The sequence below is a fragment of the Nomascus leucogenys genome, chromosome 10 (genome assembly GCF_006542625.1).
Source record: "Nomascus leucogenys isolate Asia chromosome 10, Asia_NLE_v1, whole genome shotgun sequence".
In the NCBI taxonomy this organism is placed as follows: Eukaryota; Metazoa; Chordata; class Mammalia; order Primates; family Hylobatidae; genus Nomascus; species Nomascus leucogenys.
The window spans coordinates 92,030,494-92,171,876 of record NC_044390.1 but is presented as its reverse complement, the minus strand read 5'-3'; the positions used below and the strand labels follow the sequence as shown (position 1 = coordinate 92,171,876).

Here is a 141,383-nt window from a genome sequence, read left to right as displayed (position 1 = left end):
ATTCTGTGTTCCCTCACACAGTAAGGACCTCATTGATTATTTCACTTGACAAAGTCACTTTCCATGTGGAAAACACTTCTTGAAGCCCTTGGGATCTCAGCTGGGGATGTGGAGACTTTGCCCTCCAGGAGGGCATCTAATGTTTGTAATGATTGCCTCATCTGTCGTTTGCACTGAGCTTGTGTTGCTAATTATTAGCTATGGTGGATGCAGAGAGAAAGACGGAATGGGATATGGAATGGCAGAAGCTATGACAAACTGCAAGAGTGCCTGGCTGTCACTGTTTAAAAAATTATAATGTTTCTCAAAGGTAATTTTGTTATAAAGTAATTGTGCAGTTTGTTCATTTAACTGTGCAGTTTGTTTATTTGTTCATTTAACAAATAAGGGACTGTGGAGACGGGGTCTTGCTATGTTGCCTGGGCTGGTCTGGAACTCCTGGGCTCAAGTGATTCTGCTGCCTCGGCCTCCCAAAGTGCTAGGATTACAGGTGTGAGCTACTGCACCCGGCCAGCAAGTCTGTCCTTTTTCACTTGCCCCAACCTCAGTGGCTGATGTACTGATTTTCTCCTGGAATCTAAGATTCATGCAGCCACAGAGGGACAACCCTGGTGACTTAGCTGAAGCGTGTAACATTGAAAATAATTATAGCTGGGTGCGGTGGCTCACACCTGTAATCCCAGCACTTTGGGAGGCCGAGGTGGGTGGATCACGAGGTCAGGAGTTTGAGACCAGTCTGCCCAACGTGGTGAAACCCCGTCGCTACTAAAAATACAAAAATTAGCTGGGCATGGTGGCATGCATGGTGGTGGGCAGGAGAATCGCTTGAACCCGGGAGGCGGAGGTTGCAGTGAGCTGAGATCGCACCACTGCACTCCAGTCTGAGCGACAGAGCATGACTCTGTCACCAAAACAAAAAAAGAAAAAGAAGAAAAAAAAAAGAATTATGGTGTGCCCATGCTCACAGCCGAAATCAGAAAACAACCCTAAAAAACAACCCTAAAAGTCCACCAGTGTAGGCCAGGCACAGTGGCTCACGCCTATAATCCAGCTTTTTGCTCTGTCACCCAGGCTGGAGTTCAGTGGCATGATCTCGGCTCACTGCAACTTCCACCTCCCGATTCAAGCGATTCTCCTGCCTTAGCCTCCCGAGTAGCTGGGATTACAGGCACCTGCCACCACACCTGGCTAATTTTTGTATTTTTAGTAGAGACGGGGTTTCACCATGTTGGTCAGGCTGGTCTTGATCTCCTGACCTCAAGCAATCCACCAGCCTCAGGCTCCCAAAGTGCTGGGATTACAAGTATGAGCCACCACGCCCAGCCAAGAACAGTTTTTATATTTTATTTTCACATTGAAAATCAGTCACATTTGCTTCAGCCTCAAAGAGCGTGTTTATGTAAAATTAAATGAGTGCTGGCAGCAAACTGCACTTTTTTTTTTTCTAAACAGGAAATGGGTTAATGGGTATGGAGTTGTAGTTTTGCAGGATGAAAATGGGGACCGAGTTTCAGTGTGGGAAGATGAAATCGTTCTGAAAGATGAATGGTGGCAATGGCTGCACAGCAATGTGAATGCCCTTAGTGTCACACATACAAATGGATAAAATGGTTAAAAACTATGTGCATGGTGGTAAGACATGGAAAAATGTTTAGAAAGCAGTCAGAAACAGGAAACAATTGTTGAGTCTTCCATTTGGGGGGCTTCTAAAATGTTCCCAGAAGGTGGAGCAGTGCCCCCTCCCAGCGTGGGGAGGTTTCTGTGTGTGCTCACGGGCACCACACTGAGTTAGGGGCTGGCAAGGGCCCTGGTGAAATGTTACTGAACCTAAATTGAGAGTCCATGGCCCAAAAGCCAGAGCATCTCTCAAGCGTATGCAGGCTGTCTTGGCACCCCAGTTCTCTCTAAGGCCGCCACAAAAAACACAAGGCAGCCACAAGGGGGAGTGGGGAGGTGACTCGCTCCTAGCCGGGTGCTGGCGTCACCTAAGGGAAGTGGGCACGAAGCGTGGTACCCACAGGCGGCGCCACCGTTCTCCACTCCCTCCCTGCACCCCTCCATCTCCTCCGTCCTTTAAAAATTGTGGTAAAATACCCATAACATAGAACTCGCCATTAAAAAAAAATTCACCATTTTAACCATTTTGAAGTGTACACTTCAGTGACATTTAGGACATTCACAATGTTATGCAACCACCTCCTCCATCTAGTTCCAGAACATTCCTTCACCCCCAAAGGAAACCCCTGTACCCATTAGTAGTCACCTCCTATTTCTCCCTCTCCCCAGTCCCTGGTGAATACCAACCTCTTTTTCTTTTTTTTTCAGACAGGGTCTTGAGCTGCCATCTGGGCTGGAGTGTAGTGGTGCAATCATAGCTCACTGCAGCCTCAAATTCCTGGCCTCAAACGATCCTCCTGCGTCAGCCTCCCAAAGCGCTGAGATAACAGGTGTGAGCCCCTCTGTGTTCTGTCTATGGATGTGCTTACTCTGGAGATTTCCTATAAATGGAATCTTGCACTGTGTGGCCTTTTATATCTGGCTTCTCTCACTTTTTTTTTTTTTTTTTTGAGACAGAGTCTTGCTCTGTCGTCCAGGCTGGAGTGCAGTGGTGTGATCTCAGCTCACTGCAGCCTCCGCCTCCTGGGTTCAAGTGATTCTCCTGCCTCAGCCTCCCGGGTAGCTGGGACTACAGGCGCCTGCCACTATGCCCAGTTAATTTTTTTGTATTTTTAGTAGAGACGGGGTTTCACCATGTTGGCCAGGATGGTCTCAAACTCCTGACCCCAGGTGATCTGCCCACCTCAGCCTCCCAAAGTGCTGGGATTACAGGCGTGAGCCATTGTGCCTGGCCCTGACTTCTCTCACTTAGGATCATGTTTTCAAGGTTCATCCATGGTGTAGTATGCATCAGTGTTTAAAAAAATTTTTTTTTTGAGATGGGGGGGGTCTCTCTATGTTGGCCAGGCTGGTCTTGAACTCTTGACCTCAAGTGATCCTCCTGCCTCAGACTCCCAAAGTGCTGAGATTAGAGGTGTAAGCCACCATGGCCAGCCAATATTTCATTTCTTTTTATGGCTGAATCATATTCCATGGTATGGACAGGCCACATTTTGTCATCCATTGATGGGTATTTGAGTTGTCTCCCAAATAGTTTTTTAAATGGTTAAAAATGAATGAGTATTATGTGATGTGTATTTTTGCTTTTTGCTGTTATGAATACTGCTGCTTGAACATGCATAGACAGGTGTTTGTTTGAGGGCCTGTCTTCAGTTCTCTTGGATGTATGCCTAGGAGTGGAATTGCTGGGTCATATAGTGATGCTATGTATAACTTGATTCTTTTTCTTTTCATTTTTTTGTTTCAATCAAGCAGACCCTGAACCAGAATAGGTTCAGAGAGACTCCCTGTATGTTTAACTTGTTGATGAACTGTCAAACTGTTTTCTTCCCCTTCCTTTCTGATTATGATGAGCAAAACTTCTCAATATGAGACTTTCAGCTCATCCTTGAATCTCTCTGCAAAGCAGCCAGGGTTTCCCTTAAAACTTGCACACGACTCCTGCCCCATCCCTGCTTAAACCCCATCAACTGCTTCTTCCCAACGCACGCACGAAAAATGCAACTTCCTCTGCGAAGGCTACAAGGCCCTACAGGACCAGGGCCTCCCGATCCTTGCCCCCCTGACCACTCAGGTCTGAGGTCAAAGTCAGTTCCTTGGAGAGACTCCAAGATTGTCCTATCTGTTTTTCCTCCCACACCGTCTCTGTCTTCTACATGACCCTGGTTTTGTTTTTCATCACACTCATCACAGCCTGAGCAGAAGGAAGGATGATACCTCACTACAGACCACAAGGTCTAGCTGCCCTGGGCCCATCCCTGGTGCCACTCTCTGTCTCACGGTCTGTGCTCCAACTGCCAAACCAGCTCCTGCCACAGGCCCTTTGCACTTGCTGCCCACTCCTACCCAGAATGCTCTGCTCTCATGGGTGGTTTTTTCTCAATCATTTGGTTTTGATTCGGATTTTACCCATCAAAGAGGCCCTCTGTGGTAGGCTGAACAATGGCTCCTCCAAAGATGTCTGCACCCTAATTTTCTGGGACCTGTGACTGTGTTACTTTGGGATTAAATTAAAAGTGCCAAGATGGGGAGATGATCTGGGGCTTATCTGGTGGGTTGATGTAACCACAAGGGTCCTTATGAGAGGGACACAGGAGTCAGTCTTGGGGAGGAAGGTGACGTGGACACAGAGGCAGCGGCTGGAGTGATGCGCTTTGCGGGTGGAGGAGGGGCCATGAGCCAAGGAGTGCAGGCGACCTCTAGAAGCTGAAAAAGGTGAGGAAACGGATTGTCCCCTAGAGCTTCCAGAAGGGATGCAGCCCTGCAGACTCCTTGACTTTAGCCAGGTGAAACCGTTTTGGACTTCTGGCCTCCAGAAACGGAAGATAATGAGAAGATAATCAATTTGTGTTGTTTTAAGTCACTATGTTCATGATTTGTTACAGTGGCTAACAGAAAGCTCCTTGACCAACCCAGGCCCCACCCCAGGCAGAGTCTAAGCCACTCCTTTCTTTTTTTTTTTTTTTTTTTTTTGAGACGGAGTCTTGCTCTGGTGCCCAGGCTGCAGGGCAGTGGCGCCATCTCAGCTTACTACAAGCTCTGCCTCCTGGGTTCACGCCATTCTCCTGCCTCAGCCTCCCAAGTAGCTGGGACTACAGGCATCCGCCACCACGCCCGGCTAATTTTTTGTATTTTTAGTAGAGACGGGGTTTCACCGTGTTAGCCAGGATGGTCTTGATCTCCTGACCTTGTGATCCGCCCGCCTTGGCCTCCCAAAGTGCTGGGATTGCAGGCGTGAGCAACCGCGCCCGGCCCTTAAGCCGCTTCTTTCTAAGCCATTCCCTTATTGTCCTCATTTTATTGTTGCTTGAGTATCCTACAAATGGAAGCTCTAGTTCAGAGCATGTACATTTTTTTTTTTTTTTGAGATGGGGTCCCACTCTGTCACCCAGGCTGGAGTGCAGTGGTGCGATCACAGCTCACTGCAGCCTCGACCTCCCTGGGGTAAAGTGACTCTCCAGCCTCAGCCTCCCCAGTGGCTGGGACCACAAGCATGCACCATCACACCTGGCTAATTTTTAAATATTTTGTAGAAATGAGGGTCTCACCATGTTGCCCAGGCTGGTCTCAAACTCCTGGGCTCAAGCAATTCACCCACACATTAGCCTCCCAAAGTGTTGGGATTACAGGCGTGAGCCACCACACCCAGCAGTTTGCAAATTTTAAAGCTTTCTGACTCTGTTGCCAATCTGTTCTCCAGAAACATGTTGCCAATTCCCAGCCTTACCCACAGCAAGGGAGAGGTTGCTCCCCTCTGCTGTTGGCGTTGTGGCTACAGAAAACACTGCTGCCTTCCCTGAGGGCACCATTCCCTCCCTCCCCTTCCCTTGACCACCAGTTAAAGGATGTGCAGCCTCAGTCTCCTGGGGCTGTTGACTTTTTTTTTTTTTTTTTGAGACAGAGTCTTGCTCTGTCACCCCCAGGCTGGAGTGCTGGAGTGCAGTGGTGCGATCTCAGCTCACTGCAAGCTCCACCTCCCGGGTTCACGCCCATTCTCCTGCCTCAGCCTCTCCGAGTAGCTGGGATTACAGGCGCCCGCCACCATGCCTGGCTAATTTTTTATGTTTTTAGTAGAGATGGCGTTTCACCGTGGTCTCGATCTCCTGACCTCGTGATCCACCCGCCTCGGCCTCCCAAAGTGCTGGGATTACAAGCGTGAGCCACTGTGCCCAGCCAACGTTTTCACGTACCGTTCCCTCTGCCTGCAAATCTTTTCCCAGCTTTGAGTGGCAGGCTTATTTTGTCATTTCCAGGTTAGTTTAACTCAGAGAGGCCTTCCCTGACCTCCCAACCTAAGGTTGCCATGCCTGATCCCATCTGTTTTACTTCTTTACTTAGCACTTTTGGCTCCCTGGTATTTACTTAAGTCTCCAGCATTCTCCATGAGCAGGGGCCTCGTCTGTCTCACTGCTGTATCCCGGTGCCCAGAACAGGGCTTGACAATAGTAGATGCTCAATAAATACGTGTAGACTAAATAATGAATGGATAATAATTTTTTTCTATCTTGGTGAGCTGTTTCTGTTACAGTTTTGAGTCTTGTTATCTTCCCAAAGCATCCTTCCTAACTTCAAACAATTCTTAATTAGTTCTCAAGATGGAGTAATAGGAATGGTATTTGGGTAGGAACATAAACAAGTTTTCAAATGTTAACAATAGTTGATTTTTTAAATACAAGAAGAGACAAAAAGGCCACATATTGTATGACTCCTTTTATGGGAAATATCCAGAACAGGCGGATGCACAGAGACAGAAAGCAGATGAGTGGCTGCCAGAGGCTGGAGGAGGGGGAATGAGGAGGGAGTGTTTAATGGGTACAGGGTTTTATTTTGGGGTGATAAAAATGTCTGGAACTAGGTAGAGGTGGTGGTTATACAACACTGTGAATGTAGTAAATGCCACTTTTTAATTAATTTTTTTGTTTTTGAGATGGAGTCTTGCTCTGTTGCCCAGGCTGGAGTGCAGTGGCATGATCTGGGCTCACTGCAGCCTCTGCCTCCCAGGTGCAAGTGATTCTCCTGCCTCAGCCCTCCGAGTAGCTGGGACTACAGGCACCCGCCACCACGCCCAGCTAACTTTTGTATTTTTAGTACAGGTGGGTTTCACCATGTTGGCCAGGCTGGTGTCGAACTCCTGGGCTCAAGTGATCCTCCCACCTTGGCTTCCCAAAGTGCTAGGTGTGAGCCATTGTGCTCGGCTACTTTTTAATGTAATTTAATTTAATTTTTTTTTTTTTATTTTCTTGAGACAGGGTCTTGCTCTGTTGCACAGGCTGGAGTGCAGTGATGCCATCTCGGTTCACCGCAGTTTCAACCTGCTGGGCTCAAGTGAACCTCCTGCCTCAGCCTCACGAGTAGCTGGGACTACAGGTGCATATCACCATGCCTGGCTAATTTTTATATTTTTTTGGTACAGAGGGCATCTTGCTATGCTGCCCAGGCTGGTCTCAAACTCTTGGCCTCAAGTGATCCTCCCACCTTAGCCTCCCAAAGTGCTGGGATTACAGGCATGAACCACTGCACTCGGCCTACTTTTTTTTTTTTGGAAGCAGCCGTCTGGATGGGTGAGGTGATATCTCACTGTGGTTTCAATTTGCATTTTTCTGGTTATGAGTGATGTTCATCTTTTCATTCGCTTATTGGCCATTTGTATATCATCTTTGGAAAAACGACTGTTCAAGTCTTTTGCCCCCTCCTGCTTTTTCTTTTTCTTTTTTTTTTTTTTTTTTTTTTTTTTGTGAGTCAGGGTCTTGCTCTGTTGCCCAGGCTAGAGTGCAGTGGTGTGATCTTGGCTCACTGCAACTTCCATCTCAGCCTCCTGGGTAGCTGGGATCACAGGCACATGCCACCACACCCAGCTAATTTTCTTTGTATTTTTATAGCGATGGGGCTTTCACTATGTTGGCCAGGCTGGTCTCGAACTCCTGAGCTCAAGCGCTTCTCCCACCTCAGCCTCCCAAAGTGCTGGGATTAGAGGCGTGAGCCACCAACCTGCCCCCAACACTTTGCTTTTTTTTTTTTTTTTTTTGAGACAGGGCCTTGCTTTGTCATCTAGGCTGGGGTGCAGTGGTGTGATCACGGCTCATTGCAACTTCAGTCTCCCGGGCTCAAGCGATCCTCCTGCCTCAGCCTGTAGCTGGGACTATAGCACTCACCACCACATCTCGCTAATTTTTTCATTTTCTGGAAAGATGGATTCTTGCTATGATGCCCAGGCTGGTCTTGAACTCATATCAAGTGCTATGTCTACCTTGGCCTCCCAAAGTGCTGGGATTGTAGGCATGAACCATCACAATAAACTTTTTGCCCATTTTAAAAATTGGGTTATTTGTTGATGAGTTTTAGCATATTCATCCTTTGTTAGATACATGATTTGCAAATAATTTCTCCCATTGTGTGGAAGGAACTCTGTTGATTATGTTCTTTGATGCATAGTGGGGCTCTGCCTTTTTATGGAGAAATGTTAAAGAATTCACAACTTTTTTTTTTTTTTTTGAAACGGAGTCTTGCTGTGTTGCCCAGGCTGGAGGGCAGTGGTGTGATCTTGGCTCACTGCAGCCTCTGCCTCCCAGGTTCGAGCAATTCTCCTGCCTCAGCCTCCCAAGTAGCTGAGACTACAGGTGTGTGCCACCACCCCCGGCTGATTTTTTGTAGTTTTGGTAGAGACAGGGTTTCGCCACGTTGGCCAGGCTGGTCTAGAACTCCTGACCTCGGTGATCCACCCACCTCAGTTTCCCAAAGTGCTGGGATTACAGAATTCATAAATGCTTTAAAACCATCCCTGACCAGGCGCGGTGGCTAATGCCTGTAATCCCAATACTTTGGGAGGCTGAAGCAGGAGGATCACTTGAGTCCAGGAGTTTGAATCTAGCCTGGGCAACATGGCAAGACTCTGTCTCTATAAAAAATTAAAAAAAAATAAGCCGGGTGTGCTAGCAAACACCTGTGGTCCCAGCTACCTGGGAGGCTGAGGTGGGAGGATCTCTTGAACCCAGGAGGCAGAGGTTGCATTGACACCCAAGATCACCACTGCACTCCAGCCTGTGCAACAGAACCAGACCCTATCTCAAGAGAGGGAGAGAGGGCCAGGCACGGTGGCTCATGCCTGTAATCTCAGCATTTTGGGAGGCTGAGGCGGGTGGATCACGAGGTCAGGAGTTCGAGACCAGCCTCGCCAACATAGTGAAACCCCGTCTCTACTAAAAATACACAAAATTGGCCGGGAGTGGTGGCATATGCCTGTAGTCTCAGCTACTCAGGAGGCTGAGGCAGGAGAATTGCTTGAACCCGGGAGGTAGAGGTTGCAGTGAGCTGAGATCATGCCACTGTACTCCAGCCCAGGCGACAGAGCAAGACTCCACTTCAAAAAAATAAAAATAAAATAAAAATAAAAATAAAAAAAGAGGGAGAGAGTGGATCATGAGGTCAGGAGATTGAGACCATTCTGGCTAACACGGTGAAACTCTGTCTCTACTAAAAATACAAAAAATTAGCCAGGCGTGGTGGCAGGCGCTTGTAGTCCCAGCTACTTGGGAGGCTGAGGCAGGAGAATTGCTTGAACCCAGGAGGCGGAGCTTGCAGTGAGCCGAGATCGTGCCACTGCACTCCAGCCTGGGTGACAGAGCAAAACTCCTTCTCACAAAAAAAAAAAAAAAAAAAAAAAAAAAAAAAAAAAAAAAAAATTGGGAGAGAGAGAGAGAGAGACAGAGAGAGAAAAGAAAGCCATCACTGTATATAAAAGGGGTTTTGGCAAAAAGTAAGTCTTGCTCTGCCTTGACGGCCCTCCCCAGAGGCAACCTCTATTATCAGTTTCTTGTATAGCTTTCCGGAGATTTTCTTTGAGTTTTCTAATGTAACATTTCCATAGACAATTGTGCAGTTTGTTTTTATGCAAAATGAACCTTGGCTATGAGTGGTCTCTCGGAGCCTCAGTATCCCCATGGTTAGACAAGGAAGTTGGAGTGGATAATTCCTAAAGACTGCCGGGAGGAACACAGCCCACATGCCAGGAAGAGCCCAGCCACACTTCCTGGCCCTCCTTTCATGAAGGTTTATGAAAGCTCTGTCTTGAATTTTTTTTTTTTTTTGAGACGGAGTTTCGCTCTTTGTTGCCCAGGCTGGAGTGCGATGGCGTGATCTTGGCTCACCGCAACCTCTGCCTACCGGCTTCAAGTGATTCTCCTGCCTCAGCCTCCCAGGTAGCTGGGATTACAGGCATGCACCACCACGCCTGGCTAATTTTGTATTTTTAGTGGCGGTGCGGTTTCTCCATATTGGCCAGGCTGGTCTTGAACTCCTGACCTCAGGTGATCTGCCCACCTCGGCCTCCCAAAGTGCTGGGATTACAGGTGTGAGACACTGCGGCCAGCTCCATCTTGATTCGAGAGGTTATTTCTTTTTGTTGTTGTTATTCTTTTGATAGAGGGTCTTGCTCTGTTGCCCAGGCTGGATTGCAGTGATGTGATCATAGCTCACTGCAACCTCTACCTCCTGGGCTCAAGTGATCCTCCCACCTCAGCCTCCTGAGTAGCTGGGACTACAGGCATGCACCACCACACCCAGCTTATTTTTGTATTTTGTATTTTTTGTAGAGAAGGGGTCTCACTGTGTTGCTCAGGCTGGTCTCAAACTCCTGGGCTCAAGTGATCCTCCTGCCTCGACCTCCCAAAGTGCTGGGATTACAGGCATGCGCCACCATAACCTGGCCGCAAAGAGGTTATTTTTTAAAGGAGAAAGCCATTTTCTCTGAACAGCATCAACATCTGTTCTGTGGGAATACAAGAGTTCTTGTTTTGTTCCACTTAATAAGAACTCAGTTCCTCTTGTCAGCTCGATGCTGGGAAAAACTCTAATTTCAGTTCTTCATTTTTCAGACATTCCAAAGAACATGGAAATGAGACCACAGGAAGAATCCAGAACTGCTGCCCATCATAAAAATTTTCTTTCTGCAATTTGTATCTACAGTGTGCCAGTTATTGATGAGGGTGAGGCTGAAGGTGGGACAGTGTGGGGGAGATTTTTTAATTGCTCCCCAATTACCATATTCCTCTTTTCTTTTCTTTTTTCTTTTTGAGACAGAGTCTCACTCTGTCACCCAGGCTGGAGTGCAGTGGCGTGATCTCTGCTCACTGCAACCTCCACCTCCCGGGTTCAAGCAATTCTCTGCCTCAGCCCCCCGAGTAGCTGGGATTACAGGCACCCGCCACCACGCCCAGCTAATTTTTGTATTTTTTTTTTTTTTGAGACGGAGTCTCGCTCTGTTGCCCAGGCTGGAGTGCAGTGGCGCCATCTCCGCTCACTGCAAACTCTGCCTCCCGAGTTCACGCCATTCTCCTGCCTCAGCCTCCTGAGTAGCTGGGACTACAGGCACCCGCCACCTCACCTGGCTAATTTTTTTGTATTTTTAGTAGAGACAGGGTTTCACCGTGTTAGCCAGGATGGTCTCGATCTCCTGACCTCGTGATCCACCCACCTTGGCCTCCCAAAGTGCTGGGATTACAGGCGTGAGCCACCGCGCTCGGCTAATTTTTGTATTTTTAGTAGAGATGGGGTTTCACCATCTCGGCTAGGCTGGTCTCGAACTCCTGACCTTGTGATTCACCCGCCTTGGCCTCCCAAAGTGCTGGGATTACAGGAGTGATGCCCGGCCCACATTCCTCTTTTCTTTTTAGTTTTAGAGTCCCTAAAATTCCAGATGGGCATACGTCACCCAGCTAGAGGTGATGTTTTCCAGCTTCCACTGAAGCTAGGTGTGACCTCGAGATTATGTTCTGGCCTATAAGATACAGGTGGATGATGTGACGGGAACACTTCCAGGCCACATGGTTAGAAGGGAAGCTGGTTGTCCACCTCTATTTCCCACTCCCTTTGAGCTGGAACGTGGACAGGGTTCTAGAAGCCAGCTCTGTCCCTGGGGATGGTGGAAAAGCAGGAGGCTGGGTCCCTGGGTCCCTGGGTGACCACATGGAGCCGAATCTCCTGCCTTCTTGGACTAGCAGCTACTCTGCAATGTTAAGGGAGAGAGGAATACGTTTCTAATTTGTTAGAGCCACTGTATTTTGGGGTCTCTTAGCAGCTTAATGTATACCCTAACGCAGGTGGCTTTCACCTTTTTATACAACTTTGTTTTTTTTTTGAGACAGAGTCTTGCTCTGTCACCCAGGCTGGAATGTAGTAGTGTGATCTCGGCTTGCTGCAACCTCCACCTCCCAGGTTCAAGTGATTCTCCTGTCTCAGCCTCCCAAGTAGCTGGGACTACAGGTGCCCACCACCATGCCCAGCTAATTTTTGTATTTTTAGTAGAGACGGGGTTTCACCATGTTGGCCAGGCTGGTCTCGAACTCTTGACCTCAGGTGATTTGCCCGCCTTGGCCTCTTGAAGTGCTGGGATTACAGGTGTGAGCCACCATGCCTGGCCGATTTTTACTTTTTTAAACAGTGGTTTGCACTGAAATAGAAGTTCTTTGAGAATAGGAACTGTGCCTTTTTGTCTCCCATGATATTCCAGCCCCTGTCAGACAGTAGTAGGTAGTGAGAATGGTTCTTGGACATTAGTGTGCCTTAGGATTAGCTGGGGCATGGATTAGTTGAAAATGCAGCTTTCTCAGGGGCTCATCCCAAATCTGTGGAATCAATCTTTGGACCCGACTTTACAAATCTAACTTTATTATTTATTTGAGACGGAGTCTTGCTCTGTCGCCAGGCTGGAGTGCAGTGGTGCTTGGAGTGGAGTGCGACGTCGGCTCACTACAACCTTGATCTCTTGACCTCGTGATCCGCTTGCCTTTGCCTCCCAAAGTGCTGGGATTATAGGTGTGAGCCACCGCGCCTGGCCCTTTTTATACAACTTTGATTTTTACTTTTTTTTTTTTTTGAGACTGAGTCTTGTTCTGTTGCCCAGGCTGCAGGACAGAGGCACAATCTCGGCTCACCGCAACCTCTGCCTCCCGAGTTCAAGTGATTCTCCTGTCTCAGCCTCCAAGTAGCTGGGATAACAGGTGTGCACCACCGCACCCAGCTAATTTTTGTATTTTTAGTAGAGATGGGGTTTCGCCATGTTGGCCAGGATGGTCTCGATCTCTTGACCTCGTGATCTGCTCACCTTGGCCTCCCAAAGTGCTAGGATTACAGTCGTGAGCCAGCACACCCAGCCACTTTACTTCTAATGAAAGAAAAGGTCTCGTTTACAATTGCAACTGTAATGATGAAATATTTAACAGCAAACTTCCCAAGATATGTGGAGGATACAAACATAAAAAGCTTTAAAAAAATTCTACTATTGTTGTAATATAAAAAGAGACTTGCATTCATGGGAAGACAATCTTTGTTCTTTGAGAGGAAGAATCAGCTTTGGAAAGATGCCATGAGCTTGCTAAATTTAACTAGAAATCCATACAGTCCCAATTAAAATACTAACACAAAATTTTGGGAGATTTGAGAAAATGGTGCCAAAGTTCATCAAAGGATGTGAATGAAGGAAAATTGCCAGGAAAATTCTAGAAATAAAAAATAACGAGGGGGCCAGGCACTGTGGCTCACGCCAGTAATCCCAGCACTTTGGCAGGCTGAGGTGGGAGGATTGCTTGAGGCCAGGAATTCAAGAACAGCCTGGTAAACACAGCAAGATCCCATCTCAACAAAAATTTTTTAAAAATCAGAGCAGGCATGATAGCTCACACCTGTAATCTCAGCGCTTTGGGAGGCCAAGGTAGGTAGATCACTTGAGGCCAGGAGTTTGAGATCAGCCTGGCCAACATGGCGAAACCCTGTCTCTAAGAATACAAAGAAATATTAGCTGATGTGGTAGCAGGCACCTGTAATCCCAGCTATGTGGGAGATTGAGGCACGAGGATTGCTTGAACCCAGGAGGCAGAGGTTGCAGTGAACACAGATCGCTCCACTGCACTCCAGCCTGGGTGACAGAGCAAGACTCTGTCTTAAAAAAAAAAAAATTCAGTCAGGCATTTGGCATGCACCTGTAGTCCTGTTCTAGCTACTCTGAAGGCTGAGGTGAGAGGATCGCTTGAGTCCAGGATGTAGAGGCTGCAGTGAGCTATGATCGCACCATTGCACTCCAGCCTGGGTGGCAGAGCGAGGCCCCATCTCTAAAAAAAAATTATATATATATATACACACACACACACACATACTATATATATATATATATATTTCAATTTTTTACTTGGTTTTATTTATTTTGAGACAGAGTCTCACTCTGTTGCCCAGGCTGGAGTGCAGTGGCATGATCTCAGTTCACTGTAATTTCTGCCTCCTGGGTTCAAGCTATTCATGTGTCACTAAGCCCAGCTAATTTTTGTATTTTTAGTAGAGACAGAGTTTTGCTATGTTGGCCAGGCTGGTCTTGAACTCCTGGCCTCAAGTGATCCGCCTGCCTTGGCCTCCAAAAGTGTTGGGATTACAGGCGTGGAGGGGGAAGGGAAGAGGGGAGAGGGTTCCGGCCAATTAGGGGATTGGAGCTGTCATCCAGGCAGGAGATGGTGTGATCTGGATCAGCAGTTCTCAAAGTGTGGTCCCCAGACCAGCAGCACCAGTGTGTTCGGGAAACTTGCTGAAAATGCAGTTATCAGGCCCACCCAGACCTACTGAATCAGGCACTCCAGGGGCGGGGCCAGCCATCTGGGTTTCACTAAACCTCCTGGTGGTTCTGCTGTTTGCTCAAGCGCAAGAACGCTCGCTGGGCTAAAGGAAGAGGGTGGAGAGTCAGTACCTTGGCGCTGTGGGACAACGTGCCACCAACTGGGTGGCTTAGAACAACAGAAACGTATTTCTTACCTTTCTGGAGGGCAGAAATCAGAAATGAAGGCATCAGCAGAGCCCTCTGAAGCCTGGGGTGGGGAGGAGCCGTCTTTGCCTCCTTTGACCTCTGGTGGCTGCCAGCAGCCCTCGGCATTTCTTGGCTTGCAGATACAGCACTGCAATCTCTGCCTCGATGGCACATGACATTTTCTATGTGCCTCTGTGACAAGATTCTTCTTCTTCTTCCTTCTTCCTCCTCCTCCTCCTCCTCCTTCTTCTTCTTCTTTCTTCTTCTTCTTTCTTCTTCCTTCTTCTTTCTTCTTCTTCTTTTCTTCTTTCTTCTTCTTCTTTCTTTTCTTCTTCCTCTTCCTCTTCTTCTTCTTCTTCTTCTTCTTCTTCTTCTTCTTCTTCTTCTTCTTCTCCTTCTCCTTCTCCTTCTCCTTCTCCTCCTTCTCCTTCTCCTCCTTCTCCTTCTTTCTCCTTCCTTCTCCTTCTCCTTCTCCTTTTTTTTTTGAGATGCAGTTTCGCTCTTGTTGCCCAGGCTGGAGTGCAGTGGCACGATCTTGGCTCACTGCAACCTCCGCCTCCCAGGTTCTAATGATTCTCCTGCCTCAGCCTCCTGAGCAGCTGGGACTACAGGCGCCCGCCACCACGCCCAGCTAATTTGTTGTATTTTTAGTAGAGACGGGGTTTCACCACGTTGGGCAGGCTGGTCTCGAACTCCTGACCTCAGGTAATCCGCCCACCTCGGCCTCTCAAAGTGCTGGGATTATAGACATAAGCCACTGTGCCCGGCCCGATGTCCCTCTTCTTATAAGGACCCCTGTCCTATTGGATTAGGGCCCACCCGAATCCCGCAGGCCCTCCTCTTGATTTAATTGCATCTGCAAAGACCCTGTTTCCAAATAAGGCTGCAATCACAGGGACCAGAGGCCTAGGACTTGGACGTATCTTTTTTTGGAGGGACATAATTCTACCCACCTCAGATGGGGAGAATGAAAGGATGCAACAGACATCAAAACAAGAGAAATGTTAGTGATTAGATGTGGGGAGTGGAAGTAGGATGAAAAGAGAAAGAACTCAAATGCCCTGCTATTGTTACATAAATAACAAAGCTGGGGTAACTGCGGTGTCCTTTTTCCCTTTTTCTCGAAGAGGGACATCCTCAGGCTAGTATTTCAGAAACTGTATCCTAAGTTCTTGGGACTCATAAACACATTGCTGAAACAAACTCCGTCTCACCTGATGACCTCTCTCTGTTCCCCATGGGGCAGGGCTGGGGAAGAAGGAGCGAGCAAGGCCTCTGTCCACCCACTCATGGAGCCAGGGTCCAATTGTGCTGACTCTCACTGAGGGCGACACTTTAGAGCCAAGTTCAAGTTGAAGTTCAAGGTCCCAGGATCTGGAGGCATCTGAAGCTGTTCAAGGTCCCAGGATCTGGAGGCATCTGAAGCTGCTCCAGCTCTCAGCTGCCTCAAGGGAAAAGATAGTCTCAGAGATAGTCTAGCACCTGTCTTGGTGAGGAGCCAGGCAGCCCATAAGTGTGGGACCTCCTGCCTCTGACACCAGACATGGCTGAAAGCATTTGTCCTTCTGGAAGATTCTGCTCTGCCCATCACTCCAGAGTGAGTCAGAAGCCCCTGGAGGGTTTGTGAAAATGCAGATTCCTGGGCCTTACTCCCCAGTGTCTGAGTCACAGGTTTGGGGTGAGAACTCAGAATCTGCTTTCCTTCTTTCCTTCCTTCCTTCCTTCCTTCCTTCCTTCCTTCCTTCCTTCCTTCCTTTCTTTCTCTTTCTTTCTTTCTTTCTTTCTTTCTTTCTTTCTCTCTCTCTCTCTCTCTCTCTCTCTCTCTTCCTTTCCTTTCTTCCCTCCCTCCCTCCCTCCCTTTCACTCAGAATCAATCATTCTTTCTTTGACTCAGAATCTGCCTGTCTGTCTGTCTGTCTTTCTTTCTTTCTTTCTTTCTTTCTTTCTTTCTTTCTTTCTTTCCTTCTTTCTCTCTCTTTCTTTCCTTCCTTCCTTCTTTTCTTTTCTTTTCTTTTCTTTTCTTTTCTTTTCTTTTCTTTTCTTTTCTTTTCTTTTCTTTCTTTTCTTTTCTTCCTTCCTTCCTTCCTTCCTTCCTTCCTTCCTTCCTTCCTTCCTTCCTTCTTTCCTTCTTTTTTTGAGACAGGCTCTTGCTCTGTTGCTCAGGCTGGAGTGCAGTGGTGTGAACATGGCTCACTGCAGCCTTGACCTCCCAGGTTCAAGATATCCTCCCACCGGCCCGATGTCCCTCTTCTTATAAGGACCCCTGTCCTATTGGATTAGGGCCCGCCCGAATCCCGCAGGCCCTCCTCTTGATTTAGTTGCATCTTCTAAGACCCTATTTCCAAATAAGGCTGCAATCACAGGGACCAGGGGCCTAGGACGTGGACATACTTTTTTGGAAGGACGTAGTTCTACCCAGCTACCTGAGTAGCTGGGGCTAGAGGCACTTGCCGCCATGCCTGGCTAATTAAAAAAAATTTTTTTTGCAGAGATGGGATCTCACTATGTTGCCCAGGCTGGTCTCAAACTCCTGGGCTCAAGTTATCCTCCAGCTTTGGCCTCCCAAAGTGCTGGGATTACAGGCGTGAGCCACCACACCCGGCCTGAGAACCTGCATTTCTATCACATTTCCAGGTGGCCTGGTGCTGCTGCTCTGGAGAACACCTGGAGGAGAACCAAGGCCTACGATGAACGGCTCTCAGCCTAGTCTGCATATGAGAATCACACAGGGAGTTTAAACACACACCAACCCCTGTGCCCGACCCAGACCCTGGGAGACCGCTGAGGGCGGGGTACAAGCACTGGCCGCCAGGGAGTTCTAATCATTGGCCAAAGTCAGGGTGCACAGCCCAACTCCTTCTCACCAGTCAATGCCACTTCAGATACCACTTCTTCAGCAAGCCTTTTCTGACCTTCCTCCAGTGGGGTTAGGTCCCTCATTCATTCATTCATTCATTCCACGAACCATCATGCCCCTTGTATGCACTGGGCCCTGTACTGGTGCTGGGGATTCAGCTGTGAGGCCAGGTAAGTTTTTTGCCCTCTTGGTGTTTCTTTACAGAAACATGGAGGAAACAAGTGGTGAAAAGTCAGGACAGACGATGTCAGGGTGTGATGAAAATAAAACAGGACGACGACATAAAGACCATTAATTAATTAGAGACAGGGTATCACTCTGTTGGCCAGACTGGAGTACAGTGGTACAATCATGGTTCACTGCAGCCTTGAACTCCCAGGCTCAAGCAATCCTCCCGCCTCAGCCTCCGGAGCAGCTGGAACTACAGACACACCTATCATGCCCAGTTATTTTTTTCTTTCTTTCTTTTTTTTTTTTGAGACAGAGTCCCACTCTGTCGTCCAGGCTGGAGTGCAATGGTGCAACCTCGGCTCACTGCAACCTCTGCCTCCCGTGTTCAGGTGATTCTCTTGCCTCAGCCTCCCGAGTAGCTGGGATTACAGGTGCACACCGCACCTGACTAATTTTTGTATTTTTAGTAGAGATGGGGTTTCACCATATTGGCCAGGAGGGTCTCGAACTCCTGAACTGAAGTGATCGGCCCCCCTCAGCCTCCTAAAGTGCTGGGATTACAGGTGTGAGCCACTGTGCCAGAGAAGAAGGTTATTTTAGATAGGCTGGTTGAGGAAGGCCTCTTTGAGGAGGTGACGCTGGAGCTGCCCCTCAAAAAAGCCTCCGTGGAGCCCTTTTAAACAAGAGGAGCGTTTGAAGTGGGGCTCAGAGCCTGTGCTGAGGTCCTGCAGTGGGCACGGGCTGACCGCATAGGAAGAACCTGAAGGAAGCCAGGGTGGCTGCATCCCAGAGAGCGGAGAGGGAGGCAGAGGGGGGCGGCCCGGGGAGGACCCGGAGTTTATGCAACAGGAAACCAACAGAGTTCAAGCAGGAAGTAACACAATCCCACTCGCTTTGAAAAAGGTCCACTCAGGCCGGGCGCGGTGGCTCAAGCCTGTAATCCCAGCACTTTGGGAGGCCGAGGTGGGTGGATCACGAGGTCAGGAGATCGAGACCATCCTGGCTAACACGGTGAAACCCCGTCTCTACAAAAAAATACAAAAAAATTAGCAGGGCGTGTTGGCGGGCGCCTGTGGTCCCAGCTACTTGGGAGGCTGAGGCAGGAGAATGGCGTGAACCCAGGAGGTGGAGGTTGCGGTGAGCCGAGATCGCGCCACCGCACTCCAGCCTGGGGGACAGAGAAAGACTCCGTCTCAAAAAAAAAAAAAAAAAAAAAAGAAAAAGGTCCACTCTGTGCCCCTGGAATGCGCCCTCACCGAGGCGGATTCCTCTCCCTGAGAGCGTTTTTCTCAGGTGTCACGGCAGACTCATTGGTGTGAGAGGAATCTCTTTGTCCCACCGGTGTGTGATCTTTATGAGAAGGTGATTAATGTGCCCCCTTGCCCATAGGAAGTGCTCAGTCGGCACAGTCTGACAGAGCTGGGTGTGGTGGCTGGTGCCTGTTGTCTCCGCTACTAGGGAGGATCACCTGAGCCCAGGAGTTTGAGGCTGCAGTGAGCTGTGATCACCCCATTGCGCTCCAGCCTGGGTGACAGAGCAAAACCTTGTCTCTGAAAAGAAGTTTGACAAATGACCCTGTGAGTGTGTATCCAGTGGTCCTCCTTGGCACTGCCCATCCCTGCCCAAACAGGAGCCTCAGCTACCACCAGATGTGCCCAGAAAGGTATTTCTGCCCATTGTTTTCCAAAGGATATTTTTGTTTTTGTTTTTCTTTTGTCTTTTTTTTTTTTTTTTTTTTTTTGAGGCTGAGTCTTGCTCTGTCTCCCAGGCTGGAGTGCAGTGGCGTGATCTCAGCTCACTGGGTTCAAGTGATTCTCCTGCCTCAGCCTCCGAGGTAGCTGGGATTACAGGCGCCCACCACCATGCCTGGCTAATTTTTGTATTTTAATTAGAGACCGGTTTCACCATGTTGGTCAGGCTGGTCTCAAACTCCTGACCTCAAGTGATCCACCTGCCTCCGCCTCCCAAAGTGTTGGGATTACAGGCATGAACCACCATGCCTGACCCCCACCCCCCCCCCTTTTTTTTTTTTTTGAGACAGAGTTTCGCTCTGCTACCCAGGCTGGACTGCAGTGGCATGATCATGACTCATTGCAGCCTTAACCTCCTGGGCTCAAGCAATCCTCCCGCATCAGCCTCTGGAGTAGCTGGGACTACAGGTGCGTTTGCCACCACACCTAGCTAATTTTTGTTTTTTGTAGAGATGGGGTTTCGCCAAGTGGCCCAACCTGGTCTTGAACTCCTGAGCTCAAGCAATCCTCCTGCCTCGGCCTCCCAAAGTGTTGGGATTACAGGCGTGAGCTACTGCGCCCAGCCCAAAGAATATTTTTGGAACCAGCTTCTCCGTGGGCTCCAGCCATCCCTGGCAGATGCCTCGGCCTGCAGCCTAAGAACAGTTCCCCCTCAGGAAAGAAACTGACAGCTTTGTGGTTCTATGTTGAAGGGTAAGGGCATCTCCTAAGCTCCAGTGTTCTTGGTATCCACGCTGGTTTCAGGGAGGCAGCTGGCCTCTCTGATGCTGTGGACGGTATCCCTGGGCCTCAGTGGGTCCTGGGCAGAGCGGGTGGGTGTTGGAGACAAGGGGCCGGTGGCAAGAGCTGCAGTTTTCTGGGCAGGAAGGAAAATGTTGGTCCAGTAGGAAAACAGGCAAAACAGATGGGGACTTGCTGCACATGGAGCTGTTTGGTTAGGCTGAAACATGAAACTTCAGCTTTCATTTTAAAAGCCTGTGTTCGGCCAGGCATGGTGGCTCACGCCTGTAATCCCAGCACTTTGGGTGGCCGAGGTGGGCGGATCATGAGGTCAGGAGTTTGAGACCAGCCTGGCCAACATGGTGAAACCCCGTCTCTACTAATAATACAAAAGTTAGCCAGATATGGTGGCAGGCGCCTGTAATCCCAGCTACTTGGGAGGCTGAGGCAGGAGAATCACTTGAACCTGGGGGGTGGAGGTTGCAGTGAGCAAGATTGCACCACTGCACTCCAGCCTGGTGACAGAGCGAGACTCTGTCTCAAAAGAAAAAAAAAAAGAGTCTGTGTGCTTCAGGCCCATGCATGGTGAGAGGTAAGGTGGTTCTCTTGAGTTAGAAAGTGAACCTCAAAAACTCATCTCCAATTCCAACATAGCAGAGCCCTTAAACGCTGGGCCTGGGAGCAAAAGCCCAAAGAAAAGGGGAGAAGGCTGGGCGCAGTGGCTCATGCCTGTAATCCCAGCACTTTGGGAGGACGAGGCAGGCGGATCCCTTGAGCCAAGGAATCTGAAACCAGCCTGGGCAACACAGTGAGACCCTCATCTCTACAAAAAAAAATACAAAAACTAGCCAGGCGTGGTGGCAGGTGCCTGTAGTCCCAGCTACTCTGGAGGCTGGTGTGGGAGGATTGCCTGAGCCCAGGAGTTTGAGGCTGCAGTGAGCCAAGTTTGCACCACTGCACTCCAGTCTGGGCAACAGAGATACCCTGTCTCAAAAAAAAAAAAAAAAAAAAATTAAAAAAAAAGGGAGGCGAGAAATTCGGACTGTGGACCTTTTGTTCGCTTTTAGATACTGTCTTGAAAGCTGCTGCCACGATTGTGATGCTCTCACATTCCACGGTTCAGTCCCTCCGACGCACAACGTTCACTCCTACCTCAGGGCCTTTGTGTGCGCCATGCCCTCTGCCTGGAATGCTCTCTCTGGGTCTTCCCACGGTTGGCTCTTCATCCAGTTCTCCGTTAGATGTCACCTTTCCAGAGAGCCCACACCCTCCCTCACTCTCTCAAACTGCTGGGTTTTGTTTCTTGCCAGCATTGAACATTATCTGAAGCTGTTTTGATGCCTTATTCCTGGACTTGCTTTGGTGTCTGTCTGCAGCCTCTGGAGTGCGCCTCTAGGAAAGAAACCCCTTTTCATGAGCTGCAGTGCCCAGTCCTGGTGCATTGAGGGCACTCGTGAATACTCACTGAAGGACAAAGTCAATAAAGCTGTTGATTGTGGCTGCTGGCTACTTGCCAGCCGGGTTTAGATCTGTAGCCATTGAGACTGCTTTTGGCTGAAAGTCCTAGAAAGCACCCAAGAAGTTTAACAATAAAGATATTTATTATTTCCATATAAGGGGAAGTCCTGAGACAGGGCAGCTTTGGGGTTTTTTTTTTTTTTTTTTTTGAGACAGAGTCTCGCTCTGTCGCCCAGGCTGGAGTTCAGTGGCGCAATCTCGGCTCACTGCAAGCTCTGCCTCCCGGGTTCACGCCATTCTCCTGCCTCAGCCTCTCCGAGTAGCTGGGACTACAGGCGCCCGCCACCACGCCCAGCTAATTTTTTGTATTTTTTTTAGTAGAGACGGGGTTTCACCACGGTCTCGATCTCCTGACCTGAGCCCGCCACCTTGATTTCATTCTTTTTTTTGAGATGGGGTCTCACTCTGTCGCCCAGGCTGCAGTGCAATTGCGTGATCTTGGCTCACTGCAACCTCCACCTCCCGGGTTCAAGCGATTCTCCTGTCTCAGCCTCCCGAGTAGCTGGGATTACAGATATGTGCCACCATGCCTGGCTAATGTTTGTATTTTTAGTAGAGATGGGGTTTAGCTATGTTGGCTAGACTGGTCTTGAACTCCTGACCTCGGGTGATCCACCTGCCTTGGCCTCCCAAAGTGCTAAGATTACAGGCGTGAGACACTGTGCCCAGGCTTTTTATTTTTAAAATAGAGACAGGGTCTCACTATATTGGCCAGACTGGACTTGAACTACTGGCCTCAAGCAATATTTCCACCTTGGCCTCCCAAAGTGCTGGGATTACATGCATGAGCCACGGGGCCTGGCGTTCTCAATTTCTTTTTAAATTTTATTTATTTATATTTTTATTTTAAAAATACAGACAGGGTCTTACTATGTTGGCCAGGTTGGTCTTGAGCTACTGGCCTCAAGCAATCCTTCTGCCTTGGCCTCCCAAAGTGCTGGGGTTACATGCGTGAGCCACTGCGCCCAGCCGGCTCTCAGTTTCAATGTCAAGGGGAGCCCTGAAGAGCCAGGTTCTCTGCATCTCTCTGCTCTGGCATTTTCTGCAGGGCACAGTGGCTGCCTCTGTCTGGGTATCTCATCCAACAGGACACATGCAGGAAGCATCTCTTCCTTGGTCCATTTTTATCAGCAATGAAACCTTTCCAAGAATTCCCCCAGCTCACCCCTTCTCGTGTTTTTGATCAGCATTTGCTCGCATGTCCACCCCTAAGCCAATCGTAGTGAGAGGAACTGTATTACCAAGATGGCTGAGAATAATCAGGATTTCTTCCAGATGGGGGAATGAGGTCCCCCTCTTTGAGCATCTGTGGCTGCCAGGAAGCAGATAGACCCTCTGCCGTCAAGAAAGAAGGGGTGAGAAAGAATGAATTTCGGAAAGGCAACCAATGGTATCTATCATCACACTTGTTTAATTTCATCCTCACAAAAGCCTCCGAGGTATTACTTGTCCCCATCGGCATGTATCTCGTATTTGACCTCTGAGTGGATCATCTTTTTAATTTTTAAAATTTTTGTGGGTACACGGTAGGTGTATCTATTTATGGGATACATGTTTTGATATGGGCAAGCAAATGGTAATAATCATGTGATGGAGAATGGTGTGTTCATCCCCTCAAGCATTCATCCTTTGTGTTACAAACAATCCAATTCTACTTCTTTTTTTTTTTTGAGATGGAGTTTTGCTCTTGTTGCCCAGGCTGGAGTGCAATGGTGCGATCTCGGCTCACCGCAACCTCCGCCGCTCAGACTCAAGTGATTCTCCTGCCTCTGCCTCCTGAGTAGCTGGGAATACAAGCGCCCGCCACCATGCCTAGCTAATTTTTGTATTTTTAGTAGAGACAGGATTTCACCGTGTTGGCCAGGCTGGTCTCGAATTCCTGACCTTGTGATCTGCCCGCCTCGGCCTCCCAAAGTGCTGGGATTACAGGCGTAAGCCACCGCACCTGGCCTCCAAGTCTACTCTTTTAGTTATTTTACTATGTACAATTAAGTTATTATTGACTCTAGTCACCCCGTTGTGCAAACAGTAGGTCTTAGTCATTCTTTTAAATGATTTTTTTTGTACCCATGAACCACCCCCCACTTCTCCTTTCTTTTAAATTAGAAAAAGTTATTTTTGAAATAGGGTCTCACTGTGTTGCCAGGGTTGGTCTTGAACTCCTGAGCTCAAGTTATCCTCCTGCTTCAGCCTCCCAAAGTGCTGAGATTACAGGCATGAGCCACCGTGACCAGCCTGATATTTCTTCTTATATCCCTGTTGGGTAGAAATAAAGAAAAAAAGAGATATTTATGCAAATTCAGTAAAATATTGTGTGTGTGGCTGTGTGTGTTGTGTGCGTCTCTACATGTGTTTGTGTGTCTGTGTGTATCAATGTGTGTGTCTGTGTGTGTGTCATTGTGTGTCTGTGTTGTGTGTCTCTGCATGTGTTTGTGTCTGAGTGTGTTAATGTGTGTGTCTGTGTGTCAGTGTCTGTGTGTGTGTTTGTGTGTCTCTGCATGTGTTTGTGTGTCTGTGTGTGTCAATGTGTGTGTCTGTGTGTGTTTGTGTGTGTCTGCATGAGTTTGTGTGTGTGTGTCAATGTGTGTGTCTGTGTGTGTGTTTGTGTGTGTCTCTGCATGTGTTTGTGTGTCTGTGTGTGTCAGTGTGTGTGTCTGTGTGTGTGTAGGGGCATGTGGAGTTCTCTGAACTAAACTCCATGAGGAATACAATATTTATTAAAAGGAAAGTAATATGATTGTACTAATCTGAAACTCACGTATGTGTTATTAAAACTCAACCACAGCAATTGTTTAGTCCAAGGATTGGCAAACTCTTTCTGTAAAGCAACAGATAATAACTATTTTAACTTTTTGCACTACAGGGCCTCTGCTAAAATTACTCAACTCTGCCACTGTAGCCTGGACACAGCCATAAACTATATGAATAGGTATGTCTGGGTTCCAATAAAACTTTATTTACAAAAACAGGCTGGGGGTCAGGTTCGGCCTTTGGGCTATAGTTTGCCAACTCCCAGTTCAGACTTAGACCAATAAAAGATTGTTTCAGGAGGAATGTTTTATCGCTGACATTTTTTAGAGTTACTGGTGCACAGTGATAAGAAATAGCAACCTGAGTTTGAATAGGCTGGGGGCTGTATCCACTGTTCCACCCTTGGTACACCTCTCATTCCCACTGTACAGAGGGGGCCCAGGGCTCAGAGGGGCACCCAAGGCTCAGAGGGGATACCGTGGGCTGAGAAGGGCAGCTGGGGCTCAGAGGGAATACCTGGGGCTAAGAGGGGCAGCCAGGGCCTGGAGGAGGTGAGCCACTTGCCTAGAAATCCAGTCTGTGTCGCCCAGAGTGTGAATATCCCAAATACCCTCTTGGGCAGCTCGGATCCCTCCTCCCTGTGTGGTGGGGACTCCTTTCTGGGACAGACCCTGGGTCTGAGTCTGTGTTGCTCAGGGAAGCTGACACGGGCTCCTGTCACACTCGCCAGCACTTTTCTCTCTGGCTCAGGACAGGGTGGAAAAGTTAGGAAGTCCGCAGGAGTGGGCTTGGGGACAGTTTGGGGGCCCTGAGTCCCCTCATTTCCCTGTCTGGAGGCGCAGAGAACACTCCAGAGGGCCCGGTGGACCTGCTGTCCTCCCTGAGCCCGCCCCACTCACATCTCTCTGCCTCCCTGGTTCTCGATCAAAGACAGATCGAAGCTGCTCCTCATTGCTCAGGTCCCCTCAAGTCTCCTAACCGATTTCTTGACCCCAAACTTGCACTTTGTGGGAGGCTCCTATCCTCTCTCTGGCTCAGCCTTTGGATTGTGTAGTTTGTTTGTTTTTACCATCTTAACCATTTCTAAGTGTACACTTCAGTGGCATTAAGGACATCCACATTGTTGTGTAACCATCACCACCATCCCTCCTGGCACTTTCTCATCTTGCAAAATAGAAACTGCATATGCATTGATCAATAATTCCCCTTTCCCTCTCCCGCCAGCCCCTGGCACCCACCATTCTCCTTTCTGTCTCTGTGGATCTGGCTACTCTAGGGAGCTCATGCAAAGGGAATCGTACGGTATTTGTCCTGTTGTGGCTTATTTCACTCGCATAACTTCCTCAAGGCCTGTGCATGTCGCAGCATGCGTCAGAACGTCCTTTCTTTTCCAGGCTGAATCCTATTCCAACGTGTGGATGGGCCCCAGCTTATTACCCACCACCCGTCAGCGGACACTCGGGTTGCTCCCACCGTTGGGCCATCGTGAACAGCGCTGCAATGAACGCGGTGGCCAGATTCCTGTTCAAGTCCCCAGTTTCATTTCTTTTATATCCAGAAGTGAGATTGATGCATCACATGGTAATTCTATGTTAATTTCTTTTTGTTGTTTTTTGTTGAGACAGAGTCTTGCTGTCACCCAGGCTGGAGTGCAGTGCCATGATCTCAGCTCACTGCAACCTCCACCTCCCAGGTTCAAGCGATTCACTTATTCCACACCTCTGAGGTGGGTCTTATTAGCCCCATTTTACAGATGGGGCAATCGAGGCCCAGACAGTTAAGTAACGTGTCCATAGGAGAGCAGGGCTTTGAACCTGGACTGTCTGGCTCCAGACTTGCTGTTTTAAACTATTAGTCAGTTAAAACTAGTAGCCTTCTTCTTCTTCTTTTTTTTTCTTTCTAAAGACAGCCTACTTTCTTTTTTTCTTCATTTTTGAGTCAGGGTTTCACTCTTGTTGCCCAGGCTGGAGTGCAGCGGCACGATCATGTCTCACTGCAGCCTCTACTTCCTGGGCTCAAGCAATGCTCCCGCCTCAGCCTCCTGAGTAGCTGGGACTACAGGCATGCGCCACCATGCCCGGCTAATTCTGTGTATTTTTAGTAGAGATGGGGTTTCACCATGTTGCTCAGGCTGGTCTTGAACTCGCTGGCCTCAAGCCATCCTCCCGCCTCGGCCTCCCAAAGTGCTGGGATTACAGGTGTGAGCCACTGCGCCAGCCGTTACCTCCAGGCTTCTACCGCAGCTGTTGGACACTGCTTCTGAGCCTCTCTTTCTCTCCTCTAATTCCTTTCCCACCACAGAATCAGTTCCTGTAGTAGTCTGAGCAGGAAGTGGAGAGAACACTCAAAATTGGAGACTTCGAGGATATATACAAAGGCGCAGGGAAAACGAAAGGGAGAGTGAAGCTGCTCCCCACCCTGGGGCTGAGGGGAGGAGGGCAGGGAGTGTCACCTGGAACTCGGGAGGAGAGAGGAGTCAACAGAAGGCTGCCTTCCAGGGACCGTGACCTCTGCTCAAGAGCTGCAGCCAGCCTGTGTGTTTCAGCTCAGTGCAGTTGGGGTATCACAGACCACCCCACATGCAGTGACTTGGAGGTGCTATTAATGATACTATTGGGGCAAGAGGTATAAACCGGGGTGACTGCACCGTCTAAGGCGCAGTGGTCCCTGATTATCTGTTCCTTGGGCACACTGAGCACCTCCCTGACACAGGGCCTTTGCACTTGCTGGTTCATTTGCCAGAATGGCCCTCCCCAGCTCTCACCCTTCCGGTCTCCCCCCTCTAGCCCCCATCTCCCTGTGGCATTACCTTTTTATTTCTCTCATTAGCACTTAGCACCATCTATAATCCTTATCTATTTATTTGCTTATAAATATATTTATAGATAAATAAAAAACATATATATTTTAATATCTCTCTCTCTTTCCCTTACTAAAAAGGCCAGGGCAGACCAGACATGGTGGTTCAAACCTATAATCCCAGCACTTTGGGAGGTCGAGGTGGGAGGATCGCCTGACTCCAGGAGTTTGAGACCAGCCTGGGCAACATAGTGGGATGCCCATCTCTATTAAAAAAAAATAAAAATTAAAAAAATATTAGGTTGGCTGGGTGCAGGGTCTCACACCTGTAATCCTAGCACTTTGGGAGGCCGAGGTGGGTGGATCATTTGAGGTAAGGAGTTCGAGATCAGCCTGGCTAACATGATGAAACCCCATTTCTACTAAAAAATACAAAAATTAGCTGGGAGTGGTGGCAGGCGCCTGTAGTCCCAGCTGCTCAGGAGGGAGGCTGAGGCAGGAGAATCGCTTGAACCCGGGAGGCAGAGGCTGCAGTGAGCTGACATCACACCACTGCACTCCAGCCTGGGCAACAGAGCAAGACTCATCTCAAAAAAAAAAAATTAGCTGGTGTGGTGGCACATGTCTATAGGAGGCTGAGGTGGGGGGATCGCTTGAGCCCAGGGGGTGGAGGCTGCAGTGAGCTTTGCACTCCAGCTTGGGTGACAGAACCAGACCCTGTCTCAAAAAAAGTAAGGCCAGGGCAGAGAGGACCTGCCTGCTTTCTTCCCCATCTCCCCCCAGGCCCTAGCACACAGTAGGCCTGATACATAGTGAGTGCTCAGCAAATATTTGCCACATAAATGAATGAATGAGCATGTCCATCCCTTCTCTGGTAGGTAGGACAGGACCAGGTGGTCTCAGAGGAATCTTCTGGGTCCTGGGATAGGAATCATCCTCCTTTCTCCAGCTGCTGTTGAGAGTGGCAGCTGATAGAAACTTCTATCCTCCGGTGACCTGGCCCACGGAGCAGCGTATTAGCTCGCGGCTGCCAGCTGGGTCCTCCCCACGTGCTTGCACCTTTGTCCTGGGAAGCACGTCTGTGTTGGAGGGTTAGCCCTTGCCAGAGAGGACATATCAGAGTCCCCAAAGGCCAGGGACAAAGGTGAGGACTGATCGCCAGCCCTGAGTCAGAGAGGAAAGACTCCTGGAGGGAAGTCAGTGATCAGGGACTCAGAAAGGCATGATTCTGAAGGAAGACAGGATTTACAGGGCATCTCAGTCTGTTCAGGCTTCTAAAACAGAGTACCATAGACTGGGAGAACTTACAGACAACGGACATCTATTTCTCACATTTCTGGAGGTTGGGAAGTCCAAGATCAAGGCGCCAGCAGATTTGGTGGCAGTGAGGCCCTGCGTCCTGGTTCACAGATGGCAGCTTCTCTCTGTGTCCTTGCCTGGTGGAAGGGGAGATGCAGCTCTCTAGAGCCTCGTGTGTCAGGACCCTCATCCCATCGGTGAGGCCTCTGCCCCCATGATCTCGTCACTTCCCAAAAGCCCTACCTCCTAATACCATCACATGGTAATTAGGTTTCAATGTACAAATTTCAGGGGACACATTCAGACTCTAGCACAGGGGCTAAAGTCCAGGGGCAGAGGCTAAGTTTCTGGAGGGGCTGTTTGGGGGCCCTGGAGACCTTCTCTGATATTCACAATATTGCAGGGGGCATTTTGACCTACTGAAGAGAAACAGCTCCTAAAAAGTCACTCGCAGCAACATGAGAGATTCGCATTCTGATTAAAATCTATGCAGGCACCTCCTGCTTCAGAGTCGTTGCCCTGGCTATTCCCTCTGCCTGGAACGTTCTTCCCTGGATCTCAACACGTTCCTGCACTTCCTGCAGGTCTTTGCCCAAATGTCACCTTCTCACTGAGGCTGTCTCCAAACACCCCATTTAAATGGCAACCCCTCTCCCCCAGTAGCATTTACACTGTTCTGTTTTTCCCCTAAAGCATGCATCGTCCTCTAACCGCCTGTCCCGTGGAAATGCAGCATGCACAAACCACACACACAATTTTATAAATTTTATGACAGAGGAACCTGTTCTGAAAAAAGAAAAAAAGATAAAAGAATTTTAGGGGTCATATTTTAAAAAGTAAAAAGAAACAGGTGAAATTAATTTAACTTGTAATATTATTCAGCCCTTGGTCAGTGTGTGTGGATGATCCACATCTACCAGAGTCCAAGGTAAAAGCTTGCCTCTGCCACTGGGCCACGCAGCTGCCTGGCATGGTGGCCTGGGGCAAGTTGCTCAGCCTCTCTGTGCCCCGGCTGCCTTATCGGTGATGTTCAAATAGTGTCATTTCAGGCCGGGCGCGGTGGCTCACGCTTGTAATCCCAGCACTTTGGGAGGCCGAGGCGGGCAGATTACGAGGTCAGGAGATCGAGACCACGGTGAAACCCCGTCTCTACTAAAAATACAAAAAATTAGCCGGGCGTGGTGGCAGGCGCCTGTAGTCCTAGCTACTCGGAGAGGCTGAGACAGGAGAATGGCGTGAACCCGGGAGGCGGAGCTTGCAGTGAGCCGAGATTGCGCCACTGCACTCCAGCCTGGGCGACAGAGCGAGACTCCGTCTCAAAAAGAAAAAAAAAAAGTGTCATTTCAATGTGTAATCAATATAATATTGAGATATTTTATGCTCTTTTCATATGAAGGCTTTGAAATCTGGGATGTATATGACATAGCATATCTCACTTCAGACTAGCCCCGTGTCAAGTGTCCCATAGCCACATAGGGCCAGTGGCTACTGTATTGGATAGCACACCTCTAATATCTTTTTGTTTTGTTTTTTGATATAGGGTCTTGCTCTGTCATCCAGGCTGGAGTGCAGTGATGTCATCTTGGATCACTGCAACCTCTGCCTCCTGAGCTTAAGTGATCCTCCCACCTCAGCCTCCTGAGTGTCTGGGACCACAGGTGCGTGCCACCATGCCCAGCTAATTTTTTTTTTTAACTTATTGTAGCAACAGGGTTTTGCTATGTTGGCCAGGCTGGTCTCAAACTCCTGAGCTCAAGCAAAGTGCCTGCCTCGGCCTCCTAAAGTGCTGGGATTACAGGTGTGAGCCACCGTGCCCATAGCTCTAACATTTTATAAAATCCACCAATGATGATGTTTATCACTAATTGTTATTGCTTGTCTATTAACATACAGGACCTGCAAGGCTGGGGGCTTGCTTATGGTCCCTGCTGGGTCCCCAAACGCCCAACACAGTGCCCAGCACAGAGTAGGAGCTCAATGTGAACTGAATGAATCCAGCAGGCACACGTGAGCTCTCTTTCCTCCCTCACCAGCAGCGATCCAGGTGGCAGATGTGGCTACAATGCTTTCCTGGCTGTGCGTTGTGGCTCATGCCTGTAATCCCAGCACTTTGGAAGGCCGCGGCGAGTGGATCACTTGAGCCCAGGAGTTGGAGACCAGCCTGGCCAACATAGTAAAACTGCATCTCCATTAAAAATACAAAAATTGGCCGGGTACAGTGGCTCACACCTGTAATCCCAGAACTTTGGGAGGCCGAGGTGGGTGGACCACCTGAGGTCAAGAGTTCAAGACAAGTCTGGCCAACATGGTGAAGTCCCATCTCTACAAAAATACAAAAATTAGCCAGGCATGATGGCAGGTGCCTGTAATCCCAGCTACTCAGGAGGCTGAGGCAGGAGAATCGCTTGAACCCGGGAGGAGAAGGTTGCAGTGAGGCGAGATCACACCATTGCACTCTAGTCTGGGTGACAGAGTAAGACTCCTTCTCAAAAAAAAAAAAAAAAAAAAATTAGCAGGGTGTGTGGCATGCACCTGTAATCCCAGCTGCTCAGGAGGCTGAGACGGGGAGAATTGCTTAAATCTGGGAGGCGGAGGTTGCAGTTAGCTGACATCACACCATTGCACTCCAGCCTGGGCCACAGAGCGAGTCTCCATCTCAAAAGAAAAAAAATAAGGTTTCCTCTTCCTTTGCTTTTTATTTTGTCCTTTCTTGCGCCCGTCTCTTCGCTTTCCTTCACTTTCTTCCTCTTTTTCCTTTCCCTCAGCAAACGGCGTAGTGGTCATGTTTGTGGCAAGTGACTGGTTCACATCTCTGCTCACTGCTCGCCAGGAGCCAGCTGTGCCTCCTTTAAGGAAGCCCTTCAGCTTCCATGCACTGTGTTCTGTTGCCGCTGGGGATGAGTGTGATTCTTCCCAGGCTGGGGTGGGGCACAGGGCATGCAGCTGCCTGCAGGAGGTGTTGGCTCCGCCTCACACAGGCACCTTGCTAAGCATATGACCAAGATGAGCCCATGTAATCCTCATGACCACCCCAGGGTGCAGGCATGCCTCAGACCAATCCCAAGGCACCGATAAGGGAGCCGAGGCACAGAGAGGCTGAGCAACTTGCCCCAGGCCACCATGCCAGGCAGCTGCGTGGCCCGGCAGCAGAGGCAAGCTTTTACCTTGGACTCTGGTAGATGTGGTTCATCCACACACACTGACCAAGGGCCTACTGCGGGCCACGTGCTGTTCAGGAGCCGGGGGCACAGCAATGGACGAAACAGGCAGATTCCTGCCCCGTGGAGCTTTTTTTATCCTAGAAGAGGAAGGAAGCCAGTCAAACAAGCGAACACCTCCCTGGGGGGCGGTCGGTGCACAGAGAGAAATGAAGCAGCCAAGGGGGATAGGGAGGGTCCTGTGGGTGGTTTGTAACTTTCAAAGGGTGGTCAGGAAGGAAGTCATTGCTGAGAAGATGACACTGGAGTAATTACCTAAAGGAAGGGAGGGTGAGCCTCCTGGGTGTTAGGGAGAGGAGCATTCCAGGAGGGGACCAGGGAGTGCAAAGGTTCTGGGGCACGAGCCGGGCAGCAGGTGGAGGAGCTCCGGGGAGGAGGGTGTGGCTGGAGCAGAGTGGGCAAGGGGAGGGAGGGAGATGAGGTTAGGGAGACGTGACAATCTGGGTGTGTTTTGACTTTCTCTCTCGTATGAGATGTGGTGATCTTGTGGGCCACGGTGAGGGCTTTGGCTTTTACGCTGAATGAGGTGGGAGCCACGGAAAGGTTTCTTTCTTTTTGTTTTCTTGAGAGACAGGGTCTCACTATGTTGCCCAGGCTGGAGTGCAGTGACACAGTCATAGCTCACTCACTGCAGCCTCGACTTCTGGGCTCACGTGATTCTCCCACCTCAGCCTTCTCAGTAGCTGAAACTAGAGGTGTGTGCCACCTTACCTGGCTAACTTTTTATTTTTTGTAGAGATGGTGTCTGGCTGTGTTGCCCAGGCTGATCTCGAACTCCTGGCCTCAAGGGATCCTCCTGCCTCGGCCTCCAAAAGCACTGGGATTATAGGCATGAGCCACCACACCTGGCCATTTCTTTAAAATAACAGTTTTTATTGAGATATAATTTGCATATCATGCATTCACCCATTTAAAGTATACAATTTGGCCAGGCATGATGGCTCACACTTGTAATCCCAGCACTTTGGGAGGCCAGGGTGGGAGGATGACCAGAATTTTGAGAGCAGCCTGGGCAACAAAGTGAGACCCTGTCTCAATAAAAATGAAAACATGAGGTGTGCATGGTGGCATATACTTGTCGTCCAAGCTAGTCAGGAGGCTGAGGCGGGAGGATGGTTTGAACCCAAGACTTCAAGGCTGTAGGGAGATGATACCACTGCACTCCAGCCTGGGTGACAGAGTGAGACCCTGTCTCTTGAAAAAAAAAAAAAAAAAGTAAATAAAGTGTGCAATTTGATGGCTTTTTGTATATTCACAGAGTTGTGCAACCATCATTACCATCACTTGTACTGTCACTTTTTGAACATTTTTACCACTCCAAAATGAAACCCCAAACCTGTAACAGTCACTCCTCATTCTCCCCAGCCCCTGGCAACCACTGGTCTACTTTTTGTCTCCATAGATCTGCCTACTATGGACATTTTATGTAAGCAGAATCATATATGTGGCCTTTGGGTCTGGCTTCTTTCACTTATCAATGTTTTCAAGGTTCATCCATGGTGTAGCATGCGTCAGCCCTTCATTCCTTTTTATGATGAGTCATATTCCAGTGTGTGGTTATGCCACATTTTATTTACCTATTCACCAGCTGATGGGGGCGTGGGTTATTTTCACTGCTTGGCTGCTGTGAACATTTGCGTCCAGGCGTCCGTGTGGACATGCTCTTTCCTTTCTCCTGGGCATACACCCAGGAGTGGAACTGCTAGGTCTTAGGGGACCCCTATGTTTACCTCTTGAGGCTGCACCATTTTCCAATCCCACAAGCGCCTCACAAGGCTTCCAACTCCTCCAGGTCTTTGCCTGCAGTCGTTCTCCGTCTTTGATCACGAAAGGACTCTGAGCAGAGGAGGAAAAGCATCTGACTTGATTTTCCAGGAGCCCCGTGACACCATGTTGATCATATTTTGTTATCAGCACTCTTTCTTTTCTTCTGTATCTTTGACTTTCCCCAGGGCAAGACCTCTCAAACATGACGAAGTCTTTTTTTCCCTTCTTAAGCTGCTCTCCCTGCCACCGGAAGTGACTCCCCTCAGCAAGGCCAAGGTGGCTCACGTGTCCCAGCACCCTTTCATCTCTGCCCTTCTCTCTCGAGTGACAGCATGGCGTGACATGAGGGCTCTCCAGCCATGGCCTTGCAGCCCTCTTGGGTAAGCATCACGTACATTTGGACCTTGAAAACTTGGTCATGAATCAGAGTTAGATTGGGTGAGATGGTCAAGGCAGGTCAGTATCAAGGAAGTGGAGGAGGGTGTCAGGGCCAGGCAGACTGCGGATTTTAGTTAACTGGCTAATTTCAGAGAACTACAAAAGTCATTAAAAAAAAGGCAACTGCATAGCTGAAGGCTATTGAAGGCCTTAAGGAATTCAATGAAATGATATTAATTAATTAATCAATTGATCAGTTACTTGATTGATTAATGAGTTAATTAGCTGATTGAGTAAAGTATTTATTGAGTACCTGCTATGTGCCAGGCATTTTTCCAGGTGCTGGAGATACATCGATAAGCAAAACAGGGTCAGCTTCTGTCTCTCGGGAGCTGGAGGAGATGAACAAGGAAACAGATGAGACCATTTCACACAAAGCAAGGTGGCCTGACAGAGTGGGCTGGGACTCCTGTTTTCGACAGATGCAACAGCAAAGGCTTCTCTGAGGAGTGGGTTTCAGCTGAGCCCAGAAGAGTGGGGAGCCCCAGGAGCCTGAAGTGGGTTTCAGCTGAGCCCAGGAGAGTGGGGAGCCATGGAAGGATCTAGGGGAAGCGTATCCTAGACAGAGGAACAGGAAGTGCAAAGGTCCTGACACAAGAAAAAGCTGGGGACGCTCAATGAACAGAAACAATGGGGGAGAGGGCAGAAGATGGAGGCAGAGAGATGGGCAGGCACCAGGTCATGTGGGTCCGGAAAATAACGACAACAGTCCCCAGCTCAGTTGCACTGACACATTCCAGGGACTGTTCTAAGCACTGGCACGTTTTTTGACTTGTTTAATCCTCACAGTAGCCCTTGGAAAGGGGCTGTTCTAATCCCCGTTTCGTAGATGAGGAGACTGAGGCACAGAAAGGCCCAAACCACTTGCCCCAGGACTCCAATGTGGGAAACCTCAGAGCCTGGATTTCTCTGAACCTGTCCCCCTGGGCTACCACAGTCTCACCCCAGCCACTCTGACCTCCCTCAGGAGTTGGGCCCTGCCCCTTGGGGCACTGGACCATATTCGGCCTCCTTAGAGGAAGGCAGTGCCAGGCAAAGCTGTCTAACCAGAACATAGCAGGTGCTCTGTAAATATTGGTTCAGGAGAAGACATATTGCTTAAGGATGGCCCTGGGAGAAGGCTGCTTTCTTTTGGAGTTAAATAAGAGGTTTAGAAAGCCCCCTCAGAGCACTCAAGGACTGAGCCTGCCTTACCCAGGTGCTGGGGACACCACCCTCCTGTCCCTGTGTAACCCAGGAGTCTCTTGTCCTCTCAGTAACTTCATTCAGAAAACGAGGGGACTGGCCAACATGAGGGGCCCAAAACTCAAGGTGGGGCCAGCGGTTCAGGGACCAGAAGGCAGGCCAGGTGGGGTATGGTGGAGGACTTCAGGGGGGCATGGAGGGCTTCAGGGACACACTCACCCATCTAAGGGCAACTGCCACTTAGTGCCAGCCCACTGCTGTGCACCCTATTCTGTTTTCTTTTCCTCTCTCTCTCTCCTTTTTTTCTTTTTTTTTTTTCCCCCAGGGTTTTGCTGTCACCCAGGCTGGAGTGTGGTGGTAAGATCAGGGCTCACTGCAGCCTTGAACTCCGGGACTCAAGGGATCCTTCTGCCTCAGCCTCCTGAGTAGCTGGGACCACAAGCGCATGCCACTGTGGCTGGCTAATCTTTTCATTTTCTGTAGAGACTGGTCTCACTATGTTGCCCAGGCTGGTCTCCAACTAGTGGCCTCAAGTGATCCCTCACCTGGACCTTCCAAAGTGCGGGGATTACAGTTGTGGGCCACCATGCACCGGGCCTGCTCTGTTTTCTTGGAGCACTTGCCTGCAATTATCCTTCATTCATTTGCTCAAGTGCTCATCATTGGTTTCCCTCTTCATTATAAAGTGGGGACTTGGTTTGGGTTAACTAAGCTTCCCTGTGCATCAGTTTTCATTTCTTTCTTTCTTTTTCTTTTTCTTTTCTTTTTTTTTGAGATGGAGTTTCGCTCTTGTTGCCCAGGCTGGAGTGCAATGGCGCTATCTCGGCTCGCCACAACCTCCGCCTCCCGGGTTCAAGCAATTCTCCTGCCTCAGCCTCCTGAGTAGCTGAGATTACAGGCATGCGCCACTACGCCCGGCTAATTTTGTATTGTTAGTAGAGACGGGGTTTTGCCATGTTGGTCAGGCTGGTCTCCAACTCCCGACCTCAGGTGATCCACCCACCTAGGCCTCCCGAAGTGCTGGGATTACAGGCGTGAGCCACCGCCCAGTTTTCTTATTGTAAAATGGAGCCATTGTGTGCAAAGCACTCAGGACAGGGGCCAGCACCTAGAAGGCTCCTCAGTCATTCATTCTAGAATATTTACTGTGAGCAGGCATTCCCCGCCAGGCCACGTTCTAGAGCTGAGAACGCATGGGGGGGCCCCCGCCTCAAGGGCTGGCATCCCAGTTGGAGCACATGGTCAGAATGCAAGGACGCAAATGAACGTGAACCTGCCAGGGGGTCCTCAGTCATAGGGTGATGGTGGCACCAACGTTACGAAGGGCCAGGCGGATACCTGGGAGAACAGAATTGCCTGTGCAGGGTGTATGAAGGCCCTGGGGCTGGAGCCTGTGGCCCTTCTTCCAGGGACAGTGAGGCTGGAGATGGACTGGGGAGATGAGGGTCTAGAAGGTGGTGGCGGGGCATGTGGACCGTTGTAAGGGCTCTGGGGTTCCTGGGTGGGCTGGAGTCCTACTCACTGTGACCAACCATGATGATGGTCCCGATAGAGGAGGAGGGGGAAGAGGAGGGAAAGGGAAGGGTGAGGGGCTCAGAGGGGAGAGCTGGGAGGAGGGGAGACATAGGTGGGGGAAGGGGTAGGAGAAAGGGGAAGGGAGCAAGAAGGTGAGGGGCACCAGGCCGCATAGGCGTTTTGGCTCAGCGGCCACGAGGCCTCCTCAGCTCCCGCCCCAAAACGGAAGCGAGGCCGTGGGGGCAGCGGCAGCGTGGCGGGGCGTGTCTTGGCGGCCATGGCCCCGCCCCCTGCCCGTCCGATCAGCGCCCCTCCCCCGTCCCCGCCCCGTCCCCGCCCCGCCCCGCTCCCGCCCCCGGCCCGCTCAGGCCCCGCCCCTGCCGCCGGAATCCTGGAGCCCAAGGCTGCCCGGGGGCGGTCCGGCGGCGCTGGCGATGGGGCATAAAACCACTGGCCACCTGCCGGGCTGCTCCTGCGTGCGCTGCCGTCCCGGATCCACCGTGCCTCTGCGGCCTGCCTGCCCGGAGTCCCCACCTGTGTCGTCTCTGTCGCCGTCCCCGTCTCCTGCCAGGCGCGGAGCCCTGCGAGCCGCGGGTGGGCCCCAGGCGCGCAGACATGGGCTGCTCCGCCAAAGCGCGCTGGGCTGCCGGGGCGCTGGGCGTCGCGGGGCTACTGTGCGCAGTGCTGGGCGCTGTCATGATCGTGATGGTGCCGTCACTCATCAAGCAGCAGGTCCTCAAGGTGGGTGAGGGAGCCCCCAGGGGGTCCGCGCACGGACCCGGGCTGTTGGGCGCTGGGCGCCTGGAGGACCCGCGCGTTGCGGTAGGTGGGCGACCGCAGCGGAATCGGCGCCCGGGCCCGGCGCAGCAGAGCACGAGGGAGGCCAGGCGCTTCGGGAGGAGCTGCTGCCAGCCTCCCCACCACCCTCACCGCTCCAGACTGAGGCTGGGGGGAACCCAGGGGCTTTGCTGGAGGCGCAGGCCAGGGTTGGGGAGGCCTGGATGGGAGACCATCCGGGCGCCTGACCCTCCCTAAGGGGTCTGGGCGCCCACGACGGATCAGGAGTGTGGACAGGTTGCTTCCGTGGTGCGGCCCGAAGGAGCCCAGGAGTGTGTGAACGTCTGCTTTCACAGCAGCCGGTAGCAGAGTCCGGTAAAATTAGAGCTGCACTTTGCTTGTATCCTGAGAGCCCAGGAGGACAGGAACCTTCTGTGAAGCCCACGTGGGTGCCCAGCTCACATGGTAGGTGCTCAGCTGAGCATCCTCCACTGCCCAGAATCTCCCCATAGGCACCCTTTCCCAGAGGCAGAATGCGCGACTCTGTTCTCCCTGCTCACTGCCTCCATGATTCAGTCTGGAAACTATAAGCCGCTTTTCTTCCCAGATTCCTGCAGAGGCAGGCACCAGCCCAAGGTCCTCTGAGTGCACGCAGCCTGAGGTCTTTCCTCTGATCCTAACCTTGCATACCATTGCCCTTTCAACCAGGGAGACAGATTAGGCGGTCAGCTGGTCTGCAGACGGACAGACTCTGCCCTGGGTGCCTGGGTGGCCTGTTTGAATGAGACTGGAGTTAGGAAAGGGCTGGGAGATTGCAGAGTATCACATTTGAACTAAAAGCCATTTAGAGTTTTGAAGCCCTGCAACCCACACATGCAGTGGCGGGGAGGGGAAACTGGGGCTCACTCTTATCAAAGTTCTAGCCAGATGCAGAGCTGGGGTGAAGATGTGGACATTGTCACTCTAATGGACATCTTTCCACCTTGGCCTGCCTCTTTGGACTGGGTTTCTTAAGAATGGTTCCTTGTCCACATTTTATGTCTGTTCCCTCATTCACAGAGTGAATGAATGAGTGATTGAATGAAGGATCTGCTTAGATCTGGCTGCCACACTTCTTGGGACCCAGCTAGCTGGCTTTAAAGATGGAGCAACATGTGGCCTCTCTCAAGGTCTCTGGGTGAGCAGTTGTCTAGGGCATCTTGGCCACGTTGTGTCTATTTTTGATTTTTCAAATCTTGTCCCGCCAAAGCCTGTAATCTGATTGCAAAGAGGTCCCGGTGGATGGTGACACTGTCTCTGGGGATGGCAGGAAAAGCAACAGAATGGCCTCTTCCCCCCCGTGACAGCTCAGAGGCTTTCTCTGTTACACTGCGGGAGCTTTATTTTTCTGTGGCCTACTCATACTGAAACGTGTGTGTCAGTGACAGCCTTGTGGCTGCTGCAGTGCCAGGACCTCACTGTGTGTATGCAGGGTCCCTAGAGGGGCTGTCACTCAGGCGGTTCAAGCATGTGACCCTGTGCTGTGAGTGAGCACCTAGTCACTTGCTTTGGGAGTGCGGGGGTGGTGGGACTTATGCCAGGTAAAGAGTCTTGCCAACTCAGTTATTTGGGGGCTTATTTCAAGGTGTTTTCTTTCTCAGGATGTCATCAGGTTAAGTATGTCAGTAGGGTGTGTGTGTGTGTGTGTGTGTGTGCACCACACATGCGTGCACCACCAAATTTCCCCACTCCTCTCCCGGGCTTCTAAAGAGGAAAACCACATTGTCCTCAATTGTCCTGGAGCTAGGAGCATCTGGCTTAAAGTTGAACGGGAGCCTCCCAGCATCCCTCTGTGGATATCCCAAAGGCGATTGGTTTGGGGCCGAGTGGCGTGAAGGCAGGAAGACACGCCCAGCCCAAGACGGCCACTTCTGGAACCGCCCAGGCTGGAGCAGCGGCCAAGTGCCTTAGCATGGAAGAAGAGAGCCTGTGTTCAGGGGACCAGGCGGGTGAGACACACGCATAAGCAGGGACTGCCCGCTGGTGTTTTCTTTGGCTACATGAGTCTGTGTGCAACTTGAATGGGAGGCCTTGTGCTTTGATTTTTTTTTTTTTTTAATATGCTTTTTGGTTAACGACAGAAGTCCCTACAGTTGGCGCTCTGTGTCTGCAGGTTCTGCATCCGTGGATTCAATCAACTGTAGATTGAAAGTTTTCAGAAAAAATCCCCCCAAAATAACAATACAACTAAAAAAAAGACATAAAACAATACTGTATAACAACTATTGACATACCATTTACATCGTATTAGGTATTAAAGTAACCTAGAGATGATTTAAAGAATATGGGAGGATGCGTGTAGGTGATATGCAAATACCGCAGCATTTTATGCAAATACCACAGCATTTTATGTCGGGGACTTGAGCATCTGCAGATCTTGGTATCTATGGGGGTCCTGAAACCAATTCCCCTCTGACATTGAGGGACGACTTTATATAAAATATATGAATACTTGCTCGTAAAAAAAAGTTCAAATGGAGGAAAAGAGAGAAAGTTTCCCCCATTTTATTCCCCTCCTGAGCTATTATCACCATCATTGGTGTGGCTCTTTCTAGACCCTTTTCTGTGTACCAAGAGCCTGTATGTATACATATTAATATATATATTTTACATAACTTGAACTAACTGTAAGTGAACTTGAACATGTATAATTATTTTGCAATTTGCTTTTCAATTCAAAGATACCATCTGAAAAATTTTCCATGTCTCAGCAATAAATCTACCCCGCATTTTCCTTCATCACTGCTGGTATTCCTTTGAATGGTTATAGACTTGTTTACCTGTTTCTCCATTGACTGATCATTTTCTCTGTCACAAATGACAGCGATATCCCGACACATCCCTCTTCATGTGGTTCATGAACATTTCCATAGGGTAGATTTCTAGAAGTGGGGCCTTGGGAGCAGGTGTGCTCAGTTTGAGTTTTGATGATTATGGCCAAATTGCCCTTCTGCACAGCTCTGTTGCTACATCCACCCACAAGGTATGGGACTGTGCCACTTCCCCTATCTCTGCCATCACTGGTGATTACTGATTTATCATTATCATTTTTTGGTAGCCAAGTTCCCGTGTGTCTCTGGTCCTCCAAGGAAGGCCCAGCTGGTGGACATGGGGGAGAGGCCCCTCACTGCAGCTGGGCTGCAAAAAAGGGATGCTCATCTTCCAAGGCTGCCATCTTCAATGGTGAGCTGGGGAGAAGATGTGGATATTGTCACACTAGTTGACATCTTTTTCCCCTTGGCCTGCTTCTTTAGACTGAATTTCTTAAGAATGGCTTCTTGTCCACATTTCATGTTTATGTCCTTTTCACAGAACTTGGATGTGTGCCCCCAGGGATCTGAACCATGTCTTCATTATTCACTGGATCACCTGAGGTCAGGAGTTTGAGACCAGCCTGGCCAACATGGCTAAACCCCGTCTCTACTACAAAATACAAAAACTAGCTGGACATGGTGGTGCATGCCTGTAATCCCAGCTACTCGGGATGCTGAAGCAGGAGAATACTTGAACCTGGGAGGCTGAGGTTGCAGTGAACTGAGATTGCGACACTGCCCTCTAGCCTGGGTGATAGAGTGAGACTCCGTCTCAAAAAAGAAAGAAGGAACTTAGATATATGTCTCAGCATGGGTAGGCCATAAAAACACATTACTAATTGAAAAAAGCTCTGGTGCTATTTATGTTAAAAAAAAAAACCCACCAAACAATATTCTATATTTTCTTTCCATTTTTATTTTTATTTTCGTAGAGACAAGGTCTCACTATGTTACCCGGGCTGGTCTCGAACTCTTGGCCTTAAGTGATCCTTCTGCCTTAGCTTTCCAAAGCACTGGGATTATAGGTGTGAACCACCGTGCCCTGCCATTATTTTCAATGCCTTAATATTAGAATATGTTAAAGTTTGGGAAAAGGTGAGACTAACAGAAGTGGATACTCTAATGAGAGAAGGCAGGACACTGGGGGTGTGGCCAAAGGAAACCTAATACTTTATCTGTAATGCTCCTATTTATTTATTTATTTTTTTTGAGACGGAGTCTCACTCTGTCGCCCAGGCTGGAGTGCAGTGGTGCAATCTCGGCTCACTGCAGCCTCCGCCTCCTGGGTTCACGCCATTCTCCTGCCTCAGCCTCCTGAGTAGCTGAGACTACAGGTGCCTGCCACCACATCCAGATAATTTTTTTTTGTATTTTTGTAGAGACGGGGTTTCACTGTGTTAGCCGGATGGTCTCGATCTACTGACCTTGTGATCTTCCCCTCTCAGCCTCCCAAAGTGCTGGGATTACAAGCGTGAGCCACCGAGCCCGGCCATTATTTTTTGTTTTAACCAAGAAAATGTATCCACATGCTGCATGTTTGATTAAAAATTACAAGGCCAAGCATGGTAGCTCAAACTTGCAATTCCAGCACTTTATGGGCTGAGGTAGGAGGGTCACTTGAAGCCATGAGTTCAAGACTAGCCTGGGCAGCATAGTGAGACCCTCATCTCTACAAAAAAAAAAAAAAAAATAAGCTGGAGCATGGTGGCATGCACCTATAGTCCTAGCTACTCGAGAGGCTGAGGTGGGAGGATCTCTTGAGCCCAGAAGCTTGAGGCTGCAGTGAGCTGTGTTTGTGCCACTGTACTCCAACCTGGACAACAGAGTGAAATCCCATCTCTTTTTTTTTTTTTTGAGACAGAATCTTGCTCTGTCGCCCAGGCTGGAGTGCAGTGGTGCGATCTCGGCTCACTGCAAGCTCCACCTCCCGGGTTCACGCCATTCTCCTGCCTCAGCCTCTCCGAGTAGCTGGGACTACAGGTGCCCGCCACCACACCCACCTTATTTTTTGTATTTTTAGTAGAGATGGGGTTTCACTGTTTTAGCCAGGATGGTCTCGATCTCCTGACCTAGTGATCCGCCCACCTTGGCCTCCCAAAGTGCTGGGATTACAGGCGTGAGCCACCGTGCCCAGCCAAAATCCCATCTCTTAAAAAAAAAATTACAAATGAACAGATACATAGCTTTCCTCAAAGACCGGCCAGATGAATGCGCCACACAGACCGAGGAGGCACACTGCAAAGGGGCCCTGTGGTCGAGGTTGCTTGGAGAGGCTTTGGGGAAGCACAGCTCATTTCTTTTCCCTTCTGCCAGTGGGTAGGATTGGAGAGAGGTGTTTGGACAGACACACTAAGGGCCGTGATTGTGAACTTCATGGCATCCACTCATGGGCAGCTTACTGTGCACCAGGCAGGGTTCAAAGCACCTTTGTGAAAATCGTCTTTAGTCCCTGCAGAGGGCTGTGACATACGACTTATTGTCGTCAGTGTCCGTTAAGGAGACAAGCTGAAGAGAGTAATTTGCCCCAGGTGACCTCGCTAGTGTATGTGTGTGTGTGCATGCGTGCGTGTGTGTGTGTGTGTGTGTGTGTGTGAAGGTGTCTGTCTTTCCCAGAGGCAGACGCCATGAGAATGGGGACTCTTGCTCCCATTCTCTGGATCTGAGCCTGGCATGCAGCTGTGCTCAGGTATGTGGGTGAGTAACAAAGGCCTGGTTCAGGTCCTGGGGGCACACATCCAAGTTCCCGTGTGTTTCTGCTCCTCCAAGGAAGGCCCAGCTGGTGGACGTGGGGAGAGGCCCTTCACTACAGCTGGGCTGCAGGGAAGGGGTCATCTTCCAAGACCACCATCTTCAGTGATAGGCCTCATGGCCTTCCATGTCCAGGAGAGAACCTGAGTCCCCTCTGCTGTCTTTAAGTTGGTTTTCTAGATGGACTCAACCTCAGTTGCCTTATCCTGCTGCTGGGCTTCCCCCACCTATGGTCCCTGTCTCAATAAACGGCACCTCCATTTGTTTCCCCAGGGGTAGAGGCAAAAACCTTCGGTCATCTTTGCCTGCATGCTTTTTTCCTGATACCCCTGTATCTGCTGAGGCAGGGGCTTTCCCATCACTGTCACTGCAGCGTCCCCGAGGGCCACAGCAGCACCTGAGCTCCTTGCCAACCCTTCAACACCAGTCAGGTTACAGAATGAATGAGGCGGGCACGACCCCCAGCCCTGGCCTCAGGTGCTTTATGTCACCCCTGCCTCCCTCAGCCAGAGCCACACAGTGAGCCTTGGGGAGCCCAGGCACCAGGGCCAGCCGGGGACGTCACCGGCTGTCCCTGAGTTTGTGCCTTTTGGGAAATCTTTGTCAATCAGTTAAAAGGTGTGGATTGATGGGAGATAACAATCAACGGGCACTCGTTGTGGCTGGATACTGTTCCAAGTGTTTACGTGCATTATTCATTTTAGAATCTAAAATAGGTACTATTGTGTCTTGTTTTATTGAGGGAAATGGATGCACAGAGGCGGAAAGTAACTCGCCCCATGTCACATAGCTCCAAGTGGTTGAATCAGGATTTCAAGTCTGGGGGCAGACTCCACAGCCGGTCCCAGCGGCCTCTGCGCAGTGTCCTCCCAGTTCTCCGCATGTCTGAGCAGGTCGGCTGCATGCTTAAGGCGGGTGGGGGGGGGCCTTCTTATATTCTCTTCCTGGGCTGCCCCTTCCTTTCTGTGCATCACCAGGGAACAGCAGGGTCCCTTCGAGTCTTTGTCCTAATAATCACCCCACCAAACATTGCTGGTGCAGAGTGCACCCTGGCCTCTCCCTTCTGGGGGTGGTCTGAGACCAGGGACATGTTCTTCAATCAAAGGCACCAAGTGAGGCTCCCGGGGAGGCCACCTCTTCCTAGCCCAGGGCTCCCAGTGACCCTGGGGGCTGGACTCCCACCCATCCTGCAGGGGCCGCCCGCTCTGCGCCTTTATCAGCCCCACTCTGTGCCTTTATCAGCCCCGCGCTGCGCCTTTATCAGCCCCCCCTGTGGAACCTGGGAGGGAGGCCCAATGTCTCCAGCTACCAGGCGTCTCCTGTAGGACCCCCATGTTTGGACATGTGGGGCAAAGCCCTAGAACTGATCACTGGTCACAGGTGGGGAGGGGGCTCCTTGAGGACGGCTTGGATCACAGGTGTGTGCCAATTCTGTTTTGTTTTTCTTCCTCTTTCCTGCCATTGAACTTCCTACTCCTTCTGGCATGTGAGAGAACTTCAACTTACTCCCTGGCGACGGCTGAAAAACATGGGCTATTTTTAGTTTGCCTGAGTCGAGTTTATTTGCTCCTGGTAGATTTGCCTCTCCCTGTCTTCATGAATGTGTGTGTGTTTGCACACACGTGTGTTGGTGTGTGTACACACGTGCTGATGGTGAAAACAGTGACACACACACCTGTGTAGGCATGCACACACCTGCCTTGATGTGTGACGACATGATAATGTGTATGCAGACACCTGTGTTGATGTGTGCCCACATACGTTGACACAGGCACACATGGTGTGTCTGTACACGCAAATGGACACACATGAACACACATGTTTATGCATGTCCTTGTGTGTTGATGTGTCTGCACATACATGTTGATGTGTCCCGCTGTTGTTGGCCTTTCTGGGGCCAGGCCCAGCACCTGGGGTTTCCAGGAAAGATTCCCTGTCCCTTCCTGGAATGGCCGGTACTTGCTGTGCCTCCGCCAGGAGATGCACCCTGATTAACTAGAACGTGGCGAAGCTCAGCCACCTAGAATCGCCTTACCCTGGCCTTTGGTTTCTAGCAAATGCGATGGAAGTGAGTCCCCATGGAGGGATTGCTCCATGAAAGTGTTTTTCCTGGATGAGTCTTGGTCCCAGTGGCGATTTGCTGCAGGCTTGTTGGCATTGTCATACGTGGGTCCTGCATGGAGGTTCCTTAGTGTCCAGAGGGTGATTCCATGTCTGTGGTCAGCAAAAGAGAGGCCCCTGGGGCCATAAGCCACTCCCCCCAAGGCTGAGCCCAGAGAGTTTGTGGTTTAAATCTTCGGCCTGGAGGATTCTGTGGAGGAGTGTTTGGTCCAGACCTTCTGCTCCGGGAGGCGCTAGCAGCACCGACACCACAGACACATTAATTGTGCAGAGAATTCAACGCTAGGGCTCGGTCAAAAATCAAAAACGCAAAACAAAAAGAAAATCCCTTTTATTTACCTCGTCTCCCTCCCCCTGCTTGGATATGACCTTGGGCTCTGCTGGCCCACGAGTGGCCAGGCTGGAGCTGTCATGCAAAGAGAAACAAAAACAACACAAAAAGCTGCGTTCTTGACTTTGAAGCCTTAAAGGGCCCAGGGGCTGGCTCCCTGTGGGTGTCGGGGGCGATTTTCCTCCCAAAGCCTGGGTGAGATATGGAGACACTCCGCCTGCTCAGAAGCTCCCCAGGTCCCGGGTTCCAGGAAGCCTCGTGGCCCAAGGCATGGCCGTCTTAATTTTCTTGTTTTCTTTCCCTCCACTCCACTGTTTCTTCCTGTTCACTGATTGCCTGTGCTGGGGAGGGGGAAGGAACGGGAGGGGCCTGACCTTGTTCACTTCCTGGCATTTTGGGTGAAGTTCCTTCCACCTTCTCTGGAAGCTTCTAGAAGGACCCTTGAGGCACTTTAAATCTCCATTCTCTGGGTTTTCCTCCCACCTTCCTGGCTGCTCTCTAGTCTTGCCTGCTGATGCCTCCTCATCTCCCTGGCCTCCCGCCTCCTGCTGGTGGAGCTCCAGGCATCCTTTCTGTGCATCCTCATCCCTCAACCCTAGGGTGGGCTCCTCCAGCCTCGTGCCTGAATGGCATCTCTGTCCTGACCGCTCCCAAATTGGTATCCATGGGCCCAGACCTTTCCCCTGAACCCCACCCCTGAGTGTCCAACAGCAGAGTCCATATCTCGACTCGGGGTCAAAGGCAGCTCACGATCGCCCCAGCTGGCTCCTCATCACCCCCGGCCACACCTGTGGCTCCCACCAGCGTCCCACTCCATCATAGCTCCCCCATCTTCCAGTTGCCCAGGCCAACATCTTGCACTCAGCCTTGACTCTGTTCTCTCCACTTCCCAGAAAGAACCCGTCAGAAAGTCTTATGGCTTCATCATCTAAATATACCCAGATTCCAACTACTTCTCACCACACCCGAGGCGCCATCACCTCTGGTCCAAGGCGCCATCACCTCTCCCCCAGATTCCTGCATCTGCCTCCTCACTGGCCTCCCTGTGCTCACCTTTGCTCCCCAGTGGGGTTTCTCAATAAGCAGCCATAGGAGCCCATCAAAATTGCACTTAGCACCTCCTCCCCTCAAAGCCCTGACATGGCCAGACCCATCCCCTAGGAGTCACAGCCAGGTCCTAACCTGGCCCAGGGCCTGTGCCATCCACCCCTGCCACTTTTCTGGCGACGTCCCCATTCCCTTTTCTCTTGCACAATGGCTTCCTGGCCATTCTTCGGCCCCATGGGCCCAATTGCCTTAGCTCTCCCATGACACAAGCCCTCTCATCTCCTGTAGGTCTCTGTTCAGCTCTCACTTGCTCACAGAGACCCTCCCCTGACTCCGTTTGTGCATCATGCAGGTTCCCCCTTGTCCCCCTGTGCTCCCAGCCCTCCTTACCCGCTCTGCTTAGCCCTGTCAGCCACTGTAGATACCCTGGAACTTCCCTGTGTATCATGTTGATTGTTGATTGTCTATTTCTCCCCATGAGAATGTCGGACCATGAGGGCAGGGACCTTTGTGGTGTTTGTTGCTGTGACCCAAGCCCCTGGAACAATGCCTGGCACATAATTGCAGGTTCTCAAATATTTATTGAAAGGATGTTTAAAAGACAAGGTTTATTTCACAGGATGGTTCGTGACCAGTGGCAGGTTGTGGTCCTGTGCAGGGCGACGGGGCCTACTCCTCCACCTGCCGTGGCCGTCACCCCAGACCGAGCTGCCACCGTCGTTTCCCAGTGGGTGCTGGAGTGTCCTCGTGGGGCTGTTTGCTCTGCTGATTCATACCACACTGTTGTCACTTCTCCCCATCAAAGCCAGGATGCTCTTTAAAACATGCAAATTGGGCCGGGCACAGTGGCTCATGCCTGTAATCCCAGCACTTTGGGAGGTCGAAGTGGGTGGGTCACCTGAGGTCAGGAGTTCAAGACCAGCCTGGCCAACATGGTGAAACCTCGTCTCTACTAAAAATACAAAAATTAGCCAGGCATGGTGGCATGTGCCTGTAATTCCATCTACCCAGGAGGTTGAGGCAGGAGAATTGTTTGAACCCGGGAGGCGGAGGTTGCAGTGAGCTGAGATTGCACCATTGCACTCCAGCCTGGGTGACAGAGCGAGACTTCATCTCCCAAAAAAAAAAAAAAACCAAAACCTATGCACATTGGATCATTTCACGAAGCTGAATAAAATCTTCCTGCATTTGGTATCAAAGCTGTGAGCCTCATTTTCATGGGCCCCGCCCATCTCAACTCAGCATTCTCACCCCACTGCAACCTCACAGGCCTTACTTTTCCTCCAACACGTCACACATGCTGTCCAGCCTCAGGGCCTTTGGACGTGCTTTTCTTTCTGCCTGGACTGTCTTTTTGTCTCCCTGGCTCTTATGCTTCGTTCCTCTTTTATGTTTAAATGTAATCTTTTGAAGCTTAAATGTAACTTTTCGGAGAAGACACCCCCTGATTGCCCACCCCACCCAATGGACAGTTGCCCCCCATGTCCACTGTCTGTGCCATCTGTGTGGTTTTTTGGCTGGAAGGCAATGGTCCCATCTCGGCTCACTGCAACCTCCTCCTCCCCGGTTCAAGTGACTCTCCAGCCTTGCCTCTTGAGTAGCTGGGATTATAGGCATGCACCACCATGCCCAGCTAATTTGGTATTTTTAGTAGAGATGGGGTCTCACCATGTTAGCCAGGCTGGTCTCGAACTCCTGACCTCAGGTGATCCACCTGTCTCAGCTTCCCAAAGTGCTTGGATTACAGGCATGAGCAACCGCGCCTGGCTTGCGCCATCTTGTGTTATAACCACACCATGCTATTCCCTTCTGAGCCCTTAACAGTCTCTGAAATTATCTCGTCCACTTGTGTGAGTTCCATGAGGACAGAGACTTTATCTGTCTCATTCATGGCTGCATTCCATAGTTGGAGACCCTTGTCCAGGGCAGAGAACCGCCTAGGGTAGGACCTTGGGCTAAGGCAGTGAGGCCCCAGTCGGGGTCCTCCACAGCGTGGACTTTGGAACTAGACTCCCTGAGTTCAGCAGTGGCTCTTGCACTTCCTATCTCTGTGGCTGTGGGTGAGTTGCATAACCCTGCCGGGCTTGTTTCTCTGGGCCTCCCTCCTCGGGCTGTAGCGAGGGGTAAGTGAGGTCATACGCCCTGGGGAGCACCCCGAAGCCTGGGTCCTTGGGATGCATCCACAGACTGTAGGCCTGAGTCTTAACACACTCCATCTGGATTTCGATGACTTCTGCCTGGTTCCAGTGCTGGGGTGTTTCCCTGTCTGAGCTTTGGTGGCTTCTGATTGACCCCTTTCCTGACCCAGCATGAAGGTGGAGTGGCCAGAAGGAAGGGATATGGGTGTATAAAGATGTCATCAGGGCTGTCTGTGGATGGTAGGTAAAGAGACAGCACCTGTCCTGGTGGAGGGGTCACAGGAAGCGTGGAGGCTGTTTCTGGGGCCACCTCCTGCTTCCAGGAGGAAGCAAGGATCCTCCTGTTGGCATCTTGGTCCCATCAGGTGTCTTGGATGGGGCTGGGGCTGGGAGTGTTTCTCTCCCTGAGCACTTAAGCCGAGGTTCATTATTTAGAATGGAACCATTTATGGGCCGGGCGCCATTATTGCATTATTCCTAAAGTGCTAGGATTACAGGTGTCATGCCTGTAATCCCAGCACTTTAGGAGGCTGAGGTGGGTGGATCACTTGAGGTCAGGAGTTCGAGACCAGCCTGGCCAACATGGTGAAACCCCATCTCTACTAAAAACACAAAAATTAGCTGGGCATGGTGGCACACACCTGTAGTCTCAGCTACTTGGGAGGCTGAGGTGGAGGACTGCTTGAACTCGGGAGGTGGAGGCTGCAGTGAGCTAAGATCGCACCACTGCACCTCAGCCTGGTTGACGGTGAGACTCCATCTCAAAAAAAAAAAAAAAAAAAGAATGGAATCCTTTATGTTTCACTTTGTTCTCATTAGCAGGACTGTGCGAGGCTGAGTCAGGAGACCGAGGTTCATTCTGCTTGTGATTTTGCTCCGTGCAGGAATGTGGAGATGTGGCCCATGAGCATGTCATTTATGCAAAATCATCTACATGCACTCAATTAGAAAAAAAAAAAGAAAACAGCAGTGACCCTCGTAAGTAGACTTGGTTAGTGTCAATGTAGGGAGTGAGTTTCTTGTGACCCTGCTGTTCTTCCTGGGTCCCGTGACAGGGCATCTGGACAGGCTGAATGTGATTCTAGAATAAGATTCCTATGTTTTTATATGTACGCCTCAGTCTCACTTGCCAGTGGCTTCCTCTGACTCTTAGAAAATAAATAAATGGTATCTGCACCACGTCAGGGAGAAACTGACTGCTTTGGAATTCCCAGAAGCTCTTGGAAGGGAACCTTCCTGAGGGATATTGAAGGAGAATTAAAAAATTTTCTCAGTGGCTGGGACAACTTATGGAGTCAATGCTCATTGGCTGTGATTGGCTGAGCTGGGATCACATGTGCATCCTTGGACCAATTGCTGTGGCTTGAGTAATGGACTGTTGTGATTGGTCAGCCTTGGGTCGCCTGCCCATTTGGAGCCAGGGAGGGAAGTAGTTCTTGCCCACAGAGACTCAGGTAAGAGTGGGGTGGTTCCCAAAAGGCAAAAAGGAGGGGCTGTTGTCAGGGAGACGAGAGGGCCATAGGCAGCAAAAATGGGGCTGGGCCCCTTTGCCCCCAGGTAGCTTCCCACTTCATCCCTGCATTGTCTTTCACTGTCTCTGGCTGTTACAGTATTAGAGATTATTTTGTTTGGCTGATTATTCTGTTTACCAAGGCCTCTTGAGGAGGTAGTAGCTTACCAGCTGTTTATTATTTATTTATTTACTTATATTTACTTACCTATTTATTTTGAGATGGAGTTTCTCTCTTGTTGCCCAGGCTGGAGTGCAATGGTGTGATCTCGGCTCACCGCAACCTTTGCCTCCCAGGTTCAAGTGATTCTCCCGCCTCAGCCTCCCAAGTAGCTGGGATTGCAGGCTGCGCCACTATGCCCAGCTAATTTTGTATTTTTAGTAGAGACAGGGTTTCTCCATGTTGGCCAGGCTGGTCTCGAACTCCTGACCTCGGGTGATCTGCCCGCCTTGACCTCCCAAAGTGCTGGGATTACAGGTGTGAGCCACCAAGCTCGGCCTATTTATTTATTTTTTTGAGACATGGTCTCAGTCTGTTGCCCGGGCTGGAGTGCAGTGGCATGATCTTGGCTCACTGCAACCTCCGCCTCCCGGGTTCAAGCGATTCTCCTGCCTCAGCCTCCTGAGTAGTTGGGATTACAGGTGCCCGCCACCACACCTGGCTAATTTTTGTATTTTTAGTGGAGGCGAGGTTTCACCAGGTTGGCCAGGCTAGTCTGGAACTCCTGACCTCAAATGACCCACCCACCTCGGCCTCTCAAAGTGCTGGGATTATAAGCATATGCCACAGTGCCCAGCCTTTATTATTTATTTATTTAGATTTTTTGAGATAGGGTCTCACTCTGTCACCCAAGCTGGAGTGCAGTGGTATGATTACGGCTCACTGCAGCTTCAACCACTCAGGCTCAATCGATCCTCTTACCTTGGCCTCCTGAATAACTGGGACTACAGGTGTGCACCACCATGCCCAGCTAATTTTTAGATTTTTTATAAAGACAGGGGTCTTGCTATGTTGCCCAGGCTGGTCTTGAACTCCTGGCCTCAAGCGATCCTCCCACCTCGGTCTTCCAAAGTGCTGGGATTACACTCATGAATCACTGTATCTGGCCTAATTGCTTTAATGGGGAAAGTTTCATAGCTGTCAGATTGTTAGATCTGGACTGACTTGGGTTCCGAAGCTCAGTTCTATCTTTTATTTTTCCTTTGGAAACCAAATTCTGTAGGTAACAGAGGTTTACTCAAGGCCACAGAGATAGTTAGCAGCGAGTGCTGGGTGGGGCCGACTGTCCCAGGCTAGCTGGATGGAGGCCAGGAGGGCCCGGGCAGCAAGGGTGGAAGGGGCCTGGGTGGGTGCAGGAGGAAGTCATTAATGAATGTCCTTCAGGCAGAAAGTTCCCAGGGTCCCACTGATACCCCTGCCTGTTCACATCCTGGTGGCAGGACTGGAACGAGGTGTTTTTTAAAAAGTGGGGGAGATGTCAGGGCTGGTGTGCCAAAGTTCAGTCTTTTTCCACCCAAGGTGAGAGGCTGCAGGGGTGTGCTGTGGGCAGAGAGAGGATGAGGTAGGGGTGGGAGGGATGAGCTGCCCAGATGCAGCCGTGGAGGAGTTGATCTGGAATCCTAGCTGCTGGGTTTATCCTGCAGTGTGTCCCAGCAGCATCCCAGGCTTCTCTCCAGCCTTTGGCAGGGCTTTAGCTTCTCCAGCTCAGGTGGACCCCAGCATATGGACTTTGGAGGCAGGCAGCCCAGGTTCAAATCCTGGCTTGGCCACTTCCCAGTTGGGTGCCTTCAGGCAAGTGACTTACCCTCTCTGTGCCTTTCTTACTTTTCTGTAAAATGAAGTTAATAAAAGTGTCTCCTACATAGGGCTTTTAAGGTGGCAGAATTGGCGCATGTCAGACACTTCGAATAGCAGCTCGGCAAGTGTCAAGTAAGGGCTGGCTGTTTCCAACATCTTAACCTGATAGACACAGACAGAGAGGGATCCATCTGTCAGCAGTTTGCTGAAATGGGACCATACTATGCACGCTTTGCTGCGCCGTGGGTTTCTCACACTGTCATCGCTTGTCCATGTCTTCCTCAGTCAGCCGGGATTTTCTGGTGATGATCACGCTCTGATTCTCTAGATGCCTGGAAACGCTCCATGGTGCGGATGTACCACGGCTTGTTCTGCCGTTCTCACGAGGGAGGCATCCAGCTTGTAAAATAAAGCAGCCCAGTGTGTTCTTCCACCACCGCATCACCCAAGGTTCTATTTTCAAAAATTTTATTTTGTAAAAATGGCAAGAAAAGTACAAGTTGCTACATGTGCATTCTCTCTCTCTCTCTCTCGTTGCTGAGCCTTTTGGGTGCATCCTAAGGACAAGGACGTCCTTCTCCATGACCGTGGACCATGGCCCCACTCGGGAAGCTCACGAGGATCCATACCTTTAATCTGACACTCAGTCTGCGGTTGAGATTCCCTTACGGTCCCAATAACACTTTTTGTTGTAGTTGTTCATTAAAAAATGTTGAATTGGCCGGGCGTGGTGGCTTACGCTTATAATCCCAGCACTTTGGGAGGCCGAGGCGGGTGGATCACGAGGTCAAGAGATTGAGACCATCCTGGCCAGCGTGGTGAAACCCTGTCTCTACTAAAAATAAAAAAATCAGCCAGGTGTGGTGGTGCGCACCTTTAGTCCCAGCTACTCGGGAGGCTGAGACAGGAGAATCGCTTGAACCCAGGAGGCGGAGGTTGCAGTGAGCCGAGATCACGCCACTGCACTCCAGCCTGGGTGACAGAGTGAGTTTTGAAAAAATTAAAAAAATTTTTTTTTGAATCCAAGGTTGCATTCTGTGTCTGGTTGCCTCATGTGTGTTTCCTCTTTAATCCAGACCTGTTCTCCAGCCCTGTTCTTTTTGCTGGGTCTTTCAGGACACTGGCATCTGTAAAGGGGCCAGGCGGGTGCTTTTGGCAGGACGGCCCTTGATTTGGATTTGTCTCATTGCTTTCTCAGGAGTGCACGTGTTCTTCCCACAGACTCCCACACAAAAGCCTCATTGTGGGAATCAGATTGGAGCAGAGTGTTTCTGATGAGCCGGGGTTGGGTACCTGGATCCTCCCCAGCTCCCAGCCTGGCAGTCACAGTGCAAGTTTGAACCTCTTGGGTTGAAGAAGCCTGTGATTCCTCCTGGCCCCTTCCTCCACCTGCTTTCTAAAATTCCTGGCTCTCATTCCTTGCCTTTGAGCAGTGATGCGTCCATCCTTCAGCGGCCCTCAGCCAGCCTCTGCCCATCCCGGTGCCATCACATGGGAAGAGATGGTGGATCTGATCCCTGCCTCATCCCCTGGGCCAGAAAGATTGTGGAAACCCTGAGGTCTCAGGGCTGGTCGGGTGGAATTGGGAGGCTGGATGGAGTGGCAGGTGGGGGCTTTTCCTGTTTTGCCTCTCCCTACCTGGGCCTCCCGGCAGCCACTAGCCCAGATGCCCAGGCCTCAGAGCCTTGTGGAAATTCTTGTGCCAGATCATCTTAGCCCTGTCTGGCCTCCTGGCAGGCAGGTGGAGGTCAAGCTGACCTTACTTGGCTGAGAGCCCATTGCAGCCAGGATCCCTTGGCAGCTCTGGGAACATCCAAGTCTCCCCTGTCCTTGGGATTTCCTTCTACTGTCTGTTCCCAGGCTCCTGGACTCCACCTGCTGCAACCCCTCACTTTGCACTTTCCAACCAGAGTCTTTGATTTCTGTTTTTTTGTGAAATTTGCTCACTTTGGGGAAAGTGTAAGACACATGCAATCAAATATGTAACTAAGATGAACATGCGTGCGATCACCCCACGTGAAGAAGAGTGAAAGCTCATCTGCCCCGAAGCCCCTGCAGAAGAAACTGTGCTTGGTCCCAGCTTGCTTTGCTTTTGATAGTATCACTCCCTCACAGCCATCCCTAAACACCGGGATTAGTCTGGTCCAGTTTTGGACTTAACTTGGATGCAGGCATACTCTCTGTATTTTTGTTTGGTTTGGTCTTGCTGGTGTTACTTCATATTATATTTGTGGGATCCATCCACATTGTTGTGATAAACTGCACTCTATTTTCATGGCCGTGTCATATCACAGTTCATGATGCTAATCGGAAGAAGCTGAGTGTCACAGTTCATCTGTCTTTTTTTTTTTTTTTTTTTTTGAGACAGTCTTGCTCTGTGGCCAGGCTGGAGTGCAGTGGCGCAATCTCAGCTCACTGCAACTTCTGACCCCCGGGTTCAAGCAATTCTCCTGCCTCAGCCTCCCAAGTGCACCACCACGCCCAGCTAACTTTTGTATTTTTAGTAGAGATGGGGTTTCTCTATGTTGGCCAGGATGGTCTTGACCTTTTGACCTCATGATCCGCCTGCCTCGGCCTCCCAAAGTGCTGGGATTACAGGCGTGAGCCACCGCACCCGGCCAGTTCATCTGTTTTAACCCTGATGCCGGTGACTGTGTTCACTTCTGGGTTATGACGCACTCGTGTCCCTGCCTGCAAGGGACATGTTCCTGAATCCCTCTAGGGCCCGACAGTCGGAGTAGGGGGGCTGGTCATGGTGTGCGTGTCTTCACCTGCATGGAGAAGGGCCAAGCTGTTGTCCAAAGTGGTTGCAGCAGTTTCCAATCCTATCATTTGTTTTTCATTCAATAATTTATTGAGGTGAAATTCACATAACATATAATTAATCCTGGTAAATCGAACAATTCAGTGATACCACCACTTCTACCTAGTTTCAAAACATTTCCATCCCTCCCAAGTAGAATTGCCCATTCTCTGCTCCTTGCAGCTCCCCAGCCACTGGCAACCACTCATTTTCTTTCTGTCTCTACAGATGCACCTGTTATGGACATTTCTTTCCTTTCTTTTTTTTTTTTTTTTTTTTTTTTTTTGAGACAGAGTCCTGCTCTGTCGCCCAGACTGGAGTGCAGTGGTGCAATCTCAGCTCACTGCAACCTCCGCCTCCCGGGTTCAGGCGATTCTCCTGCCTCAGCCTCCCGAGTAGCTGGGACTACAGGTGCCCGCCACCACACCTGGCTAATTTTTTTTGGTATTTTTAGTAGAGACAGGGTTTTCACCATGTTGGCCAGGCTGGTCTCAAACTCCTGACCTCAGGTCATCCACCTGCCTTGGTCCCAAAGTGTTGGGATTACAGGCCTGAGCCACCGTGTGCGGCCCTGGACATTTCTTATAAATGAAATCATGTGATGTGTGGCCTTAAGTGCCTGGCTTCTTCCGCTTAGCGTCATGTTTTTGGGGTTCATCCGTGGTGTGGCATGTGGAGTACTGCGTACCTTTTTGTGGCTGAGCAGGGCCCCACGGTGTGGATGGACTGCGTGTTGTTTTTCTGCGCCTCTGTGGATGGGCGTCTGGGCTGGTGGCTGCTGGGAGCGGTGCTGCTGGGAGCGCGCATGTTCGGGAACTCGCTTGGCCTCTGCTTTCAGTGGTCTCCTTTTATCCCCTCCTTCCCCTCACTCCTCTCGCTCTTCAGCCCTCCCTGCCCCTGCGCCCACTCTCTGTGTGGCTGCGTTTGTAAAGCTGAGTGTATCCTTGGACTTCGTGCAGTCCTGGGCGATTGCACAGATTCCGGAGCCTGCAGGGGTGGGTCCAGATCCCCGCCCTGCCTCCTGATGCTGTGTGACCATGGACAGGCTCCTGGAGTCTCTGGTCTCTGGTGGATGTCTGAGTCTGCCTGGGAGGCAGAGGTTGCAGTGAGCCAAGATCGCGCCACCGCACTCCAGTCTGGGCAACACAGCAGGATTCTGTCTCAAAAAAAAAAAAAAAAAAAAAAAAGAAAGAAAAAAATGTCCATAACAGGTGCATGGGAGAAAGACCATGTATTCCCGTACAGTTCTGGAGGCCGGAAGTCTAAGATCAGGATGTCGGCAGGGCTGGCTTCTCCGGAGACCCCTCTCCCGGCCTCATAGACGCCACCTTCTCCCTGTGTGCGCATATGCCCGGTGGCTCTCTGCGTGTCCTAATCTCCTCTTCTAAGGGCGTCAGTCAGATTGGATTAGGGCTCACCCCACTGGCCTCATTTTAACGTAATCACCGATTTAAAGGCCCTGCCTCCCCAGTACAGTCACATTCTGACGCACCGAGGGTTAGGGCTGCAACATGGGAATTTTGGGAGGACACTGTTCAGCTTATAATAGTAGGGTACCTATAAAATGGGCTAAAACCATGCCTTCCTATAGGATTCTGTGAGGACTGAGGGAGCTAGAGGTGGACGTGCTTTGAGCTGGGGGTGGCACAGGGAGGCCCCCTTCACGTGGCCGGTCACGTCTGAGGAGAGGGCAGCTTCTCCACGCCACGCACGGTAACTCGCGTCAACATTCCTCGTGCTGCCCTGTTTAAAATCTGTCCGTGTTCCTGTGTGTGTATCGGGGTCATTGCTTCCCGCTGCTGCCTGGACCCCCTAATTAATGTTCATCCCATTGTATTTATTCCCTTAACGATGGGGGTACCTTGGTTATGTCTGACTCCTGCCTCCACAAACAGCAAATATGCTGGACCCTGCTGCCTTGTACTTCTCCAGAATTTCCTGGGGATGTGCAGGAGTGGAACTGCTGTAGGGCAGAGGGGGAGCCAGTTTCACCCAACATGCCTTCCAGAAGGGCCACTGCTGTTCACCCTCCTGGCTCTCACATCCTCTCCAGCACCTGAGACGATTTAGCCTTCGAGAATGTCTGGGGTCCCAGTGAGTGTATGTGGTGCAGCATTGTTCTCATGTGCTTTTCTGAGGTGTGAATTTGAGTCTTCTTCCTTTCATAAGTCCTCAGGCGGGGGTCTGAGGCTCAGAGATTTTGAGGGCCATGTTGGAGGGTCACAGAACAAACTGGGGCTAGACCCCACCAGCTTGGGCTTGGAGGGCCTCCAGCTTGGATGTAGGGCCCTCCATAATCCAGGATGATCTCATCTTGGGATCCTTAACTTGGTAACATCTGTAGAGACCCTATTTTTAAGTAAGGCCACATTCTGAGGTTCTAGCTGGGTATGAATTTGGCAGGGGACATGCTTCAGACCAGCACTGTGTGTGTGGGTGCCCAATCCTCAGATCTGCAGAGCTCTGGGTTCAAATCCAGATCCCACTACTTGGGTCCTGTGGAAACTCACTTTTTTCCTAAAAGCCAATTTCCACCTCTGCACATGGGGCCAATTTTCTTCCATCTCACAAACCAGAAGTCAAGGCCAGGCACAGTGGCTCATGCCTGTAATCCCAGCACTTAGCGAGGCAGAGGTGGGAGGATCGCCTGAGGCCAGGAGTTCAAGACCAGCCTGGGCAACATAGTAAGACCCCCCATCTCCACAGAAAGTAAGAAACAAAAACAAAACAAACTGGAGGCCAAGGAGAGCAGCTGTGGATGGTCACATGCCTCTCCCTGGGTGTGCCCAGCTCTTACCCAGAAAGCCCTGGCTGGCATTAAAAATAAGGAAGGTAAAATAGGGATATGATCAAACAAATTGAAAGTGTACGAAAAAAGAGTCAGGCTTCTGGAAAGATCACAGCACGACACTGCTCCCCTGGCCCCAGCTGGTCTTTGCTCCAGAGGTGACTTGGGTTAATAGTTCCTTGTTTTTCCTTCCTGCAATAAACATGTTTGCATCCACAGAGGGGGACCCACACCCGTATCCTTCCCGTCCCTGGCACACGTCCCACAAGGGCGCACGGTTCCCATGCTTTTCTGCCTCTTGGCTGGGGCACCTAGATGGATCTTGGCATCTCTCGTTCCTGCACAGAACCCACCCTCATCCCAGCCCTGGGCCTCTGTCTCCCAGCGGGCTTTGCAAATAGGACCCTGCAAAGGACAGGGCTGTGTTTCCCAAAGGCCAGAGCAGTGAAGAGGGGCACGTGGGGTCGTGGGGCACACCTCTAGGACATTTGGGTCCGGGGGTCCTTTCCAGTAAGACCTTGCTGTGCCGGAAACACCCTCGTGTCTTTCAGGGCTTTTTTTGGGGTGGATGAGCTTCCTGGGCTGCTGTAACAGATGACCATTGACTTGGTGGCTTCAAATATCAGGCATGGGTTCTCCCGCAGTCCCGGAGGCCAGCAGTCTGGAATTAAGGCGTCATCCGGGCCACGCTGCCTCCGAAGGGTGTAGGGGAGGCTCTTTCCTTGCCTCCTCCAGCTTCTGTGGCTCCAGCCGTTTCGTGGTTTGTGGCTGTATCACTCCAAATTCTGCCTCCATCATCACCTGGCCTTCTCCTCTGTGTCTTCTCTCCCTCGCTTTTGTTTTATTTTTTTAGAGAGGAGGATCTCGCGCTGTTGCCCAGGCTGGAGTGCAGTGGCGTGATCATAGCTCACTGCAGCCTCGATCCCCTGGGCTCAAGTGATCCTCCCACTTCCGCCTCCTGAGTAGCTGTGTGTCATCTCTTATAAGGACATTTTCGTCATTGGCTTTAGGACCTGCACTAATCCAGGACAGCCTGATCTCTAGACCTTTAACTTAGTTATAACATCTGCAGAAAAGCCCCTTTTTTGGTTACATTCGCAGATTCCAAGCAGTCATGTCTTTGGGGACCACCATTCAACCCTTTACAGGAAGGATGGTGTTAACAATAGCTGGTGTTGATCAAGTGCTTGCTGTGTGCCAGACACCACACAGGCTCACAGAGGTTGAGATACCTGCCCAAGGTCACACAGCAGGTGGTGGAGGGAAACTATATCTTCACCAGAGTCTGTGTTCACCCCTACCATCCAGAGACTGTACCCTGGCTGCCCATGGTCCCAGGCCTGGCTGGCAATGTGTTTTGTTTGCTCATGCTGCTACTAAGAAAACCTAAATTGTTTGCCAGCATTAAAGATTGGCAGATTTTGGCTGGGTGGGGTGGCTCACGCCTGTAATCCCAACACTTTGGGAGGCCGAGGCGGGTGGATCACAAGGTCAGGAGATCGAGACCATCCTGGCTAACACAGTGAAACCCCATCTCTACTAAAAATACAAAAAAAAAAATTAGCCGGGTGTGGTGGTGGGCGCCTGTAGTCCCAGCTACTCGGGAAGCTGAGGCAGGAGAATGGCGTGAACCCGGGAGGCAGAGCTTGCAGTGAGTGGAGATTGCGCCACTGCACTCCAGCCTGGGCGACATGGTAAACCCCCCGTCTCTACTAAAAAATACAAAAATTAGCCAGGCATGGTGGCGAGCACCTGTAATTGCAGCTACTCGGGAGGCTGAGGCAGGAGAATTGCTTGAACCTGGTAGGCAGAGGTTGCGGTGAGCCAAGGTCACGCCACTACACTGCAGCCTGGGCGACAGAGCCATACTCTGTCTCAAACAAACAAACAAACAAACAAACAAAACAAAACAAACAAACAAAAAACAAAAAAACCCCAGAGGGGCAGGTTTTACATCCAAATCTAGATGTTGAGGCTCTGGTGACAGTTGGGAGAGCTGTGCGGCAGCTGTCGGTGGGGCCGTCCTTGGGCTGAGCTCATCCTCCTCTGCTTGGTGCTCTCCAGCTGTGTGGCTGTGGGCAAGTGAGTGGGCTTCTCTGTGCCTTGGCTCCCTCCTTGTAAAATGGGGCTAGCGGTGCCCCTTGCTTCAAGAGCTGCTGCTGCAGGGGCAGGTGGGTTGGTGGATGGGACGTGCACCGATGCTGCCTGGGGCAGACTCAGCTGCCGTCATGGGCGGTGAGGTGGCCGTGTTAGGGGCATCAGTGATGTTCATTGCTAGCCTTTGTGTGTGTGTAAATTTGGAGTCAGTTCCTAGAGGCCATCTGAGGTCCTGGGCGATGGAGGAGTTCACACAGGGTATCTGGGTCATCAGGCGTCCCATGGGGTTCAGAGGCCGCATAAGGCCTTAGGCCTGTTACAAACCTCTTGCCTCAGCTTCCTCACCTGTCACAGCACCTGGGCTTTCTACCTTGTCAGGTGAGGTAATAATGACAAGAATGAAAAATACCACTTATTACTGTGATTATTATCTCAGTGTACACGGCGGTATAGAGTGGGGGCTAAGAAAACAAGCCCAGTCTGGGCGTGGTGGCTCACACCTGTAATCCCAGCACTTTGGGAGGCTGAGGCAGGTGGATCGCTTGAGGTCAGGAGTTTGAGACCAGCCTGGCCAACATGGTGAAACCCCGTCCCTAATAAAAACACAAAAGCCAGTTGGGCAATTACAGGTGGCACACACCTGTAATCCCAGCTACTTGGGAAGCTGAGGCAGGAGAATCACTTGAACCTGAGAGGCAGAGGTTGTAGTGAGCTGAGATCGGGCCACTGTACTCCAGCCTGGGTGACGGAGCGAGACTCTGTCTCAAAAAAAAAGAAAATAGGTCCAGATTCTAGCCATTGTCTCTGGCAGTGCCCTAACCACATTGAGCCTCAGTTTCTCCATCTGTAAGGTAGGATTAGTGTTCACAGATTTTCATGACCCCAGGCAATAGCTTAACCTATTAAGCCATTGTGATGCTGGCCGGAGTTGATATCAAGGGACTGCTGGTGAGGGGACCACTTTGGATAGGCTGGTCAGGAGGGCATCTTCAAGGGGTTCAGATTTGAAGAAATTGAGCCTCTTCTCTGAGCCTCAATTTCTCCATCTGTAATGTTGATGATGTTAGTGTCGACCTCACAGATTGTCGTGGGTTTGGGCAGTGCCCTAGCCTTCCCAAGCCTCAGTTTCCCCATCTGTAAGGTGGGATAGCATTAGCATCTACTTTGCTGAGCTGTCATGAGGGTTCAGGGAGTGGTGTTGGTAGAGAGAGCCGTGCGGCGTTGGTGGTGGTGATGATGGTGGTGGGTCGTGTGTCCAGGGAGCCTTGAACCAGAGGGGACAATCATGCTGACCTGGGGAGGCGAGAGGCAGGAGGCGGCTGTGCTGGGACAGGCAGACGATGCTGGTGGGAGCTGTGGCTGTGGGGCAGAGTCTGTCCTTGGGGCAGACAACCCTCACCCCCTTCTCCTGCAAGACACCAGAGTCAGGGTTGATGTGACCTCCACGATCCCTCTGGCCCTGGCAGCTGTGATCTGTGGCTTGGGAGTGCAGATAAGTGTGATGGAGCTGCCAGCAGACCTGGGCATCTGTGTCCTTGGTGGGGGCAGGGAGAAGAGGCAGGGACTGGGATGCTGGGGCCAGGGACAGAGCCCCACTGAAATACGAGGTCCCCTTCCACCCTGGGAGGTGTGTGGGGAGGAGCTTCCTCGAACCCCTTTAGCTGGGACGAAAGGAAGAATGAGCAGCTTTGCATTTCTGGCAGCGTCTCCAGCTTTCCTGGGGCTTTCTCGGCTTGTGTTGTTGATGAACCCCAGTGCGTGAGGCCATTGGAACCTTAGAGGCCTGTTTCCCCTGGACAGGTGACTGCCTGGGCCAGAGGCAGCGCTGGCTTGGTGCCCTCTTGCCCCTGGCTGGGAGTGACACGGGGCATGGGGCACTTTGCATTCATCCCCGGCTGTTTGGGCACATTTACAACCCTCATTTTACAGATGGGACAAACCCCAGTGGAGAATCTGCTCCGGGCAGCTGTTTATGAACCAGCCGAATGGGGCACACAGGACTGTGGGAGGAGGAGGAGGGACCCCCAGGGCTGAAGTGGCAGGGAAGGTTACTCATCCTTTCGGCCCATGTTTACTGCTCACGAATTGTGGGCCAGGCCTCATGCCAAGTGTTGGAGCTACAGCCGTGGACAAGAGAGACCTGCTCACAGCAGCTACGCTTTAGCAGGAGGGATGGGCCATGGAGAAGCACATGGAAGAGCTAGGGTGGTGAGAAGAGCTAGGAAGGGGACAAGGCAGGTGAGCTGACATGGAGCAACTGCTGGGAAGGGGACTCCTTCTGATGTGGGAGTCAGGAGGGCCTCTCGGACGAGGGGCTATATGAGCAGGGGAGCAGCCGGCAAAGAGCACAGCAGGTGCAAAGGCCGGAGGTGCGAAGGAAACTGCTGTGTTGGAGGAAGAGGGAGCAGGTCAGTGGGGTTAGGAGAAGTGACTGGAGGGGGTGAGAGGGGACAGGCATGCGGGGGCCTTGCAGGACACCTGGAGGAGTTCAGATTTGGTTTTCAATTCTGTGGAGGGTTCTGAGCAGGGAAGAGCCATGATCTGACTCAGTATTTACTTTTTTTTTTTTTTTTTTGAGACAGAGTCTTTCTCTGTTGCCCAGGCTGGAGTGCAGTGGTGTGGTATCAGCTCACTGCAACCTCTGCCTCCTGAGTTCAAGCAGTTCTCTTGCCTCAGCCTCCCAAGTAGCTGGGATTACAGGTGCGTGCCACTACACTCGGCTAATTTTTGTATTTTTAGTAGGGATGGTGTTTCACCATGTTGGGCAGGCTGATCTTGAACCCGTGACCTCAGGTGATCCACCCGCCTTGGCCTCCCAAAGGGCTGGGATTACAGGTGTGAGCCACTGCGCCCGGCCTGACTCAGTCTTGAAAAGCTCTCTGGCTGCTGTCGGGAAAAAGGAGTGTTGGGGGCCAGGCTGGAAGTGGGGAGGCAGAGAGGACGGTGATTTGAGCCAGGGTGGGGGTAGTTTTCGAAATGGAAAGAAGGGAACAGATTCGTGTTTTTTTTCAGGGAGAGTCAACAAGATAGGTCAGTGGACTGGGGTGCGAGGGAAGGAGAGGAATCAAGGGTGGTTCCTCATGGTTTGAGGAGTTTGGTAGATGGTGGAGCCGTTTTCTGAGATGAGAAGATTGGGGGAGGAAGGTTGAGAGCACACGGAGTGTGGGTCTTAACTCTGGTCCTAAAATCATGCGAGGACAACTCAACAACAAGAGTCAGACAACCCCATCAAAACACGGGCCAAGCACCTGCAAAGAAGACATGCAGGCAGCCAGGCACGGTGGCTCACGCCTGTAATCCCAGCACTTTGGGAGGCCGAGGCGGGCGGATCACAAGGTCAGGAGTTCGAGGCCAGCCTGGCCAAGATGGTGAAACCCCATCTCTACTAAAAATACAAAAATTAGCTGAGTGTGGTGGCAGGTGCCTGTAGTCCCAGCTACTCAGGAGGCTGAGGCAGGAGAATCGTTTGAATCTGGGAGGTGGAAGTTGCAGTGAGCCGAGACTGCACTCCAGCCTGGGCGACAGAGCAAGGCAAGACTCTGTCTTAAAAAAAAAAAAAAAAAAAAAAAGGCTAAGTTGGTAAATTTTATGTTTACCCCAATTAAAATTAAAAAAGAACTGTGGCAGGGTTTAACCTGAAGGGAGAAATGGTACCGGCCCCTCCTGCTTGAATGGATTGAGCTGTCGGTTTGTAGATGGTAGACCAGACGGCCCAGCCTGCTGGCCAGGGTTGAATTCCAACATGGTGAGCCTGTTGCAGAAGACTTAGCCTTTGAGGCGGGCAACCCTGAGCTTCTGGTTCCTCCAGGCCCAAACCACCATTGCCCTATTTCACAAGACCTCGGCTGGCTTCATGACGTATTCTTGAACTGGAGCCAGTGGTGAGCTCAGGGAGGCTCCTGTAACAATAGTTCCCCGAGGCATGTTTATACCCGGGTGCCCTCTTCACAACAGACACATGTCCCGGGTCATCTCATTCTCTCTGCACTGCCACAGGGAGGATGGGGAGGCACTCACGTCTCCATGTGGCAATATCAGGGGACCGGGGTGGGAGGGGCTGACTGAGCCGAGGCCAGAACTAGGTCTGCAGCCCTGGCCCTCTCCCGAATGGCCAGATCCGGCCTCACCCGTGAAGCTGGCCTGGCAGGGGCCGTCCCTTCCTGAATTTCTGTGTGGTCTGGGCTGGGGTTGGCATGCTTTTCCGTACAGAGACAGATAGTCAATACGCTCAGTTCTGCAGGCGGCACGGGTTGTGTCTCAGCTACTCAGCCCTGCTGCTATAATGCTGAGGCTGCCATTGACGATACAGAAATAAGTCGAGGTGGCCGCTGTGGGCCGGTGCCACTGCATTTATGAACACTGAAATGTGAATTTCATATAACTTTCACATGTCATGAAATGGCGTTTTTCTTTCAATTATTTATTTATTTATTTTTAATATATTTTTTGGAGACAGGGTCTCACTGTGTCACCCAGGCGGGGGTGCAGGGGCACCATCATAGCTCCCTGCAGCCTACACCTCCTGGGCTCTTTCTCCTCCCACCTTACTCTCCTGAGTAGCTGGGACAACAGGCATGTGCCACCACTCCTGGCTCATTTTTTTTTTTTTTTAATAGGTTGGTGGGCGGGTGTGTGTGGGGGTCTCACTATGTTGCCCAGGCTCGTCTCGAACTCCTGGCCTTAAGTGATCCTCCCACCTTGGTCTCCCAAAGTGTTGAGATTACAGGCGTGCAGCACTGCACCCAGCTGGCTGACTTACTTTTTCCTTCCTTCCTTTTTCTTTCTTTTCTTTCTTCCTTTCTTCCCTTTCTTCTCCTCTTTCCCTTCTTTCCATTTGAAAATGTAAAATGATTGTTAGCTTGTGGGGTGAGTAGAAATAGGCATCAGGCTGGATTTGGTCCACAGGCCGTAGCTTGTTGAAACCTTTCTAAAATAGAGAGGAATAATGTTTTTGCCTGAAAACAGCCAGGTTTATTGAGGTTGGGGTGTTTGAAAGAAGGCATATTCACTGTCTGACTTGTGTGGAAACAGTGGGGCTGGGATCAGCCCTGGTGGAAATTGTTCTTGTCCAAAAAAGCAAGTAGAGGTGGCTGCCTGGAGTTCCCATCATGGAGGTGCAACTGGGGAGCAGGATGAGGCCCTGATTTGGCGGGGAAGGAGAGGTTATGCTTGATTCATCTCTGCGCCCAGGGACCAGGACCGTGTGCACCTTCCAGCATCCTCTTCGCTGGTCTGAGCTCCTTACTTGCCACGCCTGCACTGGGCCTTTACCAAGGCAGTGCCCAGACTTTGGTGTCAGACCCAAGGTCAAGACTCTGTGCTACCATTGGGTTTGTGCTCTTGGGCAAGTGAGTGGTTTAATCTCCCTATACTTCACTTTCTTCATCAGTAAAATGGAGAGGAATTGTTAGCGTTATTCTATTTTATTTTATTTTATTTCATTTTATTTTGACACAGGGTCTTGCTCTGTCACCCAGGCTGGAGTACAGTGGCACGATCATGGCTCACTGCAGCCTCGATCTCCTGGGCTCAAGGGATCCTCCTGCCTCAGCCTTCCACGTACCTGGGTCTACAGGCATACACCACCACACTTGGGAAATTTTTAAACATTTTTTGTAGAGATGGGGCTCACTATGTTGCTCAGGCTGGTCTCGAACTCCTGGGCTCAAGTGATCCTCCTGTCCTGGCCTCTCAAAGTGCTGGGATTACAGGTGTGAGCCACCACACCCAGCCTAATTGTTAGATTTAAGTAAATGAAAGCATTGTTTTAAATGGGATGCTTGGAGCTGGAAACAACATAATAAAACTTGTCTCCAGTGGCTTCTCTAATGCAGACGTTTACTGTCGTGCTTCCTGAGAGATGGGAGGTGGTGGTTTCCAGATGCATTCAGCAGTTCAGAACATCGTGCTCTGCCTCAGTAGATTTTGCCCAGTGGCTCTCCGAGGTGGTTGTACTGATGAACACTCTGGCCGGTGATGCATGCGCGAGAACTCTGGTGCTTGCCAGTGCGTGCCAGTGAATACGTGTGATGTCCCTGAGCTCTTCCTACTGTGTCCCTGAGTCACTTGTGAATTGCATGTCGTCTGCCCCACTTCCTGCTCAGTCCACGAGGGCAGGAATCCTGTTGGATTAACTTTACCCCTGTAGCACTGATCGCCCGCTTTAGGTGCTCAGGCAGGGTTGAAATGAATGAATGACTGAGTGAATGAGTGAATGAATGAATGCCACGTTCTCATCGTGTGTTACTATAGGGCAGGGATTGCAAACCGTGCAGGAACATACATGGGGGAAGGGCCCTGGCATGAGGTGATAGGGAGTGGTGGGGCCTGTTGCAAGCTGGAAGGCACACCCCAACTGTGAAGCGGCTCCTGCTTTGCTCCAGCAGGCTGGGCCACACGGCGTGCAGGCCCAGAGCTGGACATCACCCGGGTTCCCAAAAGAAGCCAGAAGGCTGGAATTTGCCTGCTGGTTTAAGATACTGTCAACAGATTCAAGTATTTTGAAATATCATGTGATTCAAAACCCATCTACTGGCCAGATCTGGCCCATGGGCCCAGTTTGTGGCATCTGGTTCAGGAAGAGACAAGACCTAGTTTGTGTTTTTTTTAGTGGGGGCGGGGACGATGGGGTGTATAAGAAATTTTGAGTGAATTAAAAAAAACTTATGAAAAATTTCAAGGGCTGGGTGCAGTGTCTCACGTTCGTAATCCAGCTCTTTGGGAGGTTGAAGCAGGAGAATTGCTTGAGGCCAGGAGTTTCAGACCAGCCTGGGCAACATAGCGAGACCCTTACAAAAAAATAAAATCTACAAAAAATGAAACAATTAGCTGGGTATGGTGACTGAAGCTGCTGTGGTCCCAGCTACAAGGAGGCTGAGGCAGGAGGATGGTTTGAGCCCAGGAGTTCAAGGCTACAGCGAGCCTAGGACTGCGCCAGTACACTCCAGCCAGGGCGACAGAGCGAGACCCTGTCTCTTAAAAAAAAAATTCAAACATACATAAAAGTAGACCGGTGTGATGGTCATGCGCCCTGTAACTTGCTGAGGTGATACCAAGTCTTGCCTTCTGCACATGCCTCCATACACTTTCCCCTTTTCCACGTTGTTCTGGGGCTCATGTCAGACATTGCCTCATCCGTCAGTGTCTCTAATACAGCCACGGCACTTCGTGGTGCACTGGAGTCCGCACGCTGGAGGGCTCGCTAAAATACACATCACTAGGCCCCAGCCCCTGAGTGTCTGGGTCGGCAGACCTGGCACGGAGCCTGAGAATCTGCTTTTTTATCGAGTTCCCAAGTGATGCTGATGCTGCTGGTTCGGAGACCGCCATTTTTTTTGGGGGGGGTGGAGAGGGTCTTGCTCTGTTGTGCAGCCTGGAGTGTAGTGGTGCGATCACAGCTAACTGCAACCTCGACCTCCCGGGCCCAAGCAATCCTCCTGCCTCAGCCTCCCAAGTAGCTGGGACTGCAAGTACATGCCACCATGCCTGGCTATTGTAAAAAAATTTTGTTGTAGAGACAAGATTTTGCTATGTTGCCCAGGCTGTTGAACTCCTGGGCTCAAGTGATCCTCCCATCTTCGCCTTCCAAAGTGCTGGGATTACAGGCGTGAGCCACCACGCTCAGCCAGGGACCACACTTCAAGAACCACTGCCGGAACAGGTACCTGGTAAACACCACCACTACGGTACAGCAAAAGAAAATCCCCAGACATGACCATGCTCACACCAAAAGTCGTTCTGTAGGGCAGTAATGAGGTTTGAAAGGTGGACCTGCTCCAAAGTTCAGAAATTGCTCGAGGCCTCATGCCTGGAGCGGGAGGCTCTGCCTGGACCCTCAGCCCCTTGTTGGTTGGGCCCCTTTTGGGGGCCTCAGGGGGTGTGGCTCAGGGACCAGCACAAGGGACCAGCACCGGTGACGTCTGTTTCTGGTCCCGGCCCAGCCTGGAAGTTTCTGGGAACCTGAGGACCCTGGAGTGGCTCTGACCTCTGGCTGCCTCCCTGTCCCCCCGTGTGCTCGTGGGAGCTCACTGGCTTTGGAGGCCTGCTTTTGACAAGACCCCTGGCTCTGGCCTTGCAGGGCTCCTCAGGCCCCTGCTGGCTGTTGCCTGCATTCTTCCTCTCGTGTGGCTGAGGATGAAGCTGGCTTAGCCCTTTTCAGGGCGGGCGTCGGTTCGTGTTTCTGGACACCCTCGTGTCACTGGCAGGCGGTCTCATGAGTCACGAGGAGGCAGTGCAGGCAGCACGGGCACGTCCGCAGCCCAGAAGGGCTTGCTTTTCAGATCCCAGTTGCAAGAACAAAGTGTCCCCGCTGAGCTGCTTGAAAGCAGCCGCGGGAGAGTGTCCTGCTCTGCAGATCATTCCCCGGCCCGGGTTTCTCTTAGGACAGCTGAGGCCGAAACACAGCAAGGTTCAAAAGCGGGGGGCGTGTGAGCATCCTGGGCGTGGAGCTTCCCATTACAGAGGCCACTGGGCTTCCTGCCGGGTCCACCTTGTCTCTAGCGAAGCCTGCCTTCCGGCCAAGATAGGGCTGTGAGAGGAAGGGGTGCACGGGGCAAATGTCACACTCCCTGGTGCAGGGGTGTTCCCTGGGGTAGAGGGGGCTGTGTGGGAGAATGCTCTGGGGTCTCTGGGTGAGTGTGGCAGGCTGAACAATGTCCCCAAAAGGTGCTGGCATCCTAATCCCCAGGACCTGTGAATATGTGACCTTCCTCGGCAAAAGTGGCTTTGTAGGTGTGATTAAGTTAAGGATCTTATACCAGGCATGATGGCTCACACCTGTAATCCCAGCACTTTGGGAGGCCAAGGTGGGAGATTTTTGAGCCCAGGAGTTTAAGACCAGCTTGGGCAACATAGTGAGACCCCATCTCTACAAAAAATTTAAAAATTAGCCAGGCATGGTGGTGTGTGCCTGTGGTCCCAGTTATGTGGGAGGCTGAGGAAGGAGAATTGCTTGAGCCCGGGAGTTCGAGGCTGCAGTAAGCCGTGATCACACCACTGCATTCCAGCCTGGCAACAGAGTGAGACCCTGTCTCAAAACAAACAAACAAAAAAAGTTAAGGATCTTGAGATGGGAGATGAACTTGGATTGTACCAGGGCCCACGATGCTTTCACAAGGGTCTTTGTCAGAGGGAGGCAGGAGGGTCAGAGTAGGAGATGTGATGCAGAAGCAGGGGTTGGAGTGATGAGGGGACAGGAGCCAAGGAATGCCGAGGCCTCTTAGAAGCTGGGAAACGGAAGGAAATGGATTCCCCCTGAGCTCCGGAAGGAAGCACCCTGCCTGCACTGTGACTTTCATCCCATCTCAGGGGGAGTCCCAGTTTGGACTTCTCCCCGCCAGAACTGTAAGATAATAACTTTGTATTGATCTGAGCCAGTGTCAATTGTTAATTCTTACAGCAGCAGTGGGAAGCTAATACGATGAAAATGCTTCCATTAAAGCCAGGTCATTAACATGATAGTATAGTCTGGTTTGGGTGGGCTTAAATAAAATATTTAAACTTAAAATAATGTTGTGTCAATATGTGAACCTTTGAAATTGTCAGTGTTTTTACAAAAAGACTTTAATGTTCTGGAAAAAGTATAAATATGGGGTGCACATTTTTTCCTTTTGCCTGAAGCTGTAATATGATGTGGTGAGGCACTGATTTGGCCCTCCCTGTATTGCCGCGACAGAGCCTGCTTGTTTTAAAATAACTTCCTGTTTTAGAACAGTTTTTTTTTTTTTTTTTTTTTTTTTTTTTTTTTTTTTTTTGAGACCAAGTCTCACTCTGTCACCCAGGCTGGAGTGCAGTGGCGCAATCTTGGTTCACTGGAAACTCCGCCTCCCAGATTAAAGTGATTCTCCTTCCTCAGCCTCCCAAGTAGCTGGGACCACAGGTGCCTGACACCACACCTGGCTAATTTTTGTATTTTTAGTAGAGACGGGATTTCACTATGTCGGCCAGGCTAGTCTCCAACTCCTGACCTCAAGTGATCCACCTGCTTTGGCCTCCCAAAGTGCTGGGATTCCACAGGTGTGAGCCACCGCGCCCGGCCTAGAACAGTTTGACTTTCAGAAAAATTGGGAAGATAGTTCTGAGTTCCCACATCTCCCACAGCCAGCGTCCCCTGCTGTTAACATCTTAAAGGAATGGGATACATTTGTTGCTATGAATGAACCAGTGTTGATACATCACTAATAACTAACATCCAGACAGGATTCGGGTTTCCTTCGTTTCTCGTTCATATCCTTTTCTGTCCCAGGACCCCACCCAGGGCCCCACATTGTGTTTTTCCCTCACGTTGCCTTAGGATCCTCTGGTCTCTGTGGGTTCTCAGACTTTCCTGGCTTTGGATGACCTGGATTGCGTTCCTGAGCACCGGCTAGGGATTTTGCAGGACGCCCCTCTGCTGGGATTTGTCTGTTGTTCTTCTATTGATTAGGCCCTAGTTCCAAGTTTTGGAAGGAAGATCGCAGTGGCGAAGGGCTGTTCTCAGCACATTATGTCAACATGACCTGTCCCTGCTGCATGGGTCCTATTCTTTATTCCTTGTGACAGGTAAAGAAACAGGCACAGGAAGTTGTATCAGGCGCCTGCTGGTAGGTGGAGGATGGGCAGGGGTTTGAGGGGACAGGGAGTGGACAGAGCCCCTTTGCTGGTAAAGAGGGGACCCCAGACCTCTCACGTCTCTCCAGGGCCCCTGGCGGTCTCCTGGCTGGCCTCGCTGCTCTGCTTCAGAAATCAGATTTGACAGGGCACTGGGACCCTGATTGGGCCTTGGTGGCTGTAGGTGCCCACTTGACACCACTTGAGGGTGTATTGAACATCTGAAGAGTACCCACCTCTGGATCAAGAATTTTTTGCTTTAGGCCAGGCTCAGTGGCTCATGCCTGTAATCCCAGCACTTTGGGAGGCCGAGGTGGGCCGATCACCTGAGGTCAGGAGTTGGAGACCTCAGCCTGGCCGACATGGTAAAACCCCATCTCTGTCAAAAATACAAAAATCAAGCCAGGCATGGTGGCTCATGCCTGTAATCCCAGCACTTTGGGAGGCCGAGGCAGGCAGATCACCTGAGATCAGGAGTTTGAGACCAGCCTGGCCAACTTGGCAAAATACCGTCTCTACTAAAAAAAATACAAAAATCAGCCAGGTGTGGTGGCACGCACCTGTAATCCTAGCTACACGGGAGGCTGAGGCAGGAGAATTGCTTGAACCCGGGAGGCAGAGGTTGCAGTGAGCCGAGATCGTGCCACTGCACTCCAGCCTGCGTGACAGAGCAAAACTCTGTCTAAAAAAAAAAAAAAAAAAATCAGCTGGGCATGGTGGCACGTGCCTGTAGTCCCAGCTATTCGGGAGGCTGAGGCAGGAGAATTGCTTGAACCTGGGAGGCGGAGGTTGCAGTGAGCTGAGATCACACCACTGCACTCCAGCCTGGGCGACAGAGTGAGACTGTCTGAAAAAAGAAAATTTTTTTTTGCTTTAATTTTTTTTTTTTTTTAAACTGAAGTATCAAATACATAAAGAAAAGTGCACAATTTCGGTTAGAGGTTGATGGATTTTTACCTAGGTATGCACGCTTGTAATGATCCCCTGTACCAAGTGTAAACAGCTCCTCTGCACCCCTCCCTGTCAGTATCCACCCCTGAGGTCCTGCTGCCCCCACCTCTATCCCCATGGATTGTTTTTGCCATCCCCCAGGACGTCACCTACATGGACTCATGCATGTGGTCCCTGTGTGTGATTTACCCTGTCATTGTGTGTCTCAGTTGGTCATTCCCTTTTGTCACTGGATAACATTCCATGGTATGAGTGTGTCCCCATTTGTCATGCATTCACTTGCTTGTAGACATTTGTGTTGTTTCCATTTTTGGGCTGTTATGGGTATGGCTGCTGTGAGCATTTGTGGATAATCTTTGTGTGGGTGCATGCTTTCATTTCTCTGGGACAAATACTGGGGGTGGAATTGCTATATTGTAGGATGAACGTCCAGCTTTGGTAGAAAAAGTATATTCCACAGTGATTGCACCAATGCACTTCCACCAGCAATGTGTGAGCACTCTGGCTGCTCCACATCCTCACCAGCACTTGTTATTGTCAGTCTTTTTCATTTTAGCCATTCTGGTGTATGGCATGGGATCTCACTGTGAGTCCAGTGGACATTTCTCTGATGACTAAGGCACCCAGGGCTGGTGGGTGGCTCCAGGAAGTCACAGGAATCCTTTCTCCTATCTCCTATTCTGCTCCGCCCTTCTTCATGTGTGGCTTTCATTCTTAAGGGTGCCTCATGATCCAAGATGGCTGCTCTAGCTCCATCCATTGTGACTGAATTCCAGGCAGCAGGAAGGGGGACTTATCAACAAATACATAGGAATTTCAGATATTGATAATGTCAGGGAGATAAAACACGGTGATGAATACAATGTGATGGGGGAAGGGCTGCTTTAGGAAGAATGGTCTTTTCGTCCATTTTGTTCACTATTGAAGTGCCCAGGCCTAGAGCAGAGCCTGCCATACAGTGGGGCTCAATAGAGATGGTTGAGGGATTGAAGAGTGCTCAGGGAAGGTCTCATGGAGAAGGTGACTTTAGACTTGAGAAGCGAGGGGCCCACTTTTGTGGGCATCAGGGGAAAGATTGCCCCTGGAGGAGCAAAGAGTCAGAGCAAAGGCCCTGTGGCAGAAACTTGCCTGCTGGCTCAGGAGCACAGCAAGGCCAGTGTGGCTGGAGCAGAGTGAGCGAGGCAGTTAGGAACGGGGGAGGAGACTGGAGCGACTACAGGGAGCTGGGTTGTGCAAGACCTCATAGGTCACTGTCAGGAATTTAAATTCTATTCTGAGATAAATAGGGGGGCATGGGGGAGGTTTGAGCAGAAGAATGACATGCTCTGACTTTAATCTTAAAAGGATAACTCGGATTCTGTGGGGAGAATGGGGCGGGGTGGGGGCAAGAGCAGAGGCAGGACAACAGCAGGGAAACTACAGCACCCATCCACACAGGCCAGGATGGGGGCCAGGATGGTGCCGGAGACAAGTGGATGGATTTGAGGCATGCTTTAAAGTGAGAGCAGCCTAGCCTTGCTGATGGAGGGTGCTAGGTGGGAGGAAAATGGAGGACTCAGGAATGACTCAACCTCTTTGCTTAAGCAACTTACACGCGTGGGTTTCTTGTAAAAACCTTTTATTTTAGTCTTCTTACCTTAGTCCTTTAAAAATCAAAAGAAGTTGGAACATGAGCCAAGGGTGTGGTGTTCCCAAGTCCCAGATTGGATTAGCCTGTGTCCTAATCGTTCCTGCATTCGAAAGCCCCACGGGGCTGGGGATGCCTGAAGCCCTGGGATTGAGGGTGTAGTCAGCGACTGACTGCTGGTCCAGAGTGGGCAGGGCCTGGCCTTGTCCCAGAACTAGGCTTCGTCTGGGCAAATTGGCTTCTTGGCTCATTTGGTCAGAGGTGTGTTTCTTGGAAGCCTGTTTTCTCTTCTCATAGTAGGAGGAATTAGACCTTGCAATTCAGTGGCCAGGCCAAGTTAATGATTCATTTGTGAAGCTCCCGTGCAAGGAGCCCAGCGGGGATGGCCTAGGAGAGAAGCGTGAGGGCACAAGCCTAGACATGGATACGGAGCCTGGGGCGTTGTCTCTCCCTGCTCCTGTGACCTCGGTCAGGCATTTGGCTTTGGAGCCTCAGTGTCTGCTTCGGTGAGATGAGCCATTGAGAATTTAAGAGATGAAGTAGGTGGAAGTGTTTTGCTACCTGAACAGTGCCGGACAGATTGTCCATATGGTTCTGCTCCCCTGGTGTCTCAGGGCAGGGGCCCCATTGTGTTCATCCTTGTGTCTTTAAATTCCTAGCATAGCATCTAGCATGGGGCAGGTGACTGTGCAGGGGCTGAACTGCAATCCCAATGAGGTCAGAGCAGGCTCACTGTAGACCAAGGTCGTTCCAGCGGGCTTCATGGAGGAGGCGGCACCTGGGCAAGTGGGGTTTTAGGTTTGGAGGTCAGGGGCCTCTCCAGGTGCAGGGGAGAGTGCCGTGGGTGGTAGGAAGAGAATGCTAAATACTAATGTCTGTGAAATCTTCATCTCATCCGTCACACATTCACCGAGTTGTTGCCACGGCCTAAGCAGGCGGCACTCTCTGCGTATTTAAAAAAAAATCCCTTCTTAAGTATGAGCTCTTTAAAATACACAAAGAAGGACTAGCATTACCACCCGGTAGACATTTCCACGTTGATTATATGGTTTCAGGTCTCACTTTTGCTCATTCATCCAGAAAATATTTACAGAGCTCCTGTAAGGTGCCAAGAGCTGTCCCAGGCCCTGAGGACACATCGCCAAACAAAGCAGCTGAGGATCTTGCCCTTGTGGGTTTATGGCCAGGCAGGCGATACAGATGGAGAGCAATAAACCTGATAAGCTAATTATACCGTGTGCTCGAAGGCCACAAGCAGCATGGAAACCACACGGCAGGTCGGGAGGTCAGGAGTTTTAGGGGCAGGTTGGATGGGCCTTCTGAGAAGGGGGCATGTAAGCAGAGATTCGAAGGGGTGAGAGATTTGACCACATGTTTAGGAGGGAGCAGTGGGTGCAAAGGCCCTGGGGCAGGAGCGTGGCTGCTTAGACAGGACAGCAAGGAGGCTGTGGGGCTGGGTTGAGTAACAGACAGTGGTTGTGGAATGAGACCACTGCTTCTCCCCAACCTCCCCTTTTCCCTAGTTTATAAGACAGGAGAAAAGGGAGAAAGCAAAAAGTTGGAAAGAAACAGAAGTAAGATAAATAGCTAGACGACCTTGGCGCCACCACCTGGCCCTGGTGGTTAAAATAATAATAATAATAATATTATTAACCCCTGACCAAAACTACTGGTGTTATCTGTAAATTCCAGACACTGTAGGAGAAAGCACTGTAAAACTTTTTGTTCTGTTAGCTGATGTATGTAGCCCCCAGCCACGTTCCTCACGCTTACTTGATCTCTTATGACCCTTTCACGTGGACCCCTTAGAGTTGTAAGCCCTTAAAAAGGGCTAGGAATTTCTTTTTCGGGGAGCTCGGCTCTTAAGACGCGAGTCTGCCGACGCTCCCGGACGAATAAAAACCTCTTCCTTCTTTAATCCGGTGTCTGAGGAGTTTTGTCTGCGACTCGTCCTGCTACAGTTGGATGTGGGGCCAGAGAGAACACAGGGGCCAGACTAGGCAGAAGGGCTTGTAGGCCAATGTTCGGACGGTGGCTTGTATGTTATTTTCAAGAAATAACATGTTCACAATGACAGTTAAAGCTTTCCCCACATCCCCAGCCCCCAGCCCTCTCCTGAGATTGTTTGCAGGTATCATTTCCCTGAATGTTTTTCTACATTTCCACATGGGTTTGTCTTCAGAAAGAATACAGAGTATTAGTTCGTGTGTTTGGAAAATTCGCATCAAGAGGCCCATGGCAATTGTTTGTTTCTTTAGCCTTTTCTTCACTCAAGATTTTTTTTTTTTCTTTAAGAATAAAAATTGGCTGGGGGCGGTGGCTCACGCCTGTAATCCCAGCACTTTAGGAGGCTGAGGCGGGCGGATCACGAGGTCAGGAGATCGAGACCATCCTTGCTAACATGGTGAAACCCTGTCTCTACTAAAAATACAAAAAAATTAGCCAGGCGTTGTGGCGGGCGCCTGTAGTCCCAGCTACTCGGGAGACTGAGGCAGGAGAATGGCGTGAACCCGGGAGGCGGAGCTTGCAGTGAGCCGAGATCGCTGCCACTGCACTCCAGCCTGGGTGACAGAGCGAGACTCTGTCTCAAAAAAAAAAAAAAAAAAAAAAAAATTGAGGCCAGATGCAGTGGCTGATGCCTATAACCCCAGCACTTTGGGAGGCTGAAGCGAGTGGATCGCTTGAGCTCAGGAGTTCAAGACCAGCCTGGGCAACATAGTGAGACCTTGTCTCTACTAAAAGCAAAAAAAATAAAAAATAAAAAAAATAGCCGGGCGTGGTGGTGCGTGCCTTGTAGTCCCAGCTACTCAGGAGGCTGAGGTGAGAGGATTGCTTGATCCAGGGAGATCGGGAGGTCAAGGCTCTCCAGCCTGGGCAACTGAGCGAGACTCTGTCTCAAAATAAATAAATAATAAAAATTATGTATATTTAAGGCATCCAACATGCTGTTTTGCTATGTACACACACATAGTGAAATGATTGCTACAGTTAAGCAGATTAACATATGTATCTCCTCATATAGTCACCTCTTTTTTTTTTTTTTTTTTTTTTTGAGACAGGGTCTCACTCTGTCACCCAGGCTAGAGTGCAGTGGGTGATCACGGTTCACTGCAGCCTTGAACTCTCAGGCTCAAGTGATCCTCCCACTTGAGGATCCTCCCACTTAAGCCTCCTGAGTAGCTGGGACCACAGGTGTGCACCACTGTGCCTGGCTAATTTTTGTACTTTTTATAGAGACGGGCTACCTATGTTGCCCAGGTTGTTCTCAAACTCCTGACCTCAAGCGATCCTCCCACCTCGGCCTCCCAAAGTACTGGGATTACAGGCATGAGGCCCAGCCACCTCTTTGTTTTTAGTGGTGAGAGCACCTGAAATCTACTTCCAGTATACAGTGCATCCGACCTCCAGATCACCCATCCCACATGACTGCAGCTTTGCGCCCTGTGACCTGCATCTCCCCACCTCCCCAGCCTCCTCCCTGTAAGCACCATTCAACTCTCTGTATATTCAATGTCTTCAGATTCCTCACCTCTAAAAGACAAATCTGAAAGTATTTGTCCTGCAGTATTTGTCTTTCTGTCAAGATTCTGCTGTTGAGATATCTCCAAGTCGATGGTGTTTACTCACCGTGCAGCCACTGTGTGTGCAGAAGCCCAACTTATCTTTGACTGAGAACCTGGCTGGGCTCTCTGTTGTTTTTCAAGGCAGGGTCTCGCTCCAGGCTGGAGTGCAATGGTGTGATCTCAGCTCCCTGCAACCTCCGCCTCCCGGGCTCAAGCGATTCTCCCACCTCAGCCTCCTGAGTAGCTGGGACTACAGGTGCATGCCACCTTGCTTGGGTAATTTTTGTAGTTTTAGTAGAGACGGGGTTTCACCATGTTGGCCAGGCTAGTCTGGAACTCTTGACCTCAAGTGATCCACCCGCCTCGGCCTCCCAAAGTGTTGAGATCACAGGCGTGAGCCATTGTGCCTGGCCTTCTGTTCTTTTTTTGAGGTCTAACAATTCTTCTGGTGCTCTCTTGCACACTTATGAGAATCTTTCTAGGGCAGAGTTTTCAAACTGTCAGATGTGATCAGATTGTGGGTTGTGAAATAAGTGGGGTGGGTGGGGATCAGCTTTTTTTTTTTTTTTTTTTTTGAGATGGAGTCTCGCTCTGTCGCCCAGGCTGGAGTGCAGTGGTGCAATTTTGGCTTGCTGCAACCTCCGCCTCCTGGGTTCAAGCGATTCTCCTGCCTCAGCCACCCAAGTAGCTGGGACTACAGGCATGTGCCACCATGCCCGGCTAATTTTTTTGTATTTTTAGTAGAGACAGGGTTTCACTGTGTTAGCCAGGATGGTCTTGATCTCCTGACCTCACGATTCACCCGCCCCGGCCTCCCAAAGTGCTGGGATTACAGGCGTGAGCCACTGCGCCTGGCCGGGGATCAGCATTTTAAAAACAGAATGGAATAGGATAGAATATCAGAGGGGTGAATAATGGAGTCATAATGTAAGTTGCATCATGCTGGGAAGGTGAGTGTTCCCTCATGAAGCTTCTGGTGGGTGTGCAGGTCGTGGCCCTAGCGTGGCAGGACCTGGGAAGCTGGTGCTCTGCACCATGTCTGAACAGGGAACCACAGACCATGGGGCTTTGCTCACACCTGACCTGGTTAAAAACTGTCCCCGACTCCGAGGTGGCCTGACCCCCGCTGTGCACAGCCGTCCTGTTTCCTAACATCTTTGCCTGTAGTTGTTTTCTTCCATGTCCTAATTTTTGCTCATCCACTGGGAAATTATATCTTATTTTAATTTGGAGTTGCTCTTTCTTTTTGAAGTTGTGATTAAGATCCAGTTAACATAAAATTCACCAAAACCATTTACAAATGTACAGTTTAGTGGCATTTAGTGCATTTGCAAGGTTGCGTAACCATTACCACGATCTAGTTCCAAAGCATTCTCACTGCCTTGTACCCATTAAGCAGTCACCCACCATTCCTTTCTCCCCCAGCCCCTGGCAACCACCAATCTGCTGTCTCTGGATTTGCCTATTCTGGGCATTTCATAGCTGTGGTCAGACACTATGCGTGGCCTTTTGACTGGCTTCTTTCACTCCGTGTCATGTTTTTGAGGTTTGTCCATGTGGTGGCATGTGTCAGTGTTGCATTCCTTTCTTTTTCTTTCTTTCTTTTTCTTTTTTTTTTTTTTTTGAGATAAAATCTCAGTCTGTTACCCAGGCTGGAGTGCAGTGGCACGATCTCGGCTCTCACTGCAACCTCCGCCTCCTGGGTTCAAGCGATTCTCCTGCCTCAGCCTCCTGAGTAGCTGGGATTACAGGTGGCTGCCACCATGCCCAGCTAATTTTTGTATTTTTTTTTTTTTTTTTTAGTGGAGGTGGGGTTTCACCATGTTGGCCAGGCTGGTCTCGAACTCCTGACCTCAGGAGATCCACTTGCCTCAGCCTCCCAAAGTGCTGGGATTACAGGCGTGAGCCACCACGCCTGGCCGCATTCCTTTCTTTAAAATTATTTTTTTTGGCTCTTTAAATACATTTCTTTTTTATGCAGTAGTAAACAGCCAACCCATGCATTCCTTTTTCTGAATGAGTCCACACTGTGTTCAGCCATTCATCTGTTGACGGACACTCGGGTCGTTTCTGCCCATTGCGAACAGTGCAGCTGTGCACATTCTTGTACATGTTGTTTTTTACACCCATTTTCAGTTCTTCTTGGGTCTGTTCTGGGGAGTGGAGTTGCAGGGTCACACGGTAACTTTGTGTTTCATCGTTTGAGGAACGGTCAGACTGGTTTCCACGGTGGCTGTTCCACGTTGCACTTCCGCCAGCAATGCACAAAGGTTCCAGTTCCCACACCCTTGCCGACACTTGTTGTTTTCCATGAAAAAAAATTCTAGCCATCCTGGTGGGTGAGAAGTGGTGGCCCATTGTGACTTTGATTTGCATTTCCCTGACGATGTTAAGCACTTTTTCATGAGCTTGTTGGCTATTTGTGTATTTTCTTTGGAGAAAGGTCTTTTCAAGTCCTTTGCCCATTTGCAGTTAATCTTTTACTTTTAAAATTTCACATTATAGTTTCAAAAGGGTTTTAGTGAAGTGTAGCATACGTATAGAAAAGCCCACATATGAAGGGAATAACACCATACATTTTTCAGTGATCATAGTCCGGGGTAACCAGCAACCAGATCAGGAAACAGAATTTTCACCCCCTTTATCCCCCATCCTCCCAGGTGACCCCTGTTCTGGCTTCTGTTGACACGTTAGTCTTGCCTGTTCTAGAACGTCACATAAATGGGATTATATGGGTATGCACGTATCTGCCTTATTTTAAAGGTAGTAATAGTATTCATTTTTTATTTTGATTTTTTATTTAAAATATTCAGGAGGTTGTTCCATAGTGGTAAATATAGCATGTCATGGTTGTTGTTGTTGCTGTTGTTTTTTTCAGACAGGGTCTTGCTTTGTAGCCCAGACTGGAGTGCAGGGGCATGATCACGGCTTGAACTCCTGGGCTCAAGTGATCCTCCCGGCTCAGTCTCCTGAGTAGCTGGGACCACAGGTGTGCGCCACCATGCCCGGCTAATATTTTTTTGTATTTTTAGTAGAGACACGGTTTCACCATGTTGCCCAGGCTGGTGTTGAACTCCTGGCTTCAAGAAATTCTCCTGGCTTGGCCTCCCAAAGTCCTTGGATTACAGGTGTGAGCCACCATGCCTGGCCTAATTTGATGAGTTGTATCAGATGTATACACTTCACCTATATGGCAACCAAAATCAAGATAGCTGGGCCAGTTCACGTCAGTCCCCTCCCTCCATCCCGGTCCCTGGCAGCCACTGATCTGGCTTCTCTCTCTAGAGTTTTCCCTTTCCCCGATGTCGCGGAAATGGTGTTGTGTAGTATGATTCTTCTTTTCTTTTTTTTACTTGGGGTAGTGCCTCGGAGGCTCAGCCGCATTGTGGCGTTTATCCATAGTTGGTTCTTTTTGATTGACAGGTAGCATTCCATTGTGTGGATATGTGGCAATTCATTTATCTGTTGATGGATATTTGAGTTGTTTCCATCTATCAAATACGGACATATCATTCCATATTTGTTTTTGGTGAACATTCGGGCAAGTCACGCTCTTAAAGGCTTCTCAGCCTTTGCACAGGCTGTGTCCTCTGCCAGGCACTCCTCCACCATCTTCTTTTCCTAGCAAAGCCCAGCTCATTTTAAAATTCCCATCTCAGATGTCCTCTCCTCCAGGCAGCCTTCCTGGGCTCAAAGGGTCTATTTCGCCGGATGGGAGGGAGTGGCGTCCAACAAGGGCTCACCTTGGCATTCTACTCCAACTTTGTGTTCCAGGGCCATGGTCTTTGACCTTGGGGGTGGTGGGGACAGAATCACAGAATCAGCCATGTTAGGCAAAAGGCCACAGTGTCCCCACCACTGTTATCTAATCAGCTGCCTGGTCTAGTGTGGTGGAAAAAAGTCATCCTGCTGATCAAAAGCAGGGCAAAGTCCATCCCTTAACCTGGGTGGAGGTGGGGCAGAGGAGGAAGGGTCACTTAACGACTGCAGGGCTGACCCTCCAGTGCCCGGGGTCTTCAGACCTTGTTCTAAGCACTTTACCTCCATGGACTCATTCAAACCTCACAGCAGCCCACGAGGCGACACTCTCCTTACACCCATTGTATGATTGAGGAAACTGAGACTCGGAGAAGGTCAGTGACCCATCCCTGATCACCCAGTTGGACGGGGCTGTGCTGGGTCTCTGAAGATTCCCTTTGGGCAAGTGCTGAATGAATGGGCTGAAACCAGGGCCTGAAAGCCTCTTCTGTTGGGGAGAGAGAGAGAGAGAGACAGAGACCCAGAGAGAGGGAGACAGAGACCCAGAGACAGAGGGAGACAGAGACCCAGAGACAGAGGGAGACAGAGACCCAGAGAGAGGGAGACAGAGACCCAGAGACAGAGGGAGACAGAGACCCAGAGACAGAGGGAGATGGAGACCCAGGGAGAGAGAGAGAGAGAGACATGGACATGCGGCCGGATCCCATGACTTCTTGGTTTAGCCCTGATTCATCTTCAGAACCAGGCCAAGCGGCCAGGGGAGGAGGAAAGCATGGTGAGATTCCAAAGGAGAAAGGTATCTCCAGCCCAGCAGCCTCTGCTGAGAAACCTGGTGGGAGAGGGAGGCTGCAAAGGGAAATTGAGGCTGTGTGTGTGTGTGTGTGTGTGTGTGTGTGTGAGAGAGAGAGAGACAGAGAGAGAGAGAGAGAGATGGAGTCTCGCTCTGTCGCCCAGGCTGGAGTGCAGTGGTGTGATCACAGATTGCTGCAACCTCTGCTTCCTGGGTTCAAGTCATCCTCCCACCTCAGCCTCCCAAGCAGCTGGGACTATAGGCACCTGCCACCATGGATGGCTAATTTTTGTATTTTTTGTAGAGATGGGGTGGTCCATGCTCAGGCTGGTCTTGAACTCCTGGGCTCAAGTGATCCGCCCACCTCGGCCCCTCAAAGTGCTGGGATTACGGGTGTGAGCCACTGCACTGGGCCTTGTTTTGCTTTTTTAAAAAAGCAGCTTTATTAAGGTGTGATTGATATAAAACAATGGCACATATTTAATGTATGCAGTTTGATGGGCTGCTGTGTGCACACTGGGAATCCCGCCCCTGAGATCCAGGTGCTGAACAAACTGTCACCTCTACGGTTCCCTCCTGCCCCCCACTGTTTTCTGTGGTGAGAACATGTAGTTCTTGCTCTACTCCCTGAGCACATTTTCCAGGGTTCTGGGTTTTGATGCTGTGTTTTCTATGAGGGGAGCACCAGCAGCTGGATGTGTCCCCCAGGCTGGAGAAGGGACCTGGCCTGTGGTGAGCAGGGTCCCCAGGGCTGCAGGGTCTGTCCCAGACAGAGGCACCTGCAGTGCACGGGCTTTGAGGCTGGGTGAAGGCCAGGACTGAAGGAAGGGCTGGGCGATCTGGGCCTGAGAGCTGGGAGGGGCTGGAGCTGGTGCCTGTGGGCGGTGGTCGCATGGGGTGGCAGGAGCCGCCATGGGGTGGGGAGGGCGTTACTGAGGGGGCAGGACTGTTCTTTGATCCAGCTCACATACCACCTCCCCCAGGAAGACCTCCTGGACTCCTCGGTGCCCTCCAACTATTGGTTGAATCTCTCTCCAGCCTTAGTTGTGGCTCAGTTTCCTAATCAGTAACATGGGGGTAATAATAGTGGAGGTGGCTGCCTCGAAGAGTCATGGTGCTGTTCAGAGGATGAGAACACGGTGAACAGCCTCACCAGGCTCATGGTGCACCCCGGAAATGCTTGCTTCTGTTACCTCATTAATATTGAATTTATGCGCCTTCGTTTGCACCTATGGGCTGCTCAGACCATAAGATGCTCCTTCTGGTGCTGGCAGCTAGGTAGGAAGACACGTTTATCAATAAACAATTATGGCACTTGAAGGCAAGTCTCTGATCTCCTGATTTTTCCAAGAGAACTCTGAAATCCAGATTTTACATTACATCTTCCAGTTTCTTGACAATGAATTCAGCTTCTTCATTTACATACCACGTAGGTCAAACTAGACACAGCTGTAGCTACAGTGTCACCAGCTCCTTCGTACAGATGAGAAACTTGAGGCTCACAGGGGCTGACTTGCCCAAGTGGCCCTGTGGAGTACGACCCAGGGTCTGGCTGCCTCCAAATCTGCTCCTTCCGGGGGACGTGGGGCTGGCCCTGACTGGCCAGCTCAGCTGTCTGCCTCCTGTAGAGCCTCTGCCTATTGGTTCTGGCTGTCTGGGGACAATGGGGGCGGCTGTCCTTGTCTTAGAAGGCCATGTTCAAAAGAGGGTGGAAGGTGACGCAGCCACCTGGCTTTGCAACGTCAGCTCTAATCTGATGGGCTGGGTCACTCCTCCCGGGCTCTGATGTGGTGTGGGCACTGAGGGGCCTGAGATATGTCCCGGCTGAGTTGAGGGTGGGGGGTCAGGTGGACTGGGAGGGACCTCCCTGTGACACTGGGGCAGTGAATTATAGATCTAGAGGAGGGAAGCTGGGAGAGGAGTCCAAGTGGACCCCAGGCGTGTTTCCTTTAGTCCCTTTAAGAAAATCATGTTTTTGCAAAATTTTTAAATCAGGAGATTTCATATACATTTCTGTATTTCTGGTTTTCATGGAAAACTTCTGTGTTCTCATCTTCCTCTGACTCCTCCCCGAATGGCTCACTCAGCCGCACAGGGAGGCTCTCTCCCAGCATCTCCCTACCACAGGGCCTTTGCACAGGCTGTGGCTGCTGTGGAATGCCCCCCGCCCCCCACCTTCTAGATTTGTGAGCTCCCTTCCTCACTGCCTTCTATTTTGGTTTTGGGTCTAGGTTGTGTTTGTGTGTGTTCTTTTTCTTTCTTTCTTTTCTTCTTTTTTTTTTTTTTTTTTTTTTTTTTGAGACAGGGTATTGCTTGGACACCCAGGCTGGAGTACAGTAGCACCATTACAGCTCACTGCAGCCTCGACCTCCTTGGCTCAAGTGACCCTCTCACCTCAGCCTCCCAAGTAGCTGGGACTACAGGTGTGCAGCACCATGCCCAGCTACTTTTTTAAAAATTAATTTTATAGGCCGGGCACAGTGGCTCATGCCTGTAATCCTAGCACTTTGGGAGGCCAAGGCAGACGGATCACTTGAGGTCAGGAGACCAGCCTGGCCAACATGGTGAAACCCTAATTCTACTAAAAAAAAAACAAAAACAAAAATTAGCCAAGTATGGTGGTGGGTGCCTGTAGTCCCAGCTACTCGGGTGGCTGAGGGAGGAGAACTGCTTGAACCTGGGATATAGAGGTTTCACTGAGCCAAGATCGTGCCACTGCAGTCCAACCTGGGCCACAGAGCAAGACTCCCTCTCAAAATAAATAAATAAATAAATACATAAATAAATAAATAATAAAATGAAATAAAAATAAATAAAAATACAAAAATTAGCCAGGTGTGGTGGTGGGGGCCTGTAATTCCAGCTACTCAGGAGGCTGAGGTGGGAGAATAGCTTGAACACAGAAGCAGAGGTTGCAGTGAGCCAAGATCATGCCACTGCACTCCAGCCTGGGCAACAGAGCGAGACTCCATCTCAAAAAAATAAAATAAATAAATAAATAAAAGTATTCTTTAGAGACAGGGTCTTGCTCTGTTGCCCAGGCTGGTCTCAACCTCCTGGGCTCCAGTGATCCTCCTACCTCGGCCTCCGAAAGTTCTGGGATTACAGGCATGAGCCACGGCGCCTGGCCTATATTTCACTTACGTGATGACTGTGTCTCAAATCCCAGTCTTTCCCCAATCCTTGCTGTGTTTTCTCTGTGCTCTGTCACGTGGCATGCGTTTTACCTGAGTTATTTGGTGCCTGCCTTTCCCTCCGCTATGGCAAAGCTCCACATAGCTGGGCTTTCGGTCTGTCCTGGTCATTCTCCCATGCCCAGCTCTTAGAACCTGCCTGGCACGTGGTAGTGCTCAGTGCGTGCTTGTGGAATGAATGAATGATCCACCTGGCCACACGGAGCCCACGTTCCTGCATGAGGCTATCCCTGCCCTGAGCCCATCCACTACCCTGAGCTCCGGCGCTCCCTTTAGATGGTGCATGGGCCCCTGTTTACCACAGTCCCTTGACTGGTGTCACCTGTTGCTGTTAGGATGTATTTTAAGAAGCATTACCACAGCATGGATAGGTTGCCTGTTTAATTCCATAAGCTCCAGGTGCGACAGCTTCATGTGCGAAGGGCTTTCCCACCACCTCCTATCCCGAGCCCCCGCCGAGGAGCCCCTTCCCTGGCCGGGCTCGGGCAGCTGTTCCGGAGCCGGTAGAGGGGTGTGGAGCTCTCACCACTCTCCCCACAAGCGTACTTGTCCCTTCCCCTGCAGAACGTGCGCATCGACCCCAGTAGCCTGTCCTTCAACATGTGGAAGGAGATCCCCATCCCCTTCTATCTCTCCGTCTACTTCTTTGACGTCATGAACCCCAACGAGATCCTGAAGGGCGAGAAGCCGCAGGTGCGGGAGCGCGGGCCCTACGTGTACAGGTGAGGCTGTGTCCAGGTGAGGGCGGAGGGACTGGCTGAGGCTGGGCAGGGGAGGGGTCTCAGAGTGGACGGGATGGGGAGGCTGCTGACGGAGCCCCAGAGGTTGTTCCAGAAGCAGGCAAGGCATAGTCGGGGTAAGTGCTAGTCCCAGAGAAGTTTTTGTTTTAGGTTTTTTTTTTTTTTTTTTAGAGATGGGATCTTGCTGTGTTGCCCAGGCTGGTTTTGAAGTCCTGGGCTCAAGCGATCCTCCACCTCAGGCTCTCAAAGTGCTGGGATTACAGGTGTGAATCACCAGACCTTGCCTAGAGAGGTTCTTTATGGAGCAGGGAAGGACCAATGGTGTGGGTCTGGGTGGAGGGTGCATGTGTGAGTTACACACATACATACACACACATACACATACACACACACATACATACACACGTACATACACATACACATACACACACACACACACACACACACACACACATGACCAGGAGCAGGGACCTACCCCCCAAACCCTATCTGGGCCAGAGGACCGGGTGGGTCAGCACAGGAAGGAGTCAGCTGTTTGTGGAACATGCTGGCCCAGGGACCACAGAGTCATGCCTTTGCTTTCTGCTTGCCCTGTACCTGGCTGTGGCCTAGGGGAAGTGACTTCATCACTCTGAGCCTCAGTTTGCCTGTCTGCAGACTGGAGAGACACAAGAGCCCCTTTGTGGAGCCTCCAGGACACTCAGGATGCACTCAGAGCTCTGAGACGGCTGGCGGGTGTGCCTGTTACAACGCCCTTACCCCCTGGAGTCTTCACAGCACCTCCCCTCCTCCACACCCCTGCTTCCCAGTTCACAGGCGGAGGAGTAGGGGCTCAGAGAGGAGAGCTGACTTGCCCCAGACACACAGTGTTCCAGGGATGGGGCAGGCAGAGGGTGTTCCCGCTGTTGGAGACCCACAGTCTGGTTCTGGGAAAGCCAAGATGAAAATCCAGCAAATGTGCCTGAAGTTTGGGAGTGGGAAACATGAGTCAGATGCTGTATTCCGTTCACTCATTCGCTCGTTCATTTAACAAATGTTTATTGAGCACCTACTAGGTGTTGGCTCCCGTTCTAAGCACAGGGGACCCAGCAGTGGACAGAATGGGCAAAAATGCCAAAGCTCTCTATACTCCTTCATTCTGTGAGCACTGATTAAGCACCTCCTGTGTGCTGGGGGCACAGGCAGACCAAGGCCCTGCCTCACCAAGCTGATGTTCTGATGGGGAGAGAGTAAAGAAGTGGACAAATAAGGGGAAATCAGGCAGCCAGCCATCAGTGTTGTGCAGACAAAACAGTGTGAAGCCGGAGTGCAGGAGGGAGGGTGGCCTTGGGGCTTGGTCTGACTGGAGGGTCGGGAGCACCTCTGCAAAGGGACACTCACTGGACCCGCATGGTGGGAAGAGGCCCTGGGGAGAGAGGGTCCCGGGCAGAGCATGTGCAAAGGTCTGAAGGCTGGGAACAGAGGCCTGTGCGGCTGGGGTTACGAGGGAGAGAGACGGTGGAGAGACGAGGCCTGAGCCTTGCTGAGGGCCTCAGAGGTCATGTTAGGATCCTGATTTTAACCTGCATGCAAAGTGGGGTTGTGGTCCAGAGCATAGCATGATCTGATTTCCACTTTTTTTTTTTTTTTTTTGAGACGGGAGTCTCTCTCTCACCCAGGTTGGAATGCAGTGGCGCATCTCGGCTCACTGCAACCTCCGCCTCCCAGGTTCAAGCGATTCTCCTGCCTCAGCCTCCCGAGTAGCTGGGATTACAGGCATCTGCCACCATGCCCAGCTAATTTTTGTATTTTTAGTAGAGACGGCATTTTACCATGTTGGGCAGGATGGTCTTGAACTCCTGACATCAGGTGATCTGCCCACCTCGGCCTCCCAAAGTGCTGGGATTACAGGCATGAGCCACCGCTCCCAACCTGATTTCCACTTTTCAAAGATTCTTCTGAATGGTGGAGAATGGCTTGGAGAGATGAGAGATCATAATGACAGCAGCAGCAACAGTCATGGCAGCCGATGTTTACCTGGTGCTTTCTCTGCACCCGGCAGCTGTGTTGATTGCTTTCCGGGTATCTGATTGCTTTACTGTGGGGAATTGTTTAATCCCCACAGCTGCCCCCTGAAGTAGGGCTTGTGATTACTTCCTTTTGTAGGTGGAGAGGCAATGGCTGTGTTGGGCGAGGGAAAGCAGAATGAGGCCGGGTGGGTGGCGACACCGTGTCCTGCAGTGGGGAGGCGTGGGGAGGGACAGACTTGGCGGAGGGGCTGAGCTCAGCTTTGGCTGTGGGGCCGGAGGTGTGCACAGACGTCCAGGGCCCCTGGTTCCCAGGCAGGCACTGCAGGCGAGTGGAAGGGAAATGTCCCATGCAGTGGGGTGGGGCGTCTGACCCGCTGGCTTCCCCCACAGGGAGTTCAGGCACAAGACCAACATCACTTTCAACAACAACGACACCGTGTCCTTCCTCGAGTACCGCACCTTCCAGTTCCAGCCCTCCAAGTCCCACGGCTCGGAGAGCGACTACATCGTCATGCCCAACATCCTGGTCTTGGTGAGGCTGCCCTGTGGCCCACGCTGCCTCACACCCTGGCCTCGTCCCCTGTCTCTCCTCCCGCCTGCCCCTTGTGCAGAGAGCAGTCCCTGAGGTGGTCGGAGCGTGAGGACTCACGCCTGGTGGGTGGCTTTCGGCCCTGTGCTGTCTCTGCTCACCCCCAGTGGGTTCTGAGTTTCCCAGGTGGGTCCACCTGTCTTGGTTTGGAAGTCCTGGCCAAAGTACTTTTTTTTCCCTTTTCAATTTACATTTCTGAGATCTCCAAAAGGGGCTGTCTTGTTGAGGGCTGAGCCACAGGCCCACGTCTGGGACTGGGGCTGGAGTTCATTTAGCCTGAGTCCAGTGGGGTGCAAGGGGGAGAATGGGTTCTCGGGAGCACATGTGGCCTTGGCACTGGAGGAGCAGAGGGTGGTTCTGGTGTCCCAGACGCCCCACGTGGCCACTCCAGGGGCCTCCTGCACCCCAGCATTTACCTTCATGGGCTCTTTGCTGTGAGGCCCAGCTGGGGCCGAGGGAGGATGGGCCAGCCACGTCCAGCCTCTGATGCTAGTGTCCCTTCGCCTTGCAGGCTGCGGCAGTGATGATGGAGAATAAGCCCATGACCCTGAAGCTCATCATGACCTTGGCATTCACCACCCTTGGCGAACGTGCTTTCATGAACCGCACTGTGGGCGAGATCATGTGGGGCTACAAGGACCCTCTTGTGAACCTCATCAACAAGTACTTTCCAGGCATGTTCCCCTTCAAGGACGAGTTCGGATTATTTGCCGAGGTACGTGTGGCCTGGTGAGAAGCCAGAGATTCAGGCCTGTGTCCTGTCTTCCCCTCACACAGCCTGGACACTGGTCACCGGCTTGCTTTGTAGCTGGCTGGGGATCTAGTGGCTGTGGGTTGTAAGTGGCCGAGAACCTGACTCAAACCGGCTTAAATGGGGAATGTTGGGGCTTATAGAACTGAAAATGCTAGGGTTGGATTCAGGTACAGCTTGATCCAGGCTCAAATGATGTGACTGGACCTTAGCAAATGGGAGGCTTTGCTGGTTGAAGGGGGCATGGCTGCTGGGGAGTAAGATCACAAGCTGACTCTTAATCTCGACTCCTGGCAACCTGGTAGGGTCACTGACTGGGCTTTGGAGCCAACATCTCGTCCATGGAGGGTCTGACTCCCTCACCTCAGCTTTCAATGAGTCCTTGGGACTGCTCCAGCCTCAGCCATCTCTTTGGTCTCTGCTGATCAGGGTAGAGTGCTGCGGGGGGGATATCGAGGTGCTGCACGTGATAGATACTCAGTGCATTTTTGTCAAGGGTGACGGGCTCCTGTCGTGTGGGTCAATTAGCAAGTTTGGGCTAAGTGGCACGATGCTGTAAAAGCATCTTGTAAATCCTGAAGTGCTTTGCAAATGAAAGTTATTACAAAGTCCCTAGTTTAGTATAATCTACGTTTGACCGCATATAATGAAAACCTCACAGGAACAGTCTAGCGGTAGGCTGTTCAGTGTTGGTGTGGCAGCTTCATGGTCTTAAGTGATCTGGAAGCCTTCTACTGCTCTGCTCTGCCATCCTTGGTGTGTGGTTTTCATCCTCAAGATAACCTCATTGTCCAAGTTGGCTGCTAGAGTGTCAGCAATCACATCACATTCCAGGCAGCACAGCAGGAAAGAAGTGGTGGGGCTTTAGGGAGCAGATGGAGGAATTGGGGGTAAAACAGCATGTCCTAGTTTCCTCCCTCTTAGGGAGGAAGAAAACCAATGTCCACTTCCTTTCTATCGGCCAGAACTGAGTCATGTGGCCACACCTAGCTCCAGGCGAAGCTGGAAAGGTAGCCTTTTAGCTGTGTGTGCTGATGCCCTGAGTACGGTTTGCGTTTTGTTATGAAGGAGTAAGGAGAGAGTGGGCTTTGGTAGTAACTGGCAGTTTCTGATGCTCTCTGTCCATTAGAACGATCATTTAAGGATCCTGTTGGGTGAGCATTTATTAATAATAACAATAATAATGAAAATAAAGACTAGCATTTTGAGCTGTTACTGTGTCCGGGGCACCGTACCTGGCCCTTTTTGCACATGAGCCCCTTTAATGCTCCCCTTGGTAGTGGCTCTGGTTATTCTTGGCTCCACATGGGCAGGTGACAGACACACATGGGAGGCTGGGCCAGGGCTTTGTGCTGGGTCCTGCTCTGGAGGTCTGTGATGGGTGCAGCCTCTCAGTCGGGCAACCTTGGAGCTCCTCAGTGTGCTCCACCCTGCAAAGCACTTCTAGATATTTCCTTCAGTCACTCATACCACTTTGTGCTTTGCATGTCTTTGGGATTGCAAACCAGCTTCTGGGAAATGCTCTCAGAGCACCAAAGCCTGGGCCCCACTATCAAGAACCTTGATGGGTTAGGACAGGCCAGGTTTTGCTGCTGTGACAAGCAGCCCCGGAATCTCCATGGCTTAGAACAACCAAGACTTTTTCCTTTGCTTGCACTCCACGTCCAGTGTGGGTGACTGGGGCACCCGCGCTTATGGTAGTCACTTGGGGACCCAGGCCGAGGGAGGCTCTGTCTTGACACACACCTCCTTGGCTGCTATAGCAGTGCCAGAGAGCCTGGTGAAAGGTGTGTGCACAGTCCTTAAAGCATCCCCCAAGTGACATGCCACTTCTTTTTCATTGCTCAGGGAGCTGACCTGGCCATGCTTTATTTTATGCTGGAGTAGGGTGTGGTGGGGGTGATCTGCCATTCACCTGAGACGAAAGCCAGACTTTCCCGGAGTTAGGAAGGGAGGGTGGAACACTGCAGCCATGGAACCCGGGACCGTTCCTCCTAGAAAGCTCCCAAGCCTCTCGTCAGTCCCCGGACACTGGGCATGTGGCAGTGAACCAGATGCCAGGGGCCCTGTCCTTCTGGTGGAGGGGGAGGAGGGCTCAGCCCAGAATGTTCAGACCAGGCCGGCTCAATGGGAGGCCCGAGCCTTACGATGCTCTTCCCTGCTGTGTCTGTAGCTCAACAACTCCGACTCTGGGCTCTTCACGGTGTTCACGGGGGTCCAGAACATCAGCAGGATCCACCTTGTGGACAAGTGGAACGGGCTGAGCAAGGTGAGGGGCGAGAGGCGGCGAGGGCCCCCATCGCCAGGGAGAGGGGAAGGCGGGCCGGGCCGTGACTGCTCGGGAATGGCAGGGACCACAGGGCTCCCTCCTTTGTCGTGAAGAGGGTGCTGGGAGGATGAACACTCTTGGAGGTGGAGGAGGGATTTTACCTCTGGTTAAAGCTTGACCAGCCAGAGGGGCAGGTGGGGTTAGTGACTGCTCACTGAGCTCACTGAGCACCTGGCGTCTGCTGGGAACTGAGCGCTTCCTTCCTTTTGATTCTTTACTCACAAAAATGTTTTGAAGGCTGGGCATGGTGGCTCATGACTGTAATCCCAGCACTTTGGGAGGCTGAGGCGGGGGGTGGGGGGATCACCTGAGGTCAGGAGTTCGAGACCAGCCAGGCCAACATGGCAAAACCCCGTCTCTACTAAAATACAAAAAATTAGCTGGGCGTGGTGGTGCATGCCTGTAATCCCAGCTACTCATGAGCTGAGGCAGGAGAATCGCTTGAACCCGGGAGGTGAAGGTTGCAGTGAGCCAAGATCACACCATTGCACTTCAGCCTGGGTGAGAAGAGTGAAACTCAGTCTCCAAGAAAAAGAGAAGAGATTCACATTACAAAATAAAACAAGAGAGAAAGATAAGTGCCCTTAGTATCACCTCCCACCCCTACCCCTCGCCCCAGAGGACACCCACATTACCAGTTCGGGATATATTCTTCCCGTCCATTTTTACCCATGTGCACGCCTGTATGTACGCAGAGAAATATGGAATTGTTTCTTCTTTGAATATCATGAAATCATACTACGTGCATTGTTTTGCAAAACTTGCTTTTTTCACCTTCGTGACCTTTTTTCAATATGCGTGAAAATGACTGTGTGACTTCCCACTCCCCACTCCCCGTGGTAGTTACCGCAAAGACCCTGAGGGCTGGGGACAAATCGTACCCCAACCAGTGCCCAGAGTGGCAAAAATCACCATCTGCAACCGGCACTAGCCATTCACGATAGCTGGAGTTCACGTTCATCGTGGCTTGTATATTCCAATATACCATACACGTGCACGTGATTTTAAACATCCTCATCATACAGAAGATTGGAAAGTGAGCAGTTGGTTTTGTCGAGTCTGGGTCTCGCTCCCCAGAGTCAGTTAACCTGATAGGTTCTGTTTTGGGGTTGTCCGGTGGTGGCCACCATTATGATTTTAAGTAGTTTGCCTGCGTGCCGATTGTTTTCAGGAGGTGCCTGTTGACGTCTGCTCTGAGGGCTGAGCACAGCCGCGCCCCACCTCTCACCTCACCTGCTCACCGCACTTCTTTCCCAGATTCAGGCTGGAAATGTGGGTGATAGGCCCATTTTGCAGATGAAAGAACTGAGTCCCTAGCGAAGTTGCACATTCAGGGGTCTGGGAGTGGGAAGCTGTGGTGGGTATTCTCTCTGTGTGTCTACACAGCCTGCCCTCTTCCCACCATGCCAGTATTGGGAATTGAGTGGCCATGTGTGCACCAGGGCAAGTTAGGTGTGCGGCACCTGAGAGGGCTTAGTAAGGGGCCTTGGCCCTACTGAGGGGTCTAGTCTGGATGCTTCCCCCCAGGTTGACTTCTGGCATTCCGATCAATGCAACATGATCAATGGAACTTCTGGGCAAATGTGGCCGCCCTTCATGACTCCTGAGTCCTCGCTGGAGTTCTACAGTCCTGAGGCCTGCCGGTAATCACTGGGACATGGGGCCTCCTGGGTTTCCTGGGTAGCTCATGGCCAAATTCTGTGGTGTTGGCTGTGCACTTGGAAAGCATTTTGACTCATCGTGGGTTTGACTCAGTAGCCCTTGGCACCAGCTTGAATTCTCTTTGGCCACACCACCAAGAGCCAAACTCCAGCTGCCAATGCCTCTACACGGCCCAAAGAGAGGCTGCTGGTGGTGGTTTGCAGCCAGGTGGTGCTGGGCTGGGAGGAGGGGGCAGGACATGTCAAGGTCACAGGGGGCCATGAAATGGAGGCGAGAGGTGGGCTCCCTCTGGCATCTGGCTGGTGGGCCCCGTGACCATCTGGGTGCTGAGACATCAGCTGGCATTGCTTGGCCCCTTCAGGCTCAGCTCTGTGTGTCCCATGGTCCCAGTTGTGGGGTAAAGTAGACAGTGGGTGGCTCCTGCAGCCCTTTTCTGGAGGCCTTGGTGTGTCGCGTTCCATTCTGGTCACTCTGGAAAAGTCCTTTACTTGGGAATTCACTCATGTGGACATTGACTTATCTGCCCTCCCAGCAAACCCTGTGAAGCCCTACTGTGTGCCAGATGCCCGGTAGTGAGAGGGTGGGCCAAGTCTCCATTCCCCAGGAGGTTGTATCCTATCAGGGCAACTCAGACAAATGCAAAAACACTAGAGTATCAGAGAGTGACAGTGCTTTTGCTCTGTGTGGCCACTTTTTACTGTTTTAAGTTTTTACTTATTTAATTTTTTAGAGATGGGGATCTCGCTATGTTGCCCAGGCTAGACTTGAACTCCTAGCCTCAAGGGATCTTCCTGCTTCAGCCTCCCAAAGTGCTGGGATTGCAGGTGTGAGCTACCGTACCCAGCTGACTTTAAAAGCTGAATTTTAAACTTGAAGAAAAGTTGCATGAGAAATACAAGTGGCCCCCGTCTCCCCTTCACCCACGTTCACTAGCCATGTTAAGCCCCCCACCCCCTCCTCTTGCTAAGTGTCTTTTTCCTGAACCATCTGAGAGTAGGTTAGAGGCTGTATGCCCCCTTACCTCCAAATACTCAGTGGGTGTTTTTCAGAAACGAGGACATTTTCTTACATAACCATAATGCTGTTATCAAAATGAGGAAATTTGACATTGACATAATACTATTATCTAAGCTGGCACTTTCCTATAAGTCAAAATATGCAAGGCACACATGCACTTTAAAATTTTTTAGTGGCTGCATTAATACAAGTAACAAGAAATTGGTGAAATTATTTTTAATAATGTATTTTATTTGACCTCATATATCAAAAATGGGATCATTTCAAGTGTTATTGATGAGTTTGTTTTTTTTTTTTTCGCTAGCAAGTATTAGAAATCGAATGTATTTTACACTTGCATCCCAATTTGGACTCGCCCCATGTCAAGGGCGGGATGGACAGCCATGCGTGCTGAGTGGCTGCCATGGACAGAGTGGGTAGCACAGTGCATGTTCAAGTTCAGAAGTGCTTTTGAGAAAGCACAGGAGCATGAACTGATGGAGGGTGGATGGGGTGGGTGTGGGGGACGGTGCTGCCACCCGAGGAAGTGATAGCTGAACTGAGATCTGACTGAAGGGTTGAAGTCTGGTGGATGAAGATGCCAGAGGAGACTGTTCTTAGGCAGAGGGAGCAGTGATGCAAAGGGCCTGGGGCAGGAGTGAGTGTGCTTAGGAACTGCAGGGAGGCCCTGGGCACAGGAAGGTGGGGCGGGGCTGAGCAGAGCTTATGCAGGGGCTAGATAAGAACAATGAATCCTAATGGTAGGTTAGACTAGAAAGGGTCACAGATTTTCAGCAGGGGCATGATACATTCTGTTCTTTTTTTAATTTCATAACTTTCAAAAACAATTTTGTTTTTAGAGACTGGGTCTCACCATGTTCCCCAGGCTGGTCTCAAACTCCTGGGCTCAAGTGATCCTCCCACCTCGGCCTCCCAAAGTGCTGGGATTACAGGTGTGAGCCATAATGCCTGGCCTCTGTTCTTTTGTAAAACTCCATCTGGCCGTAGCTAATACATTGGCGTGGGTGGGGAGGCAGAGTTGGAGCAGAGAGGCCTGTTAGGAGGTCGCTGCAGCTACCTGGGTGAGAGATGGGGGCGGTTTGGACCCGGGAGGTGGTAGCACCCGTGGGGAGAAGTGGCTGGATCTGGGCAGCCTTCGGCAGCGCCTGGCTCTGGCCGCCGGGTCTGGGTGTCCCCTCTCACCCTGTCTGTCCCCTGCAGATCCATGAAGCTAATGTACAAGGAGTCAGGGGTGTTTGAAGGCATCCCCACCTATCGCTTCGTGGCTCCCAAAACCCTGTTTGCCAACGGATCCATCTACCCTCCCAACGAAGGCTTCTGCCCGTGCCTGGAGTCTGGAATTCAGAATGTCAGCACCTGCAGGTTCAGTACGTGCCGTCCCCTGTGCTGGGATGGCGGGAGGGTGCGAGGGTGGGGTCAGCTGAGGGTTTATCTGCCCCGTGCTGTCTGCTTAATCTCTGGCCTCTGTACTCTTGATAATTCCATTAGGCTGAAGATAACGAGGCTGCAGGAAGATAATCTGAAAAGGAAGAAATGCCAGGTCTATTAGTTGCTGCCACAATAAAGTGACATGAATTTCATGGCTTAGAACAACACACACTGGTTATCTTGCAGTTCTGTAGTTCAGAAGTCTGCGTGGGTCTCACCGCGCTCAGATCAAGGAGGCTGTGTTCCTTCTGGAGGCTCTAGGAGAATCTGCGTCTGCCTTTTCTGGCTTCTAGAGGCCCCCCTGTGTTTCTTGGCTCCTGGGCCCTTCCTCCACCTTTGAGGCCAGGAACATGGCATCCTTCTGATTACTCTGTCCTCAAATCTCTTCCTGTGCTCCCTCTTCTGCCCCCTCTCCCAGTTCTAAGGACCCTTAAGACCACATCGTGCTCTCCTAGATACCCCAGGACAATCTCCCCATCTTGTTTATTATTATTTTTTTTGAGACAGACTCTTACTCTGTTACCCAGGTTGGAGTGCGGTGGCACCATTTCAACTCACTGCAACCTCCACCTCCCAGGTTCAAGTGATCCTCCCACCTCAGCCTCCCGAGTAGCTGGGACCACAGGCGTGCGCCACCACACCTGGCTAATTTTTTGTATTTTTGGTAGAGACAGGGTTTCACCATGTTGCCCAGGCTGGTCTTGAACTCCTGATCTCAAGTGATCTGCCTGCCTTGGCCTCCCAAAGTGCTGGGATTACAGGTGTGAGCCACCACGTCCAGCCTATTTTTATTTTTTGAGACAAGGTATCACTCTGTAGCCTGGAGCTGGAGTAGAGTGGTGCGATTATAGCTCACTGCAGCCTCGACCTCATGGGCTCAGGCGATCCTCCTGCCTCAGCCTCCTGAGTAGCTGGGACCGCAGGTGTGGGCCACGATATTAGCCATGGGCTAATTTTATTTTTGTAAATTTTTTGTAGAGATGTTGTCTCACCATGTTGCCCAGACTGGTCTCAAACACCTGGCCTCAAGTGATCCACCTGCCTCTGCCTGTTAAAGCAGTGGGATTACAGGTGTGAGCCACTGTGCCCCACCCATTTTCTGGACCTTCAAGGCAGCTGCTGAGCAGGCCCAGCGCCCGTTTACCCTGTGACCTGACATAGCTATGGGTTCTGGGGCTTAGGGCATGTACGTGTCCTAAATGACATGAAATGAGGCTGGCGAGGGTCTGTGTGTTACGTAACATCCTCTTGTTCCGCAGTGTGGGTGGCTAGGCAGATGTGATGATTGCTGTTGGCGTCGTGTCCCCTGACATTGTTGGTGTGTCTCAATTGTGTGCCAGTCCCTGAGACACCCTCGCCTCAAGTTGCTCAATTTGGACCCTCAGGCGTCAGTTTGATTCCCTGTCCTCACCTGGCTCTTCCAGTGCGTCAACAAGCCCAGATGGCTTTACCTCCAGGTTGAGTCCTCACTCCTTCCTCTCTCTTGCTCCCCACCCCAACCCCCGCCTCATTGTCCAGGCCACGGACACATCCTTCCTGGTGATCCAGCCCTTTCAGTAGCCCATCCCTCAATGGAGCATTGCTGCCGTACCATCCACCCCCTAGACCATCCAGTGCGGTCACTGCTGGTCTCTTGCGGCTGTTTAAATTGACATTGATTTAAACAAAATCAAATTAAAAGGCAGTTCCTTGGTTGCACTGGCCGGAAGTTAAATGCTCATAAGCCATGTGTGTCTAGCAGCTACTGTCTTGGATAGCACAGATAGAGAATATTTCCATCATCATAGGAAGTCTGTAGCACTCCCAACAGCAGCCGAGGGATCTTTTAACAACGCAGGCCGAGTGTGGTGGTTCACGCCTGTAATCACAACCCCGTAGGGGGCCGAGGTGGGAGGATCACTTCAGGCCAAGAGTTCGAGACCAGCCTGGCAATATAGCAAGACCTCTCTCTAGCAAAAAAAAAAAAAAAAAAAAAAAAAAATTAGCTAGGCATGGTGGTGCATGCCTGCAGTCCTAGCTACGTGGAAGGCTGGGGTGGAAGGACGGCCTAAGCCCAGAGGTCAAGGCTGCAGTGAGCTGTGATCACCCCACTGCATTCCAGCCTGGGCAACAGAGGAAGACCCATCTCGAAAAAAATGCAGATTGCCACCATACTCTTAAAATGTCTGGCAGCTCTGTCTGCATTCATAGTGAAGTCCAAACTCCCACCATGGACCTGGGCCCTGCAGGATCCAGCCCCTACCAGCCTCTCTGAAGGATCCAGCCCCACCAGCCTCTCTGACTCCATTTCTCCCTACACATCCCCTGTTCATTATTCTCCAGCCCTGATGCCTTCGCCCTCTTTCTAAAATATACCGAGGTCAGTGCTGCCTCAGGGCCTTTGCATGGGCTGCTTCCCCTGCTTGGAGAGCTCTTTGTCTGGACTTCTGAGTGGATCATCCCTCACCTTCTTTTGGTCTGCATGCAAATGCCACCTCCTCCGGGAGGCCTCCTCTGAGTTCCTGTTCTAAAGTTGCCCCGTCTCCCAACTGCTGCTCCCTGTGGCTTCCTCTTCTTGTCTTCTTGGTGCTCATTGCTCCCTGAACTCATGCACTGTGGATTTTATTCATTGCCCCTTCCATTCACTGTCATCCCTGCAGGCAGGACCCCAAGCTCCTCTTCTTGGTTTTATTCTTAGCTTCTAGAACTGTGCCCCGAATGTAATGGGTACTTATACAGTATTTGAATATAGGGATGGTGAGTGCGTTCTGTACTTAGGAAATCGAGGCCCAATGCTGGATGCGACCAAGGTCACAGGGTTGGTAGGACCGGAAGCGGCCCTCTATTTGACTGTGTCTTGCCTTCTGGGAGCCTTTTTGGTTGAAGCCCCGTCCTCCAGCTGGAGATGGCGACTCTAAAGGACTGGTCTGCAACAGGGGTCAGGAGGAGGGACTGTCAATAGATTGGATGCTTTCCCTCATTTCAGGCAGAATGGAGCAACCTATGAGCGAATGGTTTGGAGCTGGGGCCTGGGATGCCCGCTGCTGTCTCCTGGTCCTGTCTGGCCCCCCTGGGCATTGGCCTCTGCTTGCTTCCTTCTTTGCTGGTATCGGCGGGGATTTCTGCTCGTAAGGTTGAGGATGTTACACACCCAATAGGTGTGCTACAGCAACTGTCGCAAGTGGCAGATGCTGGACTCCACTTGATTTAGGCCAAAAGGGCACTTCTTGGTTTGCGTAATGAAAAATTCCAGGGCAGATCTCTGCATTAGGCACAAATCCAGAACTTAGATGTTGTCTGGAAGCTGCCTCTGCCAAGTCCCAGCTCAGTTTTCTGCTGGACTGGCTTTGCTGCCAAGCAGGCTCTCCCTCCTGGCTGCCTGTGGAGGCTCCAGGCTCACCTCCGCCCAGCTGCGAGTCCTGCAGGAAGGGGGCCACCTGTGTTTCCTTCACTCCAGCAGAAGTTCCAGGGTTTGCTCTAATTGGTCTGCCTGGCTCCCATGCCCAGCTGTAAACCAATCACGGTAGCCGAGGTGGACTGTGCTGATTGGCCAGGCTTGTGTCACATGGTCAGCTGGCTCCTGGGTGGGCCGGCCCCACTCCAAGCACAAGGCTTAAGTAGGGGTGTAGGTACCAGGAGGAGGGGGGAAACGACATGCCCATCCCCTCCAAGGGTGTGGGATGAGGTGTGCCCTGCCTTCTCTTAGCACATCTGCCGAAATAATTTCAAAAGCGCAAGGGAATTTTAAAATACTTATTTAAATAAAGTTTTTTCTTTTCTTTATTTATATTTTTGAGACAGGGTTTCTCTGTTGCCCAGGCTCAAGTGCAGTGGTGCAATCACAGCTCACAGCAGCCTTGACCTCCTGGGCACCAATGATTCTCCCACCTCAGCCTCCCAGGTAGCTGGGAGCACAGGTACACACCACCATACCCGGCTAATTTATCTTATTTAATTTTTTTTTTTTTTTTTTTTTTTTGTGGAGATGCGGTTGTGCCGTCTTGCCTGGGCTTAGTTTTTGCTTCTAAATAAAATATACATAGATACAAAGAAGTTCCCAGATGACTCATGCAGTTTTTGGGGTTTTTTGCTTTGTTTTTTGAGACAGGGTATCACTGTCGCCCAGGCTGGAGTACAGTGGTGCCATCATAGCTCACAGCAGTCTGACCTCCATCACTCAACTGATCCTCTCACCCCAGCCTCCTGAGTAGCTGGGACTGCAAGCGGTTGCTACCATGCCCAGCTAATTTTTAAATTTTCTTTAGAGCGGGGTCTCACCATATTGCCCAGGCTAGTCTTGAAGTCCTGGGCTCAAGCGATCCTCCCGCCCAAAGCGCTGGGATTACAGGCATGAACCGCTGCGCCTGGCTGACACGTGCAGTTTGAAACTTCACAAAGTCAACGCACCCGGTGGCCAGCACCCTGACTGAGAAACGGACACAATAGGCCCTGGATGCCACTCGCGCTCCTCCCCCCGCCCTGGCGTCCAGCCCCAGAGCTCAGCTGGTTTGCGTCTTCACGTGAATGGACCCATAAAGCTAGACTCCTTTTCCGGCCCGTGCACCCCTTAGCACCCTGGTGCGATTCGTCCGTGACGTTGTGGGTGGTCGCAGCTCCTCCTCTCCATTGCTGTGTGGTGTTCCATCATGGGCGCCACCTCCATCTTCTCCTTCCATTGCTCCTGGGCATCCAAGTTCCTATTTTTTGACCATGACCGTGGTGCACACGTGTCGTTTGGTGCACCTGTGTCTGTGTTTCTGTGGCATGTTATCTAAAGAGTAAAGGTACCATGCCTTTGCCTTTCTGGGCCTTGAAATCTGTTGGACTCAGACAACTCCCTCTCAAACCTCCCTGTGGCGAGAGGGCATCGGACTTGCCTCACAGAGCCAACTAATTATCATCCGTGGCAATCCTGGGCAATTATGTCTGGCTAGATATGCCATAAAGCTATAAATTAATTATCGCTTACAGCTGGGAAGATCTCTCTCGGCGTGTTTGGTAATAAAATTGGAAGAAACACATGCGTGGGATCGTGCAGGCTCGGCCTCTGAAGCAAGGGCGGGGGCTGGCAAGTTGTTCCATCCCACCTTGGTCTCCATCTGGGGCTGTGGGTAGGCCAGGGCTTGGTTGAGATTCCTCCAGAGTCTGGCTCCGTGGCTGCCGCCTCCACGGAGGAGGCATGAGAGGCAGCGTTTTCCAAATTGTGGAGGACACTGTCCCTGCGGGTGCTTGGGATGACTCCAGAAGGTCCAAGGAGGTGAGAGTGAGCTTCTGGGTCCATCCTCTTTTCCTCCTTGCCATCACGTGCAGGAGAAGGTCTCTGTTGGTGTTGAGAGGACTTGAAGAGCGTTCCACACTCATCAGCCTTTTTTGTTTTTTTTTTCTTTCAATAGAAAAACAGCAGGGCTCCCAGTTAAAGCCGCGTGCAGTAACAGGTTCTAGTTAGAACTTACAGCATTATTATTTTCCGCGGTATTTTTAAAATATGTCCTTTTTTTTTTTTTTTTTGAGGCAGAGTTTCACTCTTGTTGCCCAGGCTGGAGTGCAATGGCACAATCTCGGCTCACCACAACCTCTGCCTCCTGGGTTCAAGCGATTCTCCTGCCTCAGCCCCCCGAGTAGCTGGGATTACAGGTGTGCACCACCAGGCCTGGCTAATTTTGTATTTTTAGTAGAGACGGGGTTTCTCCATATTGGTCAGGCTGGTCGCGAACTCCCAACCTCAATTGGTCCACCCGCCTCGGCTTCCTAAAGTGCTGGGATTACAGGCGTGAGCCACCGCGCCCGGCCTTTTTTTTTTTTTTTTGAGACAGTCTTGCTCTGTTGCCGAGGCTGGAGTGCATTGGTGTAGTCTTGGCTTACTGCAACCTTCGGAAACTATCGTCCAGGCTGGAGTGCAGTGATGCAATCTCAGCTCCCTGCAGCCTCCGCAACCTCTGCCTCCCAGGTTCAAGCAATTCTCCTGCCTCAGCCTCCCGAGTAGCTGGGATTACAGGCGCATACCATGCTCAGCTAATTTTTGTATTTTTAGTAGAAACGGGGTCTCACCATGTCCAGGCTGGTCTTGAACTTCTGACCTCAGGTGATCCACCTGCCTCGGCCTCCCAAAGTGCTGGGATTATAGGTGTGAGCCACAGTGCCCGGCCCAAATATGTACTTTCTAATTGCAGCAAGTGTTCGCACAGCTGTAAAGCTTCCCTTTAAAATACAGAGACTTAAGGAAGGCACTGGCAGCTGGTTGAGAGCAGCACATTATATAACAGTGCGGGGGGCATTCAGATGTGATGAAATTGAAACGGTGTTGGCATGAATGATGCTTGAGAAACCTTAAGGGCAGGGATGCACAAGGACTAAGAAAGAGGAAGTCCGACATCGATAATCCCAGCTTTTATTTCAAACCAGTGCCTGGCTTTGCTAAGAAAAGCAGAGATACTTTAGAAGTGTGAGGTTGTGAGATGCATGTGAGCATGATTGCCGGTCACCTGGCCAGCAGTGAGGGATGGCTGATACTTTGTGGGAAGGAGACTGTGTGAGTTTGATGAGGGTTTTTTTTTTTTTTTTTTTTTTTTTTTTTGAGACGGAGTTTTGCTCTTTCGTCCAGGCTGGAGTGCAGTGGCGTGATTTCAGCTCACCGCATCCTCTGCCTTATGGTTTCAAGCGATTCTCCTGCCTCAGCCTCCTGAATAGCTGGGACTACAGGTGCCCGCCACCGCGCCCGTCTAATTTTTGTATTTTTAGTAGAGACGGGGTTTCACCATGTTGGCCAGGCTGCTCTCAAATTCCTGACCTCAAGATCTGCCCGCCTTAGCCTCCCAAAGTGTTGAGATTACAGATGTGAGCCACTGCGCCTGGCCTTTTTTTTTGGAACGAAGTTTCGCTCTCATTGCCCAGGCTGGTACACAATGGCACAATCTCAATTCACTGCAACCTCTGCCTCCTGGGTTCAAGTGATTCTCCTGCCTCAGCCTCCTGAGTAGCTGGGATTACAGGCGCCCACCACCACCCCCAGCTAATTTTTGTATATTTAGTAGAGACGGGGTTTCACCATGTTGACCAGGCTGGTCTTGAACTTCTGACCTCAGGTGATCCACCTGCCTCGGCCTCCCAAAGTGCTGGGATTATAGGTGTGAGCCACCGCACCTGGCCTCTGATTCGGTTTTTTTTTTGTTTTTTTTTCCTTTCTTATTGAGGCAAAATTCTTGTAACATAAAATTAACCATTTTAAAGTGAACGATTCGGTGGCATTTAGCAGGGTCACAAGGTTGTGCAGCCATCACCTGTATCTCGTTCCAGAACATTTCTGTCACCCCAAAATGAGACCCAGACTCATCAGAAGTCACTCCCCGCCCCCACCCCCAGCCCCTGGTCACCACCCGTCAGCTCTGTCTGTGGATTAGCGCCATCAGGATCCTCGTGAGCTTTTTTTAAAAAAATTGTTTTTCTTTTGAGACAGGATCTTGCTCTGTTGCCCAGGCTGGAGTGCAGTGGCACGGTCACGGCTCACTGCAGCCTCAACCTGTGAGCTCAGGCAATTTTCCTGCCTCAGCCTCCTGAGTAGCTGGGACTACATGCACGTGCCACCATGCCCGGCTAATTTTTATAGAGATGGGGTCTTACCATATTGTCCAGGCTGGTCTCCAATTCCTGGGTGCAAGTCATCTGCCTGCTGAGGCCTCCCAAAGTGTTGGGATTACAGGCGTAAGCCATGGCACCTGGCCCTCGTGAGCTTTCGAGAGAGGCCCTCTCGCTGTTCCTTGTTAACTTGTCCTTCAGGCCTGGTGTCCATTGTCCCGCGGGTGAGCTGGTGTTTGCCTGGTTTGGTTGGTCAGTGGCGAGGTTGAGCTCACGTTTGTAGCAGGTGTGTCTACAGGGACACACTCCTGTGGACGCAGGGAGATCTGGCCACAGGTGCGTACACCTGAGCTCCGATCATTGCTGCGTGGACTGCAGGGGACAGTGTGGGCTGCTTGGCTTGTGCTCAAGACTCCCCTCCCCACACCCAAGTTCAAATCTGGTGTCCCTTTTCCATTCCTGCCTCTCTAGCACCCTTGTGCACCATGCATTCCCCCTCCCCGCGCTTGCTTCTGCCTTCCCTTCCACCTGGAATGCGCTTCCCAGGCGTCCTTCACCTGGCTCCTGTGAAGAGGCTTCTTCCTTCCTTTGGTCTCTCCTGTCAGAATCAGTGGCTCCTGCCTCACCCCTTCTCTGGCGCAGAGCTTGTCCCTCATCGTAGGGCCTGGGGCTTTTTACAGAATGGAGGAAGGGATCCTGTCTGGTTATCTTGTCATTGCCACAGGGGTGCTCTGCAGACCGCAGCTCTGTGCAGACCTCTGGCCTGGCAGGACCTGCCAATACACTGTCCTTGTCTGATGTCCCCTCCCTGCCCCTCTTCTAGGTGCCCCCTTGTTTCTCTCCCATCCTCACTTCCTCAACGCCGACCCGGTTCTGGCAGAAGCGGTGACTGGCCTGCACCCTAACCAGGAGGCACACTCCTTGTTCCTGGACATCCACCCGGTGAGCCCCTGCCATCCTCTGTGGGGGGTGGGCGATTCCTGGTTGGAGCACACCTGGCTGCCTCCTCTCTCCCCAAGCACAGAGCTGCTGTGGGCTGGGGGTGGTGGGAAGCCTGGCTTCTAGAATCTCGAGCCACCAAAATTCCTTACTTCACCCCGACTCCATAGTTCAAGGTAGTTCGAGGGTTTTATATCCCTGTACTGGGTTCTATAAATGGCCCTAAGACAGTAAATTAATTAGAACTTATCAGCTGGGATGTCTCCTACATGTGAGCTGGAGGCAGCCCTCTGGATGTGTCAAGATACCATAAAGATCTTCAGGTACCAAGAAGAGCCTGGAATATCTTGCAGATAAATCACACAGGGAATTTGTCCCGTGTGAAGTTCTGTCTACAAGCAGGGAGCTGGACATGTGGCCCTCCCAAGGACATGCCTTCAGCCTGTGGCCTCTTCTCTCGGCACCTCTGTTCTCTGTAAAATATGCCCAGTTGGACTTGGTGGCTGCTACCATTGATTCAGAAATCTGTGGTTTTGTTTCCTGGGTGGGCACTTGTGGTCTCTCCCATGGGAGAAAACCTTTAACAAAATTATTATTGTTATTATGATTTGTGAGACAGGGTCTCATTCTGTTGCCCAGGCTGGGGTGCAGAGGCATGATCATGGCCACTGCAGCCTCGACCTCCCTGGGTTCAGGTGATCCTCCCACCTCAGCCTCCCTAGTAGCCGGGACTACAGACTGTGCCACCATGCCCGGCTGATTTTTATATTTTTTGTAGAGACGCGGTTTCGCCGTGTTGCCCATGGTCTCGAACTCTTGGGCTCAGGTGATCCTCCTGTCTTGGCCTCCCACAGTACTGGGATTACAGGCATGAACCACTGTGCCCAGCCAAAATTAATTTTCTAAATTGAAAAAGAAAAGCTGTCTATTTTTGAGGTGTACAACATGATGTTATGATGTATGTATATACCTTGTGGAATGCCTAAATCAAGCCAATTAACATATGCATTACCTCACATACTGATGATGAATTGGTGGTGTGAACATTTAAAATCTACCGTCAGCAACTTTCAAGCATACAATACATTGCTATTCACTATATAGTCACTGTGTTGTATTGTAGAGTACAATGCAGTGACTATTGCTCTATTTCCCAGTAGATTTCCTAAACTTACTCCTCCTGTCTAACTGAAATTTTGTATCCTTTGACAGACTTCCCTCTCCCTGCCCCTGGTAGCCAGTGTTCCACCCTCTGCTTCCATGAATTCAACTTTTTTTTTTTTTTTTTTTGAGACAGAGTCTTGCTCTGTCGCCCAGGCTGGAGTGCAGTGGCGCAATCTGGCTCACTGCAAGCTCCGCCTCCCGGGTTCACGCGATTCTCCTGCCTCAGCCTCTCCGAGTAGCTGGGACTACAGGCGCCGCCACCACGCCCGGCTAATTTTTTGTATTTTTAGTAGAGACGGGGTTTCACAGTGGTCCCGATCTCCTGACCTCGTGATCCGCCCGCCTCGGCCTCCCAAAGTGCTGGGATTACAAGCGTGAGCCACCGCGCCCGGCCTTTTTTTTTTTTTTTTTTTTGAGATGGAGTTTCACTCTGGTTACCCAGGTTGGAGTGCAGTGGCAGGATCTCGGCTCACTGCAACCTCCGCCTCCCAGGTTCAAGCAATTCTCCCTGCCTCAGCCTCTCAAGTAGCTGGGATTACAGGCACACACCAACACACCCGGCTAATTTTTGTATTTTTAGTAGACACAGGGTTTTACCACGTTGGCCACGCTGGTCTCGAACTCGTGATCTCAGGTGATCCACCCGCCTCGGACTCCCAAGTTGCTGGGATTATAGGTGTGAGCCACTGTGCCTGACCTGAATTCAACTTTTTTAGTTTCCACATACAAGTGAGGTCATGCAGTATTTGCCTTCCTGTGCCTGGCCTATTTTACTTAGCGTAGTGTCCCCAGGTTCATCGTGTTGTCACAAATAACAGGATTTCCCTGTTTTTATTTTTATTTATTTACTTTTCGAGACAGAGTCTTGCTGTGTCACCCAGGCTGGAGTGCAGTGGCATGATCGTGGCTCCCTGCAACTTCCGCCTCCCGGGTTCAAGCGATTCTCCTGCCTCAGCCTCCAGACTAGCTGGGATTAAAGGCACACACCACCACGCCTGGCTAATTTTTGTATTTTTAGTAGAGACGGGATTTCAGCATCTTGGCCAAGCTGGTCTGGAACTCCTGGCCTCAAGTGATCCACCCACCTCGGCCTCCCAGAGTGCTGGGATTCCAGGCGTGAGCCGCTGCGCCCAGCTGGATTTCCCTCTTTTTAAACGCTGAACAGTATCCCACCGTGTGTGCACCTGTGTGCACCAGGTTTGTGGTGCCCATTCATTCACTGATGGACACTTCGCTTGATTCCGTATCTTGGCCGCAGCACACATGGGAGTGCCCCTGTCTCTTTGACAGACTGATTTCATTTCCTCTGGGCAGATGCCCGGCAGTGGGATCACTGATCCGATGGTAGTTCTGGTTTTCGTTGTCTGAGGAAGCTCCATACGTTTGCCACAATGCTGCGTGCCTCAGGCCCTTCCCGAAGCTCCACGGCGGATGCTGTTCTGCACCATTTTTCTTTGTCCTCCCAAGCCTCCTTAGCCACTGACTAGACCCTCTCGGCCCCAGCCCCAGCCCTGGTCTCTGCCTTCTCTCTTTTAATTAATTCCTCCTCCGGCCTCTCTTGCTCTGCTGGCTTCCGGAGAATTCCACCATGAACACAGTCTCCTGTGTGCTCTCAGTGGTCACTTTCCTTTCAGGGCACGGATTTTCTTTTTTCCCCCTCACATCAAGAAAGAAGGGGTTAAGTTTGGGAGCCCAGAGAGAGCAAACAGCTGTTCTGCCACAGCCGCTTTAGCTGCTGCGTGCAATTCTACCTCCAGACCAGCTTGAGGCTGACAGGGAGAGGAAGTGGCCTTTATTTCTTTGTTTTTTTGAGCTGGGCACGTTGGGGAGGGGGATCATGAGATCAGCTTGCTGCCTGTTGGCCATTAGCCTTGAAAACCGAGCGCGTGTTGGAAGCTGCTTCCGTGTGGCCACTTTTCTGCTCCTGAAACTGGGGGAGGGCATGCGGACGGGGGACTCAACAGGACGCCGCTTATGGTGGTATCACAGCTAAGACTTATTACAATGACAGAATTCAAAGCAAAATTAGCAAAGGGAAAAAGCACCTTGGGTGAAGTCAGGGGAGGCCAGGCTGGAGCTTCCAGAGTCCTCTTCCAGGGGAGTCCTACAGGATGCACTTAATGTCTTCAGCAATGAGTTGTGACAACATGTAGGAGATGTTGTCTAGCAGGGAAGCTCATTAGAAATTCAGTGCCCACAGTGTTTTGCTAGGGGCCGGTTACGTGGGCACCTCTGCCTGGCAGGTCCCAAAATTCTAGACTCTGGGAAGGAAGGCAGGTGCTGAACACGAACCATATTGTTTGTACAAATAATTTCGGCCCAGTGTGAACTACTCTCATCGGTTAGAGGATGGTGGGGACCCTCCTGAAATCTGGGTTCCCAGATGCCAGCAGAATTCCTAAGGAGAGCAGCTTTGGGCCTGCGGTGTGAACTCTGTTCTACTCACGGGTAATCTCATGCCCATCCCACCAGGCTCTCGAGGGCAAGCACTCCCCAGTCGTGGGCGTAAGTGAGGCCTTTGATGAGCTCTTCTTTGCCACAGGGGCCTGGAAGGGCGTCAGCATGCTGGGCCATAATGAAGAAAACATCCTTTCCCTACAGTGTACGTGATAATAACCCAGGCATTTATGGCTCCGAGTGTGGCTATCCTGCAAACCTTACTTTTGCTCTTGCAAAAATTCTGTCAGGTGGGGAGAGTTCTCCCTGTTTTACAGATGAGGAAGCGACTCTCAGTTAAGAAGCACCAACTGCAGTTCTCTGACCTCAAGTCTAGTTTTATTTCCACTATCATTTCCTGACTTCATTCTGGAACCACCTTCCTGTTGTTTTTCATGACACATGTGTGTCACTTCTGTTATTTACTTAAAAAAAAAAAAGTATCATTAAAAAAAAGAGTTGGGTGTAGTGGCTCATGGCTGTAATTCCAGTGCTTTGGGAGGCTGAGGCAGGAAGATCACTTGAGGCTAGGAGTTTGACGCCAGCCTGGGCAACATAGTGAAACTCTGTCTCTACAAAAATAGTAATGATAAATAGGCTGGGTGTGGTGGCTCACGCCTGTAATCCCACTTTGGGAGGCCAAGGTGGGCAGATCGCTTGCTGCCAGGAGTTTGAGACCAGTCTGGTCAACATGGTGAAACCCTGTCTTTACTAAAAATACAAAAATTAGCCAAGTGTGGTGGTGCACACCTGTAGTCCCAGCTACTGGGGAGGCTGAGGCAGGACAATCGCTTGAACTCAGGAGGCAGAGGTTGCCTGCACTCCAGCCTAGATGACTGAGGGAGACTCTGTCTCAAAAAGAAATAAAAATAAAAATAAATTTCTGCACAAGGGAAGCTTTTTCTTACTACCTCAAATAGGAAATTACAAAATTCTCCAAAAAAAGAAGACAACCATAAAAATGAACAGGGAAAAAAATATTAGGCTCTATGTAAAATATTGTTGTCTGTCAGCAGGGGTGAACCTGGGGCCATCTCTCAGCACCATTGTTAGAAGTGGAGATTTTGTGTAGTTGTATTAGAGGGGTATTAAAGACCATGCAAACATCTGGCTGAGACCTACTCTTCAAAATGATCAGGAGGAGTTGGGAGTGAATTGAGAAGGGACTTTTGTCTGTTTTATTGAATGTGGAGGTTGAGAGGGAGCATGGACAAATTGCCATTCTGCACTTTGGGAAACGCTGTCTTAGGAGTACAGGTGAAAGTGATTAGGTGTTTTCCACCCTGAGACAGGCTTGCTTTATAGAAGGAACCTCTTTGAGGCTGTGGACATAACTGTGTGGGAAGCACTTCTTTCCCTATAAGGGGTTAGAACCGGGAGAGGAGATCCCAGTGCACCTGCCCAGCATTTCTAGAACTGTGGACCCCCCCAGCCTGTGGCTTGTTTTAGGTAAGATACAAGCAAGCTCCACTGGGCAGTTAGCTGGGATGCCCACCCTCTTGACTGGGACGAGGGAGAGGAGGGTTGATGGTGTCCCTGGAGCTTGGGGGTGGCCAGTCTTCTCACTGTGTTTGTTGCCGCAGGTCACGGGAATCCCCATGAACTGCTCTGTGAAACTGCAGCTGAGCCTCTACATGAAATCTGTCGCAGGCATTGGGTGAGTGGGGACTGGGAGCTGGGGCTGCAATTGCTCATTGAGAGATTAGGGGCTCAGTGCTCCAGTGGTCCCAGACTCCAGTGACATACTTCAGGAACCAGGGCATGGGGAGGGGAGAGGGTCCTGTTGGGGGTGGAATCCAGTCCCTGCTGATCTTCTCCCTCAGGGGTCTTGGTTTTGAGCCAGGTCCTGACCTGCATCCTGATATTCCTTTCCCAGAATGCCACTTTTCTTTCTCTTTTTTGTTTTGTTTTGTTTGAGATGGAGTCTCACTCTTGTTGCCCAGGCTGGAGTGCAAGGGTGGGATATTGGCTCACCGCAACCTCCGCCTCCTAGGTTCAAGCGATTCTCCTGACTCAGCCTCCTGAGTAGCTGGGATTACAGGCGTGTGCCACCACGCCTGGCTAATTTTGTATTTTTGGTAGAGATGGGGTTTCACCATGTTGGTCAGGCTGGTCTCAAACTCCTGGCCTCAAGTGATCCACCCGCCTGGGCCTCCCAGCGTGCTGGGATTGCAGGCGTGAGCTACCACGCCCGGCCTCCACTTTTCTTTTTTAACATTCACCCCCTCCCCGCCAGTTAGCCAGAGCTTCAATCCAAGCTGTTTCCTACGCGACAGAGTGGCAGAAATGAAAGCCTGGCAAAACCAAACGTTTGAAAATGGAAACTTACCAAACAGCATTCTTAAGTTTCACTATTCATTTTACAAGAATTTTTCAAGCACTGATTTCCTCTTTTTGATTTTTAAAGTAAAACAGCTTTATGGAAATATAATTCACGTACCATAAAACTCACCCCTTTAAAATGCACAGTTCAAAATAACCCCCCCCCAATAAAATGCACAATTCAGTGATTTGTAGTATATTCACAGAATTGTGTGTCTATCACCACAATCAATTTTGGAACATTTTCATCACCTCCAAAAGAAACCCCACACTCATTAACACTCACTTCCCTGTCCCCTCAGACCCAGGCAACCACTCATCCACTTCCTGTCTCTGTGGACTTGCCTATTCTGGGCATTTCATATAAATGGAATCACACACTATGTGGTCATTTAGGATCATGTTTTCAAGGTTCATCCATGTCGTAGCATGGATCAGTATATTTTATGGCTGGATAATATTCCATTGTCTGGATAGATCACATTTATTTATCGGTTGATGGACGTTTGAGTTGTTTCTACGCCTTGGCCATTATGCATAATGCAGCTGTAAATGTTCCTGTGTCAGTCCCAGTGTGGACATCTGTTCTCATTTTCCTTAGGTATGTACCGAGGGGTGGAATCGCTGGGTCCTATGTTAACTCTTTGTTTAACCGTTTGAGGAACGGTCAGACTTTTGCACAGCCTCTGCCCCATCCCCATTCTTAGCAGCAGTGCAGCAGGGTTCCAGTTCTTCCCCACGCGCACCAGCACTTGCTATAACATTACACGTTGCTAGAACTTGGTGAGGGATTATACTGATTTGTTGCTATGTCAGCGTCTGTACTTCTTAGCATATCTGAAATAGTTTCGTTAAAAAAAAATTCTCTTAGAAAAATCCCTGGGTTGCAGGAATGTGAGCATCTATTCAGCTTTGTCAAATGCCTCTCGGCTGGAAAGAATAACACTTTGTCAGAGCACGGCAGCGAGTAATAACTGTCAGCTTGCTTCCTTCATCCCGCCCTTGCATTTTATTTTTATATTTTGAGGCCACTTAGGGAAGTTGTTCTTGATGGATTTGTGGGTAGGGAAACAGCCCCAGGCACGGAAGAGGCGTCTGCAGCCCAAGTCCTCCCTCTGGTTCCACCGCATGGCACCTGGGCTGCTAAATGGGATGCAAATGGGGCCAAGTGGGTGACCCAGATAGAAGAGGCAACCTGTGGCCGAGGATACAGCCCCTTGCCAGCACCAGCTGATTGTAGCCCCATGGAAATGCGGACTCAGTGTGGCCACATCCTCTGCATTTTTCAAAAGGACCTCCAAATCTGACTTTTAACAGGAGCTCTGTCAATTTTTACTTATTGGCAGGTAATTCACATTCTTTTTTTTTTTTTTTTTTTTTGAGACGAAGTCTTGCTGTGTCACCCAGGCCAGAGTGCAGTGGCATGATCTCAGCTCACTGCAACCTCTGCCTCCCAGGTTCCAGCGATTCTCTTGCCTCAGCCTCTCAAGTAGCTGGGATTACAGGCGCTCACCAGTACACCCAGCCAATTTTTGTATTTTTAGTGGAGACAGGATTTCACCATGTTGGCCAGGCTGTTCTCGAACTTGTGACCTCAGGTGATCCGCCTCCCAGAGTGCTGGGATTACAGGCATGAGCCCTGTGCTGGGCCTAATTCACATTCTTAACAAACAGTTCACGCGGGCAGCTGGATTGTGCCTGCCAGTGACCTGTGGACCAGTCACCCAACCTCTCTGGGCTGCACAGCTGCTGACCTCCCTGTGGACTGGGAACAAGGCACTCCAGGAAAGTGGTCTCAACAGCAGATATGGAGGGCCACGAGGGATGGCCCTGGGAAAAGTTTAGAGACACAGCTGCCGGGAAGCAGAGCTGTCTCGTGACCTGTTGGGGAAGCTTCTGTGCTCCTTGCTCGCTAGGTAAAGGCAGTGGGGTTGCATGTTACTTGCATACAATTCCCATTGCTTCTTACAAAGTCTTTCAGAGAAAAGCAGCCAAAGTGAATGGTACCGTCTGTTGTTCTCCCATCGTGTTTCGTCCTCTGTAGGGTGACAGTGTGAGCCCATTTCACTGTGCAATACTCTACTTAACAAGTGGCCCGAGAGACCTCCAATAATTGTGATTGGGGGATTTAAGCCTTTTTTTTTTTTTTTTTAAGACAGATCTTGCTCTTGTCGCCCAGGCTGGAGTGCAATGGCACGATTTTGGCTCACTACAACTTCTGACTCGGGTTCAAGCGATTCTCCTGCCTCAGCCTCCTGAGTAGCTGGGATTACAGGTGCCCGCCACCACGCCCAGCAAATTTTTGTATTTTTTGTAGAGACGGGGTTTCACTGTGTTGGCCAGGCTGGTCTCAAACTCCTGACCTCAGGTGATCACCTGCCTCGGCCTCCCAAAGTGCTGGGATTACAGGCGTGAGCCACCACTCCCGGCCTGTGATTGGGATATTTGAGCCTTTTGTGCTGACTTTGGTCACTGCCCCTCAGTGACTTCCATCTCCCCTCCCTACTGCTGCGCATGGCAAAGTGACAGAATATTTGTGTGTCCATTTCTTTGCTGGGATTTAACAATTATAACAACAACAATAATAAATGTGCCAAGCACTTTTGTATGCCGGGTAGTTTTCTAAGCACTTTACATGTATTACTGCATTTAATCCTCCCTAGAGTCCTAGGAGGAGTTACATTATAATATCTCCCTTATACAGAAGGGACACAGAGAGGCTCAGTAGCATGCCCAAGGTCACAGAGCTCATAAGTGGCTGTGTCAGGGGTCGCCAAGGCCACTGCAGGCTCAATGATTTGCTGGGAAGCCTCAGGACGAAGCATATGGTTGTACACATGGCTATGATTTATTACGGTAAAAGGATTCAAAGCAAATCAGCAAAGGGAAAAGCCACACGGAGCCAAGTCCAGAGGAAAGCAGGTGCCAGTTTCCAGAGCCCTCTCCCAGGGGAGTCACCCAATTCTTGCTGCAAGGAGTTGTGACAACCCACGTGACATGTCGTCTGCCAGGGAAGCCCGCTAGAGAGACTGAGTGCCCAGGGTTTTTACTAGGGGCTGGTCACATGGCCACCCTCTGCCTGGCAGGTACCAAAATTCCAGACCCTTAGAAGGCAAGCTGGTGGTCAGTATAAATCACATTACTTGTACAGATCGCTCAGGCACAGTGAGCCATCCTTGTCAGTTGGGGAGCAGTGGGAAGCCTCCCGAATCCAGGCTCCCAGACGCCAGCTCCGGGCCAGCCTTGCCAGCAGCCGGTGTGGGGTGGAAGGGCTCAGGCCTGCCACGTGAGTACGTGCCTGCACAGCGGCCCAGGTGGGATTCAAACCCAGGCAGCAAGGCTTGAGTGTGCGCCATTAACCACCTCGCCACACTGCCTTTTCTGCTAGACACCTGTTGTGGGGGGGTCTGTGCGGGGCAAATGGTGAGCCAGCCCACCCTGCTGCTCCATACTGGCTGTATTCATTTCCTTTTGCTGCTGTCACAATTTTGCCACAAATGTCGTGGCGCACTTTTAAAAACCATCTTGCAGTGTTGGGGGTCTGAAGTCTGAAAGGGACACAACAAGGCTAAGATCAAGGTATCGGCAGGCCTTGTTCCTCCTGGAGGCTCTAGGGGAGAACGTGTGCCTTGCCGTTTACAGCTTCTAGAAGCTGCCTACCTTCCTTAGCTCATGACCTTAATCCTGGCCCTCCCTGTTTTGTTGTTGTTGTTGAGACACCGTCTCGCTCTGTCATCTAGACTGGAGTACAGTGGCATGATCTATAGTTCACTGCAGCCTCGACCACCTGGGCTTAGGCGATCCTCCCACCTCAGCCTCCTGAGTAGCTGGGACTACAGGCATATGCCACCATACCCTGCTAATTTTTGTGTTTTTTTGTAGAGGCGGGGGTCTCACTATGTTGCCCAGGCTGGTCTTGAACTTCTGGGCTCAAGTGATCCTCCTACCTCAGCCTCCCAAAGTGCTGGGATTACAGGCATGAACCACTGCACTTGGCCTTTCCCTCTTTAAAGCCAGCAGCGTAGCATTGTCCAATTTCTCTCTGCCTCTAACCTCCTGCTTCCCTCTTTTTTTTTTTTTGAGACGGAGTCTCACTCTGTCACCAGGCTGGAGTGCAATGGCGTGATCTTCGCTCACTGCAACCTCTGACTCCCTGGTTCAAGCGATTCTCCTGCCTCAGCCTCCCGAGTAGCTGGGATTATAGGCATGTGCCATCATGTCCGGCCAATTTTTATATTTTTAGTAGAGACGGGGTTTCACCATGTTGGCCAGGATGGTCTCAATCTCCTGACCTTGTGATCCACCTGCCTCGGCCTCCCAAAGTGCTGGGATTACAGGCGTGAGCCACCACACCCCAGGCCCTCTTTTTAAAAATTAATTTTTCTTTTTTTAGGGTTTAAAAATTTGTTTTTGTTTTTTCGTTTTTCTTTCTCTTGCCTGATTGCTCTGGCTAGGACTTCCCGCTTCTCTCTTTAAGGACTTTTGTGATTCTCTGGGGCCTACCTAGATATTCCAGGACACTCTTCCCATCTCGGAACCTTGATGTAACCACATCTGCATGGACCCACCTAGATATTCCAGGATGCTCTCCTCATCTGAGAGCCTTGATGTAGTCACGTCTGCACAGTCCCCTTCGTCGTGGCAGGTCACAGTTTCCCAGGTGTCGCATTGGTCTTCCGGTCTCCTTAGGCACCTTTTGGCTGTGACAATCTCTCATCTCCTTTGTTTTGATGACAGTGACACTTTTGAGAAGCACTGGTCAGGTATTTTGTAGGATGCCCCTCTACTGGGATTGGTCTGGTGCTTTTCTCATGATTAGACTGGGGTGATGGGTTTTGGGAGGAGGACCACAGAGAGAAAGTTCCAATTTCAGAGCATCTAGGGTACATTCCGTCAACATACTGTATCACTGTTGATGTAGACCTTGATAGCCTGGATGAGGTCATGCCTGTGACGTTTCTCCAGTGTCAAGTTAACTTTTATTCTCCCTTCGGATTTTATTATCTTTTTAACTTGATGTGTAAGTTTTAATTTCACAGATAATAAGAACATATCTTCTTGAGGGGAAGAATATGGTTTCCTGTGACTCCCTGCCATCCCCAGCCATACCCACCATCATCAATTTGCTGTGCTTCCTTCCAGGCCTTTTCCTACTTATTTACATTCATATATATGTCGCCATAGAGAAGATACATATTGTCGTTTGTCTGTTTGTCTTTGCTAGTCCAAGCAACACTGAACATCTTTGTGCCTCTGTGTGCATGTGTGAGCATCTCTAGGGCAGTTTCTGAAGAGCGTAATTGCTGGGTTGTGAGGTATATTGGTGGAATTAGGTTTGGCAGTATAGATCAGAAAACTCAACAGTTGTGGCTCAAATGGGACAAAGGTATACTGTTATTTTAAAAATCTTTTAGAGGATGTCTGGAGGCAGACAGTCCAAGTATGGCAAGAGACATTCATGGTCCAAGTTCCACTCATCTTTCTGTTCCATTTTCCCAACACATGGCTTCCATCCTCAAGGTCACCTCTGGTCCCAGTGGCTGCAGAGCTCCAGCCCTTGCATCTGCGTTTCAGGCATCTGAAAGGGAGGAGGGAAAAAAGGTTCACGTCCCAGCTGTGAAAGCTTCTTTTTAAGCAGCCCTCCTGGCCATCCCACATAACGCTTCTGTGAACATCTCATTAACCAGAACTTGGTCACAGAGCCTCACTTGCCACAAGAGAGGCTGAGGTGGAGTCTTTAACTGGGTACATTGCCATCCTGAGTAAAATTTGGGTCCTGTTTCTAAAAGGGACCAATGGATTTTGGCTGGGTCACTGGTGGTCTCTGCCCTGTAGGAGGTGTGAGTTTTTAGTTTAAAAAGATTATTATCAAGTTGTCAAGCTCTTTGCCAGGGGAGATTCCTTCTAGCAGCACATCGAAACGCTGGTTCCCTAAGCCCACACCAATCAAGTACTGTGGCCCCCTCATCCCCGGGGGTATATTCCAAGACACCCAGTGGATGCCTGAAGCTGGGGATTGTACTGAACCCTGAATAGCATATACTATGCTTCTTCCTATACACACACACATCTATGATAAAGTTAATTTATAAATTAGGCATAGCCGCAATTAACAATAACTAAGAACAGAGTAATTATAACAAATACTATAATAAAAGTTATATGAATGTGGTCTCTCAAAATATCTTATTGTACTGTACTGAGGGTAAGAAATGGCAGAAATCAAAACCATGGATAAGGTGGGATGACTGAGATTGCAGAATCAAGTCTCTCCTGGTCTCAGAGCTGATGATCACAGGTTCAAAGCTGTGTGATGTCAAACAGCCCTGTGGGAAAACATCTCACCTTGTCAACTAAAGAAAAAAACAACAACAAAAAAACGCCTTTTAAAGAATTAAAGTTAGTCTTATTTACAAGTATTATTGAGAGCTGTAGACCGAGACCTTCAGCCTGGGGACAGTTTTGTCTTGTGGCTCCTAAAGTGTTTCAGCTCATTGTTTATATTAGGTGGTGAGGGTTTAGTGTGTGCAAAATTATACTAAAGCTGTTTAGATGTTGTATTCAAGCACAATTATATCAAGGTTTGGGTGTAAGACTTTGTTTCACACAGCTATGTCTTGCTTATTTCCAGACAAACTGGGAAGATTGAGCCGGTGGTCCTGCCGCTGCTCTGGTTTGCAGAGGTAAGGGTGCGTTGGGCACAGTGTCAGGGGCGTTTGTTAAGAGCCAATGTGGGCATTTGAGGCAGGAGGCGGGGAGCAGCTTGTAGAAAGGGAGAGGGCTGGGCCAGGGTAACCGGACTGTGACATGGACCAGCCTATCAGAAACTTCACACTGTCCCAGCACCCAATGTCAGTTATCCCACCAAGGTGAAAGGGATCCCTTGAGATGGGGAAGACAGAAGCTGCATGAAGAGGTAAAGTCCCTGGCCTTGGGTGTAAAATAATTTTGTTGAGGCATATGACCTCTTCTGAAAGTGGGGAAGCTGGTTTCCAAGGTGTCAGCTTTTCACTTAAACTTCTCTCGCAGCTTTACAGAATTCCGTCTGGCCTAGCTTGTTATTTTATTTTATTTATTTTTTTATTATTTTATTTTATTTTATTTTATTATTTTATTTACTGTATTTATTGTTTCTTGCCTACCTCGTTTTAAATCAGGGCTAGCTAATGGCCAGGACAAACAAGCCTCCGAATGTCAAGTTTACTTCCTGCTCACAGCCGAATCTGAAGTGGGTTGATGGGGAGGCAGAGCTCTGCTCCCTGCAGTCATTTAGGGTTCCAGGGCCCCGGTGGCCGCGCCCTCCTGGAGATACTCCATTCAGTGGCAGGGAACGCGATGGAGAGTCACGTGAGGCCAGGTCCCCCTCCCATTGGTCAGGACACGATCATATGGCCCTGCCCAACTGCAAGGGAGTCTGGGAATTGTAGTCTCACCTTGTGTCCTGGAGAGAGGAGGTCCCTGGCAGGCTCCAACACATGCTTTAGCCGGGAAGCTTGAGGTGGGGAAAAGCTGAGGTGGGCACAGAGGAAGGTGTTGGGTAGTATCTGCGCTGTAGCCCGCAGCCTGCGGCCCCAGCTCATGTGTTTGTCATTCTGCCTCCTCAGAGCGGGGCCATGGAGGGGGAGACACTTCACACATTCTACACCCAGCTGGTGTTGATGCCCAAGGTGATGCACTATGCCCAGTACGTCCTCCTGGCGCTGGGCTGCGTCCTGCTGCTGGTCCCTGTCATCTGCCAAATCCGGAGCCAAGTAGGTGCTGGCCAGAGGGTGGCCCGGGCTGACAGCCATTCGCTTGCCTGCTGGGGGAAAGGGGCCTCAGATCGGACCATCTGGCCAACCGCAGCCTGGAGCCCACCTCCAGCAGCAGTCCTGCGTCTCTGCCGGAGTGGGAGTGGCCACTGCTGGGGGCTGTGCCGCACGCTTGCGTCTTTTGCATGCCGCGTTGCCACTACTCTGCCTGTTCTGGAAGGCCTGGGACCCTCCCTTGGAGGGGGTGCAGGTGGGCTTTGAGTAATGAGACCTGGTACTTGCATCATTCATTCATCAAGTCAGCACCCGGGGATGCCAGGTTCTGTTAGGGGCGAGGGGACGTACAGCAGTGGAGGAGACAGCTGAGGTCTCTGCTCAGGGGGATTGAGGGGGGCTGGTATTCCAGCCGGGGAGACAGATGAAAACCAAGTAAATCAGCAGAAAAGATAATTTCACTCATTATAGGAGATATGAGGGGTTAGAGCCAAATAGAAATACAGCGTGAGCTACGTGTGAGGTTTTCAGTTTAAATTTTCTAATAGCCACTTAACAGTCAAAGGAAACAGGTGGAATTAATTTTAATGTTATTTAACCCAAATATATGCAAAGTATTATCACTTCAACATGTAATCAGTATAAACGGTGTCAATATTTTTGCAGTGTTTTTGCATGAAGTCTTTGAAATCCTGTGTGTACGATACATGTGCATCAGGTCTCGTTTTGGACTGGCCCCGTTTCGAGAGCTCACCAGCTGAATGCAGCTTCCAGACTGGACAGTGCATGTCTGGGGCAAGTGGGGACAAGGACAGATGGAGCTTCAGGAAGGCCTCTCTGAAGAGGTAGATAGTGAGCTTTGATGTGGAGGCCAGGGAGGCACTCAGCCCACAGCCACATGAGGAATGCTGCCTGGAGCGGCCACTGCAAAGGCCCTGCGGCAGGGACAGGCAAGGTACATCGGAGGGTCAGGCAGGGCCAGGGTGGCTGGAGGGGAGTGAGGGTAGGGACAGAGATAGGAGGTGGTGTCTGAGAGTGGACGGGGCAGGCCGCCCAGGGCCTCGTGGTGCAGAGTGAGCAGTTTGGAACTGATTCTGGGAGTGACAGAGCCGTTGGAGGCTTTTAAAGAGGGGAATCACTAGGTCAGCTGCTGGCTGGGGAATGGGCCCTGGGCTGGGAGGGGTGGAAGCCTGGGCCTAGCGGGGAGGCCCCAGTGGGTGAGGAAGTCGGTGGCTCGAACAGGATGGGGCAGCTGCTATCAGGAGGGAATGGAAGCAGGGAAGAGCTCCAGCCCTGGGCTTCAGACCTCCAGAAGCGGCAGGAAGAGGGGTGATAACAGTGCCCCTCCTTGCTTCGGGGTCATTTATTTATTCATTCATGCATTCACTGCAAGGCCTTTGCACAGGTCAGGGGATGCAGAAATGACCAGAACATGAGATCTGTAGCAAAGATGGGCAAGGCAGGCCTTTAGGCAAGTTACTACAGTCACACGAAGGACAGGAGAGCTGTGATCACAGAGCTCAAGGGGCAGTGGAGATGGGCGAGTGGCTGCCATGGCAGGGGAAGGGATGCTGTCCACTGGCAGGGCATCAGGAAAGGCTGTTTTTGGATGCATGGACCAGAAAGCCACTCTCTGAGGTGGCCCCCACCTGCGTCATCCTAGGGCCACAGGCCGAGGCCTTCTGAGGGGCCTTGGGGCCGCCCCGCTGCTCTGCTGGTCTTGGCTCCTCTGCAGCACCTGCTTCCTTTAGCACTGGTGAATGATTCTTCCTCTTCCCGTCTCTCAGGGAAGCCTTGCCTGCTTCCATGCTTGCATGCTGGATGAGAATAAAGCATTCTTGGTTCTTCACCTTGGCTTTCAGACCTGAAACCCGACTTCCTTTCAAAATTCCTGTCCTTGGGGGGAAAGGTTTCTACAATGTGAGGTGGTAGTCTGGACACCAGCTGTCATCATGTTGCTGCTCTAGCGTTTGAGCTCCTGATGAACAACGACCATTGGGTCCAACCAGCCCTTTTGGGAGCCCCTTCTCTGTTACTGCCCTGGGGGGAGCCAGGACCCAGCAGGGCTGTGACTCCAGCGAGCAAAAGGGAACTCCCTCCAGTTTCTAGACTGAATTATGTAGGGAGGAGAGAAGGAATCAGAACCCACTCTCCCAGACCATGAATACCTTCCCGTGGCAGAGCATCACCGTGGGTTTCCACAGGCGAGGACGCACAGCCACGTGAGGGGTGTCCCTGGGGACTGACTGAGGGGCTGGGCCAGAGGAGGCCACGACAGCCTCATGCCTCTGTCTCCTTCTGTCTCTTTCCAAATTGTCCATCAGAATGGGGACAGGGAAGGACAGTCAGGAAGCACAGAATGTATAGGCTGTGGCTAGGGTCCCATTCCCTGCCGCAGCCCCCAAATCAGCATCCCACCCTCAAATCCAGTAAGAATGCTACGATCGGCAGTGTGGCTCCCCTCCCTGCAGGTTTCATTGGAGGCCACGTAAGTGAAATTTATCCCATTGTGTGTGTTTTGATTTAGCAGGGATTTACCAGTTTTTTTTGTTTGTTTGTTTTTGTTTTGTTTTTGTTTTTTTGATTTCTTTGTTGAGATGGAGTCTCGCTGTGTTGCCCAGGCTGGAGTGCAGTGGCACAATCTTGGCTCACTGCAACTTCAGCCTCCCGGGTTTCAAGCGGGAGCCTCAGCCTCAGCCTCAGCCTTTCCAGTAGCTGGGATTACAGGCACCTGCCACCACGCCTGGCTAATTTTTGTATATTTAGTAGAGGTGGGGTTTCACCATGTTGGCCAGGCTGGTCTTGAACTCCTGACCTCGTGATCTGCCACCTTGGCCTCCCAAAGTTCTGGGATTACAGGTGTGAGCCACTGCGCCTGGCCGGCCTTATCAGTTTTTATGTAATTTGTCCTGATTAAAAAAAAAAAAAAATCACATGTGGGTAAACTCAACATATTTTAATTTCTCTTTAGAGAAATTTCCTCTTGAACCGGGTATGGTGGCTCTTGCCTGTAATCTGAGCTACTCGGGAGGCTGAGGCGGGAGGATCACTTGAGCCCAGGAGTTGGAGGCTGCAGTGAGCCATGATCACACCATTGCACTCCAGCCTGGACAGCAGAGTGAGATCCTGTCTCAAAAATTTAAAAAAGCAATAATTTTTTCTTCTCAAGTCATTCTTTAAAAAAAAATCAAAAGTATTTCAACAGAACAATCTGTTCCTGGTTTATTTTAAACAAGCCCCCCAGCTCAGTCCACTGGTTGTCGGTCTCCATGGCCCATCTCCCCACCTTACTTCCTCACTGGCTTAAATTTTCAAGTGGATGAGCCCTTTTCAGCTTGGCTTGTCCACCTCCCAGGTGTGTTTCCTGAAGATGCTTGTCCTTCTGTCTGAGAGCAGCAGCTCCCCACAACTCAGCCACCTGCAATCGTTGAGGGTTGTTGGACTCTAAACTTCTGTGCCTTTCCTGTTTCCTCTTTGCCTTTTGCAAATCGAAGAACCGTGTAAAACCATTTTTATGTGGCTTCAACGTCAACTATAAATTAGCTTGGTTATCTTCTAGGAGAAATGCTATTTATTTTGGAGTAGTAGTAAAAAGGGCTCAAAGGATAAGGAGGCCATTCAGGCCTATTCTGAATCCCTGATGACATCAGCTCCCAAGGGCTCTGTGCTGCAGGAAGCAAAACTGTAGGTGGGTACCAGGTAATGCCGTGCGCCTCCCCGCCCCCTCCCATATCAAGTAGAATGCTGGCGGCTTAAAACATTTGGGGTCCTGCTCAGTCCTTCAGCCTCAACTTCACCTGGAGTGTCTACAGACTGAAGATGCGTATTTGTGTATTTTGCTTTTGGAGAAACTGCCCTTCCTATGTTCTGAGTGAATAGCAGTTTTTTTGATCCCAGAGGGTGACTTGTATTCTGTGGGCTGGTGCCTATTTGCAAGGTCACATTAGAAAGGCAGGAGCAAGGCTTAGGCCTGCTGCTTCTGGGACTGAGGGTAGGATTGCCAGATTGAGCACAAACAAACGAAACACAAGAAACAACAGAAGGGTGCCTGTTAAATATGAATTTCTGGTAAGCAATAAGTAATTTTTATTGTGTCCCATGCAATGATAGGACGCACGTATCCTGAAAACCTGTCTGTGGTTCACCTGAAATTCACATTTATTTATTTTATTATTATTATTTTTTTATTATTTTTTTTTGAGACGGAGTCTTGCTCTGTCGCCCAGGGTGGAGTGCAGTGGCGCAATCTCGGCTCACTGCAAGCTCCGCCTCCCGGGTTCACGCCATTCTCCTGCCTCAGCCTCTCCGAGTAGCTGGGACTACAGGCGCCCGCCACCACGTCCAGCTAATTTTTTGTATTTTTAGTAGAGACGGGGTTTCACCGTGGTCTCGATCTCCTGACCTCGTGATCCGCCTGCCTCGGCCTCCCAAAGTGCTGAGATTACAAGCGTGAGCCACCACGCCCGGCCTGAAATTCACATTTAACTAGGCATCCTGATTTTATGTGGCCGCCCTATCTGCCGGGGACATAGGCTGATGCCCCTGGGGGTTCTGCATTTCTTTGGCCAGGTTCCTGTAGGGCTGAAGTCGTGGGGGAGCCGTGGCCAGGCATGGTGTCCTTGCCAGGGGAGGTGACGGGCAGAGCCGCAGGCCCTACAACTTGGGGTTGGGCAGGGGCGAGTCGCTCTACGGTGGTGCCTCTGATAATAGCTGTTATTTTAGTTTCTGAAAAATGTGCTGCCCTCAAGAGCTTCTGAGGCTAGGCCTACTTGGGTGAAAATAGCTTTCCAGGGAGCCACATTGTGGGGACGTGAGGCAGCAGCCCCACTCTTTGGGGCCACTTGCCAGGGCTGGACAAGGACATGAAAATGCCAAGGGGTGGGCAGGCAGGAGCCTGGTGGCGTTGGCAGGCGCTGCCAGCCCTGTGTCCCAGTCAAGCTCTGGGGCGCCCTTCCTGTCCATCTGGGAGTAGGGGGCGGAGTCTGACTATGTTGGGGCGGAGTGTTAATATTAGGAGGGGATTTTCTCTGGGACTGGGTCCCCAGGCTTGGGGGCAAGGCCTTCTGGCTGGACCCCCTTACCTTCCTCTCTCCCAGGATTCCTCCAGGACACCGTTGTGCTGTGCATGATTTGGCCCCATCGGTGTCCCTGCTCCTTCCAGCACTGCTCCCTTCTGCAGAAACTTGCCTGGGATTCCCAGGGTGCAGGGGTGGGGGCTGGTCAGGGCCTGGTCAGTGTAGAGGAAAAGTCAGGGAGCTTTTCACTTTTAGCACAGAGTGGCCAGGGCACCATGGCTGCACCTCCCTGGACATAACCAGGATGTCCTGTCATCTGCCCCCCAAACAAAACTGGGGTCTCCCCTTTATTTTGCCAACAGAATCCAATTTTTAGGTGATGAGACAAGTGTTTGACTTAAAAAGACCCTCCTGCCTTGCCTTCTGGAAGGTCTGGAGCCCAGCCCAGCGCCCCGGATCCCCTAGGCATGTGAAACGGGGAATGCAGTGTCCTCCAGTGGCCGGCTTCAGCTTGGGGTGGGCACCTGGGTGGTGGCCGGTGGTCCCCCTGCAGGCTACTGCTGCCCCCTCTTGGGTCCTGGTCTGCGGCTCAGGCCTGAGTCCCTGGGGAAGGCCCCACACCTTTGCCCTGTACCTGGCTATGGGGAGGGCCCTGAGGGGCTGCCTTGCTTGGGAGAAGGGGGGAAAATGGATATTTTTATATAAATAAGAAAAAAACAGCCCCTCTGGGCAGATGAGGCCTGCTATAGGGCAGGGAGCTTGGTAAATTGTGTGTCCACTGGTCTGTAACCCTTCAGCTGGGTCCTTTTGTGCAGTGAACAGCCTGGACAACTGTCCAGGTGGCCCTTCAGGGATATGTTCCTGGACCTTTCTTAGCTTCTCACCGATCTTTCTCCCACGCCAAGTCTGTGTTCCTCAGTCAAACAAGAGGCGAGGAGGAGGAGGAGGAGGAGGAGGAGGAGGAGGGGGAGGAGGAGGAGGGGAGGGGGAGGAGGAGGAGGAGGAGGAGGGGGAGGAGGAGGAGGAGGAGGAGGGGGAGGAGGAGGAACCGGCTTCACCCTCTGGCACCTGGGGGTTTTGTTCCACGTGTCTTCCTTGGGAAAGACCAGGGGTTCTTTTACAGCCTGGGGGTGGTTTCCCTTTTCTACTTTTGAGTGAGACTTTCTCAAGTCACGGCTCTTTGGGCCCACATGGCTAAGGTCTAGCCACCTGTGGGTGTCCTGTGCTGCCTCAATGGGTGGCGTAGGGGCGGGGCTGGCCTCCCCTGTGCCTGGCTCAGTGTAGCAGACCCTGGCCCTTGTGCCCGCTCTCTGCCCTGCGCAGGAGTTTGATTTTCCTACCCCGTGGTGAAGCAAGCACAGGTGGGCGGAGGTGGGCAGCGATTTCCAGCCCCAGCCCCTGGGGCAGGGAGGCCTCTGTTGCTCAGGGCAAGGGAGGCAGGGGGCTTAGTGGGACAAAGGCTCACCCCACACTCTTATCATTAGCATTATCTGTATTTTTAATTTTTAAGTTGAGAAATTTTCTACAACTGCCAAACTAGACAAATGACAGTATCCAGTTCCCCTCAGCCAGACTCAGCCATTGCTGACAGCTGTCAGTGTTGAAGAGGGTCAGCATCTTGTGCCCTTGGTTTCACTCGCTCCCTGTGTGGCCCTCGTCCCTCTCCCCACGTCTCGTGCCCCGTGCGCCCTGAGCAGCCATCGCCAGGAACTTGGCATGTGGGTTTGTTTTTTCTGAATCTGCATGTGCGCAGCCATGAGCATGAGGTCACTTTTTGAATGTGACCGAAGCTGCATCCTGCTGCGTGTATTGCTGTGTGGCTGGCTTTCCTCCCTGTCTTCTGTTCGTGAGTGCTGTTCAGGCTGAATACCGTCCTGTGACATTGGTTTAAAAACATAGACCAGGCGTGGTGGCTCACGCCTGGAATCCCAGCACTTTGGGAGGCTGAGGTGAGAGGATCGCCTGAGCCCGGGAGTTCGAGACCAGCCTGGGCAGCGTAGTGAGACCTGATCTCTACAAAAAATAAAAAAGTGAGCCGGGCGTGGTGGTGGCACCTGTTGTTGTCCCGGCCACTTGGGAGGCCGAGGTGGGAGGATCACTTGAGCCCAGGAGTTCAAGGCTGTGGTGAGCCGTGATGGCACCACCGTACTCCAGCCTAGGCGACGGAGAGACCCTGTCTCTAAAAAATAAAAAATAAATCAACACATAAACATACGTTCTCTTCCTGAGGGACAGAGCTTGCCCTGGTTGTTCCGTGTTGACTGTGCTGCACACAGGCCCCCCCTTGCTCTGCCCCTCACTGTATTAAGTCTCTTTGGGCCTCAGTTTCTCCATCTCTAAAGGAGGTCGGGGAGGCCAGGCGGGTATCGAGTGAGATGAAGAGGCCCTTGGAGACATTCCAGGAGTCTATAGGTGACTCCAGTCTCTTCTCACCTCTGACAGCCTGGTGGCGGGGGTGGAGTCTGTGCTGGGGATGTGGGTATAGGGCTGGGGTGGGCGGGGATGAGGGTGGGGTTTGGTGACAGGGCGTGGGTGGTCACCCAGCTTTGCCTTTCTCCACAGGGTCCAGAGGACACCGTGAGCCAGCCAGGCCTGGCCGCTGGGCCCGACCGGCCCCCCAGCCCCTACACCCCGCTTCTCCCGGACTCCCCCAGCGGACAGCCCCCCAGCCCCATAGCCTGAGCCTCCAGCTGCCACGTGCCTGTTGCACACCTGCACACACGCCCTGGCACACGTACACACACGCGTGCAGGCTTGTGCAGACACTCAGGGATGGAGCTGCTGCTGAAGGGACTTGTAGGGAGAGGCTCGTCGACAAGCACTGTTCTGGAACCTTCTCTCCACATGGCCCACAGGCCTGACCACAGGGGCTGTGGGTCCTGCATCCCCTTCCTTGGGTGAGCCTGGCCTGTCCCGTTCAGCCATTGGGCCCAGGCTTCCTCCCCTTCAAGGTGAAACACTGCAGTCCCGGTGTGGTGGCTCCCCATGCAGGACGGGCCAGGCTGGGAGTGCCGGCTTCCTGTGCCAAATTCAGCGAGGACTCAGTGCCCAGGCCCTGGCCACAAGCTTTGGCCTTGGTCTACCTGCCAGGCCAGGCAAAGCGCCTTTACACAGGCCTCGGAAAACAATGGGGTGAGCACAAGATGCCCCGTGCAGCTGCCCGAGGGTCTCCGCCCACCCCGGCTGGACTTTGATCTCCCCGAAGTCTTCACAGGCACTGCATCGGGTTGTCTGGTGCCCTTTTCCTCCAGCCTAAACTGACATCATCATATGGACTGAGCCGGCAGCAGGCTGTGCCCCCAAGCTGCCCCCATGCCCTCACAGGGTCCCTCAGATTATAGGTGCCCAGGCTGAGGTGAAGAGGCCTGGGGGCCCTGCCTTCCGGGCGCTCCTGGACCCTGGGGCAAGCCTGTGACCCTTTTCTACTGGAATAGAAATGAGTTTTATCATCTTAGAAAAATAACTCACTCTTGAAGTAATAAACCTTTAAAAAAATGTGATGCCTGCCTCTGTGACAGCCTTGTTTGCTGAGGTCGTGGGGGTGGGGGCCTCTGGGAGGTTCAGGGCTCTTCTTCTCTTGGTCAATAGCTCCTTTCTGGTGGCTGCCAAGAGCGTCTCTCCCAGGGCCGGGCTGCTGGCTTACCTTCCTGTTGTTTTTAAATTTCAACCTTGTGCAATGTTGAGTTTAATAGAAATACTGCATGAGTACGCCGTTGTTTAGAAGCAGCAGGGTCTGAGTGCCATTCCCCCTCCGCCCCCGGCCATGCCCACAGCCCCCAGTGCAGACACTTTTGCCACTTTTGCATGGGGCCCCCTGGATGTGTTTCTGTGCATTTATCTACAAATCCTGGTGCCCGTGGGACATGCCCCGTGTTGTTCTAGGCCTTTGCTTTTTGCTTGTTACATAAATGGTGAAGAAGAGAAGTGGGTAAGAGAACAGATTGGAGCCGTCTAAAAGTTCTCATCTTGAGTGTAGAACATTGCAAAGGATGGAATTTTCTCCGATTGTCATCATCGTTGATGTCTGAGTATGAGACCATTTCATCAGTATTTAAGTGTGCCCGCTGGGATCTAACTAGGACAGGAGAGGGTATTCACTGCCAAACATTTCAAATAATACACGAACAAGCTCTTTTATCGTCAGAAATGTTATGCCCTTTTCCCCCTTAAACTTGTATTTCATTTCTTCTTCCCTCCTAAAATTGTATCTAAATGATATTTATATTTGATGCTTTTAAACCTTTTATTAATCACTTTTATACTTGCCTGCAACATAAATATATAAGTTGAAGCAAACTTTTTTTTTTTTTTCTTGTAACCATCAAGGGTAAATTTTTTTAGGTCTGGGGCTGCCATAACAAAATACCATCAAGGCCGGGCGTGGTGGCACATGCCTGTAATCCCAGCCCTGTGGGAGGCCAAGACTGGAGGATTGCTTGAGGCCAGGAGCTCAAGACTAGTCTGGGTGATATGGTGAGACCCTCATCTCTACAAAGAAATACAAAAATTAGCCAGGCATGGTGGTGGGTGCCTGTGGTCCTAACTACTCAGGAGGCTGAGGTAGGAGGATTGCTGGAAGCCAAGAGGTTGAGGCTGCAGTGAGCTGTGATCGTGCCATTGCACTGCAGCCTGTGAGACAGAGCGAGACCCTGTCTCAAAAAGAAAAAATACCATCATTAGGTGGCTTAAACCATTTATTTCTCACAGCTCTGGAGACTGGAAGTCTGAGACCAGGGTACCAGCAGGGTTGGGTTCTGGTGAGGTGTCTCTTCCTGGCTTGCAGATGGCCGCCTTCTCTGTGTCCTCACACAGCCTTTCCTCGGTGTGAAAGGGGGAAGGGAGAGGGAGAGCGAGAACTCTGTGGTGTCTCTTATAAGGACACTGATGCTATCAGGGCCTCATTTAATTATTTTCTTAGAGGCCCCATCTCCAGACACAGCCACACTGAAGGTTAGGGCTTCAACATAGGAATTTTGGGTCAACAGAAACATTTAGCCTATACCATCTGGATTGCCTGTCAACTCTCAGGACACAATTGGTCAAAACTATATCATTATGTTTTATGTTACATATCAAAGAAACAAAATTTTATTGGAATGCATGTCCTTTTGGTATGCATTTTATATATCTTTTTCATTTACAGATTAGACTGTGAGTGTGTGTACAATTCCATGAATTTTGACATGTGGATAGAATCATTACCCTACAATCAAGACACAACAATTTCATCATCCCCCAAGACTTCCTCGTGCCTTCTCTTTGTTTTTTGTTTGTTTTACAGTGGGCTCCCATTTTTTTTTTTGTTTTTTTTGAGATAGAGTCTCGCTCTGTTGCCCAGGCTGGAGTGCAGTGGTTTGATCTTGACTCACTGCAGCCTTCACCTCCCAGGCTCAAGAGAGCATCCTGACTTAGCCTTCCGAGTAGCTGGGACCACTGATGTGTGCCACCACACCTGGCTAATTTTTTTTGTAGAGATGGGGGTCTGGCTGTGTTGCCCAGGCTGGTCTCAAACTTTTGACTTCAAGCATTACTCCCACCTCAACCTACCAAAGTGCCTGGGATTACAGGCGTGAGCCACTGCACCCAGCCTGTGACCTGTGCTGCCTTCCTCCCACTTTGTAGGGAAGTCCCTTGTCCCCATGCTTAGTCCTTGGCCACTAGCTATTTTTACCTTTTCCAGAATGTTCTAAATGGCATCTGCAGCCTGTAACCCTCTGAGCCTGGCTTCTTTCACTCAGCACTGTCTCTAGATGCATGCCTATTGTTGTGTGTAGCAATAGTTCATTTCTTTTCGCTGCTGAGCGGAACTCCATGGGGTGCACACACCAGTGCTTTTCAGCCGTTCACTTATTGAGGGACATGTAGAGTGGTTCCAGCCTTTGGCAATTGTATTAGTTGGTTTTCACGCCACTGATAAAGACATACCCAAGACTGGGTAACTTTTAAAGAAAAAAGGTTTAATGAACTCACAGTTCACATGGCTGGGGAGGCCTCACAATCATGGTGGAAGGCAAAGGAGAAGCAAAGTCATGTCTTACATGGGACCAGACAAGAGAGAATGAGAGCCACGTGAAAGGGGAAACCCCCGATCAAACCATCGGATCTTGTGAGACTTACGCACCACCAGGAGAACATTATGGGGGAAACCGCCCGTATGATTCAGTCATCTCCCACTGGATCCCTCCCACAATATGGGAATTACAGGAACTGCAATTCGAGATGAGATTTGGGCAGGGACGCAGCCAAACCATATCAGCAACTATGAACAAAGCTGCTGTGAACGTTCATGTACAGATTTGTGTGTGAAGGCGTACGTTCATTTCCCTGGGGTGTATACGTCGGAGTGGGGCTGCTGAGTTAAACTGGAGCTCTGCGTTTCACTTTTGGGGGACTGCCGGTTTCACAGTCGCTGCACCAGGCTGCATTCCCATCAGCTCTGCGTCCTCACCAGCATCTTGGTGCTTTCAGATTTAAAAAACTTCAGCCCTTCATAGTGGTTTCTCACTGTGGCTTTTATTTGCTTAGAAATACTTCTTGTCCTGAGATGAGTGGGACTTCCTCTCCACCCCCAATTAATTCATGTATCCGTGAATGACTGCAACGTATTGCTAGAATGAAACCATTTTTTACCATCAATTCTTTGTCGCTGCAAGTGCAGAGAAGCCTTGTTTTCATAAGGAAGTTGCCGGGAATGGAATTCTTATACTCCTTCTGGGTAGCACGTGAATGTCACACAGCGATCTGTCATGGGACGTGATTTTCACTGATCTCCCAGCTGACAGGTCCGTTTGACCTTTCTTCAAATTTGTAGAAAGCAGCAAAGGGGAAACCACCGGCTTGCAGAAGCATTTCTTACCCAATCTTTAGATGGGTTCTCGAAACCCGTGTCCGGGAAGTTCCCTCTGATTGGGGCTGGAGGTCAGGGAGGCTTTGCCCATTGGCTGTAGAGTGGAGGGGTGGGGGGTCTTGTGACCTGCCCGGGGGGACTGGCAGGCGAGTGACAAGCTCAGGAGACAGTCCAGGCCCCGAGGATGCTTCCCTTCAAACTCCCCATGTCTGATCCTCTGGGAAGCTGAGCCCAGCTGAGCCCAGCTTTGGTTGTTTGATAGCCACTGTGAGGATTTTGACTTAATCTGCATATGCGACACATCACAGATGCTTTTAACTCTTGCATTCAGGTCTAACTGCTCATAAAACAGAAAAAAAGACAGTCCCCAGAAGGCATTCGGGTTTTGTTTTGTTTTTTTTCTTTTTTTTTGGAGACAGGGTCTCACTTTGTCACCTAGGCTGGCACAATCACTGCTCACCGCAGCCTCGACCTCCCAGGCTCAGGCGATCCTCTCACCTCAGCCTCCCAAGTAGCTAGGATTATAGGCCTGTGCCACTACACCCGGCTAATTTTTTGTATATTTTCGTAGAGATGGGGTTTCGCCATGTTGCCCAGGCTGATCTCCAACTCCCAGGCTCAAGCGATCCGCCCACCTCTGCCTCCCAAAATGCTGGGATAATAGGCATGAGCCACTGCCCTGGCCCTTAAGTCAGTCTTGTGTTTGTGTGTGGGGTGTGTGTGTGTGTGTGTGTGTGTGTGTGTATGTTCCCGAGGGACTTAGCCTCCCCTGTGTCTCATTGGGTGAACACCTTGCTTCTGAGTGAGGTCTGATTTTTTTTGTAGGGTGTGTGTTTGGACACATCCTTGGTCTTAAGCCTAGCCAACGACCTTAGCCAGGGCTCAGGGAGGGAAGCACCGCCTGCCCCACAGCCGGAGGGCTCGGCTTCAGGACACCCGGTTGAGCTTCAGTGTCTCTGACTCTGAGCATCTTTGACTCTGCCAGACTTTCTTCTCATGCCTTCACTTTAGGCCCCAGCCCCCGGCAACGATGGGACTCCACTACTTACCATGTTGATTTAATTTGGCTTACTTTTTTTCTTAAAGAATTTTATTTTAAAAGGAAGGCAGTTGTATCTGTGAAATTATAGGTCCTTTGGGCAAGTAATGTTTTTCCAGTCTCCATTAAAATAAATACCTAACTATTAAGGATGTTCCCCCCGGTACCTCGAAGCAGCCTGCTACCTGCGATCTCTGCACCATCCCATGATTGTGTCCCATGCGCCCTTCTTCCTGCTCGGACTGTGTCGCCCCTGCATGGCCTTTTCCCCCCTCTCTGCTTCACTCAGTCTTCGCCATCATCAAAGGCGCAATTCCAGCCATGCCCCCTCCTCCAGGAAGCACCCCTCCCTCATCACTCCTGCTTGCTGTTTTTCCCTGTCTCAGGACTCCTGGGGCATTTTGTATCTCAGTTGATACTAGAATGTTCTAGAATACCAGAAGTCCTAATTCCAGTTGCTGTAACCCCAAACTCCAAGGACCTGCAACATAAACTCTGGTACCTGTCCTTGTGCTGGAAATGAATATTCTTAGCCAGGGTGGTTACTCACATTCCTTAGCTCACGCAGACACCCATTCTTTCCACACATATTCATCCAGTGCCCAGTACGCGCTAGGCGAAGGGGGTGCAATTGTGGACCAGATAGAGGCGGCCCTTCCTCTTAAACAACTTTACAATTCTGCCACTCACTAGCTGTGGGACCCTTGACAAGTCATATAGCCTCTCTGGAGACCTAATATTCTCCCCTTTAAAGCAGGTGACTCAGACCTGCTTTGAAGGGCTGTGCCAGGAGAGATGGGTGAAGTGGATAGTGAATGCAGTGGGCCAGGGCGGTGGTCCTCAGCTGAAAACAATGCCTCTCGGGGTCAGCGTGGGGCTCAAGAGGTGGCGGCCCCATGGATGGGTCTAGGGCCAGGGACCCTGCGCTGAGCCACGGCCCTGGAGCCATCCTGTCTCACCTGAAGGCTCTGCCAGTCTGGTCCACTGGCCTCCCGGCTCCCACGCGTGTCCCGAGCCGTCCATTCTCCAGGCAGCGGCCCTGAAATGTTAATCTGTCACAAGGGCCATCTTTGCTTGAATCGTGGGTGACTTTTCCCCATCCTGGGGGTACAGTCCCCCCCACTTGTCTCTCCATCCGCTATCCCCTGCAATCTGGCTGCAGCACGCGAGACTTCAGGACGATTCCGAGCTGGGCCACTGGGGGGCGAGCTGTGCACGCAGGTGGTCCAGAGGCTGCTGCCTAGGAGGGGCTGCGGATCACCGGGTTCCTGGAACGGAGTGGATTGATTTTAAACTGGGGAAGTCTATGGTCCACAGCCTGGCTTCGGAAACCCGTGACCCCTAGAAATTATATTTTACTGTGTGTCTGGGCGTTTTACTCTGGGAAGCATTTCTTCAATAGTCTTCAGATTTTCAAAGGGGGCTTAACCCTTTCTCTCTGGGGCCTTGGGAACAAGAGTGACACCCCTACAACAGGGTGACCAGGGTCACACGATGTCTGCTCCTCCTTAGCGTGCTACTCCCTGCTCCCAGTACCTGCGTGCTACTCCCTGCTCTGCTCAAGTTGCTGGGTGACCTTGGAGCAATTCATAACCTCTCTGAGCCTCCCATGAGATGGGAGTGAAGATTGCTACTGCACGAATCTCTGAGAACCCCTGTGAGGGTGGAATCAAAATGGACGTGTGAGGGCTGAGCGCGGTGGCTCACGCCTATAATCCCAGCACTGTGGGAGGCCAGGGGTTCGAGACCAGCCTGGGCAGCATGGTGAAACATCGTCTCTACTGAAAATACAAAAATTAGCGGGGTATAATGGCGGGCACCTGTAATCCCAGCTATTCGGGAGGGTGAGGCACGAGAATCGCTTGAACCCAGGAGGTGGAGGTTGCAGTGAGCTGAGATCATCCCACTGCACTCCAGCCTGGGTGACAGAGTGAGACTCCATCTCAAAAAAAAAAAAAAAAAAAAAAAAGAAGAAATGGATGTGTGAGCATTCTGTACAGAGCCTGGGACAATTGTGAAAGCTCTCAAATGCTGAGCCTCCAGCAAGCATTTATCAGACACCTACTGTGTGCAGAGCACTTGCTGGGCTCTGAGAGGGAGTCAAGCTCTGAGAAGTCTGTGTCGATTCGTTCATTCCTTCATTCAGCAAACGCTGTTTGGGTGCTCACTGTGTGTCACACACCCTCATATTTATTGCGAATCGGCTTGAGTTAGGTTCCCCAGAAGCAGACGCTGAGACCAAGATTCCTGGCCAGGGAGTGTCCCAGGAGGGCAAAGGGGACTCTAGCAGCCCAGGGTCACAGACAGCTCTCAAAGGCAGACCAACAGGTCTTGGGTTTTGGATACAAAAATGCTCCAAAGTCAGGGGTGTGCAAATACAGTAAAAAGAGAATTCATTTGGATCTGCTTAGAACACCAAGGGTATCTGCTTCAGAAATACAGAGGTGACCGGGTGCAGTGGCTAACCCTTGGGAGGCCGAGGTGGGCGGATTACTTGAGGTCAGGAGTTTGAGACCAGCCTGGGCAACATAGTGAAACCCCATCTCTACTAAAAATACAAAAATTAGCGAGGTGTGGTGGCACACGCCTATAATCCCAGCTATGGGAGGCTGAGCCACAAGAATTGCTTGAACCCGGAGGCAGAGGTTGCAGTGAGCCGAGATCTCACCACTGCATTCTAGCCTGGGCGACAGAGCGAGACTCCATCTCAAAAAAAAAAAAAGAAAAGAAAAGAAAAACAACAACAACAACAAAGTTGGACAAAGCTAGAAAGCTCCCTGCCCTCACAAACTTGCCTTCTAGTGGGAGAGACAGCTGGCGAGTAAATGCATGAGTAAGGTCACACATGAGTAAGGTCACTCTGGGAAGCAACGATGCCAGGACAGAAAGAAGATCGGGGGTGCGCCGGAGAAGAGGTGCTGGGCAGGGGGGTTACTTAGATGAGAGTGCATTTCCGGAAGTTTCCTCTGAGAAGTGCCTACTCCTGAAGGCTTCATGGGAATCTGGAGAAGAGTGCTCCAGGAACCGGGAAGTGCATGTGCAAAGGGCCTGGGGCAGAACAGAAACAGCGCGCTGTGGCTGGAGCCCAGAGGGTGGGACTGAGTAGGAGAAACACAAACTGCTTTTCCTCCTCTGTTCACCCCACAATAATCAACACAGAAGACTTCTGTGACCAAATATGGGGGGCTCCCCCCATGGCAGATCAAATGAACACCTAATTCTGCAGCGGATGCCAGCTGGGGGCCCTCTGATTCAACTCAATTCTGCCGCTGTCTACCTGGAGGCAGTGTCAGACCCCACAGGTCGAGGGTTCAGACCCCAGGGCGGCCCCTCACTCCCGATGCCCCTCTCAAGCCCTGGGTTGCTTCACCTGTGCTTCTGACAGACCAGCTGTAAATTGGGGTTCCCACGACCCTGTCTTTGGGTTCAATTAACTTGCTAGAACGGCTCACAGGGCTCATGGAAGCACTGAGCTTATTTATTATAAAGGGTGTTACAAGGATACAGATGAAGGGATGCTAGGGAGAGGCATGGGGGAGGGACACAGGGGAGGGGCACGGTGAAGGGGCATGGAGCTGCCATGCTCTCCAGGGCACCGCCCTCCAGGAGCCTTCCCATGCTCAAAAACTCTGTCCTCTTGAGTTTTTATGGAGGCTTCATTAGGTGGGCATGATTTTTAAAATTATATCATTTTAAATTTTTAAATTTTTAATTTTTGTGGGTTCATAGTAAGTGTATACATTTGTGGGGTGCATGAGATGTGTTGACATAGGCATGCAATGTGACATAATCACATCATGGGAAGGGCGTATCCACCCCTTCAAGCGTTTAGCCTTTGTGTTACAAACAATCCAATTACACTCCTTCAGTTGTTTAAAAATATACAATCAGTTATTCTTGACTATAGTCACCCTGTTGTGTGATCAAATAGTCGTATTTGATCATTCTTTCTCTATACATTCATTCTTTCTCTCTATATGTGTTTTTTGTATACATGGGCGTGATTGATTAAACCACAGGCAATTGGTGATCAGTTTGACCTTCAGCCTCTCTCCCCTCACTGCTGGAGGTTGGGGATGGGGCTGAAAGTCCCAGCCCTGTAGCTCTGACTTGGTTTTTCCTGAGACCAGTCCCCATCCTGACGCTGCCTAGGGACTGCCGGCCACCAGTGAGTCATTGGCAAACAAAAGGACATCACTTTGCAGATTCCAAGGATTTTAAGGCAGAAGACCAAACAAATATTTTACACTATCACAGTGGGAGGGGGTTGGAGGGAGATGGAGGTAGAGAGCTGGGGGGCCTCGCAGTTAGGATTTTAAGTACAGTGGGAAACCACTGGAGATTTTTCCATCAGGGAGGGCTGCATTTGCTGTTTCTGCTGTGGGAGAGGCTGCGGGGGCAGGCGTGGACGCTGGAGGTCCGGCTGGAGGCAGTGGCCCTCCTCCTGGTGACAGGTGGTGGTGGTGGTGGCCTGGGCTAGGGCAGAGCAGTGGATGAAGAGCGGACAGATGCGGGTGTATTTTTAAGGGCTGGAGCTCATAGAACATGATGCTAAACTGGATGTGGGAAGCGAGGGGTGAGGAGGCGTCCAGTGAGACTCTCAAGTGTCTGAGCCTGACGGCCAGGGGGAGGGAGGGGCCGCTTTTTGTTTGTTAGTTTTCATTTGTTTTTGTTTGTTTGTTTGTTGTTTGTTTTCTTTTTTGAGATGGAGTCTCACTCTGTCGCCCAGGCTGGAGTGCAGTGATGCGATCTCGGCTCACTGCAACCTCCGCCCGGGTTCAAGCGATTCTCCTGCCTCAGCCTCACAAGTAGCTGGGATTACAGGCGCCCGCCACCATGCATGGCTAATTTTTGTATTTTTAGTAGAGACAGGATTTCACCATGTTGGCCAGGCTGGTCTCGAACTCCTGACCTTGTGATCTGCCCGCCTCGGCCTCTCAAAGTGTTGGGATTACAGGCGTGATCCACCGCGCCCGGCCATTTTCATTTGTCTTTGAGACAGGGTCTCTGTCACCCAGGCTGGAGTGCAGTGGTGCGAACATAGCTCACTGCAGCCTCGACCTCCTGGGCTCAAGTGATCCTCCTGCCTCAGCCTCCCGAGTAGCTGAGTCTACAGGCACATGCCAGGACACCTGGCTAATTTTTAAATTTTTGTTTGTTTGTTTGTTTTAGAAAGAGGGTCACACTATGTTGCCCAGGGTGGTTTTGAACTCCTGGCCTCAAGCGATCGGCCCACCTCAGCCTCCCAAAGTGCTGAGATTACAAGTGTGAGCCAGAGCCAGGTGTCACTAACTGATGAGGGAGGCAAGAAGGTGGGGCTGGGAGCACATACAGCCCCCATACCCCAGTGCAAACCTGGGCTTACCTCAGCATGGATTGAATGGCTGTGAACTCCCTGTGGGGGCTGCGGAGGGAGGAGTCAGGGCCCTGAGGTTCTTGTGTCACTCACACCGGATCCATCCCCTATCCTAATCCACCCACTTCCAGAGTGTCTGGAATGTGAGACCAGAGAGAGAAAACACCACCAAGAATCCCAACATAGCAACAGCATCAGTAGCAGCAGCCCTTTTGGATGCTCAGGGGAACACATGTTTCATGGAGCTATTCGGTGGCCTGTACAGCAGGGGGTCTTGGGCGGACCATTTCACAGATGGGAAGACGGAGGCTGAGGGGTGGGGCTATATTTGCAAGGTGGATCTTTTTTTGTGTGAGCATTTGGTCGCGCTGTCTCCCTCTTTAGACTTCACGCTGCTGAAGGCAGGCACCGAGTTCTGTGGCGTTCATGGTTCATGGGCATGCATGCAAATCAGTCTTTGCTGAGTTAATGAATAAATGATCTGGGGTGTAGCGAGGCTGGGGATGTGGTTGCGGGAGGGGAGTTCTGCAGACCTGCCCAGGGCCTGCCAGAGGCCGCACGTGCGGATTGTGGCCGCCAGGGGGCGCTGTGGGTCCAGCCTCGCTGGGCGGCCCGATTCAGATGTAGAGGCCCCAGCAGCCCGGGTCTCTCTGGCGGTCCCAGGGGCTGGGAAACGTCTGTTGTTTGAGGCTCTGGACACAGCAAAGATAAAAAATGAAAAACTGATGAACTAGGGCTGCAAGAACTATGTTCTCTTGTATGTTTACATGTAAAAATTTAACAGCTTCCATACATGAAATAGTCATGTAATATATTTTTGTGAAGTTACAGGGCTTGCAAAATTCTTAATGAACCATGTCCAGAGAGGGCAGGATTTAGAAAGAGGCAATTATCACAGTTCTTTTAATCTTGGTGGTGTGGGGCTTTAGGACAGTACATTCAAGATCTTCTCCAAAATCTGATTTGTGGTGTTCTTGTGAACTCAAGAGTCCAGGCCAAATGGCTGGCTGTGGTCTTCCAGGGATGGTCAATCCTGATCCAAACCTCAGATGCCCAGAACATATAAAATGTCAACACTGAGCCAGGCGCGGTGGCTCACACCCCTAATCCTGGCACTTTGGGAGGCCGGGGTGGGCGGATCACCTGAGGCCAGGGGTTCAAGACCAGCCTGGCCAACATGGTGAAACCTCGTCTCTACTAAAAATATAAAAATTAGCTGGGCATGGTGGTGAGCACCTGTAATCCCAGATACTGGGGAGGCTGAGGCAGGAGAATCACTGGAACCTGGGAGGTGGAGGTTGCAGTGAGCTGAGATTGTGCCACTGTCCTCCAGCCTGGGCGACAGAGTGAGACTCTGTCTCAAATAAAAGAAAAGAAAAAAAAAAAGAAAACCTCAATGCCGGCCACTCCCAGCCCAGTCAGGCAAGCTCAGCTCTGGCATCCTGGCTTGCTCTCCTGGGACAGACTGTTGCTAGTATTCATTGAATCTTTCTGAGTGCCATGCACTATTTTAAACCCTTGGCATATGCTCACTTAGTTTTCATCATAACCCAGGTGAGTGCTGTTATCATCATCATCTTCATTTTACAGATGAGGAAACTGAGGCACAGAGAGGTGAGGTCATTGTCCAAGGTCTTATGGCTGGAAAGGGTCAGAGTCTGCATATGAATATTGGCCACTGGATGGGGGGCATGCATGCTTATCAGCTACTCTGCATACCTCCTCACTGACTGGGAACCAGAGCTTCCTGTGGGTGCTGGCTGAGGCATCCCACTTTGTCTTATCCCTTATCGCAAGTGAAATTGAACCTGGGAACCCAGCTTCAAGAAACATCATTTCCAAGCAAAGGCAATGAATGCACACAGGTCCTGGCTCTGGAGCTTCTGAGGAGCCTGGGAGAGGAAAGGAGGTTGCAAGACTCATTTTCCCCAAATCCAATCCCAGCTCCATCTAGAAAGAGGCCCCGCATTCCAAGCATGTGTCCAATCACTCCAGAAGAGCCCCTGGCAGGGGAGCATCCAGGCTCATTCCAGAGAGGTCGAGAATGGGAGGGGAAGAAGAGGAGTAAGAATAAACATGTCTAAAAATAGTGCTTGGATCTCCGAAACCCACAACCAAACAGGAAAGAGAGGGCAAGAGAACTGGGAGGGAGAAGCCTGGAGGTTTGGCGGAATAAGGTGCACTGCCCTGGTGGGGGCTGTTTCTCTGACTTTCCTCTCTGAAGTCTTGGGAGCTAGGCTGGATGGAGGGTCTGAGGGTGAAGGCCAGATATCTCTGGAGTCATGAATGTTTCCAGATTTCACAACACGTTTGCCGTGAAGGCTTAGCCCTAGCAAACTTGATAGCATTTAGAAGTCTTCGGCTGAGGCAGAGGGAGGCTTTTAAGAGGGAGCTTTTTTTTTCTTCTCCTCTTTCAGGAACAGATGTTTGAGCAACATTGGCCATGATGCACATGTTTCTGCAAACCAGATCTCACTTACCTCCTCAGCTTCCATTGCAAAATGGGACTTCCACTCCCCTGGGAAAACATCTCTGCAGATGGACTGGAACAACTTGGCGTGGAAGGTATTAAGCCTGAGGCTTGTGGTCGGGCCTGCAGTGGTTTCTCAGAACTATGCAACACCCTTCTGGTCTCTGGGATTTTCCCTCTGCTTCTATGACCAGCCTCATCTATTCTTTTCTGGGCCACAGGAATTTCTTCCATTTCAGGGAACAGGGACTCTGAGATTAAACACTGGCATCTCTGGTCATACACTGTGGTGTGCTTGGCCCTGTGGTCTCTCTGTCTGTGGCAGTAACAGCTGTTCGAGGGAAGGACATAGTTTCCTTCATGATGTCAGCCTTGGAGATTAGGCAGATGGCAGGGTTTGGAAGCTAGAGCTGTGTGCTGAAGAAGATTGGATTCACCGTGTCCCTCAGGCAAGTCACTTTGACCCCTCCGTGCCTGTGTCCACTTATGTCCAACAGGAATTCTAATTCCTGCCCCATCAATTTCAGATTCTCATGAGGGTCATCAAGAAAAACATTTTATGCACTTTCAGTTGAAAATAGTTTGGGAAGATTTTCAAGTGTGTCATAAAGTACTCTTGGAACAAACCCTAACATCCATGACCCAGTTTAGCTAAGTATTTACAAGGTCTAGTGGAGCTGAGCTGTAATACCACACATCACCAGCAGGTGCCACTGTCAAACACATCATGAGTGTTCTTGCACAGGGGAGTAGTGTGGTTACCGTACGTTGTGTAAAACTAGTTTTTTTAAAATGGAAGGATGCATGTGGATCAGTGGAGGCAAGTTCAAATGCTTACAGAACTGGGAAGGCAGTGTAAATAGGCTCAACAGACCAGGTGCTTGTTCATGAGTGGTAGGGTAGTTTTTGCGGCTGGCTAGAGGGTAAAGGCATGTCCTGCCCACAAGCATGGCTAGAGATCAAGGGGGTGGGTGTGGGAACAGCTGATGGCTTACCTCCCCAAAGTGGCACCTGTTCATCACTTTTAAAGGTACACTCTTGGCACCATTATTATTATTATTATTTTGAGAAAGAGTCTCATTCTGTCACCCAGGCTGGAGTGTAGTGGTGTGATCTCGGCTCACTACAACCTCTGCCTCCCAGGTTCAGGCTATTCTTCTTGTGCCTCAGCCTCTCGAGTAGCTAGGATTACTGGTGCATACCACCACACCTGGCTAATTTTTTGTATTTTTAGTAGAGATGGGGTTTCACCATTTTGGCCAGGCTGGTCTCGAACTCCTGGCCTCAATTAATCCACCCACCTTGGCCTCCCAAAGTGTTGGGATTACAGGTGTGAGCCACTACGCCCAGCCAACACCATTATTGTTAAGACCATGATGAAAACATGTTAAAGTGTGAAAGTGAGGCTGTTAGACCTGTGGTTAAAGAGAGTGGCATTTTGTGTGTTGGGTTCTGGGGTAATGACACCCCCTCCCTCTGCACTCCGGCCCAGGCTGCCTTCCTGTGATTGCAGAACAGATTCCTGCCTCAAGGGAATGCAGACCAATGTTGCCAGATTGTCTTTTTTTTTTTTTTTTTTTTTTTTACAAGAGAATGTGGTTTTTTAAAATGTGAAATCTCCTGAGTTTTAATTATTGGCAACAAATTCCAATTATAATACTATATGGGCCAGCCAAGTGCAGTGGCTCATGCTTGTAATCCCAACGCTTTGGGAGGCTTTGGCAGGTGAATTGCTTGAGCCCAGGAGTTCGAGACCAGCCTGGGCAACATGGCGAAACTCTGTCTCTATAAAAAATACAAAAATTAGCAGGGCGTGGTGGTACACACCTGTGGTCCCAGCTACTTGGGAGGCTGAGGCCGGAGGTTGGCTTGAGTCCAGGAGGTCGAGGCTGCAGTGAGCTGAGATTGCGCCAGTGCGCTCCAGCCTGGGCAACAAAGCAAGACCATGTCTCAATAAAAAAAAAATACCATATGGGCCAAATGAAACATGTCTTGGCCAGGACTCAGTCTGTCAGTTTTGAGGTGGTATTTGCCTCTGCCTTTTAGGTGTGTAACTTGAGTCTAAACGTCTGTGGCTATCCACCTCTTTCTGGAGGTGTGTGGGTGGCTATACCTCATCAGCCTGATTCACTGAATGTGGTGTTTTTTGCATAAGCGGGGCTAAACAGATCCTACTGAGGGCTTTGAATGATAACAGCTAAGACATTAGCTTCTAGAGTCAGAGAGAACTGGGATGGAATCCTGGGTCTATGATTCACTAGCTGTGTGACTTTGAGAAAATCACTTAACCTCTCTGAGCCTCAACTTCCTCATCAGTAAAGATGAGGATAATAAAAACACCACTGTGGTGGCCATGAGTTCTAACTGTTACCTTCTGGGCACACGGGGGGATAGCACTTCCGGGCCTGCCTGTGGATGAGGGGGTGGGGTGTGTGACTCGTTTTGGCTGATGAGCTGAAAATGAAGAATCACTCAGCTCACTTCTTGGGCTGCAGCATTTAGTTGCTGGTGCAAGAAACTTCAGAGTTCTTTCCTTCCACCATGGTGACAGGCAAAATGTCTGAGACATTGGTGGATGTATCGCCTTGAATCCCAGAATGAGGACTACACGGAGCAGAGCCCAAGCTGGCTTCTGCAGCATGAGCAAGAGGCAGACTTTTGTTATTTCAAGCTATGGAGATCCAGGGGATTATTTGTTACTGCAGCATGACCTAGACCTCCCTGACTGACACACCTTCTGCGTGGGCAGGGAGGAGTCGATGAAATGATGCATTGAATGGGCTTAGCACAGTGCCTGGCTCATAGCAAGTACTCAGTAAATGGCAGCTTCCTCTTCATTCATTCAGCAGATGTTTATGGAACACATGCTCCTGGCCAGGCTCGGTTCTAGGCACTGGGGATAGAGGATTGAACAGAACAGACCCAAATCTCTGCTGTCAGAGAAATCCCTTCCGGTGACAGAGTAGCTATTCTCTGCCCTCAGCTGCAAGCCCAAGGAAAAAGGAGCCGTTCCCTTTGCTCTGGGGCCACAGTGCCTTGAAAGGCAGATCTGCAGATACCACTGGTGGCGGACAGACGAGGGTGTGGGGAGCCCCTCCCTTTGGAGAAGGCAGCAGACAGACTGTGAGGACTATGGGGTTTCAGACCAGGTCAACCCAGGCTGCCCACAGTGACGTCAGTGATGGCACCGGGCCAGCACAGACTGCCTGGGGAGTGGGTTGAAAAGAGTTGGTACAAGACACACATGCACGAAGCTGGGGGAGGAAGTCGCCACACATCTCTGAACACCTAAAGGTGTAACATTTTCCAGCCAAGCTCTCCACTCTTTGATGCAACAGCCAGGGCTGTGGTTAAAATAGACATTGGGAATTTCTGAAAGGGCGCTCACATTTTCCAAGTGCCTTTTATGTGCTCGGTGCTTGCCTTCTGTTGCATCTTTCCCTCCATACACAAATTCTTCAAGGAGGAGTTCTCCCCATGTTACAGATGAGGACACCGAGGCTCAGAGAGGCTGAATGAGCTGTTGAAAGCTGCACAGTGAGGTCATGAGGCCGCTGGGATCCCAACCCGGGTCTCCCCGAGAGCTTGTGAGTGTCCCCTTGGCTGAGGTCTCATGGCATTCTTGAGAACAAGGGGAAAATCCACACAAAATACTGGAGGCGTCCTGAGCCCCCTTCCCTTCCAGAGACCATCCCCCAACCCACTGGGGCCATCTTTTATTCTTCTTTCTGGTTTGAATGACTTTTTTTTTTAATTTTTTTTGAGATGGAGTCTTGCTCTGTCACCCAGGCTGGAGTGTGGTGGTGCGATCTTGGCTCACTGCAACCTCTGCCTCCCAGGTTCAAGTGATTCTCCTGCCTCAGCCTCCCAAGAAGCTGGTATTATAGGCACGTGCCACCATGCCCAGCTAATTTTTGTATTTTTAGTAGAGACGGAGTTTCACCATGTTGGCCAGGATGGTCTTGAACTCCTGATCTCAAGTGAAGGTTTGGATGATTTTTGCCTGGTTGAAGACCTACTGTGGGCTGGGCCCTGCTATGCATTCTACCTGAGTTCCCTCGCTTCACGCTCGCAGTGGCCCACAGAGGTGATTGCCAGCCTTACCC

The 141,383-nt window shown here is 50.8% G+C and overlaps 1 protein-coding gene across 13 annotated transcripts; it reads left to right on the top strand.

Moving 5' to 3' along the window:
* The first annotated feature begins 19,724 nt into the window (after positions 1–19,724).
* LOC100602794 (scavenger receptor class B member 1) lies at positions 19,725–125,065 on the top strand. Of its 13 annotated transcripts, XM_030821666.1 has the most exons (16): positions 22,381–22,805; positions 24,279–24,344; positions 25,561–25,747; positions 33,481–33,629; positions 84,433–84,590; positions 87,008–87,149; positions 87,718–87,921; positions 90,131–90,226; positions 91,814–91,929; positions 94,166–94,332; positions 102,768–102,886; positions 108,067–108,140; positions 115,437–115,488; positions 116,410–116,556; positions 120,110–120,238; positions 124,128–125,065. In XM_030821666.1, exons 4-15 carry the CDS (start codon positions 33,609–33,611, stop codon positions 120,236–120,238), a joined length of 1,425 nt encoding a protein of 474 aa, XP_030677526.1. In that variant the 5' UTR covers positions 22,381–22,805; positions 24,279–24,344; positions 25,561–25,747; positions 33,481–33,608; the 3' UTR covers positions 124,128–125,065. The 13 variants fall into 13 exon arrangements, with proteins under 13 accessions (XP_030677521.1, XP_030677520.1, XP_030677519.1 ...); XM_030821661.1 differs by lacking the exons at positions 120,110–120,238; positions 124,128–125,065 and adding an exon at positions 19,725–19,870 and having other exon boundaries at positions 22,691–22,805; positions 116,410–118,436; XM_030821660.1 differs by lacking the exons at positions 120,110–120,238; positions 124,128–125,065 and adding an exon at positions 19,725–19,870 and having other exon boundaries at positions 22,603–22,805; positions 116,410–118,436.
* Positions 125,066–141,383: the final 16,318 nt, after the last annotated feature.

What these genes read in the sequence shown, in the direction of transcription:
- LOC100602794 (XM_030821657.1), top strand. Translation starts at nt 68,602, where the DNA reads ATGCCGAGGCCTCTTAGAAGCTGGGAAACGGAAGGAAATGGATTCCCC. An exon ending in CGCGGGCCCTACGTGTACAG is followed by an intron (nt 84,591 to 87,007) that starts GTGAGGCTGTGT and finishes CTTCCCCCACAG; the next exon opens with GGAGTTCAGGCACAAGACCA. An exon ending in TGTCAGCACCTGCAGGTTCA is followed by an intron (nt 94,333 to 102,767) that starts GTACGTGCCGTC and finishes CCCCTCTTCTAG; the next exon opens with GTGCCCCCTTGTTTCTCTCC.